We start from the raw sequence: 133,099 nt of genomic DNA, 5'->3' as shown, positions 1-133,099 counted from the left end.
GCTCTTCGCAGTCTGCTTTGGACTTAACTATCTTGAGTAATTTTGTATCATCTGCACACTTTGCCACTTCACTGTTTACCCCTTTTCCCAGATCATTTCTGAATATGTTGAACAGCACTGGCCCTAGTACAGATCCTTGGAGGACCCCACTATTTACCTCTCTCCACTGTGAAAACTGACCATTGATTCCTACCCTTTGTTCCCCATCTTTTAACCAGCCACTGATCCATGAGAGGACCTTCCCCCTTATCCCATGCCTCAGTGCTGTAGCAACCCAAACTGTGAACCCTGCAGCTGCAGGGGGACATCAGATCCAGTCTCTATTTTCAAGGCTATTTTGACTGATGCAGAGCAGACTAACTATGGTGAGGTTATGGGATACTTGGCATTTATATGGCCCTTTGCATGCTCAAAGTGATTCTACAGATGTAAAGTAAACAGAATAAGAGAGGATGCCTCATGGTTGAAGTCCTTAGACATATACACTATGTTCCCTACAGAGATGGTACATTCCCTAGCCAAGACCGATTGGCCCTCCCCCCTACTCTGTTCCTTAGAGATGGTGTATTCCCTGCTGGGTGAGCTCTCGCCTTTCTGCTTTATGGTTGCAGGTACCTGTTTACAATTAGGTGCACAGTTGGTATGATGCTCTTTGATTGGAAAGCCTAACCGACTCCGTAAGGATTGGTATTATTTACGGGAGGGACTGCCAGGCTCCAAAGCTCCAGTCGAGATCACTACAGCAGGGAGGGCCTTGCCCCAGGGGGAGCCTGAAAGTTGCCTTTCAATTCAATATATGCATTGCCTTTCAGCTGAGTTGGATGTCCTCTTGTTATTGTATTATGATGAGACGGAGTAAACAAGGTGGGTATGAGTGTGAGAGAGAGAAGGCAAGATAAGAGGTTGGGGTTGGATCCCTGACCATCTTGGCTAGTAGCCATTGATGGACTTGTCCTCCATGAACTGATCTAGTTAGCTTTTGAACCCAGAGTCTGTCTTGTGTTTTGCTGACGCCTGTGGATGCACTTGGGACTGGGTTTTCAGAAGTGGTTTGTCCACGGTGAACCCAAACACGTGTATTGCTGTAGGCATGTTTCTCACAGCTCCAATCCCTGGGGCACCTGCAGAAAGAAGCTTTTCAAAGCTTAAGTTAATAAAAACTTATTTGAGGTCTACCAAGTCTCAGAACTTTTGGGAGGATGGGCTGCAGTGTCCATAGACAGTGACATTTGCAAGACACTGGACTTCAAGGACATGATAGAAGAATTCATCAATAGAGCACTCTGGCACTCAGCATAACCAAGGTAAGAAAGGTTTCAGAGTAGCAGCCGTGTTAGTCTGTATTCGCAAAGAGAACAGGAGGACTTGTGGCACCTTAGAGACTAACCAATTTATTTGAGCATTGTGACGAAGTGGGACTATTCTTAATGTTTCCTCTGAATAGTGTGGGGGTGCCTCAGTTTCCCCTAGGCATTTCTTAAGTATCTAGGTGGTGGGATAGGGGTGTATGATCCTTGCAGAGCCCTAGAGGGCAGGTGTGTGCAGGGGTCTGGACACAAAGAATGGCCGACACCCTGTTTCCTGGCACCTGGTGGCCTTGGCCCTTCCCCCCTGCAAGGTGAGAGCTAAAGGGTTGGAGAACAAAGGAATCCGGTGACCTCCTGGCCCGGGAAAGGGACAAAGCCCAGAGGAGGAGGGGCTGGAGGGAGTGTCAGTTGGGGGCTGGCTGGGACATGGAGTGAAGGGCAGACGGGGTTGTCTGGTTCACTGCCCCCCAAAATGGACCCAGCTGAGGGGTCCTGTTCTCTGCACCTGCAAGCTCTGTGTTAGACCATGTTCCTGTCATCTAATAAACCTCTGTTTTACTGGCTGGCTGAGAGTCACGTCTGACTGCGAAGTTGGGGGGCAGGACCCTCTGGCTTCCCCAGGAGCCCTGCCTGAGCGGACTCGCTGGGGGAAGCGCAGGGAGGGGCAGAGGAGGCTGAATGCTCCGAGGTCAGACCCAGGAAGGTGGAAGCTGTGTGAGCTGTGTGTCCTGCAGACAGGCTGCTCACAGAAAGGAGACTTCCCCAGAGTCCTGCCTGGCTTCATGGGGAGCAGTTCCAGAGCATTGTCCGGGGACTCCGTGACAACTGGTGGCAGAGGTGGGATCTATTGCACTCCGTGGACGGCGCTTCCTGCAGTAAGTGACTGGGGAGCAGTAACACGAAGGGGGATTGACGGGGACCAGGCCTGCTGAAGATTCAGAGAGAGACGGTTTCAGGGGGTGGTTAACTCCTGGAAGTGTGTCACCAGAGAGAAGGACTTTTGCAGTAACAGGGGTCCCCTGGGGATTGCAGCGAGCAGTCCAAGGGGCGGAGGAGTCTGCAGCTCGACCCTGACAAAGAGGTGGTGACCTCGAGAAGGGCTGGCACACTAGGGGTTCTCCCTGGAAACCGTGGGGAGCTGAGAGCACACAGGCCTGTGAGTTCACAACAACTTGGGAAGAGTGGAGTGACGGTCTGTCACCGTCTCCTTAAGAAGGACATGGTAACCCTGTGCAGAAAGAGAGGGTTGAGCATTGGAAAGTTCACCAAAGCACAGTTCATCCTGCAGCTGGAGGAGGATGACCGCTCTCAGGGACAGATTCCTGACCCCAACTGGGGCTATAGCAGGATCTGGGAGCAGCTGGAGTGGGAGCCAGGCATCGCCAAGACTCCTGTCCCCGACCAGATGAGGGTCTTCACAATCGGGTTCCCCATCCGGGGATCGGAGACGGACGGGATTGGAGCTGAGTCCGAGAGAGCAAGAGGACTGTGAGAGACAGCGAGAGCCCGAGAAAGAGCTGCAGAAGCAGCAGCAGCATGAACTGGCGGTCGGGGAGCGGAGAGGCCTAGGGGACCTCCCCAGGGTGAGTGGGGATAGACCCTGGGGGGCCAGTTCTGCAGGGAACCTTGAGACTAAATTGCTGCCCCTGGTTAAGGAGGGGGGGGATGTGGATGCCCACCTCACTGCCTTTGAGCAGGCTGGAGATTTGAACCAGGGGGACCCTGCAGAAAAGCCCCGGTGTCTAGCTCCCTTTGTGGGTCCCAAGGCCATAGACTCCATCAGCCCGATGGGTGGGGAGGTGGACAGGCTCCCACTCCTGGTCCCAACCTATATGTCTGTGTGGAGTTTCCTTGGGCCAGGCCCCTCGGACCCTCAGTGGGAGCGTAAGGGGATGGTCAGTGGGGAGACATTCCTGGGGTGGCAAGATCCTGGGACAGAGAGAACTGGTGTCAGGCTCTGGGTGGTGCAGCCTCAGATGCTGAGGGGCTGTGTGAGCTGGGTGAGGGTCCCAGGGACGAAGCCCCTCGCCCTGCCTATGGCCCAGATCCCTGTGCAGACCCAGGAGGGGTCGGGCTGGCTGGTTTTTGGGGTTCTCCGGGATATCGGCTGCGAGACCCTGTTGGGGGGTGACTGTCTCTTTGGGACAGGATCCAGGCCCTGCTCCTGTAACGGCCAAGGGTTTGAATTTGAATCCAGGGAACCAATCGGTGGAGAGGGAAATGGTCAGTGAAAATGCAGATGACCTGGCTGGCAGGGGGAAGGAGCGGCTAGGCTCAGGCTACCTGTCTGCCTGTAACCAGATCCCTGGGGCTGGGTGGGACAGAGAGATGCTCCCTGCCCCCTTGCACACTGGAGAGGGGGCTCATGCTGGCTCTGATGCACTGAGGAAAGCAGGGAGCTCGCTGCCTACCCCCACTGGGACAGCAAGGGCAGCGCTGAGCAAGGGGGGAGCTGAGACCCCAGCTGAGTGGGGGGAGACACAGGCAGGGCAGGGGATCTGTGGGGAGTGGTAAGGTGCTGGGTAAGGAAAGTCTGGATGAGCCTAGGCAGCCTTGTGATCTGATGGCTGTGTCTAGTCAGCAGGGTGGGAAGGCGAGGAGAGTGGAAGATGAGTGTCCCTGAACCTTACCTGTTAGCTGGGTGGAGAAGTGTGACAGGGAAGGGAATGTGTCTGTGTCTGTCAGGGGTATTGACTTGCCTATGGAGGGAGCTACCCTGGTCTCCAAGCAGTTGTCTGTGACCAGCCTTGTGTGCTGGGACCAGGGGAATGAGATCCCAAGCTGTGTGTCTGGGAAGGGAGAAAGTGTGTCCGGCTCTTCTTTGTCTGTGGAGCAGACAGCAGGGGCCTTTCAGCCTGTGATGGTTGAGGGTCGTGCAGTTGTCTCAGAGCTGGTTCTGGATTCAGTTAAAGCCCAGGAAGGGAATGGCCCTAAGTTTGTGTCTGCTCGGGAGAATGGCCCTGTAACTAGGTCGCATCCAGTTAGTGTCTATGTAAAATCCCAGAGACCAGACAATTCTGGTGCTTGTATTTTGCCTGTTGCTAGTGTGTGGCTGGGAAAGGGTGGAGCAACTCTGTCTAATCAGGGTGAGATCCTAGCCAGGGCACAAGGAGAGCATGAAGGTGATGTGATTGTGTTACCTACTGAGGGGGTGGAAACCTGTAGCAAGAAGGAAAAGATTCCTGAGCTTGTGTGTGGCAAAGGGAAGGAGAATGCTTCTGACCTTTTATCTAGGAAGTCTATAAGTTTGCCTGGAAGGGGATTGTGTAGGAATCCGCCTGATGGGCCAGAGGTGATTCTGGATGTAAGGGAGTCCCAGAAAGAGTCTGTTGTTGCTCAGGAAAGTGTTCCTCTAGAGCAAGCCCTAGGTAAAGAGGGTTGTCATAAATATAAAGGGAAGGGTAAACCCCTTTGAAATCCCTCCTGGCCAGGGGAAAGCTCCTCTCACCTGTAAAGGGTTAAGAAGCTAAAGGTAACCTCGCTGGCACCTGACCAAAATGACCAATGAGGAGACAAGATAAGTAGGGGCATAGCGAGCAGATCGAGGGACGTGATCGTTCCCCTCTATTCGACATTGGTGAGGCCTCATCTGGAGTACTGTGTCCAGTTTTGGGCCCCACACTTCAAGAAGGATGTGGATAAATTGGAGAGAGTCCAGCGAAGGGCAACAAAAATGATTAGGGGACTGGAACACATGAGTTATGAGGAGAGGCTGAGGGAGCTGGGATTGTTTAGCCTGCAGAAGAGAAGAATGAGGGGGGATTTGATAGCTGCTTTCAACTACCTGAAAGGGGGTTCCAAAGAGGATGGCTCTAGACTGTTCTCAATGGTAGCAGATGACAGAACGAGGAGTAATGGTCTCAAGTTGCAGTGGGGGAGGTTTAGATTGGATATTAGGAAAAACTTTTTCACTAAGAGGGTGGTGAAACACTGGAATGCGTTACCTAGGGAGGTGGTAGAATCTCCTTCCTTAGAGGTTTTTAAGGTCAGGCTTGACAAAGCCCTGGCTGGGATGATTTAACTGGGAATTGGTCCTGCTTTGAGCAGGGGGTTGGACTAGATGACCTTCTGGGGTCCCTTCCAACCCTGATATTCTATGATTCTATGATTCTAAGATACTTTCAAAAGCTGGGAGGAGGGAGAGAAACAAAGGGTCTGTGTCTGTCTGTAGTCGTCTTGGCCGGGGACAGAACAGGAATGGAGTCTTAGAACTTTTAGTAAGTAATCTAGCTAGGTATGTGTTAGATTATGATTTCTTTAAATGGCTGAGAAAAGAATTGTGCTGAATAGAATAACTATTTCTGTCTGTGTATCTTTTTTGTAACTTAAGGTTTTGCCTAGAGGGGTTCTCTATGTTTTTGAATCTAATTACCCTGTAAGATATCTACCATCCTGATTTTACAGGGGGGATTTCTTTATTTCTATTTACTTCTATTTTTTATTAAAAGTCTTCTTGTAAAACACTGAATGCTTTTTCATTGTTCTCAGATCCAAGGGTTTGGGTCTGTGGTCACCTATGCAAATTGGTGAGGCTTTTTTATCCAACATTTCCCAGGAAAGGGGGGGTGCAAGTGTTGGAAGGATTGTTCAGTGTTCTTAAGATCCAAGGGTCTGGATCTGTAGTCACCTAAGCAAATTGGTGAGGCTTTTTACCAAACCTTGTCCAGGAAGTGGGGTGCAAGGTTTTGGGAAGTATTTTGGGGGGAAGGACGCGTCCAAACAGCTCTTCCCCAGTAACCAGTATTAGTTTGGTGGTGGTAGCGGCCAGTCCAAGGATAACGGGGGTAATATTTTGTACCTTGGGGAAGTTTTGACCTAAGCTGGTAAAGATAAGCTTAGGAGGTTTTTCATGCAGGTCCCCACATCTGTACCCTAGAGTTCAGAGTGGGGGAGGAACCGTGACATGGTGGCACAGTGGTGGGATTAACCTGAAATCATTTTGAGATCCAGTTGAGATTTTTTTGAACTAGAAATACAGATTTTAAAAAGGAATTTTTAGGAAGTCCAGAAGCAGCTTTGAAACTGAAAGCAGCTTGGTTTCTCTCTGCTTTGTGGCCAAGCAGAGACAAAAGGGGATTATCTTGTGAATTGCAGGTTTTCTTTGCCTGGAGGCAGGGTACTTAACTCCTGCAGGGAAATTCACAGTCTTCCAACCCAGAGGTTTTTTTTTTCTTTTCTTCCTAAAAGTAAATAGGGGGTGTGTGCTCTACCCATTTGCCTGGAGACAAAAGTGACAGGGGTTTTTTTTAGGATTTTGATTTTTTTTTGTTTTACAAGGAGCACAGGTTTGAAAAGAAATTTTTTTTTTCTTTGGGCTGGGTAAGCAGGTTTCCAAGTAGTTGGAGGTTTTTGCTTTAATTTGGGCCCAGAGCAGAGACAAGGGAATTGTCTTTTTCTGTAGGCTGACAATCACTATCAGAGAATAGGTATTCTATTCCAGCACAGCAAAATTTTACAGCCAAGTTTTGTTTGTTTATTTCTAAACCTCGGGTGTAAAGTTAGTTAAAAACAGAGAGGTTAGAATGGCCAAATCCTCGGCTCGACTACAGCTGGAATTAGCCAAATTTCAGGCTGAGGAAAAACAAAGGGAACATGAAAGACAGATAGAACTCATGCGGCTGGAGAAGGAGGTACAGGAGGCTGCCCACAAGAGGGAAATGGAGGCAAGGAAGCATGTGGAGGAGGAGAAGGAAAAAGAGAGGAAGCATGTGGAGGAGATGGAGAGGATAAAGGCCCAGCAGAATATACCAACAAACCCTAGCAATCCTTCTCCAGGTACCACTTCCCATCCCAGAAAGTTCCCCACCTACAAGGCAGGTGATGATACTGAGGCCTTCTTAGAAAACTTCGAAAGGGCCTGCCTTGGGTACAACATCTCTACTGACCAATACATGGTAGAGCTGAGGCCGCAGCTCAGTGGACCCTTAGCTGAGGTGGCAGCTGAAATGCCTAAAGAACATATGAACAAGTATGAACTGTTTAAATCCAAGGCGAGAGTCAGAATGGGGATAACACCCGAGCGGTCTCGTCGGAGGTTCCGAGCCCTAAGGTGGAAACCAGACATGTCATTTACCCGACATGCCTACCACATTGTGAAACATTGGGATGCCTGGATATCAGGAGCAAGTGTTGAATCTCCAGTAAATTTGCCCTTCCTAATGCAAATGGAACAATTCTTAGAGGGTGTTCCTGAGGAAATAGAAAGATACATCCTAGATGGGAAACCCAAAACTGTAATCGAGGCAGGAGAGATTGGAGCCAGATGGGTGGAGGTGGCAGAGAAGAAGAAAACTGGTCGCAGTTGGAGCGGAGACCAGAAGGGACCACCCCAGACCACACCCTATTACCGGGGGCCGCCCAAAGCCCCACCTACCTCCCAAAGAACCCTCCAGACCCCTTATCGTCCCACCACCCCGTTCTCCAGCAACCCACCTCGCCCCGGTGACCCGTCAGCTGGACAATGTTTTAAATGTAACGAGCTGGGGCATGTAAAGGCCAACTGCCCCAAGAACCCCAACAGATTACAGTTCATTGCACCGGAATCACACCCGAGGTCCACAGGCCCAGATACCTCCCAGATACCCTTGGAGCGGAGGGAAACTGTGAGTGTGGGCGGGAAGAAGGTCACCGCGTGGAGGGACACCGGAGCACAAGTGTCAGCTATCCATGCTTCCTTAGTGGACCCCAATTTAATCAACCCAGAGATCCAAGTGACGATTCAACCCTTCAAGTCCAACTCTTTCAATTTGCCTACAGCCAAGTTGCCTGTCCAGTACAAGGGCTGGTCAGGAATGTGGACTTTTGCAGTCTATGATGATTATCCCATCCCCATGCTGTTGGGGGAAGACTTGGCCAATCACGTGAAGAAGGCCAAGAGGGTGGGAACGGTCACCCACAGCCAGGCTAAACAAGCCGTGAGGCCTAGCTCTGTTCCAGAAACTTCTATCAGGGCCCGGTCAGAGGTGATGGACCCGGACCCCAGGCCAATGTCTGCAACAGCAGTAGTGGATCCAGTCCCAGAGACCCAGACGGAACCAGTCCCAGAACCGGAACCAGCCAAACAACCAACACCAGACCCCGTGCCAGCACTGAATCCAGTACTTGCAACCTCAACACCAGAGGGCCCCACCGAACCTGAACTGGCAGCAGCCGATAACCCTACACAAGAGGCTCAGCCGGAGCCTGAATCCCAACATAGTGCACCAGCGGAGAGCGGTTCACAGTCAACAGAAACAGCTCCATCCCCTATATCGCTTCCAGAGGGACCAAGCCTATGTCCCCAATCCAATGAGGAACTGATGTCTCCAGCATCAAGGGAACAGTTCCAGACCGAACAGGAAGCAGATGAAAGCCTCCAGAGAGCTTGGACGGCGGCACGGAGCAACCCACCGCCTCTCAGCTCTTCTAATCGATCCAGGTTTGTTGTAGAAAGAGGACTTTTATACAAGGAAACTCTTTCTGGGGGACACCAGGAAGACTGGCATCCTCAGAGACAGTTGGTAGTTCCAACTAAATACCGGGCCAAGCTCTTGAGCTTAGCCCATGATCACCCTAGTGGCCATGCTGGGGTGAACAGGACCAAAGACCGTTTGGGGGGGTCATTCCACTGGGAGGGAATGGGCAAGGATGTTTCTACCTATGTCCAGTCTTGTGAGGTGTGCCAAAGAGTGGGAAAACCCCAAGACCAGGTCAAAGCTCCTCTCCAGCCACTCCCCATCATTGAAGTTCCATTTCAGCGAGTAGCTGTGGATATTCTGGGTCCTTTTCCGAAAAAGACACCCAGAGGAAAGCAGTACATACTGACTTTCATGGATTTTGCCACCCGATGGCCGGAAGCAGTAGCTCTAAGCAACACCAGGGCTAAAAGTGTGTGCCAGGCACTAGCAGACATTTTTGCCAGGGTAGGTTGGCCCTCCGACATCCTCACAGATGCAGGGACTAATTTCCTGGCAGGAACTATGAAAAACCTTTGGGAAGCTCATGGGGTAAATCACTTGGTTGCCACTCCTTACCATCATCAAACAAATGGCATGGTGGAGAAGTTTAATGGAACTTTGGGGGCCATGATACGTAAATTCGTAAATGAGCACTCCAATGATTGGGACCTAGTATTGCAGCAGTTGCTCTTTGCCTACAGAGCTGTACCACATCCCAGTTTAGGGTTTTCCCCATTTGAACTTGTATATGGCCGTGAGGTTAAGGGGCCATTGCAGTTGGTGAAGCAGCAATGGGAGGGATTTACACCTTCTCCAGGAACTAACATTCTGGACTTTGTAACCAACCTACAAAACACCCTCCGAACCTCTTTAGCCCTTGCTAGAGAAAACTTACAGGATGCTCAAAAAGAGCAAAAAGCCTGGTATGATAAACATGCCAGAGAGCGTTCCTTCAAAGTAGGAGACCAGGTCATGGTCTTAAAGGCGCTCCAGGCCCATAAAATGGAAGCATCGTGGGAAGGGCCATTCGTGGTCCAGGAGCGCCTGGGAGCTGTTAATTATCTCATAGCATTCCCCACCTCCAACCGAAAGCCTAAGGTGTATCATATTAATTCTCTAAAGCCCTTTTATTCCAGAGAATTAAAGGTTTGTCAGTTTACAGCCCAGGGAGGAGACGACACTGAGTGGCCTGAAGGTGTCTACTACGAAGGGAAATGTGCTGGTGGTGTGGAAGAGGTGAACCTCTCCATGACCCTTGGGCGTATGCAGCGACAGCAGATCCAGGAGCTGTGCACTAGCTACGCGCCAACGTTCTCAGCCACCCCAGGACTGACTGAACGGGCATACCACTCCATTGACACAGGTAATGCTCACCCAATTAGGGTCCAACCTTACCGGGTGTCTCCTCAAGCTAAAACTGCTATAGAACGGGAGATCCAGGATATGTTACAGATGGGTGTAATCCGCCCCTCTGAAAGTGCATGGGCCTCTCCAGTGGTTCTAGTTCCCAAACCAGATGGGGAAATACGTTTTTGCGTGGACTACCGTAAGCTAAATGCTGTAACTCGCCCAGACAACTATCCAATGCCACGCACTGATGAACTATTAGAGAAACTGGGACGGGCCCAGTTCATCTCTACCTTGGACTTAACCAAGGGGTACTGGCAGGTACCGCTAGATGAATCTGCCAAGGAAAGGTCAGCCTTCATCACACATCTCGGGCTGTATGAATTTAATGTACTCCCTTTCGGGCTGCGAAATGCACCCGCCACTTTCCAAAGACTTGTAGATGGTCTCCTAGCGGGATTAGGAGAATATGCAGTCGCCTACCTTGACGATGTGGCCATATTTTCGGATTCCTGGGCAGACCACCTGGAACATCTACAAAAAGTCCTTGAGCGCATAAGGGAGGCAGGACTAACTGTTAAGGCTAAGAAGTGTCAAATAGGCCTAAACAGAGTGACTTACCTTGGACACCAGGTGGGTCAAGGAACTATCAGCCCCCTACAGGCCAAAGTGGATGCTATCCAAAAGTGGCCTGTCCCAAAGTCAAAGAAACAGGTTCAATCCTTCTTAGGCTTGGCCGGTTATTACAGACGATTTATACCGCACTACAGCTAAATCGCTGCCCCACTGACAGACCTAACCAAAAAGAAACAGCCAAATGCCGTTCAGTGGACCGGAAAGTGTCAGAAGGCCTTTAACAAGCTTAAAGCGACACTCATGTCTGACCCTGTACTAAGGGCCCCAGACTTTGACAAACCGTTCCTAGTAACCACAGATGCATCCGAGCGTGGTGTGGGAGCAGTTTTAATGCAGAAAGGACCTGATCAAGAATTCCACCCTGTAGTGTTTCTCAGCAAAAAACTGTCTGAGAGGGAAAGCAACTGGTCAGTCACTGAAAAAGAATGTTATGCCATTGTCTACGCTCTGGAAAAGCTACGCCCATATGTTTGGGGACGGCGTTTCCACCTGCAAACCGACCATGCTGCACTAAAGTGGCTTCACACCGTCAAAGAAACTAACAAAAAACTTCTTCGGTGGAGTTTAGCTCTCCAAGATTTTGATTTCGACATCCAACACATCTCAGGAGCTTCTAACAAAGTGGCTGATGCACTCTCCCGTGAAAGTTTCCCAGAATCAACTGGTTAAAATCGTCCTTGAGATGTGGAAAATATTGTTAGTCTTTATGTACTTGGTAGTATATTTAGAGATGCATGTGTCTTATTAACTCTGTTTTCCTAGAGCTCCAGGAAGAAATCCCAGCCAGTGTTTCACCCTAGCTGAGATTTGGGGGGCGTGTCATAAATATAAAGGGAAGGGTAAACCCCTTTGAAATCCCTCCTGGCCAGGGGAAAGCTCCTCTCACCTGTAAAGGGTTAAGAAGCTAAAGGTAACCTCGCTGGCACCTGACCAAAATGACCAATGAGGAGACAAGATACTTTCAAAAGCTGGGAGGAGGGAGAGAAACAAAGGGTCTGTGTCTGTCTGTAGTCGTCTTGGCCGGGGACAGAACAGGAATGGAGTCTTAGAACTTGTAGTAAGTAATCTAGCTAGGTATGTGTTAGATTATGATTTCTTTAAATGGCTGAGAAAAGAATTGTGCTGAATAGAATAACTATTTCTGTCTGTGTATCTTTTTTGTAACTTAAGGTTTTGCCTAGAGGGGTTCTCTATGTTTTTGAATCTAATTACCCTGTAAGATATCTACCATCCTGATTTTACAGGGGGGATTTCTTTATTTCTATTTACTTCTATTTTTTATTAAAAGTCTTCTTGTAAAACACTGAATGCTTTTTCATTGTTCTCAGATCCAAGGGTTTGGGTCTGTGGTCACCTATGCAAATTGGTGAGGCTTTTTTATCCAACATTTCCCAGGAAAGGGGGGGTGCAAGTGTTGGAAGGATTGTTCAGTGTTCTTAAGATCCAAGGGTCTGGATCTGTAGTCACCTAAGCAAATTGGTGAGGCTTTTTACCAAACCTTGTCCAGGAAGTGGGGTGCAAGGTTTTGGGAAGTATTTTGGGGGGAAGGACGCGTCCAAACAGCTCTTCCCCAGTAACCAGTATTAGTTTGGTGGTGGTAGCGGCCAGTCCAAGGATAACGGGGGTAATATTTTGTACCTTGGGGAAGTTTTGACCTAAGCTGGTAAAGATAAGCTTAGGAGGTTTTTCATGCAGGTCCCCACATCTGTACCCTAGAGTTCAGAGTGGGGGAGGAACCGTGACAAGGGTAAGAGCAGAATTTCTGGGAGGGGTGAATTGTTGCATAGAAAAGCCCTAGGGAAAGGAATCCTCATGGAATCTTTGGAAGCAGTTTACTGCCACTGAAGGGTGTGAAAGTGATTTAATCAAGAAAGTTTCAGTTACTAACGACCAGATATTTTCTGTTGTGAATGGATCCACTGACTGTCCTGTTGAAAGACCCAGTGTGGAGAGCTTTGAGAAGGTCTCAGATGAAGTGAAAGCTGTAAAGAAAGTTAAACAGTCCTATAACCAAGTGGCTGTGTTTGGCCAGCTTGTTGGGGAGAAGACCCAATCCCAGTTTGACCCCCTGGGGTTTTGGGGTGGCCAAAGGGCACAGGCCGCATAAACCTTCCCACATGCGGCCTGCGAGTGCTATCGACCACCCCCGACCTAAGGGAGGGCATGAAACTGGAAGGGCCTGGTGTAACTCCTACCAAGGAATGGGAGAGATGCTGGGGCATCCATGGGAATGTTGGTGGCTTCGAACTTCCCCAGGTCACCGGGTAAAGTGACCCCGCTCAGTTCGATCTCGAAGGGGGGAGAGATGTGACGAAGTGGGACTGTTCTTAATGTTTCCTCTGAATAGTGTGGGGGTGCCTCAGTTTCCCCTAGGCAGTTCTTAAGTATCTAGGGGGTGGGATAAGGGTGTATGATGATTGCAGAGCCTTAGAGGGCAGGTGTGTGCAGGAGTCTGGACACAGAGAATGGCTGACACCCTGTTTCCTGGCAACTGATGGCCTGGGCCCTTCCCCCCTGCAAGGTGAGAGCTAAAGGGTTGGAGAACAAAGGAATCCGGGACAAAGCCCAGAGGAGGAGGGGCTGGAGGGAGTGTCAGTTGGGGGCTGGCTGGGACATGGAGTGAAGGGCAGACGGGGTTGTCTGGCTCACTGCCCCCCAAAATGGACCCAGCTGAGGGGTCCTGTTCTCTGCACCTGCAACCTCTGTTTTAGACCATGTTCCTGTCATCTAATAAACCCCTGTTTTACTGGCTGGCTGAGAGTCACGTCTGACTGCGAAGTTGGGGGGCAGGACCCTCTGGCTTCCCCAGGAGCCCTGCCTGAGCGGACTCACTGGGGGAAGCGCACGGAGGGGCAGAGGATGCTGAATGCTCCGAGGTCAGACCCAGGAAGCTGGAAGCTGTGTGAACTGTGTGTCCTGAAGACAGGCTGCTCACAGAAAGGAGACTTCCCCAGAGTCCTGCCTGGCTTCATGGGGAGCAGTTCCAGAGCATCGCCCGGGGACTCCGTGACAAGCATAAGCTTTCTTGAGCTACAGCTCACTTCATTGGATTCAACAGCTCACGAAAGCTTATGCTCAAATAAATTGGTTAGTCTCTAAGGTGCCACAAGTACTCCTTTTCTTTTTGCGAATACAGACTAACACGGCTGCTACTCTGAAACCTCTCCTTACAATGTGTCTGGTCACACCCATTTTTTCATGTTCTCTGTGTATATAAATCTCCTCACTGTATTTTCCACTGAATGCATCTGATGAAGTGAGCTGTAGCTCACAAAAGCTTATGCTCAAATAAATTGGTTAGTCTCTAAGGTGCCACAAGTACTCCTTTTCTTTTTACTTTGCTTAAGAACCTGTGAGGTGGGACCGTGCCAAAGGTTTTGTGAAAGTCCAAGTGCACCAGGCCAGCTGGATCGCTCTTGGCCACATGCTTGCTGACACCCTCGAAGAATTCTAAAAATTATACTGTGTTAGTTCAGCTGGTCAACTTCCCGGTGCAGAAAAGCCCCAGTTCTGCAAGCAGAGACCACTTCTGAAGATGTGAAAATGCAAAAATACCAAATATCCCAGGAATACCTCATTAAAAATTGTTAAGAAAATATGTAAATTGCTGTATAGGGCAAACCAACCTACTGCGCTAGAGGAAGCAAAAAGTGCTACTTTGCATGAGTCAGAGTTAGAATCATAGAATCATAGAATATCAGGGTTGGAAGGGACCTCAGGAGGTCATCTAGTCCAACCCCCTGCTCAAAGCAGGACCAATCCCCAATTAAATCATCCCAGCCAGGGCTTTGTCAAGCCTGACCTTAAAAATATCTAAGGAAGGAGATTCCACCACCTCCCTAGGTAACGCATTCCAGTGTTTCACCACCCTCTTAGTGAAAAAGTTTTTCCTAATAGCCAACCTAAACCTCCCCCACTGCAACTTGAGACCATTACTCCTTGTCCTGTCCTCTTCTACCACTGAGAACAGTCTAGATCCATCCTCTCTGGAACCACCTTTCAGGTAGTTGAAAGCAGCTATGAAATCCCCCCTCATTCTTCTCTTCTGCAGACTAAACAATCCCAGTTCCCTCAGCCTCTCCTCATAAGTCATGTGTTCCAGACCCCTAATCATTTTTGTTGCCCTTCGCTGGACTCTCTCCAATTTATCCACATCCTTCTTGTAGTGTGGGGCCCAAAACTGAACACAGTACTCCAGATGAGGCCTCACCAATGTCAAATAGAGGGGGACGATCACGTCCCTCGATCTGCTGGCAATGCCCCTACATATACGCCCCAAAATGCCATTAGCCTTCTTGGCAACTAGGGCACACTGCTGACTCATATCCAGCTTCTCGTCCACTGTCACCCCTAGGTCCTTTTCCGCAGAACTGCTGCCTAGCCATTCGGTCCCTAGTCTGTAGCTGTGCATTGGGTTCTTCCGTCCTAAGTGCAGGACCCTGCACTTATCCTTATTGAACCTCATCAGATTTCTTTTGGCCCAATCCTCCAATTTGTCTAGGTCCCTCTATATCCTATCCCTGCCCTCCAGCGTATCTACCACTCCTCCCAGTTTAGTATCATCCGCAAATTTGCTGAGAGTGCAATCCACACCATCCTCCAGATCATTTATGAAGATATTGAACAAAACCGGCCCCAGGAGCGACCCTTGGGGCACTCCGCTTGACACCGGCTGCCAACTAGACATGGAGCCATTGATCACTACCTGTTGAGAGCGACAATCTAGCCAACTTTCTACCCACCTTATAGTGCATTCATCCAGCCCATACTTCTTTAACTTGCTGACAAGAATACTGTGGGATACCGTGTCAAAAGCTTTGCTAAAGTCAAGAAACAATACATCCACTGTTTTCCCTTTATCCACAGAACCAGTAATCTCATCATAGAAGACAATTAGATTAGTCAGGCATGACCTTCCTTTGGTGCATCCATGCTGACTGTTCCTGATCACTTTCCTCTCATGTAAGTGCTTCAGGATTGATTCTTTGAGGACCTGCTCCATGATTTTTCCAGGGACTGAGGTGAGGCTGACTGGCCTGTAGTTCCCAGGATCCTCCTTCTTCCCTTTTTTAAAGATTGGCACTACATTAGCCTTTTTCCAGTCATCCGGGACTTCCCCCGTTCGTCACGAGTTTTCAAAGATAATGGCCAATGGCTCTGCAATCACAGCCGCCAATTCCTTCAGCACTCTCGGATGCAACTCGTCCGGCCCCATGGACTTGTGCACGTCCAGCTTTTCTAAATAGTCCCTAACCACCTCTATCTCCACAGAGGGCTGGCCATCTACTCCCCATGCTGTGATGCCCAGCGCAGCAGTCTGGGAGCTGACCTTGTTCGTGAAGACAGAGGCAAAAAAAGCATTGAGTACATTAGCTTTTTCCACATCCTCTGTCACTAGGTTGCCTCCCTCATTCATTAAGGGGCCCACACTTTCCTTGGCTTTCTTCTTGTTGCCAACATATCTGAAGAAACCCTTCTTGTTACTCTTGACATCTCTCGCTAGCTGCAGCTCCAGGTGTGATTTGGCCCTCCTGATTTCATTCCTACATGCCCGAGCAATATTTTTATACTCTTCCCTGGTCATATGTCCAAACTTCCACTTCTTGTAAGCTTCTTTTTTATGTTTAAGATCCGCAAGGATTTCACCGTTAAGCCAGGCTGGTCGCCTGCCATATTTACTATTCTTTCGACACATCGGGATGGTTTGTCCCTGTAACCTCAACAGGGATTCCTTGAAATACAGCCAGCTCTCCTGGACTCCTTTCCCCTTCATGTTAGTCCCCCAGGGGATCCTGGCCATCCATTCCCTGAGGGAGTCGAAGTCTGCTTTCCTGAAGTCCAGGGTCCGTATCCTGCTGCTTACCTTTCTTCTCTGTGTCAGGATCCTGAACTCAACCAACTCATGGTCACTGCCTCCCAGATTCCCATCCACTTTTGCTTCCCCTACTAATTCTTCCCGGTTTGTGAGCAGCAGGTCAAGAAAAGCTCTCCCCCTAGTTGGCTCCTCTAGCACTTGCACCAGGAAATTGTCCCCTACATTTTCCAAAAACTTCCTGGATTGTCTATGCATTGCTGTATTGCTCTCCCAGCAGATATCAGGAAAATTAAAGTCACCCATGAGAACCAGGGCGAACGAACTAGTAGCTTCTGCGAGCTGCCGGAAGAAAGCCTCATCCACCTCATCCCCCTGGTCTGGTGGAGGTTGGAGTTGGAGGTTCATATCTGGTCATTTGCCAGCAAAGATTAGGAACCCGCTGCCCTTTACCAGTCCTTTTTTTAAGCAGAGGTAGAGTCGCAAGGGGCGTTATTCAGTGCTGGCCGTAGCTGTTGAAAGCCATCTGTGTACGCACATGGCATTTGAAGACCCACCTGCAGGAGAACTGGAACAGGACCTTGTCACCCAGCAAAACTCCTCAGTGGAGCTGGGCCTGTGAAGGGGGTTGAGTGGGAATTTGATCTTTCCTGAAAAGTTTGGATTTCTCAATCTCACCACTAAGGCTCCAAGATCAGAATGCTCCCTAGTAGGGGGGAAGAGGAGACAGCCACCATGGACTGACGTGCTGACTTCTTTGTGGACTATCTCAAGATGGTCAGAGAGAGATCTTTTTCTTACCTGGTTTTAAAATAATTGTGGCCTGTAAACAAGCTTGAATACCATTTATACATTGAAAAGCGCATGTAAATTTGTAATGGAATCAGATGCGCTGTGAGGAAATGAGTGGTTCTCAAACTGTGGGTCGGGACCCCAAAGTGGGTCGGGACCCCCTTTGAATGCGGTCGCCAAGGCTGGCTTAGACTTTCTGGGGTCTGGGGCTGAAGCCTGAGCTCCACTGGCCAGAGCCAAAGCCAAAGCCGGAGGGCTTCAGCCCTGGGTGGCGGGGCTCAGGTTGCTGGCCCCCTGCCTGGGGCTGACGCCTTTGAGCTTCAGCTTTGGCCCCCCTGCCCAGAGCGGTTGGGCTCAGGCTTTAGCTCCCACCCGCACCCCTGGGCAGTGGGGCTTGAGCAGGCTCAGACTTTGGTCCCCCCTCCTGGGGTCATGTAGTAATTTTTGTTGTCAGAAGGGGGTTGCGGTGCAATGAAGTTTGAGACACCCTGTGCTAGAGAACATGGACTGTATAAAACATTCTGGCACATTCTTCTAGGTTTTACTAAATGACGGGCTCTCTGCATCTGGCCTCGCTCCCTTACATTACATCTCATGGGAGACTTCCATCACCCTGATATCTGCTGGGAGAGCAATACAGCGCTGCACAGACAATCCAGGAAGTTTTTGGAAAATGTAGGGGACAATTTCCTGGTGCAAGTGCTGGAGGAACCAACTAGGGGCAGAGCTCTTCTTGACCTGCTGCTCACAAACTGGGAAGAATAAGTAGGGGAAGCAAAAGTGGATGGGAACCTGGGAGGCAGTGACCATGAGATGGTCGAGTTCAGGATCCTGACACAAGGAAGAAAGGAAAGCAGCAGAATACGGACCCTGGACTTCAGGAAAGCAGACTTGGACTCCCTCAGGGAACTGATGGGCAAGATCCCCTGGGAGAATAACGTGAGGGGGAAAGGAGTCCAGGAGAGCTGGCTGTATTTTAAAGAACCCTTATTGAGGTTACAGGAACAAACCATCCCCATGTGTAGAAAGAATAGTAAATATGGCAGGCGACCAGCTTGGCTTAACAGTGAAATCCTTGCTGATCTTAAACACAAAAAAGAAGCTTACAAGAAGTGGAAGATTGGACAAATGAGCAGGGAAGAGTATAAAAATATTGCTCGGGCATGCAGGAGTGAAATCAGGAAGGCCAAATCACACCTGGAGTTGCAGCTAGCAAGAGATGTTAAGAGTAACAAGAAGGGTTTCTTTGGGTATGTTAGCAACAAGAAGAAAGTCAAGGAAAATGTGGGCCCCTAACTGAATGAGGGAGGCAACCTAGTGACAGAGGATATGGAAAAAGCTAATGTACTCAATGCTTTTTTTGCCTCTATCTTCACGAACAAGGTCAGCTCCCAGACTACTGCACTGGGCAGCACAGCATGGGGGGGAGGTGACCAGCCCTCTGTGGAGAAAGAAGGGGTTCAGGACTATTTAGAAAAGTTGGACTTGCACAAGTCCATGGGGCCGGATGCGCTGCATCCAAGAGTGCTAAAGGAGTCGGCGGATGTGATTGCAGAGCCATTGGTCATTATCTTTGAAAACTCATGGTGATCGGGGAAGTCCCGGACGACTGGAAAAAGGCTAATGTAGTGCCCATCTTTAAAAAAGGGAAGAAGGAGGATCCTGGGAACTACAGGCCAGTCAGCCTCACCTCAGTCCCTGGAAAAATCATGATTCCTCAAGGAATCAATTCTGAAGCACTTAGATGAGAGGAAAGTGATCAGGAACAGTCAGCATGGATTCACCAAGGGCAAGTCATGCCTGACTAATCTAATTGCCTTCTATGATGAGATAACTGGCTCTGTGGATGAGGGGAAAGCGGTGGACGTGTTGTTCCTTGACTTTAGCAAAGCTTTTGACACGGTCTCCCACGGTATTCTTGCCAGCAAGTTAAAGAAGTATGGGCTGGATGAATGCACTATAAGGTAGATAGAAAGCTGGCTAGATTGTCAGGCTCAACGGGTAGTGATCAATGGCTCCATGTCTAGTTGGCAGCCGGTATCAAGTGGAGTGCCCCAAGGGTCGGTCTTGGGGCCGGTTTTGTTCAATATTTTCATTAATGATCTGAAGGATGGTGTGGATTGCACCCTCAGCAAGTTTGCAGATGACACTAAACTGGGAGGAGTGGTAGATACGCTGGAGGGTAGGGATAGGATACAGGGGTACCTAGACAAATTAGAGGATTGGGCCAAAAGAAATCTGATGAGGTTCAACAAGGACAAGTGCAGAGTCCTGCACTTAGGATGAAAGAATCCCATGCACCGCTACAGACTAGGGACCGAATGGCTAGGCAGCAGTTCTGCGGAAAAGGACCTAGGGGTGACAGTGGACGAGAAGCTGGATATGAGTCAGCAGTGTGCCCTTGTAGCCAAGAAGGCCAATGGCATTTTGGGGTGTATAAGTAGGGGCATTGCCAGCAGATCGAGGGATGTGATCGTTCCCCTCTATTTGACATTGGTGAGGCCTCATCTGGTGTACTGTGTCCAGTTTTGGGCCCCACACTACAAGAAGGATGTGGAATAATTGGAAAGCGTCCAGTGGAGGGCAACAAAAATGGTTAGGGAACTGGAACACATGACTTATGAGGAGAGGCTGAGGGAACTGGGGATGTTTAGTCTGCGGAAGAGAAGAATGAGGGGGGATTTGATAGCTACTTTCAACTACCTGAAAGGGGGTTCCAAAGAGGATGGCTCTAGCCTGTTCTCAATGGTAGCAGATGACAGAACGAGGAGTAATGGTCTCAAGTTGCAGTGGGGGAGGTTTAGATTGGATATTAGGAAAAACTTTTTCACTCAGAGGGAGGTGAAACACTGGAATGGGTTATCTAGGGAGGTGGTGGAATCTCCTTCCTTAGAAGTTTTTAAGGTCAGGCTTGACAAAGCCCTGGCTGGGATGATTTAGTCGGGGGTTGGTCCTGCTCTGGGCAAGGGGATGGACTAGATGACCTCCTGAGGTCCCTTCCAGCCCTGATATTCTATGACTCTATGATTCTATGCGCAGTCTGCTGCTACAGATATAAGCAGTGCTACAAGCCAGCGCTTGGAAACCTCATTAACCTCAGAGCAGCTGTGCTACGGATAAGGGAGGGAGGGAGACCAGAACTGAGTGAACTGTCAAAACTATAATTAAGGAAATGTCCATCTTATTGACATTTTCCTTTCCTCTATAAGCCCCATGAAAATATACACTCTCATTATTGGGGCCCCAGAGATTCAGCAGACAACTTGCACAAACCAGCAGACAAACCAGAATTGCCACAGCCACATCCAAGGTGGGAAGTGCTCCACATAACTTAAAACAATAGACTGGCCAGGCACAAAGCCTGTGCAAATCATTTCATAATTGCACTGGAAATGCCTTAAACTGAAGCAGAGACCTCAGAGTTCTTCTGAAGAGTGCGCCAAGCTACATTTGACTGGTGACTCCTCAGCTGATACTAAATAGCGTCATATGCTCCCCTGGATGCATCGCAGGTCTCCCATGGATGCCAATGGGAGGTATGTACAAAGATCAAGGGAAGAATAAGGCTTTTATGTACTAACTAAAAGTTGCATTAGAAACATTTTTGTTCCGTTCAGCATTCCTCAGTAGAAGAAAAATGATGCAGGGCAGCTTTAGGATGACGGGTGTCTCTGTTTTCTTGTGTCAGAGGAGCAGCCGTGTTCGTCTGTGTCCGCACAAAGAAAAGGGGGACTTGTGGCGCCTTAGAGACGAACCCATGTATCTGAGCCTGGGCTTTCCTGAGACCTGGGCTGGATGCATTCAGTGGAGAATACAGGGGGTCTGTATACACAGAGAACAGGAACCAATGGGCGTCACCCTGAGCAGAGTAAGGAGAGGGATCAGGGAGGGGAACCTTTGCTCCTGATAATCAAGCTGGGCCCTTTCCAGCCCTTGACAGGAAGGTCTGGGGGGGCAGGGGAAACAGTTTGACGCTGTGTAATGACCCCTCCGCTCCCAGGCTCTAGTCCAGCCTAGGTTAATGGTGTCCAGTTTGCAAACTGACCCCAACCCAGCGGCCGCTCCTTGGAGTCTGGTTTTGAGGTTTTTCTGTTGAAGAATTGCCACTTTGGGTCTGTAATGGAGGGCGGGGTGGGGGTCTCTGGGGGGCGGGGCGCGCGGGGCGGGGGAGGGGGGGTCTCTGTGGGGCGGGGCTCCCGGCGCGCGGGGCGGGGGAGGGGGGGGTCTCTGTGGGGGCGGGGCTCCCGGCACGCGGGGCGGGGGTATCTCTGTGGGGGCGGGGGAGGGGGGGCTCTCTGTGGGGGCGGGGCTCCCGGCACGCGGGGTGGGGGTCTCTGTGGGGCGGGGCGCGCGGGGCGGGGGAGGGGGGGCTCTCTGTGGGGGCGGGGCTCCCGGCGCGCGGGGCGGGAGTATCTCTGTGGGGGCGGGGCTCGCTGCGCGCGGGGAGGTCTCTGTGGGGGGCTCCCGGCGCGCGGGGCGGGAGTATCTCTGTGGGGGCGGGGCTCGCGGCGCGCGGGGAGGTCTCTGTGGGGGCGGGGCTCGCGGCGCACGCGGCGGGGGAGGGGGGGTCTCTGTGGGGCGGGGCTCCCGGCGCGCGGGGAGGGGGAGGGAGGTCTCTGTGGGGGCGGGGCTCGCGGCGCACGGGGAGGGGGAGGGGGGGGTCTCTGTAGGGGCGGGGCTCGCGGCGCGCGGGGAGGGGGAGGGAGGTCTCTGTGGGGGCGGGGCTCTTGGCGCGCAGGGCGGGGGTATCTCTGTGGGGGCGGGGCTCCCGGCGCGCGGGGCGGGAGTATCTCTGTGGGGGCGGGGCTCCCGGCGCGCGGGGCGGGAGTATCTCTGTGGGGGCGGGGCTCCCGGCACGCGGGGCGGGGGTATCTCTGTGGGGGCGGGGCGCGCGGGGCGGGGGAGGGGGGGCTCTCTGTGGGGGCGGGGCTCCCGGCACGCGGGGCGGGGGTATCTCTGTGGGGGCGGGGGAGGGGGGGCTCTCTGTGGGGGCGGGGCTCGAGGCGCGCGGGGCGGGAGTATCTCTGTGGGGGCGGGGCTCGCGGCGCGCGGGGCGGGAGTATCTCTGTGGGGGCGGGGCTCGCGGCGCGCGGGGTGGGGGGGTCTCGCGCGCAGCGTTGGGCGCGCTGCCGGCGGCGGTTGGCGCCTCGCGCTGAGGGAGGCGCGCGCCGGCCGCTGCCCCCCTGAGGTGAGCCGGCGAGCAGGGAACCGCGGCGGCCCCCAAATCCCAGCCCAAGCGGCGCCCCCCCGGGAGCCCCCCAGCGCTGGGGGCCCGCGCCGCCCCTCCATCTCCGCTCCCCTGGCGGCGGCGGGGTCTGCCCGGCGGTCTGCGGCTGGCTGAGCTCCGGGCTGCAGCGGCCCGTGTCGGTGGCACTTTCCTTCTCCGAATCCCCGGGTTTCACGCCCCGTCCCCGGGGTCTGGGCCCGAGGCTCCCCGGTGCGTCACCTCCTCTCTGTCTTGTGGTAGCGCCCAGGCGTCAGGGCTCGGCGCTGTACAAAGGCAGAACAGAGCGACGGCCCCCGCCCCCAGGAGCTTAGGGCCCTGGACTCCTCCCTCTGCGGTCTGAGGTCGTCAGAGGGAGAGGCCCATTCTTCCCAGTCTGGGCGTGTTTGACACCCAGACGCATGTAAGCACCAGAGCTTCGTCCTGTAGCTGTCACGGGGATGGGCGTGGAAACCCGGAGTTACGCGGGCATGGCGCGGCACGCACATACTGTGCATTGTTTAGTTGTTTAGTACCACCCACTCGCTGTACGTAGAAGCCCTGAAGCGCAAGCCGGACCAGGGAAAAGCCTTCGAACTGACCAGCAAGTGGGACGCCAGCAACCACTTCCTCGCCGGGGGCGGCTTCACCCGCTTCGCCGACTGGCGGTTCATCCACCACGCCCGGCTCAACTGCGTCCCGCTCAACGGAGCCGTCCGCCACGGGAACCGAGACAAGCGTTGCAGGAAGTGCGGCTACTCCAACGAGACCTTGACCCATGTCCTGTGCAGCTGCAAGCCCCACTCCAGAGCCTGGCAGCTGCGCCACAACGCCATCCAGAACCGCCTGGTGAAAGCCATCTCACCGAGCCTGGGGGAGGTCGCCGTGAACTGCGCCATCTCCGGTACCGACAGCCCGCTGCGACCCGACGTGGTTGTCACCAACGAAACCCAGAAAAAGATCATCCTCGTCGACATCACGGTCCCTTTCGAGAACAGGACCCCGGCCTTCTGAGAAGCTCGAGCTCGGAAACTGGAAAAATACGCCCCTTTGGCCGACACCCTGAGAGCGAAGGGCTACGAGGTGCAGCTGGACTCCCTGATCGTCGGCGCCCTGGGCGCTTGGGACCCCTGCAACGAGCATGTGCTGCGGACCTGCGGGATTGGTAGATGCTATGCACGGCTCATGCGGTGCCTCATGGTCTCGGACACCATCCAATGGTCCAGGGACATCTATATCGAGCACATCACCGGCCACCGACAGTACCAGGAGGAGTGAGCCGGTACGACATTGTGCACACACTGTGGGAAAGAGACTGAGAGACCTTCCCCATCGGACCGTATGAACTGGAACTGTAAACCCACTGAACATTAAACCCCACCAAATGAGGGTAGACCCATCCCCACCCCCGTATTCATTCACTATACCCAGCATACTGAACATAGCTGTTGTGTGGATAACTTACCCCATATCTCGATGTCTGTACTCTGACGGGTTAAACTTTTCCCCTAGTCGGGGAGATTGCAGATTATTATGTGATCCTTGCTCCACCAGCTCCTAAATCGAATTTTGCACCCCTTGATAATCTGTACCTTATCCCCTGACAACCAGAAACTTGTATGCTTGAACTCTGTACCGTTCCTTATTTCAACATTATCTTAATAAAATTATTGCAAACAAGCAATGCCTGGGTGTACTGAAAACTGCTGGAACCCTCTGGGAACACTGCCTCCTCTCAGTGCAAAGGCCACTGACCTTCTATGCAGCTTCGTCATTTAAAATGCAAAGAAACAAAAAACGTACAAGTGCTCAAAACCCTGAGAGAGCTGCAGTTATTTTAACTGGTTGGTTTCAGAGTAGCCGTGTTGGTCTGTATTCGCAAAAAGAAAAGGAGGACTTGTGGCACCTTTCTTTTAACGGGTTGGATGTTTGTGTCAAAAAGTTTTAGGGTAACGTTGTAAAGCAATCAACTGTCTCATTAGCCTATGTGTAGCTGTGACATTGCTTGCATTTATTGCAGTTGTAGACTGCCGTTATTCCTTTGATTATCAAATAGTAAAAAGTACAAGGATAAAAGGGCTGCTTGCCTGGCAGAATCTCTTTAGGGCAAAGGCTTTACCAATCCATGTGTTTTTGGAACGTTTTCAAATACCTCATTATTTTGAAGTAAATAACCATTTTATTATACTAACAGTGTTACTTTAATGTTCTTAACTGAAGCATGACAAAAGACAAGGTATCACGCTGGTTTAGTACAGAGCAGAGTCTAACAGTTGTTAGGCATTGTAAAATTTAACAGTATAAATGTAATTAAAAATGGAATTTTTGTTTTAGTAACTTGGCAATACTTTTTCTTTCTGCTAATGTTTAACGTACACCTTGATCTACTTTACTATACACATCTGCAGTGGTTTTCTGGTTCCTTGGATTCCCAATCTGGCACTTAGTGGTCACCACACTATAATGTATGGTTGGTTCTAAGAGTGATATTTGAGGCCCTTTCTATATAAAGGGATTAAAGTAATTCCTGCTATAAGTATACTACAGTTACTGCAGTTGGATATAGCAGGGATGAATTTGGCACTGTAAACTGTTTGAGAGAAAGTACACAATGTAGTGTCTTTTATGCACTCACATTACTTGTGCACACTGTGAAAGCTGTATGTTTGAAGCCTGTTGTGGGGTGAGGATTGATTTTTAGCTTAAACAAGATGGATCCAAGTATTGCAGGGCTGGAGTAGATCCTGGTGAAGCGCCTTCGGGGGGGAAAAATCCAGCAGCGGAAAGGATTGTTGTGATATAAAGTGTGTGTGTGTGTGAGTAAGAGAAAATGTAGGGGTTCAGCTGATCCTGAAATATATCGTGCAGCACAAATATAGCCTATGTTATGCAGAAGTTCAAGTCAGACTAGATTATCATAATGGTCATTTATTGCCTTAAAATCTGTGAATGTTTCCAGAATGCAGTATTGGCAACTTCAAGCATTCAACAATCATGAGTATGCATCCAATGAAGTGAGCTGTAGCCCACGAAAGCTTATGCTCAAATAAATTGGTTAGTCTATAAGGTGGCACAAGTACTCCTTTTCTTTTTGCGAATACAGACTAACACGGCTGTTACTCTGAAACCAATCATGAGCTCTAATACTTTTAAAAAAAATCAATCACGAAGATTTTAAAGACTATATCTTGAGCTCTTTTCATTTGCCTTCTGTTTTTGAACCTTAGAGGGTGCACATAGGTCAAATTTCAATGTTTCCTTTGCAACCATGAGGGCTAGAAACTTGGGTTTTTTTGTTAGTCTCATATATTTAAGTGTCTCCAGGAGTTGAGGCTTTAAGAAAAACACCATATATTGAGAAACTCACAATAAAATCATGAGAGTTGACAACACTGAGAGGGCTATTAACAAACAAATAAACAGAGGTTTGGTATTATGTTATATTTTAATAAACACTTGCTTTTTCTTGAACCTGTGACACTTTAGATTTAAGAACACATCTGTGCAGCCATTCTATTCAAATAAATAATCTAACTCTGAGGTAATCTAGCTATATGTACCTAGGGTGACCAGACAGCACCAGCAGGAGAGTGGGTTTGGGGGGGGGGAGGGGGGGGTTTGAGAAAACCTGGATTTGTGCTGGAAATGGCCCAACTTGATTATCATACACATTGTAAGGAGAGTGATCACTTTAGATAAGCTATTAGCAGCAGGAGAGTGGGGTGGGAGGAGGTACTTTTTCATGCTTTGTGTGTATATAAAAAGATCTTCTACACTTTCCACAGTATGCATCCGATGAAGTGAGCTGTAGCTCACGAAAGCTTATGCTCAAATAAATTGGTTAGTCTCTAAGGTGCCATAAGTACTCCTTTTCTTTTTGTGAATACAGACTAACATGGCTGTTACTCTGAAACCAGATAGCAAGTGTGGAAAAATCGGGACAGGAGGTGGGGGGTAATAGGAGCCTATATAAGAAAAAGACCCAAAAATCGGGACTGTCCCTATAAAATCCATACATCTGGTCACCCTATATATACACCTGTGTTTAACAGCCATTCGTTGATGTGCAAATATATAGAATTCCCATCGAATCTGCAGTGGTTCTCATTTCTTGGTAAATTTAAGCCTGTGCTCTTTCTTGTAGCTTCTCTACCTTATTAGCTTGTTCAGTTTATTCCAAAGAACTGCAAATTCAGTACTTTCATAATGCATATTGTGATGGGGTGTGTACTCCACACAGGTCATGAATGGTTTAATATACGTCTGTGGGGCCAGTTAGTATAATTATTATTCTCTGTGGCTGCACCTGGGGGGTGGGCCAGACTTAACTGAACATGAGTCCCAACTGGAGAAGAAGGTGGGTGGGTACTATAAACAAAGGAAGTTTAGATGAAAGGGTGGGAATTTGAGTGGGACTTGCTGAATTATAACTAGGGGGCTGGAAGATATAATGGAGAATACTGAAACCAGTCTAGAAAATGATAAAGAAGATAGCAGAGGGTCATATGTTAGGAAAAAGAAAAGTGTAGACATGCCAGAGCTAGAAGAAGAAACAGTAAGCAGAAAGACAGGAATGAGAAAAGAGTAAAATCAAACTATTATAATAATTCAATATTCATTACTCAAGGGTGTGAAGTTAGGGAATATAAACCCTCTGAAAGTGGCAGAGTGGATTTTTAAATGTGCTGGAGCCATTGAAAGAGCTAGAATGCTGCAAGGAGGTGATCTGTTAATTGAATGTAAAAGCAACGAACAAGTGGAGAAACAAAGATTAAAATGCCAGGAGAAGTGAAAGTAAGCTGTCAACTGCCTAAGCATCTGATGGAGACAAAAGAAATTGTATATGGGGTGCTAATCAAAATGACTGAAGATGAAGTGAAGCAAAGCATAAGGGATAAGATACTATATGTTAACCATTAATTTGCAAGAATAGGGGAAAGAAAGATATCAACAGTTGTGCTAGTTGCATTTAAAAGAGAAACCCTTCCAGATAGGGTAACAATAGGATAGTCAATTTTTTTTTTGACAAAACCATATATCCCCACCCCCGGTGAAGTGCTAATGATGCCACGTAGCAAATATATGTAAAGGGAAAATTAAGACAATGTGCAAAGTGAGTTCAGGCCAGGAAGGAATACGTCTGATCATATAGTAAGAGTAGAGACAGAAGCCAAAAAAGTATGAGAAATAAAGACCATCTGATAGGAGCTTTCTTAGATGTTGTAAAAGCTTATGATATGGAGAGAGAGCTTATTGCATAAAATAGCAATAAGCATAAAAGGAAGAACATATAGCTGGATAAAGGATTTCTTACGTAAAAGAACTATGCAGGTCAGAGTAAGGAAAGCCTACTTTAGCATATATACATTCACAAATTGCAGCCCACAGGGGAATGTCATCAGCTCTACCTTATTCAGCATAATAATAAACTATCTGTTGAAAAGGATGAGTGCAGGAATAGCCATTTTATTGTTTACAGATGACTGCCCTGTGGGCTAAAAACAGAAACCAGAAAGTAGCTAAAAAGCAAATTAACGAAGCATATAGGAAAGGTGCGGAATGGGGAAATGTCGATCTTTAAATTTTCAGTTCTTAAAGAATGATATTAAAGGAAAATATAAAAATGATTGTAAATGGTCTATGTGGACAGCAAATAGGCATAGTTAAAAGCTAGAAATTCCTGACATTTGATAGCATGGTAACATGAACGGATCACATTGCTTTCATCTTTACATTTATCTTCAGTATTTACGGTCTATTTAAAAATATTGCTGGAACCTCTTCTGGTGCAGATAAGAAAGCAATGGTAATAATTTATAGAGCATTAATAGGACCAGTCTTTGAGTATAGGTGCCAAGCATTTAGTTCAACATCAAAAACAAGTCTGGTAGTAATAGGGGACTTTAACTACCTAGACAGCAATCGGGCAAAGCACAAAATTTCCAGTAAGTCCTTGGGTTATATTGAAAACAACTCTTTGGTCCAGAAAGTGGAGGATCTTACCAGGACACAGCCGTTTTTTACTTAATTGGTAGCAAATCTCAAGGTGGAAGGCAATTTGGGTGAAAGTGATTATGCAATTATAGATTTCACTATACTAAGGAAAGAAAGTGAGAGCAGAAGAATAAAGATAATGGACTTCAAAAAAGCAGACTTTAACAAACTCAGAGAACTGGTAGATAAGGTCCAATGGGAAGAAAAACTTAAGAGAAAAAGGAGTTCAGGAGACCTGGCAGTTTCTCTAGGAGACAATATTAAAGACACAACTGCAAACTGTCCCAATGCAAAGGAAAGACTATTCTTTCTATAAGAGGCCAATATAGCTCTAACAGGAGCTCTTTAATGAGCTAAAAATAAAAAAGGAGTCCTATAAAAAGTGGACACGTACAAATTGCTGAGAGGAGTACAAAAGTATAGCATAAGCATGTAGAGATAAAATCAGAAAGTCTAAAGCACAAAGTGAGTTATCCCTAACAAGAGACATAAAAGGTAATAAGAAGAGGTTCTTTATATACATTAGGAGCAAGAGAAAGACAAAAGAAAGTTTTAGAGTAACAGCCGTGTTAGTCTGTATTCGCAAAAAGAAAAGGAGTACTTGTGGCACCTTAGAGACTAACCAGTTTATTTGAGCATAAGCTTTCGTGAGCTACAGCATCCGATGAAGTGAGCTGTAGCTCACGAAAGCTTATGCTCAAATAAATTGGTTAGTCTCTAAGGTGCCACAAGTACTCCTTTTCTTTTTACAAAAGAAAGTGTAGATCCTCTCTCTACCTAGTGGGGAAAGAGAGCTAGTAACTGATGACATCAAGAAAGCTGAAGTGTTTTAATGCCTTTGCTTCATTTTTCACTAAAAATGTTAATGGTGATCAGATACTTAACACAATTAACAACAATGGGGAAGGAATGCAAGCTAAAATAGAGAATAGGGTAAAGAACATATAGATAAATTAGATATATTCAAGTTGGCAGGAGGATGAAATTCACTGTTGGGTATTTAAGGAACTATCTGAAGCAATCAGAACCATTAGCAGTTATCTTTGAGAATTCCTGAGGATGGGTCATGACTAGGGCTATGATTTTGTTATGGAGGTCACGAAATCCGTGACTTCCAGAGACCTCTGTAACTTGAGCCCCAGACGCCTGGGAGCTGTAGGGTCCCCCGCTACCTCTGATGACTGGGAACTGCAGGGGCCCGAGCTCCCAGCCGCAGAGGGTGGCAGGGGTGCCTGGTGTTCCAAGGTGGCAGGGAGACCCTGAGCTCCTGGCCGCCATGAGCAGCGGGGCTCCCGGGAACTCCCAGTTGCTGAGACTGGCAGGGGTGCTCTGCCGCTCCTGGCCACTGCGAGTAGTGGGGCCCCTGGGAGGTCCCAGTCACTGTAGGCTGTGGGGGTGCCCCGCAGCTCCCAGCTATCACAGGTGGTAGGGATGCTCTGCAGCTCCCAGCTGCCGTAAGTAGGGGGGCCCCTAAGAGCTCCCAGTCTCTGTGGACGGTGGGGGTGCTCTGCAGCTCCTGGCCACTGCAGTCGGTGTGGGGGCCCCAGAGCACAGAGCTGTTGCGGTAGGCGGGGGTGCCCTGGAGCATGGAGCCGCTGGTGGTGCAGACATCCTGCAGCTCCAAGCCAGGCCCCACTGCACAGTGCGGGAAGTCTGCAGCTCCCCGTTTTGTCATGCATATTTTTAGTGAAAGTCACAAATAGGTCACAGGCTTCTGTGAATTTTTCTTTATTGTCCGTGGCCTGCCTGTGACTTTTACTAAAAGTATGTGTGACAAAATCTTAGCCTTAGTCATGATCCAGAACATGGGAGAAGGGAAAACATAGCACCTATCTTTAAAAAGGGGAACAAAGTGGACCCAGGGAATTACAGACCAATCAGATGAACTTCAATACCTGGAAAGATACTGGAACAAATGATTAAATTGTCAATTTCTAAGCACCTAGAGGATAATAGTGTTATAAGGAATAGCCAGCATGGATTTATCAAGGACAAATCATGCCAAACCAACCTAATTTCCTTCTTGGACAGGGTTACTGGTCTAGTGGATGGGAGGAAGCAATAAACATGATATATCTTCATTTTAGTAAGGTTTTTGACACAGTCCCCCATGACATTCTTATAAGCAAACTAGGGCAATGTGATCTAAATGAAATTACTATAGGGCTGGTGCACAACTGGTGGAAAAACTGTACTCAAAGAATCAGAGGGGTAGCCTTGTTAATCTGGATCTGTAAAAGCGGCAAAGAGTCCTGTGGCACCTTATAGACTAAAAGACGTATTGGAGCATAAGCTTTTGTGGGTGAATACCCACTTTGTGAGATGTACTCAAAGAGTCGTTTTCAAGGTTCACTATCAAGCTTGGAAGCCGTATCTAGCTGGATCACAAAGGGGTCAGTCTTGGGTCCACTACTAGTCTATATTTTCATTAATGACTTGAATAATGGAGTGGAGAGTGTGCTTATAATATTTGCAGATGAGACCAAGATGGGAGAGGTTGCAAGCACTTTGGAGGACAGGATTAGAATTCAAAAATGACCATTACAAATTAGAGAATTGGTCTGAATTCAACAAGATGAAATTCAATAATGACAAAGTACTACACTTAGGAAGGAATTTTCAAATGCTACAAAATGGGGATTAACTGGCTAGGTGGTAGTAGTGCTGAAAAGGATCTGGGGGATAAAGTGGATCACAAATTTGGTATGTGTCAACAATGTGATACAGTTGCAAAAAAGGTTAATATTCTGGGGTATATTAACCGGAGTGTCATATGTAAGACGTGGAAAGTGATTGTCCCACTCTACTTGGTACTGATGAGGCCTCACATGGAGTTCTATGCCCAACTATGGGTACCACAGGAAAGATGTGGACAAACTGGAGAGAGTCCAGAAGAGAGAAACAAAAGTGATCAAAGGTTTAGAAAACTTGACCTTTGAGGAAAGATTAAAAAACCTGGGCATGTTTAGTCTCGAGAGATGAGGACTGAGGACAGACCTGACAACAGTCTTCAAATATATTAAGGCAGTGGTTCTCAACCAGGGGTACACGTATCCCTGCGGGTACGCAGAGGTCTTCCAGGGGGTAGATGAACTCTTCTAGATATTTGCCTAGTTTTACAACAGGCTACGTAAAAAGTACTAGTGAAGTCAGGACAAACTAAAATTTCATACAATGGCTTGTTTATACTGCCCTATATACTATACACTGAAATCTAATTACAATATTTGTATTCCAGTTGATTTATTATATAATTATATAGTAAAAATGAGAAAGTTAGCAATTTTTCAGTAATAGTGTGCTGTGACACTTGTATTTTTATCTCTGATTTTGTAAGCCAGTAGTTTTTAAGTGAAGTGAAACTTGGGGTATGCAAGACAGATCAGACTCCTGAAAGGGGTACAGTAGTCTGGCAAGATTGAGAACCACTGTGTTAAGGACTGTTATGAACAGGAGGGTCGTCAATTGTTCTTAGTGTCCACTGAAGGTAGGACAAGAAGTGATGGGCTTAATCTGCAGCAAGGGAGATTTAGGTTAGATATTGAGGAAAACTTTCCAACTATAAGGATACTTAAGTATTGGAACAGATTTCCATGGGAGGTTGTGAAATCCCCATCACTGGAGGTTTTAAAGAACAGGTTGGACAAGCTCCTGCCAGGGATGGTCTAGATTTATTTTGTCCTGCAACAGTGCACAGGATTGGACTTGATGACTTCTTGAGGTCTCTTCCAGCCCTACATTTCTATGATTCTATGAAAGACCCTCAGAAATTAGCATATACAACCATGGTAAAATGCATTATAGGAGGAAAATCAGCTCCCAGATATAAATGTGGAACCACATAATGCAATTAAAAGGAGAGCTAAATGTATTAAATATAGAAAATTGATATGTGTGATAAATGGAGCAAACATTGCTAAATATTTACAGACTGGTGTAAAGATGAGAACTTGGAGAGTGGGGTACAGCATTCAGTGTCCCGTCACTTGGAATAAAGAAATCCATTAGAGGATCAAATTTTGTAGTGGTTATGATGGTTGAACCAGCAGAGATAATGTTGCATTATACTGGATACAGGATGTGCTACCTACCTCCATTGTCATCTTAGGTTCACTAACGGGACTACTGGCAATCAAAAATGATAATACAGATAGTAGAAATAATATAATTAATGAAATATTGTTACTAACAACAGAATTGGAACAGATGGGAGTAAACCTTGAAATAGCCTAGATCTCAGGGCATATCAGGATAGCAGGAAACAAGATGGCAGACAAAGTAGCAAGAAATGCTGTGAAAAAAATGATATTTTTTGACCTTTTAACAAATGATCTTTCCAAGTACATAGGAGTTTGAAAACCTAATTAAAATGAACTAAGAGCTGAGAGGCAGGAAGTATGTACAAAAGAAACCAGGGGAAAGAGATTTCATAAAGTAGGCCTTGAAATTGAAAATGCTCACTTATTGCAAAAATGCAATGGAAAGAGTGAGGTGGCTTTACTCGGAATCTTTACTGGATACTGTGTCGAACACAGTAACTTGCCTTTAATAAACAAAAAGTGGGCTGTGTGAGACATGCATGGTCTAAGAAATGGTTGGTCACCACCTCTGGGAACGTAAAGAGTATAAGATTGATAGGGGAAATTTTTATGACAAGCTCAGGAACCTAAAAGTGACAATGTTTACACTATAAAATATCTAGAAAGAGCATCACAAAAATGAGGGACCATTAAGAAAGCAATGTTAATTTAAAAATATTGGACAAAGAGAGAGTCTGTAACTATATATGTATCATGAAATCCAGCAGCTGGTGATTATACACTTGGAATGTGAGTTTGCTAAACCATAAAATACAAGAAGAAGAAAGTTGGTGGGCTGTGCATGTGGAGAAATTCTATAGTTATTCTCTGGGAAGGGAGAGTAGGGAGACCAGGAGTGTCAAGGAACAGAACCAGAGAAGAGAAGGTGGGAAGTGCCTTCTTTCGGGGAAGCAGCTGGAAAGAAGGCTGAGAGAGGAAAAAAGACCAGATACTCTTCTCCAGAGACAAGCTGGAAGCCTGATTGAGATGGGGGGACCTTGATACTGTTGGCATTATACTGGATACAGGATGTGCTACCTACCTCCATTGTCATCTTAGATTCACTAACAGGACTACTGGCAATCAAAAACGAAACCCCGAGTAAGGGGAGAAGTGAGCCAGCCCCTGGATTGAGGGATTGATTGAAGCAGGGACCCGCAACAGGGGCACATCTGGGCTGAGGTGACTGCTTGCTGAGCCCAGGTGGGCTTTAGGGTTGATTTGTGTATCTATATAATTTTGTTGGACTTTGAGAAGGACTCTGTGTCCCTGGAAGCGACTGGTCACATAAAGTCATCTGGCTTGAGGGCCATGACATTCTTATGGCTCAAGTGGACCAAAAGAAGGTGGGGAAAACTGAGGGTAAAGTGGCTGCAGTGCCAGAGCCAGGAGCAGGGGTGTTGTAGCACCTTTGTCACAGTATTCTTACAAGATTTTAGAATGGTTCTCTGTACACTTTCTAATTAAGGTATTGTGCCTTCTAGAGACACGTGAGGCAATATTCTCCTCTTTCCACTTGGAAGCAGGGTAAAAGAGAGATGTAGAGAACACCAGTTTGAGTGATTCTGCTTTAACTGACCTTGCAAATGAATCATGTATTCTCCAGGATTTTGACACACACTCTTTGCAACATTGTAGTGGGTCATGATCCAGTAAAGAGATGCAAATAATTTTGCACTCAGTACTACTCTTAGTACAATTTTTTCAGCTAATATAGTAAACGCATGAATGCTTCAGAAGAAGTGATAGTCTTTTTCAGTTTATGTATCTAAAGGCACAAAGCCAATTTTAAATTGTGTACCTGAAAACGGAGCTTTATTATTCCTATAAATTCCATGAGAAGGTCAATGTCTTGAGTAAAACTGAGCAAATAATTTGTAGCAGTAATTTATTCAATGAATCTATCCTTTTCTATTTGTGAATTGTGTGCAGCCAGCTCCTCAAAAATGTATTCATTATTGAAAATTATTCTCTGAATATTCTGTGAATAATTTATGACCTGTAGACTGTAAGCAGTTTTTTCCCCCAGATACTCCATATTTGAGGTGTTGATTAATTTTGATTGGACACAGAATCAGATGTTCATTAGAGAGCTGACTGAAATTTTCTTTTAAAACATTTTTCAGTGGAAAATGGCTTTCTGACAATGAAAATTTTAGTGAGGAAAAATGGTGGTTTTTTTTTTTTATTTGGTTTTGTCAGAAAAGCAATAAACTTGGGTTGCTGAAAAACCAAGCAATTTGGTGCTTCGGGATTTCAGTTAAAATGTACCAATAAAGAAAAAAACAAAATATTTTGCTTTTGTGAAACTTTCATGAAGGGGGGAGTCATTTCCCAATCAGTGCTAGTTTCCAGGGCAAAACTCGTGACTTTTTTTAAAACTAAAAACAATATTCTGCAAATGTTCTCTTAATAAATTCATAGATTTTTATGATCATATAGTCTGATCTCCTGTATGAACTGGCCAGAGAATTTCATTCAGCAATTCTTAATATTTTCAAAAACTGAATTGTTAGAGCTTATTAGCGAGCATTCCAGTCAGTAAAAAAATGAGGAGTACTTGTGGCACCTTCGAGACTAACAAATTTATTTGGGCATAAGCTTTCGTGGGCTAAAACCCACTGCATGCATCCAATGACATGGGTTTTAGCCCATGAAAGCTTATGCCCAAATAAATTTGTTAGTCTCGAAGGTGCCACAAGTACTCCTTGATCTTTTTGCTGATACAGACTAACACGGCTACCACTCTGAAACCTGTCACCATTCCAGTCAGTGACTCATTCACTAGAATGTTCACAAAAAAGTGAATGCAAAAGGAGAGATTACACAGCTGACACAAACTCAGTTCTTTGTTTGAACAAATATTTGGATATATTTATATTTTAAAATATATTTAGCTAGCTTTAATCGTGATCATTTGTGCAATTCAAATGCGCCTGCCAAGTTAACTATATTAACTCATGCATATACTGGGCTTCACAAATGCAGGGGATGTTAGTGGCATAGTCTTTATACATAGAATTCCTCAGTTCTCAAAAACCTGTGTTCTAATCCAAACTGAAGGTACCTCAATATTACAAAATCAGCTGTCATGGAACCTAGCTCTCTGATAGCCTGCATATAAATTAAAAATCAGCAAATTACCTTTTTTTTGGTATAATGTCTCTTTAAAATTATATAGAGACACAAATAAACAAAAAGAAATGCCATGCAGAAACATTTAAAGATCTCTACTGCCGGATATAAATACAATACATAAAGTGGGATTCTTATGCCAGTTTCTGATCTCACTGACACTAGTGTATTTCCATTTATATTAACGGAGTTAATCCAGGTTCACACAAAAGTGAGATCAGAGTAATTTACTCCTCTTCTGAGGATTGGTCTCCTAGCTTCTTAAGTAGGGAAAGTCAAAGGAGAAAAACAATGCCTGTTCTTTGCAGCTTGCACTGGTTCTCCATCCAGTGCTAGATCTGCATCGTGGGTCTGGTATTAATTTACAAAACTCTCAATAGAATAGGGCCACACTATCTTAAATACTGACTCGCTGACAGTAACCAACGCAAACATCATCATCAAGCACACTACATTTAGCAGAGTCAGATACAGATTCAAGGGTGCAGCAGCAGGCAGAGCCTTCTGATAAGACCCCTTTGCCACAGCGTTTCCCAAGTGAGCAGAAGATCCAAAATAACAGCCCATAACTAAACCAAGGGCAAGATGAAGAACTAGTTTTGTGCTCAGAATTAGTGGTTTATGGTAACACTGAGTAGTATGGAGAACTGAGTGGCCAGTTGTTTGGACCTTCTTTATTCTCTACAGTGCATTCATATTGCAGTGATAGAAATGGTGATATATTCTATGGTTTTAGAAGTGTTTATAGATATTTGAAGAAAAGAGTGATATGGTCTAAATGGCAGAAGAGGAAGATTATTTTGTCTGTGGTGTTCTGAATACAGTGGAGGGGACAGAGGGAACAGGCAGACATGCAAGAAGAGGAGATTGCATTAATCAAGCCTGGAGATGACCAAAGCATTGACAAGCATTTTAGCCAGGGGGATTGAAAGAAATATATATTTTTAAAGATGTTACAGAAAAAGAATTGACAGGATTTGGTGACACCATAGAAGTGAGATAGGAGAGCAGGGAGTTGACTGACACTAAGGCCTGGTCTACAGTACGCGGTTTATTTCTGAATTAGCCGAGTTACCTCGAAAAAACTGGTTCTTTCCACACAACCAAACCAGTTTTTTTTATTTAAAGGGCTCTTTACTCCAATTTCTGTACTCCACCTCGGCAAGTGGAGTAGCGCTAAAATCGAGATCGCAGTTCCGGATTACAGGTACTGTGGACGCAATTCAACGATATTGGCCTCCGGGAGCTATCCCAGCATGCTCCCTTGTGACTGTTCTGGTCAACACTCTGAACTCTGATGCATTAGCCAGATAGGCAGTAAAAGCCTCAGGAACTTTTGAATTTCCTGTTTGGTCACCACCATCACAGGCAACCATCAGCACAGTCCACCATCACTGGTGACCATCAGCACAGTCCACCATCACAAGAGACCACACAGTCCCGGATTCACTGACAAGCTCCAGCATGGTACGAATGGGAGGTACTGGATCTCATTGCATGTTGGGGAGATGAATCTGTTATGGCAGAACTACGTTCCAAAAAAAGGAACGCAGATACATACACTAAAGTGTCCAGGGCCATAACGGAAAGAAGCTACTGCAGGGACACAGAACAGTGTCGTACAAAAATCGAGGAGCTCAGGCAAGCGTACCAAAAAGCCAGGGAGGCGAACGGGCACTCTGGGTCACAGCCCCATACATGCCACTTCTACCATGAGCTGCATGCAATTATGGCGGGTGACGACACCACTACTCCACCACTGTCCGTGGACACCTGCAAGGGGGGAGTAGCACGGAGCGAGGAGGATAAGTTTTTGGAGGACGAAGAGGAGGAGGAGGACAGTGCACAGGCAACAAGTGGGGAATCTGTTTTCCCTGCTAGCCAGAAACTATTCTTAATGCTGGAGCCAGTAGCCTCCCCCTACTCCCAAAGCATGCTCCTGGACCATGACCCTGGAAAAGGCACTTCTGGTGAGTGAGAGCTTGATCGAAGCCACGCCATGGGGGGAGGGGGGAAACCCAGCCGCGCTGGGCTGTTCGCGTTTAGTTTAAAGGGCTCATCCCTGCTCAGAGTCTCATTGGAGCCTTGCGGGGGGTGGGGGTGTGTGGGGGGTGGGGGTGGGAGGGAGGGTGTTGTATGAAGCGATCATCCCAGAGCGCCTGCAGGCTGCCTGCAGGCTGAATTCTGTTGCTTGGCTACATGAGATAGCTTACTCACACCAAAGTGGCAGGCACTTCAGTATAAGAGGCAAAATGCGACCTTGAACAGAAAGAACATGTGCTGTGTACTATGAATTGCCTGTTTCACTGATAGGTTTCAGAGTAACAGCCGTGTTAGTCTGTATTCGCAAAAAGAAAAGGAGTACTTGTGGCACCTTAGAGACTAACCAATTTATTTGAGCATGAGCTTAAAGCTCATGCTCAAATAAATTGGTTAGTCTCTAAGGTGCCACAAGTACTCCTTTTCTTTCTGTTTCACTGAGAAACAGTGTCCCTTTGTTCTCTAAAATGTATCTTTTAAAATACTACCCTCCCTTTTTCTCCTCCTGCAGCAGGTGCAAATGTTTCAACGCGGCCCCTATCTACTCCATCCCAGAGTCTGGTCCAGATTAGAAGGTGGAAAAAACGAACTCAGGACAACATGTTTGCCGAGCTCAAGCAGTCCTCCCACACTGATAGGGCCCAGTTGAACGTGTGGAGGCAAACAATTACGGAGTCACGTAAGCGTTACATGAACACAAAGAGAGGAGGGACGCGCGCGATGAGAGTAGGCGCAGGATGCTATGGTCAAGCTCATGGGGGAGCAAACTGACATGCTCCGCTATATGGTGGATCTAATGTGGGAAAGGCAGCAAGACCACAGGCTGCTCCTGCAGCCCCTGAATAACCACCCTGCCACCTCCCCAAGTTCCATAGCCTCCTCACCCAGACGCCCAAGAACACAGGGCGGAGAGGCTACAGGGACCCACACAGTCAACCCCAGAGGATTGCACAAGCAGCAGAAAGCTGGCATATCCTAAATTTAGATTTGGTTTCTGGACTTGTCCTTCCCTCCTCCTCCTCCCCCCAACCCAATACCCCCCCCCGTCTAGCTTCTGATTTCTCTCAATGTTTTGTGCAACAAATAATAAAGAACGTTTTTTAAACAATTGGGACTTTATTTCCTTTCATATATATATATACACACACATATATAGGGGGCAGGTAACTTTAAGAGAAACAAACACAACTGTCACACCTTACGCTGGCCAGTCATGAAGCTGGCTTTCAAAGCTTCTCTGATGTGCAGCACACCCTGCTGCGCTCTTCTAATCGCCCTGTTGTCTGGCTATGCGAAACTGGCTGCCAGGTGAGTTGGCTCAACCTCCCACCCCGCTATAAACGTCTCCCCCTTGCTCTCTCAGATATTGTGGAGCACACAACAAGCAGCAATTACAATTGGAATATTGGTTGTGCTGAGATCTAACCAAGTCAGTAAACTGCGCCAGCACGCTTTCAAACATCCAAACGCACATTCTACCACCATTCTGCACTTGCTCAGCCTATAGTTGAACTGCTCCTTACTACTGTCCAGAGTGCCTGTGTACAGCTTCATGACCCATGGCATTACAGGGTAGGCTGGGTCCCCGAGGATCACTATAGGCATTTCAACATCCCCAACAGTAATTTTCTGGTCTGGGAAGTAAGTCCTTTCCTGCAGCTGTTCAAACAGACCAGAGTTCCTGAAGATGCGAGCGTCAGGTACCTTTCCCGGCCATCCCACTTTGATGTTGGTGAAACATCCCTTGTGATCCATCAGTGCTTGCAGCACCATGGAAAAGTACCCCTTGCAGTTTATGTACTGGCCGCCCCGGTGTTCCAGGGCCAAGATAGGGATATGTGTTCCGTCTATCGCCCCGCCGCAGTTAGGGAACCCCAGCGCGTTAAAGCCATCCACAATGGTCTGCACATTTCCCAAAGTCACTACCCTTGATAGCAGCTGGTCAATGATTGCGCTGGCTACTTGCAGCACAGCAGCCCCCACGGTAGATCTGCCCACTCCAAAGTGATTCCTGACTGACCGGTAGCTGTTGGGCATTGCAAGCTTCCAGTGGGCTATGGCCACTTGCTTCTCAACCGTGAGGGCTGCTCTAATTTTGGTGTCTTTGCACTTCAGGGCAGGGGACAGCAAGTCACAAAGTTCCATGAAAGTGGCCCTATGCATATGAAAGTTTTGCAGCCTCTGGGAATCATCCCATACCCGCAACACTATGCGGTCCTACCCAGTCTGTGCTTGTTTCCCGGGCCCAGAATCAGCGTTCCACGGCATGAACCTGGCCCAACAGTACCATGATATCCCACTTGCCACATGCCGTGCCGTCTGTGTCTATGTCCTCATCAGTATAGTAATCGCGCTGTCGTCGCTTCCTCGCCCGGTTTTGCAGGTACTGCGCATACTGCTGGATAGTGCGCGAGGTATTTACAATGGTCAAAACTGCAGCAGAGATCTGAGCAGGCTCCATGGCTATGGCGCCTGCACAGGTAATCCTGGAAAAAGGGTGCGAAAGGTAGGAGAGCAGAGTGGGAGCGGAAGCTGTGCTGTTTGGTTCACGGTAGCCGAACAAAGGCTGAAAATGGTTGTCTTCTGTAGCTTTCACAGAGGTGGGAGCCCAGGACAGACAACATGGAGAAGCCCGGAAGCGTGGCAAGAGGGGGAGAGCAAAGTTGGCGGCAGAAACTGTGCTGCTCGGCTCACGATGGCCGAGCAGAGTTGAGGTGGATTCATAGTAGCAAGAGAGCAGTGGTGCACCGTCTGCTGAAAGCAGTATGGCGTCTGCACGCCAAAAAGGCACGTAACGATTGTCTACTGTAGCTTGAAGACGACACACACCCAGAAACACCCGCGAGAATGTTTTTGCCCCACTGGGAGCTTAACCTAGAATTCCAGTGGGCGGCGGGGACTGCGGGAACGGTGGGATAGCTACTCACAGTGCACCACTCCGACATTCGATGTTAGCCTTGGTACTGTGGACGCAATCTGCCGAACTCATGCGCTTTAGTGGGGACACAGAAGACCGAATGTATAAAATAGCTTCCGAAAATTCGAATAGAATGATTTTGAAATAATTTTGTATTGTAGACGTACCCTTAGGTTGGAAGCCTGGATAACAGTGAGAATAGTGGTATTACCTACAGTGATGGAGATTTTGAGAAGGGAAGTTAAAAATAAATTAATGTAAGATAAAAATAAAGTATTCATATTGAGTTTGGGATGGATTGGAAAATAGGGTTGCTTCAGCTTCATTTATAGAGGTGACAAACTTGGATGCTTAGCACAATACGCTTGTTATCTGCACAGAGCTCAGTACTGTCTGTGAGTAGTGTGGTGCCTTTTGACATACGTGATTCATCTGCAGAGTGACTTGGTTTGAAAGACTCCCAAGGCTTGTTAACTTCCAAGAAAACCTGAGGGCTCCTTCATCTACACAGTGCTCCATGTCTGGCAAAACACAAATAAGCAGAGGTTTCCAAAACCCCAGCTGAAGCTGCAGCTCTAAAATCAGAATTCTGCTTTGAACGCTTGTTTAACGTATCTCACAAGTTGGTTGAGTTTGAAAGTTTTACAGAAGGTGAAGATAAACTTTAATTCAGGGAATGCTTAAGTTTACCCACAGTAGTTAGCCCCAGTCCCTACTTGCTTGAGCCCTAGAACCTCTTTGATTACAAATTAAGAACAGCTCAATACATTTATTGTATGTAAATGTAAATCCTAAACAAATAAAGTGTATAGTTGGTGCTCTTGAAGAGCCAATTTTTACAAAGCTGAAAGCAATTATGAGCCAGATCAGCTGGGGGAGAGAACTTGAACAGAAAAATGTGAACGATAATTGAGAATTGTTTAAGAATATTTTACGAGATGCCCAAAAATCCACAGTCAAGAAAGGCTATGCTGGTTTAAAAAAACAACAACAACCTGAATTAGAGGGAATGTCTTATAGCAATGCATCATTGACAGTTTGACAGAGATATAGCTGTTAAAATTTGTGTCCTCGGGATGCAGCAGTTACTTGCATGTTAGTGGAAAAAAGCTAATTGATGACCATCCTAATGTATTTTCCTTCATTTTTAATAGATAAGAATAAAAAATGAATTTTAATGTCTGGAATATCAAAGAGATGTTCAGTACTCCCACAGCCACAAGGTAAGTGGTTTTGGGTTTTGTTGTTATGTTTATAATGGTCAAATAATCATGATAGCCTACTGGCTGTATTTAGCTAAAAGATTGAGTACCTGATCCCATTAATTTGCAGTAAAAGTTATTTAAACTGCCCTTTGCAGAACTAAGTGAAATAAACTGGAAACATTGTCTGCTGACATCCTGATTTTCCTGACGTTTATTCCAGAGGTCATTAGCAGGTCTCCAGTTAAGGAGCTGATATGACTGTTATTTGGTGTGATATATCAGTACAACTTAGACTTATGCTACTGAATTTGAGGATCTTTATGAAAAAGTCTAAAATAGCTGTGCTTACAGAAGCACTGATGTAATACTGTGTTCTAATTTTACTTGAGAAAACATTAAAACACATAAGAAAATGTTTTACTGCCAGATAAAATTATTGGTGGCTTTGTGTGTCTTATCTGTGATTTCCTCTGTGTTATTTACACCTTGAAAAAAGAAAAGGAAGACTTAGAGACTAACCTTAGAGACTAACAAATTTATTAGAGCATAAGGTTTCGTGAGCTACAACTCACTAGCTCTCGAAAGCTTATGCTCAAATAAATTTGTTAGTCTCTAAGGTGCCACAAGTCCTCCTTTTCTTTTTGCGGATACAGACTAACACGGCTGCTACTCTGAAACCAGTCATTATGCATTACATCTTGAAGCGTATTAAGTACAATCTTAGACCTTAGTCCATCCCAGGCTTTTCTGTTCATTGGGCTATCCACATTTGCCATCCCTGCTTGTCAACTGCCCTTCTCTCCAAATCTTCCCATTTCATGTTGAAGTACTTGATGTCGTTCAGAACTGTTCGTTTCCATGTTATTCACAGCCTTCCTCTCTTTCTTCATGTGTTTTCTGGCTTCCATTCGAGGGCAGAATTTGGTAAGCGGTCTTTTTCCATTCTCAGCACATGCTCCAGCCACTGATGTCTTCTTTTATAGATTATTTGTGAGCGGGTGCCTTGTCCAGTAATTTTTCTGACTTCTTCATTAGTCTCTTCAGTTTTGATTTCTGTCCCTCTAGTCCCCATTAACATGACTTTACATTTCTTTGCACTGTATCTCAAACCTGTCTTCTCCATTACTACTTTTACTTGATTTGTGCATTTTTGTGGTCCGTTGGCATCTTCATTGATAAGAGTGTTGTCGTCAGAAAAGTCTAGATCTAGAAAAGTTGGTAGAAATTGGAAGCTCTGAATTGTGTCCTTTTGCTTTCCTTCTCAATTTCTTACAAGTTGAAAATCCGTGGTCAGTAAAGTTAAGGACCTTAAGAGTTTAAATATATTAGGAACAAAATTAATACTAATAATGGTATTAATCCATTACTAGATGGAATTGGTAGAATTGTCAGTGAGGCAGAAGAGTTCAATAAATACACTGGAATGCGTTATCTAGGGAGGTGGTGGAATCTCCTTCCTTAGAGGTTTTTAAGGTCAGGCTTGACAAAGCCCTGGCTGGGATGATTTAACTGGGAATTGGTCCTGCTTCGAGCAGGGGGTTGGACTAGATGACCTTCTGGGGTCCCTTCCAACCCTGATATTCTATGATTCTATGATTCTATGAAATACTTCGGCTCTATAATTGAGAAAAAGCCAGATGATATAATCATATCATATGGTGATTAACTTTCCATTCCACTATCAGAGGGGTAGCCGTGTTAGTCTGTATCCACAAAAACAACGAGGAGTCCGGTGGCACCTTAATGACTAATAGATTTATTTGGGCATAAGCTTTCGTACATAAAAAACCCACTTCTTCAGAGGCCTGGAGTGAAAATTACAGATACAGGCATAAATATACTGGCACATGAAGAGAAGGGAGTTACCTTACAAGTGGAGAACCAGTGTTGACAAGGCCAATTCAGTCAGGGTGGATGTGGTCCACTCCCAATAATTGATGAGGAGGTGTCAATACCAAGAGAGGGAAAATTGCTTTTGTAGTGAGCCAGCCACTCCCAGGCCCTATTCAAGCCCAAATTAATGGTGTTAAGTTTGCAAATGAATTGTAGCTCTGCAATTTCTCTTTGAATTCTGTTTTTGAAGTTTTTTTGTTGAAGGATGGCTACTTTTAAATCTGTTCTTGAATGTCCAGGGAGATTGAAGTATTCTCCTACTAGCTTTTGTATGTTACCATTCCTGATGTCTGATTTGTGTCCATTTATTCTTTTATGTAGAGACTGTCTGGTTTGGCCAATGTACATGGCAGAGGGGCATTGCTGGCACATGATGGCATATGTCACATTAGTAGATGTGCAGGTGAATGAGCCTCTGATGGTGTGGCTGATGTGGTTGGGTCCTAAGATGGTGTCGCTAGAGTAGATATGGGGACAGAGTAGACAACGGGGTTTGTTACAGGGATTGGTTCCTGGGTTAGTGTGTCTGTGGTGTGGTATGTAGTTGCTGGTGAGTATTTGCTTCAGGCTAGGGGGCTTTCTGTAACTGAGGGCTGGCCTGCTTCCCAAGGTCTTGTAGATTGTTGATGATGTGCTGGAGAGGTTTTAGCTGGGGGCTGTACATGATGGCCAGTGGTGTTCTGTTATTTTCCTTGTTGGGCCTGTTCTGTAGTAGGTGACTTCTGGATACCTGTCTCGTTCTGTCATTTTGTTTCCTCACTTCTCCAGGTGGGTATTGTAGTTTTAAGAATGCTTGATAAAGATCTTGTAGGTGTTTGTCTCTGTCTGAGGGATTGGAGCAAATGCAGTGGTATCTTAGGGCTTGGCTGTAAACAATGGATCGTGTGGTGTGGTCTGGGTGAGAGCTGAAGGCATGTAGGTAAGTATAGCGGTCAGTAGATTTCCGGTATAGGGTGGTGTTTATGTGACCATCACTTATTTGCACTGTAGTATCCAAGCTGCTGTCCCTGCCCCCCCCCACCAGCACCTCACGTCCACTGGAGGCCCTGCCGATCAACTCCTCCCCCTCCCTCCCAGTGCCTCCTGCTCACAGTGGATCAGCTTCTTCCGCCGCATGCAGGACGTGCTGGGAAGGAGGGGGAATAGGGTGAACTCTGGGGAGTGGGTGGAACTGAGCATGAAGGGGCAGGGCGGAGTGGGGCCTTGGGGGAAGGGGTGGAGTGGGGGGCGGGGCCTGGGGCAGAGTGGAGGCAGGAAGAGGCAGGGCGAAGTGAGGGTTTGGGGGATGGGGTGGAATAGGGGTGGGGCCTGGGGCTGAGCCGGGGTTGAGCACCCCTAAGGAAAGTTGGAAGCTGGCGCCTGTGATTGTGAGGTGGGCCTGTGATTGTAACACCCAGTTAAGGTGTAAGGTATGCCTGTGATTGTAGCACCCAGTTTCCTATATATTCTTCCAATCTCCTTTTCACATGCTCAAGCCATCTAAGCCTGGATTCCCTCAGCTTTTCTATAATTGGTGCCACCTTAACACTTCCCCTAATTCATTTGTTCCCAACATCGTCCATTCTTATAGCTCCAAGCATCAGTCTTAACATTTCCATTTCTATTGTATTCAAAATCTGCTCCTGTCTCTTCCTCGGTGCCCAGCATTCGAAGCCGTCCAAAAGTACAGGCCTAATTCTCTTGTAGATCTCACTTCTCAAGTTGGTAGGAGAATACCTGCTGCGGATCACACCACTCACTTCTCTCCATTTAGGCCATGCCTTTTCTGTTCGGCTTATATTTTAGTCATTGAGTTCACTAGTATCCTGCCCTATCAAACCGAGGTACCCGAATTTCTGTACCTTTGGTAGTGCATGGCCCCCCAGACTTAGTCTCTTTGTCTTCCTGCAAGGTATCTTTTGAATCTACAGTTTTATTTCTGATTATGTTCATGCCATTTCATTCAAGTACACACCTTCATCTCTCTAAATCTTCTTTCACTTCCTCTTTGCTATCCCCCATGAGCACTACATCATCTGCAAAAAGCATGCACCAGGGTGCCACTCTCTGGATGTTTTCTGTAAGTGTATTGAGCATGTGAACAAAAAGGGGCTTAGTGCTGACCCTTGCTGTATTCCGACTCTTACTAGAAACTGTTCAGTTTCTCTGCATGGGCTTCTAACTGTGGTAACAACACCTTCAAATATGTCCTGAACAAGTCTGACATAGTCTTCAGCGACCACTTTCCTTCCCATATAACACCAGATGACTGCTCTCAGAATGTGGTCATAAGCCTTCTCAACTTTTGATGAATACTATGTGCAGGATTTTCCTCTTTTATTTATATTTGTGTACAAGCTATGTGAATACAAAGATTACATCCATTATCGACTTGTCTGGCACAAATACAAACTGATTGTCACTGACCTTTACTTCTCTTCATAGTCTCTTATCAATAACTTTTTCTCATATCTTCATCACGTGGCTCATGAGTTTAATGCCCGCGGAAGTTACCACAGTCTTTTTCTATGCCTCCTTTTCTCTTAAAGATTGGTAATGTATTCTTTTTCCAGGTATCAGGCATCTTCTCAGTCCTCATGATGAAATTAAACAGTTGTGTCAGTATATTCATGCCTACTTGCCCCAGGCACTTCCATACTTCTGCTGGTATGCCCATCAAGGCCAAGAGTTTTCTTATTTTTCATATTGCTCAATGTTTCTGCAACTTCTAGAACAGGTGCCACCAGATCCTGGTTTGGTTTTATCCTACAGCATGGTTCTCTTGAATTCCCTTCATTCATAAATCTTTCAACATAATTTCTCCATCTTTCCTCAATCTGGATCTCACTGATTAACATATTTCCACTTTAATCTTTAGTGACTTTGGTGAGATCAATGTCATTAGTTCTCTTATCATGGGTCTTTGCCAGTGTGTCTATTTCTTTATTGTCCTTCATTTTAAGACAGGCATAAAAGCCTTCCATAGCTTTAGCCTTAGTGGCTACCACCTCGAGCTTTTTGACTTTTTTTTATAGTTCTGAAAATACTGCTGTTGCAGTGTTGCATGCTGAAGTCTAAAACACTTTGTCTTTTCCTTTACAGCCTCTTCTACTGTCTCATTCAACCACCAGATCTCACTGGGGGAAAAGCCTCTCTTTTGTTTGTTTTTTATTTTTTACCAAGCAGGTTCATTGCGCATTCTTGAATTTTGCTTGCAATATGATTCTGTAACTTCTCTTAACCCTTCTAAAGAGTTTTTCTGCAATAATTCTGTTGTAATCTCCTTGCTAACTTCATTAAGCTTTTACCACTAGGTTTTCTCTATTGCATCTGATGAATCTCACGAAAGCTTATGCTCAAATAAATTTGTTAGTCTCTAAGGTGCCACAAGTCCTCCTTTTCTTTCTACTGCTTTGGACTGTCTTCTTCCTATGTACAGTATGTATCCATAGTCAAGAACTAGCATTCTATGTTCAGTTGCCTAGCTTTCCACGGTATGACCGTTCAGTTTTTGATGTTCTTCAGCTCAGCTTGAGTTATCAGGAAGTAATCTGTCTGCATCCTTATGCTACCACTCTTCTAAATAGTCAGATGTTTTCTTCTTAATGAAAAATGTATTAACAGTTACCAAATCATATGCCTGTGTGTACTGTAAGATAGTTTTCCCTCCCTTGTTCCTATGTCCATATCCATGGCTGCCATGGTACCTTTTGAGGTATTTATCAGCTTTCCTCATGTGACCATTAAGGTTGGCTCCAATTATGATTCTTTCTTTCTCACATTTTGTACAACAGTGTCCATTTCTCCCCAGAAATCCTCTTTTTCTTGTTCAGTACATCCCACTTGGGATTCTTATGAACATATAATACGTAGGTGACCATTGTCACCAAAATTAGCCTGTCACTTATCTTATCCACAACCACTATACATTCATAGAATCATAGAATATCAGGGTTGGAAGGGACCCCAGAAGGTCATCTAGTCCAACCCCCTGCTCGAAGCAGGACCAATTCCCAGTTAAATCATCCCAGCCAGGGCTTTGTCAAGCCTGACCTTAAAAACCTCTAAGGAAGGAGATTCTACCACCTCCCTAGGTAACGCATTCCAGTGTTTCACCACCCCCCTAGTGAAAAAGTTTTTCCTAATATCCAATCTAAACCTCCCCCACTGCAACTTGAGACCGTTACTCCTCGTTCTGTCATCTGCTACCATTGAGAACAGTCTAGAGCCATCCTCTTTGGAACCCCCTTTCAGGTAGTTGAAAGCAGCTATCAAATCCCCCCTCATTCTTCTCCTCTGCAGACTAAACAATCCCAGCTCCCTCAGCCTCTCCTCATAAGTCATGTGTTCTAGACCCCTAATCATTTTTATTGCCCTTCGCTGGACTCTCTCCAATTTATCCACATCCTTCTTGTAGTGTGGGGCCCAAAACTGGACACAGTACTCCAGATGAGGCCTCACCAATGTCGAATAGAGGGGAACGATCACGTCCCTCGATCTGCTCGCTATGCCCCTACTTATACATCCCAAAATGCCATTGGCCTTCTTGGCAACAAGGGCACACTGCTGACTCATATCCCACATCACTTTTTGTAAAACTAGACCAACTCAATTTCTCTTATTCAAAGTACCATAGTATAGTATCTTATAGCCTTCTCTTTATCTCTTGCCTTTGCTCCCTTCCATTTGGATTCTTGGATGCAGGCAATCTGCATTTTCCTTTTCATCAACATCTAAGCCAGTTCTGCACTCTCTCTAGTTAATGTCCCTATATTCCTATTTTCTGGACTTTCTTCTTTGACCGCATCTGTCCACTCAGTCACACTCAGATGAGGATGCTATACTTTGTTTCTGAAGAATGCCCTAGTTTTCATATAGGGTGCATAAAGAACTCATTTTATGGGTTTCTTTGGCAAAGTTTTACAGCTGGCTTCCAACACTTCTCGTCTTTCAACCAGGCTTGGGACTAGCTATAGTGGAGTTTTGGCCCTGATTGCATCTGATCTAACTATGCAATATTTAATGCTGTCTGAAATAGTCCACTTGTCTCCCACCTACCTAGCCTTGCCTGCAGGAAAATCTACAGGAGTGAGAAAAGGAGAAGGAAATTTCAAGATTCTCCTTGTGGAGATTTTTCATAATTTTTTCCATCAGAAATGCAGAACAGGGTCTCAGAGTAGCAGCCGTGTTAGTCTGTATCTGCAAAAAGAAAAGGAGGACTTGTGGCACCTTAGAGACTAACAAATTTATTTGAGCATAAGCTTTCGTGAGCTACAGCTCACTTCATCGGTCTGTCACTCCCCATGGATTCAGCCTATAGGTATCACTTTCAAATCTTGTAATTCCCATAGTAGAACAACAAGAGGCCAGTTCCATCTATGTGGAGGCCCTGTCCCTTCATGCCAGCCTTGTGTTCTTAGCAGCTCCTTCCGACTCCCTGGCAAGGTGCTTCTGTTGAAACCGCACTGACAGTGTTTCCCTAACCAGTGGTTGCCTCAGGAATTCCCCTTAAAAGGGTGTCCCCATTCATTGCAAGATTAAGGAAAGGGAGGTGTGGAAAAGTCTATCTGTCCAGGTGCTTATGTGGCACCTTTCTGGTATCAGTGTCCATAACTTGAGGCTGAAAGAGGTTTTCTGGAGAATGTGTGGGACTATGGAATTATGCTTTTGTTATGCTGGGTGTTGGGTAAAGTCTCTGTGAAGCTGATGGGCATAAGAGCCATTCTTCATTTAGGGTAAATGTAAACAATTAATGTTTGTCAGCTTTTAGCAGGAAACGAGAGACTCTTCAACTGTGGTTTGTAGGCCCCTGACTAATGGTAGTCCATTAGGATGTGTTTAATGACCAGCAGTGCAGGACTGAGTGGTGGTAGAACAGGTGTCACCATGAGTGGCAATTTTCTGAAGTGGGCTGTGGAATGAAAGTGGAGAGCCATACAGTACAGCGTTGCTCTCACGCAGGCGAATCTCCATTTACCTACAGAATCATTACCATAGACTCTGCCTCCCATTTTTTGAGGTATTTATTCTTGCAACACTCCTTATGAGACAGAGAATTACTGTTGTTTCCATTTTACAGATGAAATACAATTGAGGCACAGAGAGGCTAAATGACTTGCCCAGGGGCACAAAGGAAGTCTGTGGAGGGCAGGAAATTGAACTTGGGTTTCCCAAGTCCCATGCAAGTTCCCTAACCACAGAACTATCCTTCCTTCTTTTCTGTAACACAAAGTTTGAAGGTTAACTGACTTACAGAATTATCTAAAATAGTTTGCTATTTCATTACTTAGTCATGATTTTTGCTTGAGGTTCATTCCCTTTCTGCTCTACATTATTTCAGGACTAATAAATCATCCAGTCGGAGCAGTGCTCCTAGTGATTACTCCAGCCTCAGTGACTCCCAGTTCCTCTTTGGTTCCCAGTTCTGTCCAGAGAACTCACAGTCAGCACCAGTGCCCCTGGAATTCAGTGCACAGTCAAGACAACAAAAAAGCTCCCAGCAGAACTCTCAGGATGTGAGTTTGACTCTTGGAATTTCTCAGCTAGCATTGTACTACCTGTGGGGAAGTATTAACAATTCAAAATTAATTCAAAAGACTGTAAGCTCTTCAGGGTAGAGCTCATATCATCCTAAATGTTTGTACAGTTTCTTCTTCAAGTGATTGCACATGTGCCTTCCACTCTTGGTGTGAACATACACAGTCGCCAGAAACTTTTCCCTCAGTGGTACCTGTCAGGGCAACTTGAACGCCCTTTGCTGCCATGCAGCAGTGGCACTGGTGTAAAGGGCTCAGCTGACCCCGAGCCCGCTCAGTTCCTCCTTACCACCATGACAGTCCCTGGGTGGTAAGGAGGAACTGAGGGGGAACCCGAACTGTTCATCTTGCTTTCAAGTGCTCTCAATAGAGTGTGTACTCATGTATTTTGTTGTAAATAGTTTAGTAAGAATATAGGAATGGCCATATGGGTCAGACCAATGTCTATTTAGCCCAGTATCCTGCCTTCCAACAGTGGCCCATCCCAGATGCTTCAAAGAGAATGAACAGAACAGGGCAATTATCAGTTGATCCATCTCCTGGTGTCCAGTCCCAGCATCTGGCAACTGGAAGATGCAGGAACTGTGTTATTACAGATATCAGTGTTACAGTATAGTTAGTTAGGTGTTACCCCATCTGAGGGTTTCAGTCGATTCCTAGTGCTGAGGGATGTCTGGGTCACAGGGCTTCAAGCTCTGAATTTTCTGCAGTAAGGCTATGCCCGTGAGCGACCCCCACTCAAGTTGTTTAAAGTGCCTTGGCAAGGTCATATAGGGAAGCATTGCCAGATTTACAGGGACTTTAAGTCTCACACAAAGAGAGATCATGAAGCCAGGCTAAAGTTTCTACTCATGGAGGCGGCCTTGTGACCTCCATCTGAGCCAGGTTGGTGAGACTCAGCACCAAGTGCTGCAGGATCAGTAAGGAGTGCGCCTCCTATTGTGCCTGAATCCCAACACTGCTCACCGTCCAGAGTGCCTAAGAAGAGGCATAAGAAACAGACTGCCAAGAGGGGAAGCTCTAAGTCTGCTAGGCATGGGGTTAAGAGAAGAGTACAATCTTAGACAAAGCGCTCCTCTGCTTTGGCACCACAGAAGCTGGCACCGTAGACAGTGGAACCAAGGCAGGTACATAAAAACATGAGAATGGCCAGACTGGGTCAGACCAAAGGTCCATCCAGCCCAGTGTCCTGTCTGCCAACAGTGGCCAATGCCAGGTGCCCCAGAGGGAATGAACAGGTAATTATCAAGTGATCCATTCCCTGTCGCTCATTCCCAGCTTCTGAGGCTAGGGCAGAGATGGGCAAACTACGGCCCGGGGGCCACATCCGGCCCACCAGATGTTTTATTCCAGCCCTCGAGCTCCACCGGAAAGCGGAGTCAGGAGCTTGCCCCGCTCCGGCACTCCAGCCAGGGAGCGGGGTTGGGGTCCTGCCCCACTCCACAAGGGTTCCAGAAGCAGCGGCACATCCCCACTCCGGTTCCTATGTGTAGGGGCAGCCAGGAGGCTCGGCACGCTGCCCCCACCCCAAGCGCCACCCCCGCAACTCCCATTGGCTGGGAACTGCAGCCAATGGGAGCTGCAGGGGCGGTGCCTGTGTGCAGGGCAGCGCACAGAGCCACCTCGACGCGCCTCTGGATAGGAGCCGGAGAGGGGACATTCCCACTGTTTCTGGGAGCTGCTTGAGGTAAACGCCGCCCGGAGCCTGCCCCTCGACCCCCTCCCATGCCCCAACCCTCTGCCCCACCCTTGATCCCCCTCCTGCCCTCCAAACCCCTCAGTCTCAGCCTGGAGCACTCTCCTGCACCCCCAACTTCTCATCCTCAGCCCCACCCCCAAGCCTACACCCTCAGCCGGAGCCCTCATGCCCTCCTGCACCCGAACTCCCAATTCCATGAGCATTCATGGCCCACCATACAATTTCCATACTCAGATGTGGCCCTTGGGCCAAAAAATTTGCCCACTCCTGGGCTAGGGACACCATCCCTGCCCATCCTGGCTAATAGCCATTGATGGACCTATCCTCCATGAATTTATCTAGTTCTTTTTTGAACTCTGTTATAGTCGTGGCCTTCACAACATCCTCTGGCAAAGAGTTCCACAGGTTGCCTGTGCGTTGCGTGAATAAATACTTCCTTTTGTCCCTGGGGAGCACTTCCTTCCAGGCTTCCTGCCCTGGTCCCAATCTCTGATGCCCGCAGCTTTCCTGTTGCCTGGCTTGGTGCGGGATCTGGCCACGTCTCTACTGGAGCTCCCAGAGCACATCCTTCTCCCTTGACTGCCAGCCCTGTCTGGCTGCCTTTTAAGCCCTGCTTCCAACCTGAGCATGCTGAGCACAAGTGGAGGGGTGAGGCCTCCTGAGTCCAGAGTTGATCCTTAACCCCCTCTTGTTCAGGGAGGGGTTTATACACTCTGTCACAAAAGCATATGACTGATCAGCTAAGAACATGTAATTTATGTTAGATTCTCTGTTAATATTTTATTTGATCTTTTTGTTTTAATTACTAAAATAATGTAAAATTATTCCAAGCATAAATGCATTTAGACCAGACATTTAAGCTAAAATATCAGTTATTCCTTCTGTGGACAATGGTGTCTTTCTGTTCAGTAGGCTTCATGGAAGAGAGATGGATTCATGAAAGATTAAATCATAGAATCATAGAAAATTAGGGTTGGAAGAGACCTCAGGTCATCTAGTCCAACCCCCGGCTCAAAGCAGGGCCAACACCAACTTCAATGTGTTGAACACCAACCCGAATGTCCAGTGTTGTTCTGATTTACTTCCACAGACTGAAAATGTATTTACCCCATTGCTGTTCATTATATTATGGCAGACATGTCACTGATTTTCAGAGAGAGCGAGCCTGTATGTTCTAGCTATTTCTCGCATGCTTTTATAATAGAAGTATCCTATGCAATCGTATTATTCATACTCAGATAGCACTTATACCATTAGTACATACCTAAGGATCAAAATAAGGACACTTGTCGTTAGAGATAAGCGAAGAGTAATTGTCCCAGTTTTGTGGTCTAAGGCAATAATTCAGTTCTAGACTTTCTGACCCCTCTGCAGTTTGTTGCAGTAGCTTTTCATGCAACATGGAAAAGGAAATTCTCTCTTCAAGATGAAAAAGGGCAATTTGGTGTGATTTGCATTCAGATTAAATAAAAATTTAAGGGAAAGTTGATTCCATTTTGCTCAGCATAGTGTTTGGAAAGTTTGTAGGATGAGAAGGAGGTTTTTGCTGCTTAAATATTAAACACTAAAAATCTTGTCCTCAAATCCGTATTGAACCATATTAAAAACTGGCTTCCAGTGTATGATGCTAGAATATTGTGGTGGTGATTACATGCTATCATAAATATAAAGGGAAGGGTAAACACCTTTAAAATCCCTCCTGGCCAGAGGAAAAACCCTTTCACCTGTAAAGGGTTAAGAAGCTAGGATAACCTCGCTGGCACCTGACCAAAATGACCAATGAGGAGACAAGAGACTTTCAAAGCTGGAGGGGGGGAGAAACAAAGGTTCTCTCTGTCTGTGTGTGGTTTTTGCCAGGAACAGAACAGGAATGGAGTCTTAGAACTTAATAAGTAATCTAGCTAGATATGCGTTAGATTCTGTTTTGTTTAAATGGCTGATAAAATAAGCTGTGCTGAATGGAAGGTATATTCCTGGTTTTGTGTCTTTTTGGAACTTAATGTTTTGCCTACAGAGATTCTCTATGTTTTTAATCTGATTACCCTGTAAGGTATTTACCATCCTGATTTTACAGAGGTGATTCTTTTTACTTTTTCTTCAATTCAAATTCTTCTTTTAAGAACCTGATTGCTTTTTTCATTGTGCTTAAGATCCAAGGTTTTGGGTCTGTGTTCACCTATGCAGATTGGTGAGGATTTTTGTCAAGCCTTCCCCAGGAAAGGAGGTGTAGGGTTTGGGAGGATTTTGGGGGGGAAAGACGTTTCCAAGCAGGCTCTTTCCCTATTATATATTTGTTAGATGCTTGGTGGTGGCAGCAATAAAGTCCAAAAGGTAAAAGGTAAAATAGTTTGTACCTTGGGGAAGTTTTAACCTAAGCTGGTAAAAATAAGCTTAGGGGGTTTTCATACAGGTCCCCACATCTGTACCCTAGAGTTCAAAGTGGGGAAGGAACCTTGACACATGCCAACAAAATGTTGTTATTTAGTAGGAAGCTCAGCATCAGCTATTTAAGTTAAATAATTTACAGCATATCTCACTGTGGGAACTTTAATTCTTTCACTGCTTTTCCTCCTCTGAACTTGCTGTGCTTTCATCATTTCAAGCCTCTACCATCCAGCAGTACAGCATATGTTTTTTCCTGGACATATCTGGTGTGTTTGGCAACAGCAACCAATACAGCGCACTACACAGAGCAAAATAAGGGAAGCTTTCTTTTTATAAAGTACAATCTAAGTAAAAAGAAACAGGAGTACTTGTGGCACCTTAGAGACTAACAAATTTATTTGAGCATAAGCTTTCGTGAGCTACAGTTCACTTCATCAGATGCAATGATGAGGTGAGCTGTAGCTCACGAAAGCTTATGCTCAAATAAATTTCTTAGTCTCTCTAAGGTGCCACACATCCTCCTTTTCTTTTTGCGAATACAGCCTAACACGGCTGTTACTCTGAAATCTAAGTAAAGTTTCACCTGCTTTAGTCTGCTAGGAATACAGCCAGCCTTCATTCTCTTCTGCAGGAAGTTGATGTAGCTACTGCATGCGAACCAAGTATCTCATTAAATTCTTAATCTGTCTGTCCAATCCAACCTGTCACTCCCAGTCACTGTGGTGCCCCACGGTCTGCCGAGAACTTGATGCATGAATTTTTTTTCTAATGAATGTTCTGAATATTTTTGTACCTTAAATATTGTCATTTTTTTCTTTCACACAACAGAGTGAGCCCAGTATTTTTACGAAGTACCAGACAAAACCTCAATTGTTTGGTGGCGATGAAAAGGAAAAGGGCTCGTTTAATTTTGGTGTTGGAAACCTCAAGAATGTCTTGGAGCAGTTTGAAGTGAATAAGAAAAAAATAAAGGACAAACATGACAGGTATGCAAGAATCCATTATGAAGGCAGCTGGCATTCTCATGGCAAAAACAACCAGTAACATGACCAAGCTGCACATTTCTGCAGGAAAGTTTATAGATGTTCTCTGATTGGAAGAAGTCACAGGCTGAGAGACTGTTATACTTACAATGTAGATTTATATAACACTTCGGTCAATAAACCATAAGGAACTGTAAAGATTTTATCTGAATTTTCCTTCATCTTTCTTTATCTTATTGGCAGATTCTATTCCATGCAGATTCTCCATGAAAACCCATATTTCTCTCAATTCAAAGGATTGTGTTGTGAGTGATCAAAAAGCTCACTACATCAGCATTTACATAGAGAATAAAGGAGATTGCTAGGGACATTTGTGTGGAACTGAATAGGAATATAATTACATAATTTAAACATTTACACCGATATCATTTTTATTTTGTATGCAAGATTATTAGAGCTGTATTTTCTGCTGAGACCACTTCATTTCCTAATAAGCTCTTTGTCATATACTAAGGATGCTCAGGTACATGCTAATCCTATCAGGTTTTGTTGAGCAAAGTAAGGGCTTCAGTCTCCAGTACAAAAGATGACCAGTTCTCCAAGGCTGTGAAATAGTTCCTGGCTCTGTGTATTTCATTTAAAAAAATGAGAAAATATGAAAAATGAGTCCTAGGTGAACTACATTTTGTGGAAAGCCTTTAATCAAATCAGATTGTGTATGTTACTGCCTTTCTTCTGAGATATTTTTAAAGGTCTCTGATTATACAAAATCTGAAATTCTAGTTCCTATGAAGTGAGAGTAAGAATTGTGTATATATGTGAATAAAGGGATGTACAAATATTGAATTTTAAATGTTTAGCCAAAGTTCTGAATTCTGTTTTGTTTGTTCTGTGAATCAGTTTTGTTTTTCCGTAAGTTCCAAAGAAAATATTTTTTAAAAGATGCCATCTGCACAGCATTATTACTCTTGGGTCACACCGCCCAGTGCAAGACACCGTTGGCTCAAAGTTTTTGATACTCTGAAACAGTGGTAGTGGTGGATAATGCATGAGCCTTCTCTTTATTGCCCAGTTGCACAGTACTAGCTGTCACTACCTCAGCCGCCAGCACCTTCTAGTCAGTTCCTTCTTGGCTATAGTCAGCCAGTGAGTTGAATTACAGGTAAGTAATTGTCTCTCTCAGAGGAGAGAATGTGTTCTGGTAAGTACAGTATCGGTCCAAGTGTTTTAAAGAAGTGTTGTAATTTGTAAAGTGAAGTGATCCCACAATAGACTTGTAGCCTTATTTAAACTCAGGAACTTGGCAAAATCACGGCCACGGTAACATTGTCAGGTCATGGTTTTCAAGTCATTCTAGGACGTCCATGGTACTAAAATGTGTCCTGAAACCCAGCCTTCCATCAATCAGTGTAACTATCCTTCTTAGGATAGTTGCATCCGTTGAAGTGAGCTGTAGCTCACGGAAGCTCATGCTCAAATAAATTGGTTAGTCTCTAAGGTGCCACAAGTACTCCTTTTCTTTATCCTTCTGGAATCATAGAATATCAGGGCTGGAAGGGGCCTCAGGAGGTTATCTAGTCCAACCCCGTGCTCAAAGCAGGACCAATCCCCTACTAAATCATCCCAGCCAGGGTTTTGTCAAGCCTGACCTTAAAAATCTCAAAGGAAGGAAATTCAGCCACCTCCCTAGGTAACGCATTCCAGTGCTTCACCACCCTCCCAGTGAAATAGGGTTTTCTAATATCCAACCTAAACCTTCCCCACTGCAACTTGAGACCATTACTCCTCGTTCTGTCATCTGCTACCACTGAGAACAGTCTAGATCCATCCTCTTTGGAACCCCCTTTCAGGTAGTTGAAAGCAGCTATCAAATCCCCCCTCATTCTTCTCTTCTGCAGACTAAACAATCCCAGTTCCCTCAGCCTCTCCTCATAAGTCATGTGTTCCAGTCCCCTAATAATTTTTGCTGCCCTCTGTTGGATGCTTTCCAACTTTTCCACATCCTCTTGTAGTGTGGGGCCCAAAACTAGACACAGTACTCCCAGATGAGGCCTCACCAATGTCAAATAGAGGGGAACGATCACATCCCTTGATCTGCTCGCTATGCCCCTACTTATACATCCCAAAATGCCATTGGCCTTCTTGGCAACAAGGGCACACTGTTGATTCATATCCAGCTTCTCATCCACTGTAACCCCTAGGTTCTTTTCCGCAGAACTGCTGCCAAGCCATTCGGTCCCTAGTCTGTAGCGGTGCATTGGATTCTTCCGTCCTAAGTGCAGGTCTCTGCACTTGTCCTTGTTGAACCTCATCAGATTTCTTTTGGCCCAATCCTCCAATTTGTCTAGGTCCCTCTATATCCTATCCCTACCCTCCAGCGTATCTACCTCTCCTCCCAGTTTAGTGCCATCTGCAAACTTGCTGAGGGTGCAATCCACACCATCCTCCAGATCATTTATGAAGATATTGAACAAAACCGGCCTCAGGACCGACCCTTGGGGCACTCCACTTGATACCAGCTGCCAACTAGACATAGAGCCATTGATCACTACCCGTTGAGCCCGACAATCTAGCCAGCTTTCTATCCACCTTATAGTCCATTCATCCAGCCCATACTCCTTTAAGTTGCTGGCAAGAAAACTGTGGGAGATAGTGTCAAAAGCTTTGCTAAAGTCAAGGAACAACACGTCCACTGCTTTCTCTTGATCCACAGAACCAGTTATCTCGTCATAGAAGGCAATTAGATTAGTCAGGCATGACTTGCCCTTGGTGAATCCATGTTGACTGTTCCTGATCACTTTCCTCTCATCTAAGTGCTTCAGAATTGATTCCTTGAGGACCTGCTCCATGATTTTTCCAGGGACTGAGGTGAGGCTGACTGGCCTGTAGTTCCCAGGATCCTCCTCCTTCCCTTTTTTAAAGATGGGCACTACATTAGCCTTTTTCCAGTCGTCCGGGACTTCCCCGATCGCCATGAGTTTTCAAAGATAATGACCAATGGCTCTGCAATCACATCCGCCAACTCCTTTAGCACTCTCGGATGCAGCGCATCTGGCCCTATGGACTTGTGTTTGTCCAGCTTTTCTAAATTATACTTGAGTGTATTGTATGCAGTCAGATCTTCAGGCTCTCATTGGAGTAGGAGAAGTTTGCTATCAAAGGAAACCAATGTTTTCATCACCTTTCTAGATCACTTTTGTTAGAGAAATAACTAGGCAAACAAAAGGAAGGCCTGTAATGATTCTACCCAATCTATTTTAGGTTTTAACATAGCACCTATCAACCTAGTACCTGAGTTGGCTCCTTGCTGAACCTCTCAGTGCAGGGAGGGGGAGGGTTTATGTCCACAGTGGGACTTCAGCAAGTGATGTAGGGTTGTGTATATATTGCAAGGGAACGCTCACTCCAAGAATTAGACAATTTTTATAGTAATTACGCATCACTATTGTAAAATTAAATATGATGATGTATCAAGTTGTATCCCCACCAGTTTGACTATTGCAAGGACCCTCCTCTTTTCCCTAGCAATAGAGTGCACCTACCTACCCAAAAGTTTTTAGACTTTGCCTCCCCTGCCCTTTTGGATGCTGCAGTTTGTCCATAGATGATCAATCCAAAGTGATCTGAATCCTTAGAAAGGGAGACAAGGTAGCTCTTTGCTTAGCAACAATCTTTGCATTTTGCCCTTGATGGGTTAATCATGAGAAGAATATGAATTCTGATTGGCTAGCACACATCAAAGAAGTCGATTAATTTACAGAAAACACATTCAGTCATTCAGGTGAAAGGCCTTTGTTACCCTCTGTTACAGTTCTTCCTGACACTGGCCTTGTCTACACTGAAGATTTTCTGAAATTTTCCTACAATTGCTTTAGCACTGTTGCTGCTCTAGTGTAGACCATCTGCAGGCATTTCACCATCATCTCGTGTAGTCCTATTCTGAGCTGACAACATATTGGTAAAAATGCTAATAGTCAGTCTACAGTTCTCACCATTGCTAGCATCTCTGGAGTTGTACCAGTGCTAGGGTGATCAGATGTCCTGTTTTTAAAGGGACAGTCCTGTTTTGGGGGATTTTTTTCTTATATAGGCACCTATTACCCCCCACCCCCTGTCCTGTTTTCTCACAGTTGCTATCTGGTAACCCTAACCAGTGCTAAAGCAAGAGTGGGAGAATTTTTAAAAAATCTTTGTTAGAGACAAGGCCACTGAGGTTTTTCTAATGAAAGTAAGGTGATTTTAAGGGGTGAAGTACAAAGTCTCTTATTTTGCATTATGTCTTGCAATGTTTCATGTCTCATGATTTCCCTAACCTTTCTCATTTCTAATTGTTTTAGTATTGTTTGCATACCTATTTTATGCTCTCTGTGTTTCCATTTTAGTGAAGTTTTAAGCACCTTTATTTCCAATGTCAAAGAAAGCATTCAGGGGGTAAGTAAATCCAAATTCCACATTGTAGCCTTTATCTAAAATTGAATTGATGGTTCTGCATTAACCTGTAGGGTCCCTAGGGCATGAGCTCAGCTTCTGTGACCCTACAGTTTTCAGATCAATAGGGTGAGTTGCCCTTTACAATTCTCTTAAATTGGGAGACTCTTAAGAGCACACAAAGAATGAATACAGTGACCACAAACACACTTACAAGCAAAACATCGTGTTTGTATTATAAGTGACATGCACACACCCATCTACACAACCTGAGAGAGCCCAAGCAATAGCCAATGCCATATTCATGCTCCCATACCCAGAGCAATTACAGAGTCTGGTGGGTCTCTCAACAGGCGGTCATGATAGAAAGGTAGTTCCTGCTGAGGCCTTCTCTCGGAGTCTTCCCACCCTTTCCCTTCCAGGGAACTGCTTGTTGTTCTGACTATGCCTGGGGGTTTCAACTGCCTTTTATCTATCTGTGCTTCCACACCCCATACATTTTGGCGTGCCCCACTTTCCAGAGGTTGTTCTCTTAGTTCCCATTTTTCCTATTTACATCTTATTAACATTTACGTACACATGTTCCCATGGTAACCTGCAGTCAGAGCAGAATTTTCTGTGATGTTACAATCAGGTGTCTTGCAGTCTGGACAGATACATTGGCACATCTTTTAAAGTAATCTTATGGTTTCATTGGCATTGGGTCAGTCTTGCGTCATCTACTCATGTCAAGTCTCCTTAAGCATGAGGCCTAGTCTGGCTAAATTGAAATCTTACAGGACTTAACCTATAGGCCTTGCATTACAGCCTTACTTTACTTACGTACCTAGTACACACACATCACTCCTAAATACTTGTCAGTCTTATACTCCTATAATCCTACAATTTATTAATCACACATTGATTACATACAAAATGACATATGACTGAACCATGACAATAGATAATACAATTAAATGAATTAATTAGCTATAAAGTCCAAAATAAAGAGGTTAGAAATATTGCTGTGCATTAATTTTATTTTTAGTTTAATACATTTGCCTTTTTGAATTACAATATTTTAAACTATAAATAAATACTCCTTTTTGATGCCGTTCCATTCAGTTTTCACAATTTATTGCAAATACTGTAGTGCAAATGAATAGATGACAGACCATTTATTTTCTTATTTGTCTTGGTTTTTGCAGTTGCAAACATGCTTCAACAAGTTTGAAGAAAGATTGGATTCAAGAAACAAATCAATTTTGGATTGCTTGGAAGCCGTTTCTAAGACCTGTAAGCACTTGCTATTTTTCTGTTAATAGCAGAGGACATTGTCAAACTGCCGAATGTTTTCTCCAAGCTGAGAGATAAGACTAGTAGGGCACTCTCACACCCTATAAGCTCATGGGTTTGTCTACACTCACGTTCTTTCCCTGTTGGAACCTTCGTTCCCTTACCAATATTTGCCATCCCTGCACGTTGTTTGTTGCTATGTCAAGCAGAGTTCTGAAATGTTTTTTTTTTTTTTTAAACAGACAACCACTATGCACATCTTTGGTTCTGTGTAGATGATGATAGTTATTTGGATACTGGGAGCACTAATGACCCTTATGTCAGGGAAAAGGACATGTCATGCAAACAGATAGGGTGAAGATTGGCACAGTCCTCTTAGTTTCTTATTGTTTAACATAGGAACTCGTCGCCCAATCTCTAGTTGATTGTTAATTCTTGACCTAACCATCCACAGGTCCATACTTTCTTTAATATATTTTCATGAACTGGGTGAAGCCTTGTTATGGGTTGAGTTAAAACATTGTTCAAACTGATGTGTGTATGAGCTCTTCATTTAAGTCAGCTGTAAGAGACAGTTAAGGGGCCACACTTTAAACAAAGGCCTAGACTCTGCCCAGAAACTAGCACCGGGTGGGCAGAGGGTTCCACTGGGTTGTGACAGGATAGGGGTGTGTGAGAAAACACAGAAACTGAGATCAGACAAGAACAATGGGAGAAGCAAAGGCAAAAAGCAAGAAAGCCAATCAGTAGCCTGTGAGTACAGTATGACCCTGGGAAAAGCGAGAGAGAAAACCTTTGGGTCTATGGGCTAAAGACACTAGGGGCTACAAGCTAATCATAGAAGATCAGGGTTGGAAGAGACCTCAGGAGGTCATCTAGTCCAACCCCCTGCTCAAAGCAGGACCAACCCCAACTAAATCATCCCAACCAGGGCTTTGTCAAGCCGGGCCTTAAATACTTCTAAGGATGGAGATTCCACCATCTCTGTAGGTAACCCATTCCAGTGCTTCACCATCCTTCTAGTGAAATAGTGTTTCCTAATATCCAGCCTAGACCTCCCCCACTGTGACTTGACACCATTGCTCCTTCTTCTCTCATCTGCCACCTCTGAGAACAGCCGAGCTCCATCCCCTTTGGAACCCCCCTTCAGGTAGTTGAAGGCTGCTGTCAAATCCACCCCTCACTCTTCTCTTCTGCAGACTAAATAACCCTGTTCCCTCAGCCTCTCCTCATAAGTCATGTGCTGCAGCCCCCTAATGGTTTTTGTTGCCTCCCCGCTGGACTCTCTCCAATTTGTCCACATTCTTTCTGTAGTGTAGGGCCCAAAACTGGACACAGTACTCCAGATGAGGCCTCACCAATGTCGAATAGAGGGGAACGATCACGTCCCTCGCTCTGTTGGCAATGCTCCTACTTATACAGACCAAAATGCCATTGGCCTTCTTGGCAACAAGGGCACACTGCTGACTCATACCCAGCTTCTCATCCTCTGTAATCCCCAGGTCCTTTTCTGCAGAACTGTCGCTTAGCCAGTCGGTCCCCAGCCTGTAGCAGTGCATGGGATTCTTCCGCCCTAAGTGCAGGACTCTGCACTTGTCCTTGTTGAACCTAATCAGATTTCTTTTGGCCCAATCCTCCAATTTGTCTAGGTCTCTCTGTACCCTATCCCTACCCTCCAGCATATCTATCTCTGCTCACAGCTTAATGTCATCCATGAACCTGCTGAGGGTGCAATACATTCCATTATCCAGATCATTAATAAAGCTGTTGAACAAAATCGGCCCTGGGACCAACCCCTGGGGCACTCTGCTTGATACCGGCTGCCAACTAGACATCAAGCCGTTGATCACTACCCGTAGAGCCTGACAATCTGGCCAGCTTTCTGTACACCTTATAGTCCATTCATCCAATCCATACTTCTTTAACTTGCTGGCAAGAATACTGTGGGAGACTGTATCAAAAGCTTTGCTAAAGTCGAGGTATATCACGTCCACTGCTTTCCCCATATCTACAGAGCCAGTTATCTCGTCATAGAAGGCGATTAGATTAGTCAGGCATGACTTGCCCTCGGTGAATCCATGTTGACTGTTCCTGATCACCTTCCTCTCCTCCAAGGGCTTCAAAATGGATTCCTTGAGGACCTGCTCCATGATTTTTCCAGGAAGTGAGGTGAGGCTGTAGTTCCCTGTGGAGTGCGTTTAGATTAGAAACCTTTAGTTCAATAGAGAAGAATGGAGTTTTGGTATAAGATTATATAGGATTTTTCATCTGCACACTTACTTTGCTTTGGCATGTATTAGGCACTAGTAATAGTGGTGACTATGTTAAGACTAATTATTGTGGTGTGGGGAAACTACTTTATTTCCTAGCTTAATGACCTAGAAGATGTCAGCTGGTCAGTCACTATGGTTGTGTAGCACAGCAAAGCATTTCATTCACAACCCCCGGGGAAGAATCAAGCAGTATTTTATTCATATTTACAAATTAAAGAGTAAATGCAGTTTTTATTGACTTCCCTGTTTAGTGCAAGAGACTGCTCAGTCCCACTATGGATCAGTGCTGAATGCTCTAACAGACAAAAGCCAAATGGAGCAGATATTACTGGAGATGGAGAGGAGACTTGCAGCTGTAAGTTCAGAAATTCATCTGTTGTGCTGAATCTGGGTCCTGAATTTCTCCCATTTCTCTAAAAAATATTAACAAAATATTAGATTGTCTTCCTGTGCTAGGTTACGAAGATGAAAGTTACCATTCTAATAGAGGAAAATATGTATATTAAAATGCTAATTCTAGGCTAACTCTGCCATCTAGTAATCGTGCATTACGCTGCCCTGCAGGGATCCAAGCTGGGGTGTTGATCGTGATCTTTTGTTCGTCAGAATAGAAGGTGCCACTCTCAGAGTGCCATCAGCGTGGTGGTGGCCCCATTTCCCAATGCTATGGGAGCTGTGCTCTAGAAGGGCCGGGTTCCTGGCAGCTTGGAGAATGCTGGAGCGGTACGTCTCCGATAAAGAGGGTTGGGCGTGCTTCTCATGGAAAGTCAGGTCAGACAGGGCCTCAGGGAGAGAACAAGGGACTTAGAGGGAGCAAAATATGACTTGTCATAAAGGTGCAAGATTGAAATGTCAGACTTTAAGCTGCATAGGTGGAACTGCATTCCCAGAAGGGCCCCGCAGTATATGTTTGTGGCAAGCAATAAGCCACAGAAAGAAGTGGTATGTTGTCTTCATGACGATAGGGAGACATCACAGTGAATTAGAAATTCACCCCATCCAAAGAAATGTTATCACCATATTGCTTTTTGAAAACATGGCTCTGTACAGAAATATCCAGACTGCTGATACTTGTGTTGATATGAAAGCTAAGTGGACCGTCTAAGATTTAATACTAAAGGCATTTTGATTTGAATGTTACTGTTGGAGTATTTAGTGGTTGTTGCCTAATATTTCTACTCTGCTGACTACTTTCCCCAGAAAGATATGGAGATTTTAGATGTGAAAAACAATTTACAGTTACTGAAGGAGAGTCTGGAACTACTAACATCTCAGCAGAATAAGCAACATCAGAAGCTATGTGAACAGTTAAATCACCTACCGTTCCCCAGCATCTTAGCTGAACTGCAGACATTCATTTCCACTTCCAGATTTCCCAGCTGCATAAAGGATAATGCATCCCAGACCTCTCCAGATATATTACAGGACCTCTATCTCATCAGTCAAGAGAAAACATGCTGTCAGTGCTATCAGACCATGAGGGTTTGCAGAACGAGTTCATTTCAGACTCAGCCATGCACCATGACAATGGCAAATAGACATGGAGATTCCCATATGAAGAATCACATAGCTAAAGATGATACACACAAGAGTGATTTAAACACAGCTGCTGGAAGGGAGGTCAGTCTCACTACTACAGGTTTACGAGGCAAAGAAAACATGACTGTCCAAGAGATGAAGTCTGCTTTAGAAAAGCAACCCTCTGCTAACAATCCACCTTCTGCCTGCTGCTCCAACACTGATGTTTTTGGGGATAGTCATGAGAAACATCAGCTGCTTACTCAAGAAATACATCAAGCCACACCTCTGAGGAAGGTAATCAGGAAGAACTCTAAGGGAATCAAAACTGTGACTCCTTCACAACAAAATCAGAGCCAACTTTGCCACCCTCCTGTACAAAACAATATGGCTGGACAAAGAGACGAAGACTTTGTCACAGACAACAGGATGCATATCACAGTTGTAGGAAACAGACTAAAAAAAGAAAAGTCCAAAAAACCCCGCCGGAGTAAATTAACAGTGAGGAAACAAATGTACGTTGCTAAGAAAAAAGGAGACCTTTCCAAGTGTCCTGACAGTGGTCTGAAAAAAAAAATGACCAGCAGATGGATGGAGTCGGAGGATTCCAGAAAAAATTACTCTCCCACAGATACAGTTATGCTTCATTCAGAGAACTCTGGCCCAGGGTCTTCAGCTCCCAGTCACCAAAAGCTAAGCAGGGCCCAACACAGAAAGAAAGAAAACTCCTTGCCGGTGCTCCACTCCCATGAAAACCTGGAATGGCTTGCAGCCAAGAGGAAGGAAATACTGGAAAATAAGAGGAGAGAGGATATTTGCAATACCAAACGGACTCTCTGTTTCTGCGATTGCTCTCCCTGGGAGAGTAACATAAAGGGTGAAAACCAGATGAGCTGGTTCAGTCTCCCAAGCACCATGGCTTCTAATAAGTCAAGTCTTTCTTTCGCCCCTGCCCAGCATAAGAATACAACATTTTGCTCCTTAGTTTTTGACAGTGATTATTCTGATTGACATTTTCTGTTTGATTTTCCCGATGTATAACAGAAGTGTGGCTAGTTCAATCCATTTTTTCTTTAGGTCTGTTGGCTTTTTAATTTCTCAAGTTCTGTCACTCTTTAGACATTGCACATAACTGACCATATGGCACCTTGGAGCCTTGTATGGAGGGACAAGTCTTTTTCATACACATGGCAGCCCCCTCTGGCAATATACAGGATGTACTCATACCTAAATTACATTGGAATGTCATTGGCAAGCTTTGTGTATTGTAAATGATAATATGTTGCTGTATTCTGTCCAGAAATGAGGTCTGAGGCAAGGATTCCCATTCACCTGGGCAAGCTGACGTGCTCTTTTTTTATTTTTATATTTTGGTGTCTTCCTGCTCTTAACAGAAATGCCATAGTTTTCTAATTGCTGTCATCTTTGCTTAGCAGAAGAGGGTCTGTGATGCTTGCCTAAATTTCCACTAGCGAGAACACTGCTAGCAGGCTATGGGGCACAGAAACACAGCTGAGTCTATTGTTACTATATCTAGAAGTGGAATCTATTTTAAACTTTTAAAGACATGTAATACAGTGTCTGTGGCCTGGGGCTTTAATTCCAGTTTTTCATTCTTTCTCTTTAGAGTGGTTCAGATGGCGAAGGGCCCGAATTCTGGTACCATGGAAATGAATGGGAATTCTTATGATTTACTTCACACAGTTAAGATTAGCCCTAAGTCTTTTGCTCTATTCTGGGTAAATGTACCTTTTGTGTGAAAAAAGAACCCTAATATCTTGTGTTCACCAAATATAGCATTTCTTCTCCTTTCAGGCTTATTTCTCTGGTCACTTTCTTCAGTTTCAGTCTCATTTTTTTCTCATCTGCATCTCTTAGCTAATCAAGATCTTCATCTTATGTGTTTCTAGTGTATTAGGGCCTCAAAGAAGAGCCTAGAAAGGTGGCACCCGTAAAACAAGATGCCAAGAAAAACCATTGGTTCTGTCTGTTTTTGTTTAAAAGACTTACGTATTTCTGATTAATGGTGATTTCGAATTCATAGATTTTAAGGTCAGAAGGGACCATTAGGGTCACCAGTTCTGAGCACCAGCATAACACAGGCCATAGAATTCCACCTGGAGAATCTTGCCTCAAGCTCATAGCTTGATGGAACTACAGCAGCTCCTGTAGAAAGACATCCAGTCTCGAGTTTAAGTTTTGATCACTTAAAGTAATTTTATTCTATTGATCACAGAATCAGGTTTGCTCTGACAAATGAAACACTTCAATATTTAGGAAAGAGATCTGCTGTCATGAATATAAATGGCCTCATTTTGTCATTCCAAAATAAAAAGACCTTGTTTATCTATTACTTGATTATCAAGTCCATTTCTTCATGAATGTCAAATTTCTGTGTAATGATTTCAGGGGATAGGCTCATATGCTTGTATTGCTGTGGGTTAACAGGCAGATGCTGTTTAGCTAGTTTGTCTCCTACAGAGGATATAATTGGGATAATTAGTTTTATTCAGCTTGTCTGATATTTAACGAAGAGGGATAACATCACTCTTTATAACTCTGTAACGTAAGATTCTGTGTTAATGCTCTTTGGTGAACGTGACAGGTGACATTTTCAATCAGTGTGGCAGGATCCTCTGAGGAACTAACATGTCTCAGAGAGTGACAGCAACAGAAAAGATTAAGCGAGTCTCCAAGGTGTGAGTGCTGCAGTGGGGTGGGCATGCATACCCCGCAGCCAGATGCACCCTACAGGCGAGGTTACTACACGGAGGGCACCATTTTATACAGAAATGAAATGGCAACCTCCGCTCAGCGTGGCTTAGCACACACCATACGTGTGAGGTCACACCGGCGGGGCAGAGTGCACACATCCACAGACACCGCTGCTACCCAACGGACAGTCGCAGTACCACAGGGCTCAGTTTGATCAGTTGCGTGAGGCCGACGTGGTGCTCAGTCAAGAGGTTAATCTTCGTTGCTGCGGTGTCACCGTGGACACCAAGTGTTAGCACAGCAGCTGCACTAATTCAGTTGTCCTTCCCAGTGTAATCCCACAGTGCTTCTGCACTCTTCAGGGATGCTTTGACTCCTGGAGCATTGACTATCATCTGTCAAGCTGAAGTCATCTCCATCTCAACGTCTTCCTCCTCCAGGTATGGCAGCATCAGAGGTAGTACTCAGCTGCTCTCAGCTCCGCAGGGTACCCGTAACACCCAGATTAAAAGGGCCCAAGAAGGACAATAAAATATAACTGTAATAACATAGATTAAGACATTTCCTTTCTGCCTCAGGGATTCTCCTGAGAAACACGCAGGGATTGCCATTGCTGTCCACCTGCTGCTGCAGCATCTCCACACATCCAAGATCTGAAAAAAAGAAGAGGGTCATTAGCTAACAGACACACTGCAAAGCTCTCCCTCATGCAGTGAGCACGGTCCATCCTGGGTACTGAATGAGGCAGAGGTCCGCTGGGATAAATAGGATGTGATCGTGTAATTCAAAACAGTATCATATGCACAGACACAAAGCGGCTGGATTAAGGTGGCACAGGCGAACTTAATTCTGGCATTTCCTAACTTTTGGATGATTAAAGGAACATTAAGGTTGCGGAGTCAATGTGATTTTTCTGGTGCGTAGTGTGGCATTATAATGCAATAAATACCCTAGACAATACTCAAATTATATATGCCCTCAGGTGACACCACTGGCCTCCCAATGGTGCTCTCACCCATTTAAAATCCCCCTGGAAAAGGGATGCCATGCTTGGAAGGCTACTGCAGTAGCTGGGGGAGGAAATGAGATTGGAGCCATTTTATAAACCATGTGAGTATCATCAAGGGTGTTTGCTGCATTCCTCAGTGTCCTGAGCATTACATAGCACTTGCTGTATTCAAATCACAGCTCCTCAGTGCTCAGCACTGATGCAGGTCAGACACTAGGTATGAACTCGGGGCCTCACACACCACTGGGGCGAAGCTCTAGCTCAATCAGAGCTAGCACCTGGGGGTGGAATTTACTCCTCAGTTCAGCAGTGTGATCATTGGATCACCAATTAAACTTCCCTGGAATAACCCTGAGGGGCAAAGCTGTACCTAATGCATAGATTGGGAAGGGGATGAGAAAGATTGGCAGGCTTCTGAGAGTCAGAGCCAAGAGAGCCCTTCTGCTCCTTTCTCTTCTCTAGCCACAAAGCGCTCGGAGAGCTCGTCAAACACCTTGTGCAATTTATTTACAGCATTCTCACCATTGCCCTTACAGATGGGTGCAGCTCTGTAATTGCACATATGCACAGGTGCCGACTCCCTGGGTGCTCTGGGGCTGGAGCACCCACCGGTGGCCCTGCCAATAAGCTCCTGCCCGCTGCGATCAGCTGTTCAGCGCCATACAGCAGTGGGTGAGGGGCGGGATGCGCTCAGGGGAGGGGTGGGGCAAAATAGGGTTGGAAGAGGCAGGGCAGGGGCAGGAAAAGGTGGGGTGGGGGTCTTGGGGGAAGGGGTGGAGTGGGGGCAGAGCGGGGGTTGAGCACCCCCGAGGAAATGACAAAGTCAGCACCTGTGCCCCTTAGCTCACTCTGCCACGGAGGGGGGAGACAGAAGGGATCTTCCCCCTGAGAGAGAGCTCTCCTAGCTCTGACTCTCAGAAGCCTGCCAGTCTGTGTCCTCCTGCCAGGGGTGCTGGTTCTGGGGGTGTGGCAGCACCCCCTGGCTTGAAGTGGTTTCCATCATAGACAGGGTTTGCAGTTTGGTTCAATGGCTCTCCCCATCCCCATTATAAAAACTTCCAATGTGTCTGTCTCCCACTGAGGGCTTCCTTCCTGGGCCTTCTGTGCTTTCTGGGCTAATAGGTTAATTAGCCTTGTAGCCGATCCCCAATCTGTCAATTGGGCACAGCTTTGCAGTTTAGGGTTACTCTGGGGCGACTTAACTGGTGATCCAGTGATCCTTAGGCTCCGTCTCCAGAAGAAACAGTGCAGCTGCACTGCTGTAGCGCGTCAGTAGAGACACTCCCTACAGTCGGGGTGGGCAAACTTTTTGGCCTGAGGGCCACATCTGGGTATGGAAATTGTATGGCGGGCAATGAATGCTCATGAAATTGGGGGTTGGGGTGCAGGAGGACATGAGGGCTCCAGCTGGGGGTTCAGGCTCTGGGGTGGGGCTGGGGATAAGGAATTGGGGGTGCAAGAGGGTGCTCCAGTCTGGGACCGAGGGGTTCGGAGGGCGGGAGGAGGATTAGGGGTGGGGCAGAGGGATGGGGCACAGGAGGAGGTTGGGGGGCAGGCCCTGGGCACCTCCCGCAGCTTACCTCCCGCAGCTCCCAGAAACAGGAGCATGTCCCTCCTCCAGCTCCTAGGCAGAGGTGTGGCCAGGTGGCTCTGTGCGCTGCCTTGTGCGCAGGCATCGCCCCTGCAGCTCCCATTGCCTGAGGTTCCCGGCCAATGGGAGCTATGGGGGTGGGGGCAGCGTGCGGAGCCCCCTGACTGCCCCTACGCGTGGGAGCCAGAAGTGGGAAGTGCTGCTGCTTCCGGGACCCTTGTGGAGTGGGGCAAGACCCGAACCCCGCTCCCTGGGGCTGGAGCGCCGGAGCGGGGCAAACCCCAGACCTCGCTTCCCAGTGGGAGCTCGAGGGCCGGATTAAAATGTCTGGAGGGCCAGAAGTGGCCCCTGGGCTGTAGTTTGCCCACCTCTGCAGGACAGCGACAGGAGGGGTTCTCCCATTGCTGTGATTAATTCACCTCCCTAAGAGGCGGTAGCTAGGCTGATGGAAGAATTCCTGTCGACCTAGTGCTGTTTGCACTGGGTGTTAGGTCAACTTAACCGTGTAGCTCAAGGGGGGGTAGATTTTTCACACTCCTAAGCGACCTAGCTGGGTCGACCTAACTTTTTAGCGCAGACCTGGCCAGACAGATGCCCTCTCCTATCCTTCCACACAGCTAAAACTATCATCATCGTGTGTCCCACTTACTGCAACATTCCTCTCTCTGGCCTTGACAAATGCAGCCTTGCCCCACACATCTCTATTGAGAATGCTGCTGCGAAGACCATTCTCTGTTCCTGTCTCTTTGACCATGTCACCCCTCTCTTTGCACTCCTCCGTAGGCTCCACCTTTCTGTCACATCAAACATGAGCTACTCGTCTTCGTTTTCAAAGCCCTGCTTGACCTATCACCTCTCATTTACTACTGAGAGGCCAACGCCTGCTTCCGATAGGCCCATGCTGCCAACCTCCATCTCCCACTGATTACATTTTCAAATAAGAATCTTTGTGCTTTCTCTCCTGCTCCCCTCACACCTGGGAGGAGCTCCCCATAAACATCAGCAATCCTCCTTGAAGTCCCTCCTAAAAACTCTCCTTTGCCATGAGGCCTACAAAAAGTTTGACAGAGGTTAGGCCACTGGTTGCTGAAACCACTACCTGTCATGCTGACCAATATGTCTCATTGTTTCCTTGTACTCTCTCTGCAGTCTGTCTGCATCCATCTGTTGTCTCTTGGCCTATACTGTAAGTTGTAAGCTCCCTGAGGCAGGGAACATCTTTTGTTCTGTGTCTGTACAGTGCCTAGTGCAGTCCTGGCCCATCCATGACGGGATCCTAGGTGCTACGGCAGTACAAACAACAACAGTCACAGTGACAGAGCAGGAATGCGAGGTGGAGGTAGGTGGGGCCAAGATCTCCTCTTGTTCCTCATATTTCTTAGCTTTTCTGAGAGAGACAGGTGGGTGAGGGAATATCTTTTACTGGACCAGCTTCTGCTGGTGAGAGAGACCAGCTTTCGAGTCAGTCAGCATTATCACTACTCAGACAAGACTCTGTTTTGCGATAGGAAGAGTGCTCTGCATCTTGGAATGTTACGTTTCATTCATCTACATGCTGGAAACGAATCTTCTCCAGGAGGCAGGCTTGGGTGGAACGAATTGCTTGACGTGCCTTCCGTTGCATCACTGCAGTTGAGTTGGACGACGGCTTTGCTGAGCTGCAGGGCTGAGGCTGCATGGACATGCTGGCTGAGAACACAGAAAGGCAGCTTTATCCCACACTACATTTTGCAGTATGAAAACTTCAGATGGATTTTTAACCAATAATTAAAATTCAGGGTGTACACAAGCTTATACTTAGTCCTGCTTCAGTTCAGGGGCTAGATGACCTACTACGGTGCTTCCAGCCCTACGTTTCTATGATTTCTACTGTGGTGGGTTTTTTACCCTCCTTTGCACAGCAGTGGTGCCTTGGAGATTCTTCACTGTTGTTTTTCACTTTTTCCTCTATGTTTTAGTTTCTTTAGAGTCTGGTTTTGTTTGTTTCGGGTTTTTGTTGTTGTTGTCGTCTTTGTAATTCAACATTCATTTTATACTTTTGACTTCTTTGCGCAAATCTTAGGGTTTTCCCCTCTTTTTTCTCAGCCCTCAGTGTCTGGATTTCTATACAGATCAGTGTCTAGGTTTCAGTTTATTACTATTTTTTCCTCTCCCTTTTAAATCCCTTTCTTTATTCATAGATCTTTAAGACTAGAAGGGACCATTATAATCCACTAGTCTGACTTCCTACTTAAGAGGCCAGAGAACCTCACCTAGTAAATCTGGCATCAAGACCATAATTTGTCAGAGTTAGAAAGATACCAAGTGTAGATTTAAAGATTTCAAGCTACAGAGAATCCACCATATTCCTTGCTACATTGTTCCAATGGTTTAATTACCTTCAGTTAAAAAAATTGGGTTTTATTACTATTCTGAATTTGTCTACCTACAACTCCCAGCCACTGGAGCTCCTCATGTCTTTTCCTGCTAGATTAAACCACTGTTTACTATTCAGTATCTTTCCTGTTGTGACAGAGCTCCGACCTTGTCCCCGTGGGTCCCGCGCTTCCAGGCGGTTTATGCTGCTTCAGAGGCTCACTGCAACCCTCCACCTAGCCCTTCTCTCTCTAGGGCCAGGGATACAGTCTACTGAGCCCTTTTCATCATCATCCAGCAATGGAGGTTGGTGAGAGAGTTCCCACAGTCTCTGTTGCTTCTACGGCCTCATGCCAAAACAGTTTAGCCTCCTGTCCTGACAGGGGCCTGTTTTCCCCTCCCAGGAGGTGTTTCTGTAGTGGTGGGTTGGGGGAAACCCGGCCCCACGCCCTACTCCGGGTTCCAGCCCAGGGACCCTAATGATAGCAGCTGTTGGCAGACAACCTTTTACTGCCAGAGTTGCTACATTTCCCTGGGCCACTTCCCCACAGCTCTCCTGCTTCTCCCTTCTTCACCCTTACCTTAGGGCTCCCTTACCAATGACTTGAGGGTGTCTTCATTAACCAGCCCTTCAGCCGCACTTCTTCTCCTTGGGTCCCCCCACCTGACTAGAGTGAGCCCTTTTATATTATCAGAGGGGCCTTAATTAGAGTCAGGTGGTCACATTAGCTTAATGGCCTCACCTGACTCTTTGCAGGTTAATTGGAGTCAGATATTCTCATTAGCCTGGAGCAGCCCCTGCTCTGGTCAGTCAGGGAACAGAAAACTGGTAATCCAGTGGCCAGTGTATCTGCCTTCTGCTACTCTGCTGTACCCAACTGGCCTGGGTCTATCACACTATATAGATTCTTGTTGACCATGATCAAGTTGCCTCCTTTTCAGATTTCTCCTGGATAAACTAACTGGATCAAGCATCTCAAGTCTCTCACTCGAATGCCTGTTTTCCCGACTTTGAATCAATCCTTTAGCTCTCTTCTGACTCCTTTTTGGAAGGGTGGACACCAGAACTAGACATAGTATTCCAGTAATGGTCTAACTAATATCATATACAGTGGTAATGCCACCTCCCTACTGCTATGTGGTATTCCCCTGTTTATGTATATCAGGCTGGAGTTAGCACCCTTATCAACAGCATGGCCCTGGGGGCTCATGTTCAGCTGGTTATCTGCCATGATCCCTAGGTTGTTTTCAGTGTCACTGCTTTCCAGGATACAGTCCCCCATTTTGTAAGTGTGACCTGCATTCTTTGTTCTTTGACGTATGACCTTGCATTTCGTTATGTTAAAATGCATTTTGTTCAAATGAGCCCACATGACCAAGTAAACCAGGTTGGTCTGTGTAACTGGCCTGTCCCCAACAATATTTACCACTCCACCAATTTTAGTGTCATCTCCAAACTTTACCAGCAATGAATTTATATTTTCTTCTAGATTATTGTTAAAGATTTCTTCTAGATTACTGATAAAGATTTTGAATACCACATAGCTGAGAACAGATCCCTCTGGGACCCCACCAGAAATACTCAGTTGGATGATGATTCTCCATTTACAATTACTTTTCTGAGATCTATCCATTCACCAGTTTTTAACCCATCGTATAGATGCTATAACTGATTTTCAGTAGTGCTAATTTTTTAATCAGACTCTCACGTGCAACGAAGTGCAGTGTTTCATAGACGTCTGTTAGGCCACCACCGTTACCTGTCTCAGCCAAATGCGCAATCTTCTTCGGAAAGAATCAGGTTTCTTTAACAAGACCGATTCGCCATAAAACCATGTTGACTGGCGTTAATTATGCTGCCAGCCTCTATTTCTTTACTGAGTACATCCCAGATCGGCCTTCCCATGATTTTGCCCAGGACTGGGGTTGAACTAACTAGCCTATAACCTTAATTCTCTGGTCTGGTTGTTCAGTTTCACTCTTTTTTCTCTTGTGCATCTCTTGGCTAGTCAAAAGGAAGATCCTTTTCCCCCCTTCCCACAGCTCTGTAGCCTTGTCCTAACTACAAACAAAGAAAGGATTGCTGTAGTTGGGAATAAAGTATATAAAACTGTTAAGCTCCAAGTTTGGGATCCCAATTTCCATGTATTTTCTAAAAGGATTAAAAATTATTTCACTCCTGTGTTGACAAGCTGTAAGTGATCTTGAACTGTGGGATGGAACAACCTATGAAATCACTGTAGTAGGAAAGGCCAGGACTAGCAAAAGATTTGGATTAAAGGCAAGTCTGTGCTATAACTGGACCAGTCCATAGAGTTCATTCATTTGCTGGTAGGAAATTCCTCTTAGATAATAACAGCAATACCCTGGACCTAGCCATTTGTCAATGCACAGGGATTAAGGGTATGTCTACACCACCAATGAAGGTGTAACTGTAGTGCAGGGAGGCATAGAATCATAGAACCATAGCTTTAGAAGGGACCACTGTCATCTAGTCTATCCCACAATGCTAGCTAGATACCCATTTAGCTAGTACAGGAAACAAAAGTCACATAGCCATTGTGGTGTGGGCTAGTTGCCTGAGTACACGCCCATACCCTGGGTCCCTGCCAGGCTGGTATTGGGGCACATAAGGGTCAGGGGCCAGCTAGTGTTCCCACCAAGCCACAGGCAGCCCCACAGCAGCACAGTCAGGACGTGCCGCCCACAAGCCCCAGAGTGACCGTGTCTTTCAGCCCTCTGGCCAAGTGCCCTATGTAACCCCAGGGGTTAGCCCAGGAAGCTGTTTGGGTAACCACATAGACTTTGCTCTGCTGTGACTTCAGACCTCACCTTGTCTCCTGATCTCAGCCTGACTGCCCCTGACTCCGGCCTGGCACTATCTCTGAGCCCTGCTCTCTGTGCCAGGCCTGGCGCTGTCTCTGAGCCCTGCTCTCTGATCCCAGCCTCGCTGTTTACCAAACCTGGCTCTTGCGATTCCTCCAACTGCTGCTCAGCGAGTACCATCCCTGATGTGCAGACCCCAGCCAGCTGTGACTTCTAGGCCAGACCACCTACGCCCCACTCCGTTACAGACTGGCTAGCCTGCAGTGAAATCCCTGCCACCATGTCCTCCATGTTATCCGTGCTCGCTAGGTGAGAGCTAGCCCAGGTGTGTCTGCCCGTACTACTCCTCTACCTTCATTTGTGGCGTAGCCCTGCCCTAAGCTGCCGTATTCTGATCACTGAGCTAAATACCAGGTGTTTGCTGCATGTGAGGAGGGGGCCCGTCGGCTTCAGAGTCTATGAAAGGGCGATAGCATGGCAGGGCAAATAACGCCCCCATGAAGCTCTCACGGTGGAGATGAGCGCTCACAAACTTTCCTTTCAAGCTGGTGTTAAACACTGGTGTGTGGAGATGTGCTGGGTACATGCATCAAATGCCCTGGATGCGAGGCCAGCTCTTTCACTACTTGGGATGACATGAATAGTAGAAGGGGCAAAGGATGAACTCATGCCTGGAAGGTACTGTAGCAATGTAGTCTGGATCTCCTGGCTTCCAAGGGACTCGACTCGGCTGGTCTGTCCTGCCGGGCTGCGCATATTTAACAGGAAGGCCAGCGTTCCAACACGTGTGATGCTGCAAGTGGCTGCTCTAGCAGGGGCTCTCTTGGAACAGGTGCCTCCTTGCCCCCAGCCCCCTGAGTGCGCGGTGGGCTGATGAGGTCAGGGTGGCTTAGCAGGTGTCACAGAAAGTTGGTGGAATTAGGATAATCAGTGGGCTGTGGTCATACCAGGGTATAATATATACAGGAATGACAGAGTCGGGTGTGCTGTTGGGGGAGTGGCATTATGTTAAAGAAAGCAGAGAGTCAAATATGATAAACAATTTATATCAAACAAACTGAACCACAGAATCTATGGATAGAAATGTGATGTGTGAATAAAGAGCATTGCAGCAGAAATACGCTACTGACCCCCGACCAGGATGGTGACAAAGCACCCCATCGCTGTACCATTTAACTAGACAGAGATGAGGATCCTGGTTAGATAGAGATTGAAAGGAGCTGTCAAAAGGGTTAAATGCCTGCAAGCAGCATGGGGGCTATTTACAAATGCCATAATATAGGATCAGATGAAATGTGTACCCTAAACCAGGAAGGACAATAAGAGGACCAAAGGAGTGCCACCGTGGCTAAACAGCAGAGTAATAGATGCCACTGGGGCAAAAGGCATCCTTTAAAATGTGAAAGTCCGATCCTAGTGAGGATTGTAAGAAGGAGCACAAACTCTGGCAGTCTGAGTGTAAGAGGATAATACAGCAGGCCAAGAAAGAACTTGAAAGCAACTTGCTAAAGAAAAGATGTAGCACAAAAGGGTAAGAATGTTTTTAAGCACGTCAGAAACAGGAAGCCTGCCAAACAGGCACTGGGGCCGCTAGACAGCCAGGATGCTAAAGGAGCACTCAAGGAAGACAAGGCCATTGCAGAGAAGCCAAACTAATTTGTTGCCTTGGTCTGCACTGCAGAGGTTGTGGGGGAGATCCTACATCAGAGCTATCCTTTTGGGGAGACAAATCTGAAGTACTGACCAATAGAAGAGGTGTTAGAACAAACTGATAAATTAAACAGTAATAAGTCACCAGGCCCAGATGGGATTCACACAAGAATCATAGAATCATAGAATATCAGGGTTGGAAGGGACCTCAGGAGGTCACCTAGTCCAACCCCCTGCTCAAAGCAGGACCAAACCCAATTAAATCATCCCAGCCAGGGCTTTGTCAAGCCAGGCCTTAAAAACCTCTAAGGAAGGAGATTCCACCACCTCCCTAGATAACCCATTCCAGTGCTTCACCACCCTCCTAGTGAAAAAGTTTTTCCCAATAGCCAACCTGAGTTCTGAAGGAACCCAGCTATGAAGTTGCAGAACTACTAACTATGGTATGTAACCTATTGCTGAAACAAGCCTCTGTACCAGATGACCGGATAGTTAATGTAACACAAATTTTTTAGAAGGGCTCCAGAGGCTATCCTGTGCATTACAGGCCAGTGAGCCTAACTTCAGTACTGGGAAAATTGGCAGAAGCTATAGTAAAAAACAGAATTGTCAGACACAGAGATGAACATAATTTGTTAGGGAAGAGTCAACATGGCTTTTGTAAAGGGAAATCCTGCCTCACCACTCTACTAGAATTCTGTGAGGGGGTCAATAAGCATGTGGACAAGAGTAAGTGAGCTGTAGCTCATGAAAGCTTATGCTCAAATAAATTGGTTAGTCTCTAAGGTGCCACAAGTACTCCTTTTCTTTTTGCCAATCAATATTGTGTACTTGGATTTTCAGAAACCCTCTGACCAGGTCCCTCACCAAAGGTTCTTCAGGAAACTATGTAGTCATGGGACAGGAGGGATGGTCCTCTCATGGATCAGTAACTGGTTAAAAGATACAGGAAACAAAGGGTAGGAATAAATGTTTGGTTTTCACAATAGAGAGAGGTAAACAGCAGGTCCCCCAAGGATCTGCATTGCGACTTGTGCTGTTCAGCATATTCATTAATGATCTGGAAAAGGGAATGACCAGTGAAGTGACAACATTTGCAGATGATACAAAATTATTTAAAATAGTTAAATCCAAAGCTGACTGCAAAGAGCTACAAAGGGATCTCACAAAACTGGGTGACTGGGCAAAAAACTGGCACATGAAATTCAAGGTGGATAATGCAAAGTGCATAGCAGTGGTTAAAAAGGCAAACGGAATATAAGGAATTATTAGGAAGGGGATTGAAAATAAGGCAGAAAATATCATAATGCCACTATATAAATCCATGGTGTATCCAGACCTTAAATACTGTATCTGGTTCTGGTCACTCCATCTCTAAAAGGATATAGTGGAACTGGAAATGGTTCAGAGAATGGCAACAAAGATGATCAAGAGCTTCCATACAAGGAAAAATAAATAAGACTGGGAGTGTTCATCTTGGAAAAGAGACGACTAAGGGGAGATATGATAGGGGTCTATAAAATCATGACTGGTGTGTTAATTGAAGAGAGAAATGCTATTTACCCTTTCCTGCAATACAACAACCAAGGATCACCTGATGAAATTAATAGGCAGCAGGTTGAATACAAACAAGAGGAAGCACTTTTCCACACAACATACAATTAACCAGTGGAACTCACTGCCAGAGGAAGTTGTGAAGGGCAGAAGTATAACTGGGTTCAAAAAAGAACTAGATAAGTTCATGGAAGACAGGTCTCTCGATGGGTATTAGCCAAGATGGTCAGGGATGCAACCCCATGCTTGAGGCCATGCTAAAACTCTGACTGCCAGAAGCCAGGAGGGGAAGCCTGGTGGATCATTCCTGCCTTGTTCTGTACACCCCTGTACACCCTCTGAAGCTCTGGCAGTGGTCTCTGTCAGAGACAGGTTACTGGCCTAGATGGACCATTGGTTTGACCCAGTATGGCCGTTCTTAGGTTCTTATGCTTTGAGGGCACATATAGCTGTACGACTTTTACATTAGTGTGGAGCCCTCAAATAAATGTAATTGGTGGAATTATTTTGTATTGCAAAACATTCTATTTCAAAGTGATTTTGGCTGTTGAATCAGTATTTGTTTTATTGTTGTTACATTTTGGTTAAAGGAAGCGCCCTCTTTAAGAACAGGCGGGGCACTGGGTTGCAGAGGGAGTCTGAAGGAGGCGGAGTACCATGTGGAACATTTTGCCCTTGCCACTCCAAAAAGGTCAGGACTTAGTTTAATTGACTCCTCTTTCCAGACAGCAGCCTGGTGCTTGAAAGTGCAACATGAGCTCTAGCTCTTCTTGGCGGACGGGCTGCTTGAAGCTTTTGCTCATGCACTACAGGTCGCCTTTCACGCGAAGCCCCCAGTCAGAACCCCGCCCAGCTCACTAGCCTTCCAAGCTGTCCCATCTCATGGAGATTTGGTGCCCCTGTATGAGATGAGTTTGGTGGGGCTCAGCTCCAGGTTTATTCACACAGCTTCACCACCAGGCTTTGTACTAATAACAATGGTGCATATTTGTCAGCCTAGTGGCGTGACGCTGCCCGCAGGCAGACGGTGGGCAGAGGGGCCTTTTTAAGGTCCACATCCTCCTGCTTTTTGGCCCCATTTGCTGCAGCTGCCTGTGCGGGGCACTGTGGCTAAGCACAGTGGGGCTGGCAGTCATTCCCCTCCTGTCAAGCTGTGGCCCGGTGAGGCTTTGTGCATGAGGCGAGTCAGGGTGCAAGTGTAACCCACACACATCCTGGGTGGGGTGCTCTGACCCCTCTGGTCTGCTACAGCCTGAGCTTTGTGCTATGTGGCTTTTCGCTCATGCAGTAGAGGCTCCTGCATTTAGCTCCAGAGGTCCCAGGTTCAGTCCCACTCACTGACGGCTGGGGTCTGTCGGTGTTACACAAGGCAGAATCTTGGGGGTCAGAGGGAGGCTGAGGGCTAGTAACTGGCTGCAGCAATGCTGCCCAGGGGGGGTCCTGCTGGGCACCTCGTTGTGAGGTCAGGGTGGGATCACGTTGAGGTTTGGCCCTCCTTCCTACCTACACGTGCAGCTGATAACTTCACTGGAGCCATGCATCTGCAGAGACCTCACTTGCCTATTGCTTAATTGCCAGCTGAAGTGACACTGGGATTATGTTTCCATGGTAATATGTATGTCAGTGCTGTTATTTTGGGGGTAAGAATGTCTGTAGAAAGGAAAACAAAGTAAGAAACCTTGTCAGGTTTGTCAGGTTTAGAAAGTTTTCTGCTATTGAAAGTAAAGAAAATGTTACCAAACATTTCCCACTTCTCCCCTTTTCCCCATTTCCCACTTTTCCTCTTCTCCCCTGCCCTTACACACTGGGGTGAAACCCCTGGGTCACGTGTTCTCGTGGCCTCCATGCTGGAAAGCCCAGCAACTGACTCCAAACTCTGCCTTGCAATCCAGAGTACAAGCTAGAGCCTTACAGTGCACCTTCACTATAGTGCCCTTTGGCTGTAATGAACCGAACCCGGTCCCTGAATCCCAGCCACCACTCTGACAACCCCACCCCCGCCGCCTGGGGCTAACGTTTTGATTGTCCTTTCACTATAAGGAACAAAAGGCTTGGACCCGACAGGTTCTTTATAACAAGGGTGTTCTGTGCTTGGTATGAGGCCATCCAGTCCCAGTCTAGAGGACTACACAAACCAGTCCCTGCAAAGCCCAGGGGGCTGCGTCCTGGGAGAAGGTGGAACACCTGGAAAAACAATGTGAGTTGCTGCAGAGAAGACAGAAGAGCTGAGCACCTGTCATTCCCACCATCCTCCGGGGGAGCTGGGCTCAGCGCCTCTGAAAAGCAGGCCAGTGATAACTCAATGCTGTGCTGTTAGCAGGGATCACTGGAGATGACCCAAATGTTTGTCAATTGATTACTAAGCATGCAGGCAGCTGTCTGCAAAGGGTGGGAGTGCGTGAACTTCATTTCTCACTGCAGAGGGCTCAATTAAACTTGTTACGTGGTTACAAACAGCCTGGCACCCAGCTGCAGATGCACTGCATCCGAGACTGCTAAAGGAGTTGGCGGGTGGGATTGCAGAGCCATTGGTCATTATCTTTGAAAACTCCTGGCAATCGGGGGAGGTCCCGGACGACTGGAAAAAGGCTAATGTAGTGCCCATCTTTAAAAAAGGGAAGAAGGAGGATCCTGGGAACTACAGGCCAGTCAGCCTCACCTCAGTCCCCGGAAAAATCACGGAGCAGGTCCTCAAGGAATCAATTCTGAAGCACTTAGAGGAGAAGAAAGTGATCAGGAACAGTCAACATGGATTCACCAAGGGCAAGTCATGCCTGACTAATCTAATTGCCTTCTATGATGAGATAACTGGCTCTGTGGATGAGGGGAAAGCAGTGGACGTGTTGTTCCTTGACTTTAGCAAAGCTTTTGACATGGTCTCCCACAGTATTCTTGCCAGCAAGTTAAAGAAGTATGGGCTGGATGAATGGACTATAAGGTGGATAGAAAGTTGGCTAGATTGTCTGGCTCAACGGGTAGTGATCAATGGCTCAAGTGGAGTGCCCCAAGGGTCGGTCCTGGGGCCGGTTTTGTTCAATATCTTCATTAATGATCTGGAGGATTGTGTGGATTGCACCCTCAGCAAGTTTGCAGATGACACTAAACTGGGAGGAGAGGTAGATACGCTGGAGGGTAGGGATAGGATACAGAGGGACCTAGACAAATTAGAGGATTGGGCCAAAAGAAATCTGATGAGGTTCAACAAGGACAAGTGCAGAGTCCTGCACTCAGGACGGAAGAATCCCATGCACCGCTACAGACTAGGGACTGAATGGCTCGGCAGCGGTTCGGCAGAAAAGGACCTAGGGGTTACAGTGGACGAGAACCTGGATATGAGTCAGCAGTGTGCCCTTGTTGCCAAGAAGGCCAATGGCATTTTGGGATGTGTAAGTAGGGGCATTGCCAGCAGATCGAGGGACGTGATCGTTCCCCTCTATTTGACATTGGTGAGGCCTCATCTGGAGTACTGTGTCCAGTTTTGGGCCCCACACTACAAGAAGGATGTGGAAAAATTGGAAAGAGTCCAGCGGAGGGCAACAAAAATGATTAGGGGACTGGAACACATGACTTATGAGGAGAGGCTGAGGGAACTGGGATTGTTTAGTCTGCGAAAGAGAAGAATGAGGGGAGATTTGATAGCTGCTTTCAACTACCTGAAAGGGGGTTCCAAAGAGGATGGATCTAGACTGTGCTCAGTGGTAGCAGATGACAGAACGAGGAGTAGTGGTCTCAAGTTGCAGTGGGGGAGATTTAGGTTGGATATTAGGAAAAACTTTTTCACTCAGAGGGTGGTGAAACACTGGAATGTGTTACCTAGGGAAGTGGTAGAATCTCCTTCCTTTGAGGTTTTTAAGGTCAGGCTTGACAAAGCCCTGGCTGGGATGATTTAGTTGGGGTTGGTCCTGCTTTGAGCAGGGGGTTGGACTAGATGAACTCCTGAGGTCCCTTCCAACCCTGATATTCTATGATTCTATGAATGATGTGTATCTATGCATTGTTCTGCACGTTCCCCAGGAAAGTAACCTAGGTGTGGGGCTCTCTTTGCTGGCTGGGTCTAGCCTTTGCCACTTCTACCTCCTTTTGCAGCCTCTCAGAACTGATTGCCATGCTGCCCGTCCATGTGCATGGACCATGGCTAGGCCCTGTGGAATGGAGAGCACTCCCGCATTTCCGATGCCAAGGAGAACCTCCTGGCATGGCTACAGAAATGAGAGATGGAAAGAGCTTTGCTCAGCTATGCTCCTCTCTCCGCTGCCGCTGCCCAGACAGGGTCAATCCCTGCAGTCAATGCTCCAGGGCAGTTTTCAGGGGCGCATTAATCAGGATTGCCAGCTCTCATAAGCACTGTGACTTTGGCCTTATTTGTGGACTGTCTCACAGGGATGTGAAAATCTGCGGTCTTCACCGGATTTGAGAGAGACAGAGAGACTGACCAGCAGCCTTGTGGAAGGTGCACTACTAAACAGCAAGCCTCTTTCGCCACAAGCTCTATCTTGTTCAGATTTCACCAAGAAGGTTAGTGTCGATTGGACATCATAGCGAATGCCAGTGAAAATGAGGTAGGATCAGAGTCTGAAATAGGAAAAGAACAAGTCAAAAATTACTTAGACAAGTTAGCTGTCTTCAAGTTACCAGGGCCTGATGAAATGTATCTGAGAATACTCAAGGAGCTGGCTGAGGAGATATCTGAGCCATTAGTGATTATCTTTGAAAAGTCATGGAAGACGGGAGACATTCCAAAAGACTGGAAAAGGGCAAATCTAGTGCCCATCTATAAAAAGGGAAATAAGGACAACCCAGGGAATTACAGACCAGTCAGCTTAACTTCTGTACCCGGAAAGATAATGGAGCAAATAATTAAGCAATCAATTTCCAAAGAACTAGACGATAATAAGGTGATAAATAACAGTCAGCATGGATTTGTCAAGAACAATTGTGTCAAACCAACCTGATAGCTTTCTTTGACAGGGTCTTGTGGATAGGGGGGAAGGCGGTAGACGTGGTATATCTTGACTTTAGTAAGGCTTTTGATACTGTCTCGCATGACCTTCTCATAAACAATCCAGGGAAATGCAACCTGGATGGAGCTACTATAAGGTGGGTGCCTAACGGGTTGGAAAATCATTCCCAGTGAGTAGTTATCAGTGGCTCAGAGTCAGGCTGGAAGGCTATAACGAGTGGGGTCATGCAGGGATCGGTTCTGGGTCCTGTTCTGTTCAATATCTTCATCAATGATTTAAAAAATGGCACAGAAAGTTCACTTATAAAGTTTGCGGACAATACCAAGCTGGGAGAGGTTGCAAAGTGCTTTGGAGAATAGGATTAAAATTCAAAATGATCTGGACAAACTGGAGAAATGGTCTGAAGAAAATAGGATGAAATTCAATACAGACAAATGCAAAGTACTCCATTTAGGAAGGAACAATCAGTTGCACACATACAAAATGGGAAATGACTGCTTAGGAAGGAGTACTGCAGAAAGGGATCTGAGGGTCATAGTGGATCACAAGCTAAATATGAGTCAACAGTGTAAATCTGTTGCAAAAAAAGCAAACATCATTCTGGGATGTATTAGCAGGAGTATTGTAAGCAAGACACGAGAAGTAATTCTTCCACTCTTGTCAAGGTTCCTTCCCCATTCTGAACTCTGGGGTACAGATGTGGGGACCTGCATGAAAACCCCCTAAGCTTATTTTTACCAGCTTAGGTTAAAACTTCCCCAAGGTACAAACTATTTTACCTTTTGCCCTTGGACTTTATTGCTGTGACCACCAAGCGTCTAACAGGGGAAGAGCCTGCTTGGAAACATCTTTCCCCCTCAAAATCCTCCCCAAACCTGGGGAAGGCTTGATAAAAATCCTTGATAAAAATCACCCGGGGGGGGGCATCTCAGTGGTTTGAGCATTGGCCTGCTAAACCCAGCGTTGTGAGTTCAATCCTTGAGGGGGCCATTTAGGGATCTGGGGCAAAAATTGGGGATTGGTCCTGCTTTGAGCAGGGGGTTGGACTAGATGACCTCCTGAGGTCCCTTCCAACCCAGATATTCTGTGATTCTCACCAATTTGCATAGGTGAACACAGACCCAAAACCTTGGATCTTAAGAACAATGAAAAAAGCAATCAGGTTCTTAAAAGAAGAATTTGAATTGAAGAAAAAGTAAAAGAATCACCTCTGTAAAATCAGGAAGGGAAATACCTTACAGGGTAATCAGATTAAAAACATAGAGAATCCCTCTAGGCAAAACCTTAAGTTACAAAAAGACACAAAACCAGGAATATACCTTCCATTCAGCACAGCTTATTTTATCAGCCATTTAAACAAAACAGAATCTAACGCATATCTAGCTAGATTACTTATTAAGTTCTAAGACTCCATTCCTATTCTGTTCCTGGCAAAAACCACACACAGACAGAGAGAACCTTTGTTTCTCCCCCCCCCCCCCCCCCCCCGCCTCCAGCTTTGAAAGTCTCTTGTCTCCTCATTGGTCATTTTGGTCAGGTGCCAGCGAGGTTATCCTAGCTTCTTAACCCTTTACAGGTGAAAGGGTTTTTCCTCTGGCCAGGAGGGATTTTAAAGGTGTTTACCCTTCCCTTTATATTTATGACATGCCCCCCAAATCACAGATAGGGTGAAACACTGGCTGGAATTTCTTCCTGGAGCTCTAGGAAAAACAGAGTTAATAAGTCACACGCACCTCTAAATATACTACCAAGTACATAAAGACTAACAATATTTTCCACATCTCAAGGACGATTTTAACCTGCACTTAGGGTCCTGCACTTAGGATGCAAGAATCCCATGCACAGCTACAGACTAGGGACCGAATGGCTCGGCAGCAGTTCTGCGGAAAAGGACCTAGGGGTGACAGTGGACGAGAACCTGGATATGAGTCAGCAGTGTGCCCTTATTGCCAAGAAGGCCAATGGCATTTTGGGATGTATAAGTAGGAGCATAGCGAGCAGATCAAGGGACGTGATCGTCCCCCTCTATTCGACATTGGTGAGGCCTCATCTGGAGTACTGTGTCCAGTTTTGGGCCCCACATTACAAGAAGGATGTGGATAAATTGGAGAGAGTCCAGCGGAGGGCAACAAAAATGATTAGGGGACTGGAACACATGAGTTATGAGGAGAGGCTGAGGGAACTGGGATTGTTTAGTCTGCAGAAGAGAAGAATGAGGGGGGATTTGATAGCTGCTTTCAACTACCTGAGAGGTGGTTTCAGAGAGGATGGTTCTAGACTATTCTCAGTGGTAGAAGAGGACAAGACAAGGAGTAATGGTCTCAAGTTGCAGTGGGGGAGGTTTAGGTTGGGTATTAGGAAAAACTTTTTCACTAGGAGGGTGGTGAAACACTGGAATGCGTTACCTAGGGAGGTGGTAGAATCTCCTTCCTTAGAAGTTTTTAAGGTCAGGCTTGACAAAGCCCTGGCTGGGATGATTTAATTGGGGATTGGTCCTGCTTTGAGCAGGGGGTTGGACTAGATGACCTCCTGAGGTCCCTTCGAACCCTGATATTATATGATTCTATGATTAACCAGTTGATTCTGGGAAACTTTCACGGGAGAGTGCATCAGCTACTTTGTTAGAATCTCCTGAGATGTGTTGGATGTCGAAATCAAAATCTTGGAGAGCTAAACTCCACCGAATAAGTTTTTTGTTATTTCCCGTGGCGGTATGAAGCACAGCATGTTCGGTTTGCAGGTGGAAACACTGTCCCCAAACATAGGGGCGTAGCTTTTCCAGAGCGTAGACAATGGCGTAACATTCTTTTTCACTGACTGACCAGTTGCTTTCCCTCTCAGACAGCTTCTTGCTGAGAAACACGACAGGGTGGAATTCTTGATCCGGTCCTTCCTGCATTAAAACTGCTCCCACACCATGCTCGGACGCATCTGTGGTTACTAGGCACGGTTTGTCAAAGTCTGGGGCCCTTAGCACAGGGTCAGACATGAGTGTCGCTTTAATCTGGTTAAAGACCTTCTGACACTCTTCGGTCCACTGAACGGCATTTGGCTGTTTCTTTTTGGCCTCTGGCCAGGAGGGATTTTAAAGGTGTTTACCCTTTCCTTTATATTTACGACAACTCTACTCCGCAGTGATTAGGCCTCAGCTGGAGTATTGTGTCCAGTTCTGGGCACCACATTTCAGGAAAGATGTGGACAAATTGGAGAAAGTCCAGAGAAGAGCAACAAAAATGATTAAAGGTCTAGAAAACGTGACCTATGAGGGAAGGATAAAAAAATTGGGTTTGTTTAGTCTGGAGAAGAGAAGACAGAGGGGATGTGAGAACAGTTTTCAAGTACATACAAGTTTTTTACAAGGAGGAGGGAGGTAAATTGTTCTCATTGACCTCTGAGGCTAGGACAAGAAGCAATGGGCTTAAATTGCAGCAAGGGAGGTTTAGGTTGGACATTAGGAAAAACTTCCTACCTGTCAGGGTGGTTCAGCACTGGAATAAATGGCCCAGGGAGGTTGTGGAATCTCCATCACTGGAGATTTTTAAGAGCAGGTGAGATAAACACCTGTCAGGGATGGTCTAGAAGATAATCCTTGGTCCTACTATGAGTGCAGGGGACTGGACTAGAGACCTCTCGAGGTCCCTTCCAGTCCTATGATCCCCTGAGGCTATTTTTGTGCCCTTCACAGCCAAGGTCGCAGACCTTGGGGGAACTTTGCAGAGTTGCTGTGGCCATGTCAGTCCCAGGATATTAGACACACAAGGTGGGGGAGGGAATGTCTTTTATTGGACCAACTTCCGTGGGCAAGAGCGACAAGCTGTTGAGCCACACAGAGCTCTGCGTCCACTGTGGGAAACTTCCTGTGAGCAAGGGCGGAAGGTTTGTATAATTTTTGGTGGTGCCCAGAACAGGTCCAAGTCCCCCATCCCATCCTGGCCCCCCCCACACACACACCTGCCTCTCGCTCTGGGAGGGGGGTTGGGTGCTGGGTGCAGGCTCAGGGGGTGGGGGTGTGAGAGGGGGTGTGGGGCTGGGCCAGGGATGAGGAGTTTGGGGTGCAGCAGGCAGACTGCCCCGGGGCTGGGGTGGGGGGTACAGAGAGGGGGACTCCCCCCAGCCCTCTCCCACCGGCAGCAGCAAGCTCTGAGGGAGGGGGACAGGGAGAGGGACCCCCATCCTGCCCCCCCCGGCACGACACTCATCCAAGCCCCCCCAGACTGCTGCTCAGGAGGTCCAGCCACAAGTCACCTGCCGGGGTGGGGGGCTGCCCTGCGCCTCCTCCCCGCCTCCCTCTGCAGAGGCAGCAGCCTCCTGAGCCTGTCCCCGGCGAGAAGCGCAGGGTGGAGGTGCAGGGGCAGCCGCCCAGGGAGGGCAGGGACGCCCGGGGGAGGAAACGCTTGGTGGAGGGGGCTGCGGAGAGACCCAGCCCTGAACATTGGTGGAGCCCCCCGGGCCCTGAATTTGCTGGAGCCCGGGCACCACGGGCCCATACAACTCACTTGTGTACACTTAAACCCCTGCCCAGGAAGATGCCCCTATGCCAATGGGACGGCTTCTCCCATCGGTGCAGCCAGCCACCTCAGCGCGAGGCGGGAGCCGTGTCCCTGGGGACGCTCCGCCGCCGATATCAAGCCGTCTGCATGGGGGGAGGGGGTTGGTCGGTGTAACTGTGCGGATTTTTCACACCCCTGAGTGACATCGTTACACCAACGGGGCCTGTAGTGTAGACCTGGCCTCAGCGTGTTACCAGTAACGCCCGGTGGAACCCTTGTTTAGCAGAAGTATTTAACACGTTTCCAGGGACTATTCGTGGTGAAGTGGCTCCCCGTCATTCATCAGTGTCACAGATAAGACAGCTCGTGCAAGGTCACCTCAGCCAGAGCTGGGCACAGAGCCCAGGGCTCCAGCTTACCGTCTCCTCCACTTTGCTATACAGTCTGTCAGACTGTGTGGCAGATCTCAAAGCAGGTGCTTCTGTAAATCACCAGTTAGAAGCTGAACCACAATCTGAGGTGGGGTCTGCTATGGCTTGGACGCTAAGAGCGCTGCAGAGACTCTCACTCTTCCAGCTGGGAGTCTCAGTCTCACAGATGGCCCAAACCAGGGGGTTGTGAACATTTCACTCTGTTGTCTGTAACCACCACAATCTGGTCCCAGCAGCGGGAACAGAATCCTGCTACCCAGGGCTTGGCTACACTTGCGAGTTAGAGCGCATTAAAGCAGCCCCGGGTGCCCTAGCTCACTCCCCGTCCACACTGGCAAGGCACGTAGAGCGCTCCTGGTACTCCATTCGGCGAGAAGATTAACACCTGCTGCGTAGTGGCTGAAACGCCCAGGTGTCAGTGTGAACATTACTGCACTGCAATCAGCCTCCGGAAACGTCCCATAATCCCCTAAGCCACTGTTCTCATTGTTTTGAACTCGCCTAGGAGTGCGGCTATGCCCTTTGAAAGCTCCATTTCTGGCAGCCGGCACCAAGACAAAGCAACCGTTCATGTGGAATGCTGTGTGTGAGAGAGAGGGGCGGGGGCGTCTGCTGCTGTCTGAACTTAGCAGACAGCATGCTGGCATGCTCTCAGCCCCCCAGAAACCCACTCTCTCTCCCCCCACCTACACACAACACACTCCGCTCCACCCCACCTCCCCCCCATTTGAAAAGCGCGTTGCAGTCAATTGCATGCTGGGATAGCTGCCCACAATGCACAACTCCCAATGCTGCTGCAAGTGCCACCAATGTGGCCACGCCCGTGCGCTTGCAGCTGTCAGTGTGGACAGACTGCAGCGCTTTCCCTGCTGCGGTCTCCGAAGGCTGCTTTAGCTCTACATCTGCAAGCGTAGCCCTGCCCTCAGTGACCCACTGCTGACTTGCAAAGACATGTGTAAGCCACTGGTGTGGGCTGTATCTGGTATGGGCTGGGCCACGTAGGATATCGCACGCTTTCTCCCACCCATTACTCATGCACTGGACGAGCTCTCTGCTGTGGCACCGAAGGCCAGGAGTTCAAACCCAGCTACTGACCCGTGGAGGTGAAGAGTGAGGCCCTGTCTACACTGGCAGGTTTCTGGGCAGTAAAGCAGTGTTCTGCGCTCTAACTCCTGAGGTGAGCACACGGCCACGCCACTGAGTGCACATAAACTGCTCATTTGCAGCGCTGATCCTTATGGCCCAGCACTGCGCCCTCTAATAGCCCTGTCTTCTGGCTGTTCAAACTCAGCCTCCAAGCCCTGAGCCTCTGCGGTCCAGCCCTGAGTGAAGCTTTCACCCTTCCCTTCACAAATATTATGGAGCGTACAGCATGCGGCTATAATTGTAGGAATATTGTCATTGGCCAGGTCCAGCCTCCCATATAAGCAGCACCAGCAGGCCTTTAAACAGCCAAAAGCACACTCCACAGTCATTCTGCACTTGCTCAGCCTGTTGTTGAACTGCCCCTTGCTGCTGTCAAGGTGCCCTTGTATGGCTTCATAAGCCATGGCATTAAGGGGTAGGCAGGGTCTCTCAGGATCACAATGGGCATTTCGACTTCCCCTACGCTGATCTTCTGGTCCAGGAAGAAAGTCCCAGCTTGCAGCTTCCTGAACAGGCCAGTGTTACGAAAGATGCATGCATCCTGCATCTTTCTGGACCAGCCTGCGTTAATGTTAATGAAACGCCCACAGTGATCCAAAAGCACCTGGAGAACCATAGAGAAATACCCCTTGCAATTAATGTACTTGGTGGCTAGGTGGTCTGGTGCCAGAATTGGAATATGCATGCCAGCTATTGCCCCTCCGCAGTTAGGGAAGCCCATTTGTGCAAAGCCAGCCACAGTGTCATGCACGTTGCCCAGAGTCACAGTCTTTCAGCGCAGGATACGATTAATGGCCCTGAACACTTCTGTCAACACGAGTCCAATTGTCGACTTTCCCACTCCGAACTGGTTAGCAACCGATTGGTAGCAGTCAGGAGTAGCCAGCTTCCACAGTGCAATCGCCACGTGCTTCTCCAATGGCCGGGCAGCTCTCATTCTCCTGGCCTAGCACCCCAGGGCTGGGGCGAGCTCCTCACGCAGTCCCATGAACGTGGCTTTCCTCACGCGAACGTTCTGCAGCCACTGATCGTCATCCCAGACGTGCATCACGACGTGATCCCACCATGCAGTGCTTGTTTCCCGAGCCCAAAAGCAGCGTTCCACTGTGGTCAGCACCTCCGTGACTGCCACAAGCAATCTCCTGTCGTAGCTAGTACGCATGGCAAGAGCAATGTCGAACTCCTCTTGCCTTTGTAGTTTAAGGAATAACTCCACTGCCACTCGTGATGTTGTAACGAGGCTGGTTCTGGCAGGACCCAACGGAGAGTGCCAATTCAGGACAAACTGCTCAAAGCAGGGCAGTTACAGCCCAGGGCTGGGGTTTCTGTGCCCACCAAGGCAACCCAAACCAGCCAAACAGAGCAGACTTTGGTCTCACCCCACTGGCTAACCCCAAGTCACACGAGCAATTCCCTTAGACACTCCAGTTTCCCAGTATCCCCACCAGGGCCACTCGTTATGGGGACAGATGGTTGTGAAAACCAATACCCCAGTAAAAGAAAAACAGTTCTCTCGATCCCAAAGGACCAAGCCCCAGACCCCGGTCAATACACAAATCAGATCTTACCCACAGATCACGCTGCTGCCGATCCTTTGGAGTCTAAAATCTAAAGGTTTGTTCATAAACGGAAAAGACAGAGAGGAGAGCTAGAACGGGTTCAATGGAATCAATGACGTCCAGTGACGGCCAAGTTCTTGGGTCAGGCTTGCAGCAGGGATGGAATAAACGGCAGGTTCAAATCCAGTCTCTGGAGAACATCCCCAGCTGGGATGGGTCTTTCAGTCCTTGGGTCAAAGCTTCAGGGTAGCCAAGTCCCTCCAGAGGCCAGAAGCAGGACTGAAGACCAGCTGGAAGAGCTGCAGCAGCTTTTGAAAGTCTCTTGCCGTGTGGTCTCTGCTTTCTGTGTCCCAAGGACAAGCTGCCCATCCATGGCCTGGAAACACCTCAGAGTTCGGTCCCTAGGCAGGTCCCTGCACGCCTGGCCGAGTCCCCAGGCGCGTCTGCCTTCTCTCACTGGGTCAGTTGTGTCGCTGATGGTCCTTAATGGGCCGTCCAGCAGGCTAGGCAGAGCTGACCCCAACGTGTCTGGGGTGTCCCCCAGAAGCAGAGCACAGGTTTGAAATACAGACAGGACAGAGCCAATATTCATAACTTTAACTACAAAATGATAGACGCACACAGACAGCATCATCCTAACCAGCAAACCATCACCTTGTCTGAGACACCTTAGTTGACCCCCTTTATACAAGATTTAGTGCCACTACGGGACCTGGGTTGCAACGATGTTCTATATGGTCCCAGTTCAAGTCAAGTCACAGATGTGTTCGTGAGAGCGGGCAGCAGTGCGGGATCCGTTCCCGCAGCCTGAGCGCGCTGTACACAGACCATTGAAAGGTGGCGCCAAATGCAGGCAGCTGCACGGGGATTGCTGGGAGGCGAAGCGATGCATCACAGGGCACTGGGACAGGACCCAGGGTGCCCGGCGACCCCCCCTGCCTTCCCACAAGGCTTAGCGGCAGAAACGGCAGGGCTGCTCTGTGGGACAGCTGCCCAGAGTGCACCGCTCCGAAGTGTGAACGGGCTATTGTGCAGGAGTGTGAACACACCACAGCGGTGTCCCATCAGCGCACGCTGAGCGGCACCATCACTCTGCCAGTGTAGACCCACCTTTCGTGCGGAGATGATTTTATAGTGCAAACATTGTGTTTAGCAGAGGATTTGGGTGTCCGCTAAGATTTGTTTTATTGTTGCACTTGTATTCGTTGTATTCGGTTACTCTCAGAACAGGGTGGAACAGACTGAGAGTGTAGGTGTGACGAAGCGGGACTGTTCTTAATGTTTCCTCTGAATACTGAATACTGGATGCCTCAGTTTCCCCTAGGCATTTCTTAAGTCTCTAGGTGGTGGGATGAGGAGGTGTAATTGTTGCAGAGCAAAGGGCCAGGGTACATAAATGGCCGACACTCTGTCTCCTGGCAGCTGATGGCCTGGGCCCTTCCTCCCTGCAAGGTGAGAGCTAAAGGGTTGGAGAACAAAGGAATCCGGTGACCTCCTGGCCCGGGAAAGGGACAAAGTCCAGAGGAGGAGGGGCTGGAGGGAGTTTCAGTTTGGGGCTGGCTGGGGACATGGAGTGAAGGGCAGACGGGGTTGTCTGGCTCACTGCCCCCCAAAATGGACCCGGCTGAGGGGTCCTGTTCTCTGCACCTACAAGCTCTGTTCTAGACCATGTTCCTGTCATCTAATAAACCTTCTGTTTTCCCGGCTGGCTGAGAGTCACGTCTGTCTGCGGAGTTGGGGGGCAGGACCCTCTGGCTGCCCCAGGACCCCACCTGGGCGGACTCGCTGGGGGAAGCGCACGGAGGGGCAGAGGATGCCGAATGCTCCGAGGTCAGACCCAGGAAGGTGGAAGCCGGGTGAGCTGTGTGTCCTGCAGACAGGCTGCTCCCAGAGAGGAGACTTCCCCAGAGTCCTGCCCGGCTTCATGGGGAGCAGTTCCAGAGCATGGCCCGGGGGCCCCGTGACAGTTAGAGCCCATGAGGAAGGGTGCAGGATGTTACGTACATCTACACAGCCATGCAATATCTGCAGCTGGCTCGGGCTTGTGGGGCTTGGGCTGCAGGGCTATACAACTGCCGGGTAGGTGTTGGGGCTCCGGCTGGAGCCTGGCTTCTCGGACTGTTCCCCCCTTGGGGGGCCCTGGAGCCTGAGCTCCAGCCTGAGCCCCAACGACTACCCTGCAGTTATATAGCCCTGCAGCCCAAGCCTGTGATCCCGGGCCAGCCGCACGTCTTTTACCTCAGCGTAGACAACGGTGACAAGAGAACAGGGGACCCCACGTGGGACAGCTCCATCAGGGTCAGGACATTGATTCCATCCGCTGCTCTTTTCAGGCAGCAGCCTCGTTCTCCGTGGTGCGACGTCAGAGCTGGGCGCCGGCCGGCGCGGGGTGGTACCTTCCCCAGGAGGGCACCAGTGTGAAGCCTGCCCAGTGCAGCAAGGGCTAAAGGCTGCTCCCAGCTGGCGGAAGTTCGGTGGCCCCTGGCTGAGAAGAGTTTGGTGCGTCATATCCAGCTCCTGCATGACAGCCTCACCCCCTCCGAGCCAGTGTTTGTACAGCGCCTGGCCCAACGGGGCCTGACCTCAGGCCAGACCCTGGTGAGATCCCCCGTGACACAGGCCACGACTGCCTCACTCCCGATACATTTGGGAAGCCAGCCCCAATGCCATTGTCACCCAGGCATTGGGGAGGAGAGGAGGTTAGCCCAAAGGATGCTATCTGTTTGTTTGAAAGCTCGTGATTTTGGGGCCAGTCTCATTTCCGGGCTCTGAGCCATGATTTGGGAAGGTTGGGGGTTGGCAGTGCTCAGCGTGGGTGCCTGCGCTCTGGGAAGGTGGCCGTGACCCCACACAGCCTGGGGAGCTGCAGGGGGGCTTGGCTGAGTGCCAGTAGGGCTGAGGGGTTCCCCTTGTTATGTCGTATGTGAGTCTTACTGTTTTGCATAAATGCTGTGAGTGCCTCAGTTTCCCTGTGTACTGCACCAATGCCTAGGCAGTGGGGATAAGGGTGTGTGACTTTTGCTGAGACCCTTGGGGGCAGGTGATACGGCTCTAGCTGCCTGCATGTAGGCGATGGCCGATGCCCTTTGTAACCTGAGATCGACGAGGGGGTGTGACCAGGTGACACTTTGTTAGGGAAGTGAGACAAAGACCAGGAGGAGGGGCAACGCGGGTGTCTGAAGTCGGGTCACTGGAAGTTGGGCAGTCTCCTGTTTGGGACTCGGAGCAGGGAGTCCAGGGCGTCTGGCCTGGGGTCCCCCCAAGATGGACTTTGCTGCAAGTCACTGACTTCTGAGCTAACAAGCTTTGTGCGACACTGTGTTCCTGTTGACCCATAAACCCTTCTGCTTTACAACACTGGCTGAGAGTCACGTCTGACTGCGGAGTTGGGGCGCAGGGCCCTCTGGCTTCCCCACCAAGGGGAAGGGTGCGGTGGGAGCAGGGATGCTGAATGCTCCAAGGTCAGACTGGGAAGGCTGTAGCCAAGGAGGGTTTTTGTCCTGGACAGAGTGCCCTGAGGGGAGCCACACTACCCAGAGTCCTGGCTGGCTTCACACCGAGCAGCTCCAGAGCATCAGACCTGTGATTCTGTCACAGGGGGCCTCCCTGGAAACTAGCCGTGAGCCCCGGGAACGCATGCTCGTACGGCAGTCTGGCCGGCAGCAGCCTCACTCAGAGCTGCACCGGCATGGGGATCAGTGCATGAATGAAGGGGTCTGTAGCCTGCCTTGTGGGGCTGCAGGACTGAGCCGGTTTAACAGTGCTCGCTGTGCGTGAAAGGCCAGAGCAAGTGCCTCTAGCCCCTGATTGGCACCCACACAAGGGCAGGCCTTTGAGAGGCAGAGAATCAGTTGAACATGAGCGCCCAGTGGCCCAAAGAGCTCATGCAGAGCCTGGGCTGCAGGACCAAGGCAATCTCGAGCTGGAGCTTTCCCCTCTGTACTTGGGGCTGGGGCGACTGCTGCTGGAATCCCGGGGCCAGCTCTGGTTCCCGCAGTTCAGAAGGCTGTTGACGCGCTGGGGAGGGTTCACAGAAGAGTCATGAGACTGATGAACGAATGAGAAAAGCTACCTGAGGGTGAGAGACTGCTGGAGCTCAGGCTATTTAGCATAACAAAGGGAAGGTTCCGGGGTAATTAGGTTACCGTCAGCAAGTGCCTACACAGGGAACAAATGTGGGAGAATGGGTTCTTCAGTCCAGCAGAGAGGTAGAACCCCATTCAGACTGGCAATCAGACGTACATTTTGAACAGTGTGAGTAACTAACCACTGGAACAATTTACAGGGGCTCATGGTGGATTCTCCATCGCTGGCAATTTTAAAATCATGACTGGAGGTTTTCCTAACTGATCTGCTCTAGGAGGCCAGCTTCGATGATCACGGGGCTCCCTTCTGGCCTGGGACTGTTAATCGATAACCCCAGTGCTAAGCCAAGCCCTTGGGAACGTGGCCCACCTGTCTCACACCAGCATGCCGTGTCTGATCCTCACTCATGCCTGCTGCCCCATCGGCGCTTTGACACCCACCCCAGCTCTTCGAGGCTGACCCACTGTCGGAGTGTGAAAGTTGAGAGCTACCGACCGTCTTAGTCTGCAGTCTGCTCAGGGCAGAGACCTGGGCCAGGTGTGTGCACACCACTAAACACTGCCCGTCCCTGATCTGGAGGGGCCTCTGAGGGCTACTGTGAAGTAATAACCATTCATAATCGCGGTCTGTGCAGCCGGCTGGCGCACTGAGCGAGACTTGCATCAGCAGCTCCATCTGCTGGACTCTGCCTCCCTAGCTCGTGTGTCTGGGACGTGGGACTCCGGGTAGCCCCGTAACGTTGCCTGGCACCTGGAGGGACAGAGCCGGGACCCGCACAGGGAGCAGAGCGTCCCCCACGCTGCCCGCAGGAAAGCAACGCCAGCTCTGCGGGCCTCTGAATGAGAGTTCTGCCATTCGGCTCCGCAGGCACCCATCCTGCTCGCTGGGCTGTGAGAGGAAAGGCTCAAGCAGCCGCTCAGGAGCCCTGTTCGCCAGCTGCTCCTCTGTGCAAGGGACGGAAAACACACGCTCTGAGCATTGCCTTCTCTCCCGTGGTTACAGAGGGGGCTGCCCTTTGCTTGTCTTGGGGATGAGGATGATCTGGGCACACAGCAGGGTCTGATAAGGCCTTTGCTTTCGGTAAGTGAGCAGTACAGTGTACATTGCTTGTTTGCAAAGGGTACCGATCCAATCCCATGCCATGCCATCCTTACTTCCAGGGCCATCCCTAGGTATTCTGGGGCCGTACACAGCCCCCTCGCGGGCAGGAGGGGCCCAGGCCTCCATGGGCGGGGGGCTGGCTTGGGGGACAGGAGGAACTACTCCCCAGCACTCACCGGTGGCACGGCTGGGGCCGGGTTGCTGCACTTCCCGCCACCGGTGACTGCAAGCCCGGCCCTGCTGCAGAGCTATGGGGAGTGGGGGTGGGGCTGGGGCAGAGCAGGGGTGGGAAGAGGCGGGGTGTAGCAGGGTGGGGGCTTTGGGGAAGGAGTGGAGAGGGGCAGGAAGAGCAAGTTAAAGAAGTCAGCACGTTAAAGAAGTATGGGCTGGATGAATGCACTATAAGTTGGGTAGAAAGCTGGCTAGATTGTCGGGCTCAACGGGTAGTGATCAACGGCTCCATGTCTAGTTGGCAGCCGGTATCAAGTGGAGTGCCCCAGGGGTCGGTCCTGGGGCCGGTTTTGTTCAATATCTTCATAAATGATCTGGAGGATGGTGTGGATTGCACTCTCAGCAAATTTGCAGATGATACTAAACTAGGAGGAGTGGTAGATACGCTGGAGGGCAGGGATAGGATACAGAAGGACCTAGACAAATTGGAGGATTGGGCCAAAAGAAATCTGATGAGGTTCAATAAGGATAAGTGCAGGGTCCTGCACTTAGGACGGAAGAACCCAATGCACAGCTGCAGACTAGGGACCGAATGGCTAGGCAGCAGTTCTGCGGAAAAGGACCTAGGGGTGACAGTGGACGAGAAGCTGGATATGAGTCAGCAGTGTGCCCTTGTTGCCAAGAAGGCCAATGGCATTTTGGGATGTATAAGTAGGGGCATAGCGAGCAGATCGAGGGACGTGATCGTCCCCCTCTATTTGACACTGGTGAGGCCTCATCTGGAGTACTGTGTCCAGTTTTGGGCCCCACGCTACAAGAAGGATGTGGATAAATTGGAGAGAGTCCAGCGAAGGGCAACAAAAATGATTAGGGGACTGGAACACATGATTTATGAGGAGAGGCTGAGGGAACTGGGATTGTTTAGTCTGCAGAAGAGAAGAATGAGGGGGGATTTGATAGCTGCTTTCAACTACCTGAAAGGGGGTTCCAAAGAGGATGGCTCTAGACTGTTCTCAGTGGTAGCGGATGACAGAACAAGGAGCAATGGTCTCAAGTTGCCGTGGGGGAGGTTTAGATTGGATATTAGGAAAAACTTTTTCACCAGGAGGATGGTGAAACACTGGAATGCGTTACCTTGGGAGGTGGTAGAATCTCCTTCCTTAGAAGTTTTTAAGGTCAGGCTTAACAAAACCCTGGCTGGGATGATTTAGTTGAGGTTGGTCCTGCTTCGAGCAGGGGGTGGGACTAGGTGATCTCCCGTGGTCCCTTCCTGCCCTGATATTCTGTGATTCTGTGATTAAGAGGCGGGGCTGGAGCGGAGCAGGGGCGGGGCCATGGGGAAGAGGCGGGGCAGGGGCTGGAGCAGCACGCAGCTGCTTAGGGCACCAGGAAATGTGGTGCCCCAAATTTCCTGGTGCCCTACGCAGCTGCCTACTTTGCGTAGGGGTAAGGACGGCCCTGCTTCCTTCTGGGCTGTGGCTGGCGGGGCTCTGCCTTCAGCGCTGGGCTCCCGGCCAGCAGCTGCCGCGCTCCAGCCGCCCAGCTCTGAAGGCAGCAGGGCCGCCAGCAGCAGCCCAGAAGGAAGGGTGGCTGTACTGCCCCCCCCCACAATAACCTTGTGCCCCTCCCACAGCTCCTTTTTGGGTCAGGACCCTACAATTACAGCACTGTGACATTTCAGATTTAAATAGCTGAAATCATGAGATTTACGATTTTTAAAATCCTATGGCCATGAAATTGGCCAAAGTGGACTGTGAATTTGGTAGGGCCCTGACTGTACGGGAGGTTTTCTAATCCTGTCACCATTCACGTGGCTCCTCTCTGAACTCTCCGCAATTCATCAACATCCAGGATTCCGGCAGCAGTCGCACCAGTGCCTAATACCGAGGTAAAATCAGCTCTCTGCTCCTGCTCACGATTCCCCTGGTTCTGGATCCCGGGAGCCCCTTAGATCTTCTGGCCACCGCAGCGCACTGGAGCTCGCGTTCCGCTGATTTTCCACCACAATCCCTAAGTCCTTTTCTGAGTCCCTGCTTCCCAGCACAGAGCCCCCCGCCTCCTGTGAGTGCAGCCGACACGCTTTGTTCCTGCACTTACACTTACACTTAGTCACATTCAAACGCACATTGTTTGCTTGAGCCCAGTTTCGCTCTGTATCAGTGGCCTGCCCTCGGCATTATATATCATTGCCCCAACCTTTGTGTCATTTGCACAATTTATCTCTGATGAGTTTATATTTTCTTCCAGGTCACTGACAAAAAGGTTAACTAGCATAGGGCCAAGAACGGACCCCTGTGGGACCTCACTGGAAACAGACCCGCCCCGTGACTATTTCCTATTTACGCTTCCATGTCGAGACCTAGCAGTTCACCGACTTCTAATCCACTGAATATGAGCCACATTCGTTTGATATTGTTCGAGGGGGGTATTAAAAATGTCGCGTGGTACCAAGTCCAAGTCTATCACGTTGACACCAGGACCTTCACCAGCCAGCCTTGGAATCTCGTCCGGGCGAGATGTCCAGGTAGCTTGACAGGGTCACTTTTCCACCACCCATGTGGGCTGGCATTAGTCTGATTGCTGTCCATCAGTGCGCGCACCCCTCCAGGCAGGACAGGAGCCATCTGTCCTGCTCTGGGGGGCCCACACACGCTTGCACTGTGGTTGGGCTCTGAGAACAGTTTGTGAAGGGCCACAGCCCAGGGCGCGGCTAGTGGCCAGTGGCCCAAGGGGAGAAGAGGGGCAGGGAGTGAGAACTGGGTCCCTGACGCGGGAATGGTGGTGTGTGTAGAGCAGGAGCAGCAGATGGATCCAAGCCCTCGCAGGTGCCCATGGTGGGGTTGTCCTGACCCTGGCACAGACTGGGGCTGTGTCACGGAGTCCCTGGGCGATGCTCTGGAACTGCTCCCCATAAAGCCAGGCAGGACTCTGGGGCAGTCTCCTCTCTGTGAGCAGCCTGTCTGCAGGACACACAGCTCACCCGGCTTCCACCTTCCTGGGTCTGACCTCAGAGCATTCAGCATCCTCTGCCCCTCCGTGCGCTTCCCACAGCGAGTCCGCTCAGGCGGGGTCCTGGGGAAGCCAGAGGGTCCTGCCCCACAACTCCGCAGTCAGACGGGACTCTCAGCCAGCCAGTAAAACAGAGGTTTATTAGACAACAGGAACATAGTCTAACACAGCGCTTGTAGGTGTAGAGAACAGGACCCCTCAGCTGGGTCCATTTTGGGGGGCAGTGAGTCAGACAACCACGTCTGCCCTTCACTCCAGGTCTCCAGCCAGCCCCAAACTGAAACTCCCTCCAGCCCCTCCTCCTCTGGGCTTTCCCCTTTCCCGAGCCTGGAGGGCACCTGATTCCTTTGTTCTCCAACCCTTTAGCTCTCACCTTGCAGCGGGGAAGGGCCAGGCCATCAGTTGCCAGGAAACAGGGTGTCGGCCATTGTCTGTGTCCAGACCCCTGCACACACCTGCCCTCTAGGGCTCTGCAATGATCATACACCCTTACCCCACCACCTAGATACTTAAGAACTGCATAGGGGAAACTGAGGTACCCCCACATTATTCAGAGGAAACATTAAGAACAGTCCCACTTTGTCACAGGCTGGCACCGAGGGCCTCAGCGTGGAGGTCACTACGCCATCCCTGCCTGTTCGCCACATGGCTCCTGCACTCTCCAGTGCTGTCTGGCAAAGTCCTGGTGGCTGCCATGGGAGGGCACACCATGGGAGCCCCAGGTGTGCCCCTCCCTGCAGGAGTCAGTGTGAACAATAATAACAGAACATGTGTAAATGGCAGAGGTGCAAAATGACTTCTTTGTTTCGTTTTCACCAAGAAGGTTGGTGGCGATTGGACATCTAATATAGCAAATGCCAGTGAGAATGAGGTAGGATCAGAGGCTAAAATAGGGAAAGAACAAGTCAAAAATTACTTAGACAAGTTAGCTGTCTTCAGATCACCAGGGCCTGATGAAATGCATCCGAGAATACTCAAGGAGCTGGCTGAGAAGATATCTGAGCCATTAGCGATGATCTTTGAGAAGCCTTTGAGAGATTCCAGAGGTCTGGAAAAGGGCAAATCTAGTGCCCATCTATAAAAAGGGGAATAAGAACAACCCGGGGAATTACAGACCAGCCAGCTTAACTTCTGTACCCGGAAAGATAATGGAGCAAATAATTAAGCTATCAATTTGCAAACACCAAGAAGTTAATAAGGTGATAAATAACAGCCAGCATGGATTTGTCGAGAACAAATCGTGTCAAACCAACCTGGTAGCTTTCTTTGACAAGGGAACAAGCCTTGTGGATAGGAGGGAAGCAGTAGACATGGTATATCTTGACTTTAGAAAGGCTTTTGATCCTGTCTCACATGACCTTCTCATAAACAAACCAGGGAAATGCAACCTAGATTGAGCTACTATAAGGTGGGTGCCTAACTGGTTGGAAATCCGTTCCCAGAGAGTAGTTATCAGTGGTTCAGAGTCATGGTGGAAGCGCATAACAAGGGGGTCCTGCAGGGATCAGTTCGGGGTCTGGTTCTGTTCAATATTTTCATCAATGATTTAGAAAATGGCATAGCAAGTTTGTGGACAATACCAAGCTGGGAGGAGTTGCAAGTGCTTTGGAGGATAGGATTAAAATTCAAAATGATCTGGACAAACTGGAGAAATGGTCTGAAGTAAATAGGATGAAATTCAATAAGGGCAAATGCAAAGAACTCCACTTAGGAAGGAACAATCAGTTGCACACATACAAATGGGAAATGACTGCCTAGGAAGGAGTACTGCGGAAAGGGATCTGGGGGTCATAGTGGATCACAAGCTAAATAGGAGTCAACAGTGTAACGCTGTTGCAAAAAAAGCAAACATCATTCTGGGCTGTATCAGCAGGAGTGTTGTAAGCAAGACACACAAAGTAATTCTTCCGCTCTACTCCATGCTGATTAGGCCTCAACTGGAGTATTGTGCCCAGTTCTGGGGGCCACATTTCAGGAAAGATGTGGACAAACTGGAGAAAGTCCAGACAAGAGCAACAAAAGTGATTAAAGGTCTAGAAAACATGACCTATGAGGGAAGATTGAAAAAGTTGGTTTGTTTAGTCTGGAGAAGAGAAGACTGAGAGGGGACATGAGAACAGTTTTCAAGTACATAAAAGTTTGTTACAAGGAGGAGGGAGGAAAATTGTTCTCGTTAACCTCTGAGGCTAGGACAAGAAGCAATGGGCTTAAACTGCAGCAAGGGAGGTTTAGGTTGGACATTAGGAAAAACTTCCTACCTGTCAGGGTGGTTAAGCACTGGAATAAATGGCCCAGGGAGGTGGTGGAATCTCCATCATTGGAGATTTTTAAGAGCAGGTGAGATAAACACCTGTCAGGGATGGTCTAGATAATACTTAGTCCTGCCATGAGTGCAGGGGACTGGACTAGAGACTTCTCGAGGTCCCTTCCAGTTCTATGATTCTATGAATGGCGTGGCCCCAGTCTAAGATGGACTCCACCCCATGGCGGGCTGGGAGCTGGGTCAGCAGGTTGGAACAGGGGGGCTGGGAGTCAGGACTCCTGGGTTCCATCCCCAGCCCTGGAAGAGGAATGGGGATCTAGTGGGTTAGAGCAGGGCGGATGGGAGCCAGGACTCATGGATTCTGTTCCCAGCTCTGGGATGGGGTTAGAGCAGCGAGTCAAGACTCTTGAGTTCTTGTCCCAGCTCTGCCAATAAGTCTCCAGTGATGTTGGCCAAGTCATTTCCTCCCTCCGTGCCTCAGTTTCCCCATTTGAAAGATGGTGCTAGAAGCCCTGCCCTTCTGAACTCCAGGACACAGCACTCTCTGAGCCCCTGGCCGGAGCGGGGGGATGCACAGGTCCAGCAGAGCTAGTGCTTTATGCTGGTTTCTGCTGGCTGTCCCCATGCAGGGGCCCAAACTGGGTCTGTGTGCTCTGCCCCACCCACCCCGTCTGCTCTGCCCTGCCCTCCCCCTCCGGGCACCACTCTCCCCTCTTGGCTCCCGGCCTCCCCTGCACTGATCCCTGGGGATTAGCTGCCAGGCCCCTCTGCAGCCGGCAGTGTTGCCCAGCACTGGGCTCACAGCCCTGGCCCATCACATGCTCTGCAAATCCCTTGGAGATTGGGGTCATGGGGCTCTGCTGGGTGGCTGCAGGGAGGCCGGGGGCGGGGCCGGGAGCAGCTGTGCTGTGGGGTGAGACACATTTTACAGAGGTCTGTGGGTCTCCTGTGGGTCCCTGAGGGGCCCAGGTGCTGCCCATGCCTCCCCCAGCCAGCTCCCAGCTGCTCTTCCGCCCGAGATGCAGGTTGGGTCCGTGTCTTCTCCGTGCTGGGGGGTGGGGGCACTCATGGCGGAGGTGCCCATTTCCCAGGGGCAAGGGCAGCAGGAGGGGGAGGTGCTGGGGTGTCTGTGGCTCTGCGCCCTGACCTGCCTAGAGAGGAGAAAGGGCTCGGTGCCCAGGGCACAGAGGTGTGAGAGCAGGGGGTGCATGCTGGGGTCAGCGTGTGCAGGAATGAGCAGGTGTGTATCTACACACATGTGGGGGGTGCACTCGGGGGCTGTGATTGTGCGGAGGGGTGTGAGTGGGTGTGTGCGTGCAGGAATGAGCACGTGTGTATCTACACACACATGGGGGGTGCTGAAGTTTCTGTGAGGCTGCACGAGTGGAGGAATTGCGTTGTCGACATGATGTTCTTTTGCCAGTGCCTGTTTGCCGGGTATGCTGCATTGCGGAGTGGGTGTTGTTTGCCCCTTCGGCACTACTGGGGCCCTGCACTGCAGCAGCGGGGGGAGACTGTGTCAGCTCCCACCAGCCCGGGGCCTCATCTGAGAAGCGAATCGTCCAGACAGCAGCTGGCTCCTGAAGGTGCAACATCCGCTGCTTGGGGGACCGGCTGCGTCAGGCCCTGCCCTGCAGGTCACCTTCCCCGTGGGGTCACGGAGCCCCGCACTGCTCCCCGCTACTGGCGGGCTCAGCTCCAGCTCTTGCATGCGACGCCCTACGAAGAGGGCAGGAGCTGCTTGTTTCCCCTGGGGCAGCCCCCGCTCAGGGCTGGCCATGCTGGCAGGGCGGCATGGGCAGGCAGGCTGTCCTGTAGACACACAGCTCCGTTCTCCAGGGCCTGGGCACTACAGTCCCCCGTTTGTAAATGGCAGGATTAGACGTCAATTGTTTGCAAATTATCTCACACAGGCTGCAGCCCCGGGGACCCGCCACAGAATCCGCTTCTTCCAGGATTCCCTAGCACTGTGGCCTGCTAACCCTATGGGGGGGTGTCACGGAGTGGGGGGAGTCCAGGCCCTGCACCCCTCTTCCTGGGATCCACTGAGACTCTCAGCCAGCCAGTAAAACAGGTTTATTGGACAACAGGAACACAGTCCAAACCAGAGCTTGTGGGTACCCCCAGGACCCCTCAGTCAAGTCCTTCTGGGGGAGCAGGGAGCTTAGACCCCAGCCCTGGGGTTCCCTGTGTTCCTCCACCCAGCCCCAAACTGAAACTAAACCCCCCCAGCAGGCTCCCTCCTGCAGCCTCTGTTCACGTTCCTGGCAGAGGTGTTACCTCCCCCTCCCCCTCCTGGCTCAGGTGACAGGCTCTCAGGTCTCCCCTCCCCAGGGCACATCCACCCCCCTCCCTGCTGCGTCACATCGTCACAGGGGGCGCGGGGGGCTCTGGCCTGCTCGCTGGCCTACGTGACCGTTGCACAGCCCCTCAGGCAGCCTGGGTTTGGGGTGCAGACACACCCGGAGCGTCACAGTTACACACAAGGTGGACAGATTGTTTGGCGGAAGTAAACACCTATCAAGGGAGCTTTCGCGGTGCCTTGGCCCATTCGTGCCTCTCCCCGCCCAGGCCAACGAGGGCATGAGTGGGGTTCCGCTTGTGTCTTTCTTAAACCCATGAGTTTTAGTGTCCAGCAAAGTGGGGAACTGACGCTTCCAGGCTCTGCTCCTGCAGGTTCTGGGCAGGCTCCTCGGAGGAGCAGGACCGAGAGGTCAGAGGGATCATTTGGGGAAGTGCTTGCCCCCAGGCCATGGGGGGCTCTTATCTTTTATCATTTTCCTGTGAGTGCCTTCGAAACCCCAGTGACTGTCTGAGCTCAGAGGTGGCGCTGGGGTGCTGCGTGCCCGGGGTGAGGTGCCCACATGCTGTGTGCTGGGGGGGTTGATCAATGCATCAGTGGAGACGTGGCTGCAGGTTTTGCACCTGTTCTGGCAGGGCCTGGTGCTGCGCCCAGTCAGTGCGTCCTGGCTTGTGGCGAGGTGGCTTCTAGGATGAGCCTGGGGGCTGTCTGCAGGCCGGAGGAGGGGGCTGGGAAAGATTTCTTTCCGGATTGGGTCCTTATTGCATATGGCTTGTAATTGTTCAACGACACCCGGCATGGGCTCCCTTGGCAGGCAGCAGGGCACAACTAAGGGGGTGCGGCCACCAAGCTTGGATTTCTTCCCTGTATTAAAGCAGGTTCTTGCTGCCCCCTTCCATGATGTGATCTGATGTGGGGATGGGGGAGGGAAATCCTTTTGGTGAGGGCAGCTTTCACTGTAAGTCACCCACTTAGACAGACAGACGGGCAGAAAGAAAGAGGGCTCGGCAGACATCCTTAAAGCCTGTCCAAACCCTGGGCTCCCCCTCCCCCGCCGGTGCCCCTCACTCCCGACCCCCCCGCTCTGCCGGTGCCCCTCACTCTCGACCCACAGCCCCTGCTAGCCCCAGCCCTGCCCCCCAGCCCCCCAGCCCTGCCTCACTGCCACCCCCCCCAGCCCTGCCGGTGCCCCTCACTCCCGACCCACAGCCCCCTGCTAGCCCAGCCTTGCCCCCCCAGCTCTGCCGGTGCCCCTCACTCCCGCCCCCCTGCCCTCCCCAGCTCTGCCGGTACCCCTCACTCCCGACCCACAGCCCCCTGCTAGCCCCAGCCCTGCCCCCCAGCCCCCCAGCCCTGCCTCACTCCCGACCCACAGCCCCCTGCTAGCCCAGCCTTGCCCCCCCCAGCCCTGCCGGTGCCCCTCACTCCCGCCCCTCTCGCCCACCGCCCCGGGGCCCTCCACATGCCTCAGCCCCCCTCGTTTCTCCCCCCGTGGCTCCGGCTCGGGGCAGGTTGAAGCCCACGTGGCCCGTGACTAATCCCGGCGCGGGGGGGCCCGGCCCGGCAGCAGCTGGTGCCGCGGCACGTGACTGGAGCTGCCCGGGCCCCCCCGCAGCGCCGGAGCCAGGAGCCAGGAGCCAGGTGAGGGGCGGGAGCCGGGAGCCCCGAGCCCCGGGGCCACGGTGATGGGCGGGGCGGGGCCTCGCTGCGGAGCCGCAGGAGCGGAGGCCCCAGGTGAGGGGAGGCGGCCCCGGGGGGGCTTTGTGCTGCCCCCCCCTGAGGGGGCCGCGCCGGGCGGACGGGGGGTTCTGGGGCGGGAAGGGGGGGTGTGGGAGTTGCATGGGGAGGGACGGGGGGGTTCTGGGGCGGGAAGGGGGGGTGTGGGAGTCGCATGGGGAGGGACGGGGGGTTCTGGGGCGGGAAGGGGGGGTGTGGGAGTCGCACTGGGGAGGGATGGGAGATGCAGGGGCTGAGGGGATGGGGGGGTTATGGGGCAGGGAGGGGGGGTTCTGGGGCGGGAAGGGGGGGTGTGGGAGTTGCATGGGGAGGGACGGGGGGATTCTGGGGCGGGAAGGGGGGGTGTGGGAGTTGCATGGGGAGGGACGGGGGGGTTCTGGGGCGGGAAGGGGGGGTGTGGGAGTCGCATGGGGAGGGACGGGGGGATTCTGGGGCGGGAAGGGGGAGTGTGGGAGTTGCATGGGGAGGGACGGGGGGTTCTGGGGCGGGAAGGGGGGGTGTGGGAGTCGCACTGGGGAGGGACGGGGGGTTCTGGGGCGGGAAGGGGGGGTGTGGGAGTTGCATGGGGAGGGACGGGGGGGTTCTGGGGCGGGAAGGGGGTGTGTGGGAGTTGCATGGGGAGGGACGGGGGGTTCTGGGGCGGGAAGGGGGGGCGTGGGAGTTGCATGGGGAGGGACGGGGGGGTTCTGGGGCGGGAAGGGGGGGTGTGGGAGTCGCACTGGGGAGGGATGGGAGATGCAGGGGCTGAGGGGATGGGGGGGTTATGGGGCAGGGAGGGGGGGTTCTGGGGCGGGAAGGGGGGGTGTGGGAGTTGCATGGGGAGGGACGGGGGGATTCTGGGGCGGGAAGGGGGGGTGTGGGAGTTGCATGGGGAGGGACGGGGGGTTCTGGGGCGGGAAGGGGGTGTGTGGGAGTTGCATGGGGAGGGACGGGGGTTCTGGGGCGGGAAGGGGGGGGTGTGGGAGTTGCATGGGGAGGGACGGGGGGGTTCTGGAGCGGGAAGGGGGGTGTGGGAGTTGCATGGGGAGGGACGGGGGGGTTCTGGGGCGGGAAGGGGGGTGTGGGAGTTGCGCTGGGGAGGGATGGGAGATGCAGGGGCTGAGGGGATGGGGGGGGTTATGGGGCAGGGAGGGGGGATGTGGGGGTCTGGCACCTTCTCCTGGTGAGGTCGTACAGCATCCTAGCCCCTGGGGACAGCACAGTGCTGACTTAGCCCAGCCACGCTGTTCGTGAACGCTGAGCTAATGCCTGGGTGTGCTCCCCGCACGCCTGGGCACACCCTGCACGCTACCCGCCCAGCAGCCCCTCACTGCCCTGCCTGGGCACATTCTGGCCAGCTGGGGCCTTGGGTGCACACCAGGCCCAGGGCGGCTGGAGAGAGGCAGAAAAGAGAGTCAGAGAAAAGTGGGGCTGGAAGGGACCTGGAAAGGTCGTCAAGTGCAGCCCCCACACTGGGGCAGCACCAAGTAACCCCGGACCATCCCTGGCGGGGGTTTGTCCAACCCGTGCTCAAAACCCTCCAGTGACAGGGATCCCACAGCCTCCCCTGGAAGCCTATTGCAGAGCTTAGCTCCCCTCAGAGGGAAAAAGGGTTTCCGAATATCTACCCGAGATCTCCCTGGCTGCAGATTGAGCCCATCACTTCGTGTCCTGCCTTCCGTGGACATGGAGAACAATTGATCCCCGGCCTCTTCAGAACAGCCCTTAACAGACGTGAAGACTGTTCTCCGGTCCCCCTCAGTCCTTATCTCTCCAGGTTGACAGGTCCTGGTTTTAAACCTTTCCTCACAGGGCGGTTTTCTAAACTTTTCATCATTTGTGTTGCTCTGCCCTGGATTCTCTCCAGTTTGTCTGCATCTGCCCTACAGTGTGGCCCCCAGACCTGGACACGAACCCCCACTGAGGCCTCGCCAGTGCCAAGCAGAGCTGGACAATCACCTCCCGTGTCTGACCCGCTCCAGCTAATGCCCCAGAATGACACCAGCCCTTCTCCCAGCTGCAGCTGGAGGCTGATGTGCAGTGCAGGACCCCCAGGCGGGGAGCCAAGAAGGGCAGCACAAGCACTCACTAGCTATACACCTCACCTCAGAGCTTCCAGGCCAGCCCCGCCATAAGCTGGGGCCTTGCTTATGGATCCCAGGCGGGAATTCCCCGGTGTCCGAGCTGGCAGCCACTGCTCTCTTCGCATCTTTGCTGGCTGCCTATCCTTTTGCTCTGAGATGTGGGGCGAACGGCCCTGCTGGGCTGGGCTCCATGGCTACGGGGTCAGTAGCACCAAAGCCAAGCTGCTGATGGCAGCATTTGCCTGACCTAAGACCTGCCATGCCCACCAGAGGCAGCCTGGGCCCAGCTGGAAACAGGCCAGGGAGAGGAGGGGCGTGGGGCATCCCTGGCCAGCCTTGCCCGGCGGCTGGGCAGCAGGAGCTGGGGCGTGGCATGTGCGTGCGTGAGGGCAGTGTCTCTCCATGTTGCAGGGCAGGGACTCTGCGCCCAGCCATGGGGCAGCCAGGACCTCCGGTGTGGGTGATGTGTGGGGCAGGGAGGGGGAACCCATCACTCCAATGGGGGCTCACGCTGCCCAGGACATGTCAGAGGGCAGGGGAGAAGAGCCTGGCTTGGCTGGAGACTCTGTCATTCAGCAACAGGTCTGGGTGTTCATCCCACGGCAGAGCTCAGCCCTGGCCCTTTGGGGGCAGCCCAGGCCCCACAGGAGGTCGAGGGCAGAGGCAGGGTCAGCAGTGCCCAGTGCTTCAGCCATGGTGCTGGTCCCCCCTGCCCGGGCACCCCCAGACGCTGCACTGCCCCAAGATACCCATGAGAGAGGCCAGACCTGGTCAGACGCAAGGTCCCTCCAGCCCAGTGTCCTGTCCCCCGACAGTGGCCAATGCCAGGTGCCTCAGAGGGAGTGAACAGATCAGGGAATCATCCAGTGTCATCCACTGTCGCCCATTCCCAGCTCCTGGCAAACAGAGGCTAGGGACGCCCTCCCTGCCCATGTCAGGCCAGGCCCTGCACTGCCCGGCACAGGCCCTGGGCAGGAGGTGCCTGGGGCTGGAGTTCAGGAGGCCCCAGGCCTGTGCTCAGCCTGCTAGCCCTGTGGCGGGGAAGGGTTAACAGCTGTTTCCAATCAGGCGTGCTGGGCTCCATTAGCTGTGCCTGAGCATCCCCATCACCGGGCTGCTGCTGGAGCTGGAGGAAGCTGCCAAGGTGAACTTGGCCCTGGGATGTCTGGGGAGAGGGGCCGGGGCCTCGGGCTGGCCCGTCCCTGCCCTCCCGGGGCCTCGGGCTGGCCCGTCCCTGCCCAGGGGCTGTGGCGTCTCGAGGCGGCCAGCTGCAACTCCCGTGCCCCTGCGTGGCGGCCCCAGGGCTAGCTGTCTCTTCCAGCCGGCTGCGGGGGGGCCTGCGCAGGGCACTGCTGCGGGGAAGTGCACAACAGGGTGGTGGCTGTGCATGGTGCCCAGCGGGACCCTCCCCCAGGAGGGCTGATCCCCTCCCCTAGTGGTCCCACGGCCCCCACCTGCGCGTGCCGGCTCTGCAGCAGTGGGTGCTGTGGGGACTGCAGTGGGAGCTGGGGCCTTGAGCCCAGCCCTGCAGTAGGGGCTGCTAACAGGGTTCCTCCGGTGGGGAGGGGAACCTTGGGGAAGGAACAACAGGCCTGAGCATCCCCTTCTTGAGGGCCGTGGGCAGACCTCCTTCTCAAGAGGCTGCCTGGTCTAGCTGGGGAGGCTGGGGCCCGGAGCTTTGGCAGGCAATCCAGCAGCTGGGGTCCTCGCAGCATCCAGAAGAGCCCATGTTGGGGGCACATGCAACCTGGGGGTGCTCCTGCATGTGTGCACGGCTCCTGGCTCTGCCTCCGTTGCAGACACCCCCACGCTGGCTGCAAGGCCCGACCCGTGCCCGAGGGCGGAGGGCTGCCTGGGCTGGCTGCTCTGTCGCGGCCGGCTCGCCCTGAGGCTGCCTTTCGCTTTCCCTTGCAGAGTGAAGAGCGAGGAGTTTGCCATGGCGGCTGCAGCGCACCTCCTCGCCTGGAGCCTGCTCCTGGTGCCGGCACTGCTCCCAGTCTCGCCCCTGCCCCAGCCGTTCAGCAGCGAGCGCCGCACCAGGCCGCAGGCTGCAGGAGCCTCCCTGGGCCCCGGCTGGGCACAGGAGCTGGCTGGGTGGCCCCTTCTGGGCAGCCCCTCCCAAGAGGCTCTCTGGACCCACCAGGCTCTGCCAGCCCTCTCCCCATTGGCGCTGGCTGCCCCTAGGGGGAGCTTGGTCTTCAGTGGGGCTGGGGAGCCGGACGATGAGCTGTCGCAAGGCTCCAGCCCTGGCCACTCTGCAGCCACCAGCCACAACTCGGGCACCCCCCCTGCCCCAGCAGAAAGCTCTGTTCTCCCACCCCCTGCGTGGCCCCTGCTCCTGGGGGCTGAGGACTCTTGGCAGATGCTGGAGGTACCCCCGGCTCTGGGACCTGCTGGCACTGAGGGGGCCGGGGGCCCTGGCCCAGCCACTGCCGCGTTCCAGGGACACACTGGGCTTGGCTCGGGGAGCTGGCCCCTCACACCCGCACCTGGCTCCGGGGCTCTGCTGTCCCCTGGTTGGGCTCTGAGAACCGGAGGCAGCCCGGGAGCCTTGGCTTTCGAGAGCAGAGAACTGCCCTCAGGCTCGGAGCCCAGGAGCCAGCATCCAGCTTCGCCCAGCCCAGCCAGTCCTCCCGGGGTAGGGAGCGGCCCAGGCCCTGCTGGGCAGGACAGTCCGGGCACACCCAGGCCAATGGTGTCCACCGTCGCCTTGGTGGCCAGGCCGGGCTCCATGGCAGGAGCCAGCAGTGCCAAGTGGCGGCAGGTGGCAGATGCGGGCCCTGGGGGAGCGGGTCAGGAGGGCTGGCCTGTGAGCTGGGCTCCAGGGAAGGGGCAGCCTGTGCCTAGGGCCAATGTCCCCCGGGAGCCCTGGGAACCGCTGGAGCATGCCTGGGGAAAGGGCCAGGCTTCCTACATGCAGGGTTACTCCCACTCTCAGCGCAGGGGCAGCACCCTCCCTCCCTGGGGCGATGCCCAGGGGCTGCCCCCGCACCCCACCGGCAGGGACGGCCAGCCTCAGCCAGAGGGGCGGTGGGTCCCTGGAGCCAGCCTGGCTGCCATGCCCGCTGCTACCTCCCAGCTGCAGCAGATGGCTGGAGCAGGGGGCTCCGTGGCCGGTAGGTGGCCTGGTCTTGCTCCCGCTGTGCTCAGCGCTGGCCAACTGGAGCTTGGGGACAGGGCCTGGGAGCTCCCGCCAGGCCTGGCTCCAGTGCACGGCCGCCTGACAGAGCCGGCTCCCCCGGCACAAGGGAGCCCCGCCTGGAGGCTCACCCCAGCCTGGGCAGAGGGGGCCATGCTGGAAACCAGAGCCCCGGCCTGGACAGAGGGGCTCTCGGCTCATCAGAGAAGCACTCGGCGGGCACTGCCCGGATCCGCGACCCAGGCACCGCACCTCCCCGGGAAAGCTGCTCCTGGTGCAGAACAGGGACTGGAGCACCCCCGCACCAGGCCCGCCCTCTACACCAGCCTGGAAACGTCGCCCGCCCCAACGTCTCCTCGCCCAGGTATGTGTGACCAGCCCTGGGCTCCCTGTGGCTGGTGGGGGCTGCTCCCAGGGGTCCCCTCTCATCCCTCCTTTGGAGCCACGGGTACCTCCCCATGTTCCCACAAGCCTTCTGTCACCCCCTGGCCGGGGGCCTTGCCCTTTGCCAAAGGCACCGGGACGCCCCTTCTGCTGTCCCGCCCCATTGCCGTGGGCGAGCGAGGCTGTGTCTGCACGGCCCCGGGGGCAGCAGCTGCAGCCACCTGAGGCCCCCGGGCCCTTGGTTCTGTTTCAGGGGCTGCAGCAGAGGAGGAGATTGGGGCCCCGCAGCGAGTCCGGGGAGCTGTGGACCCAAGGGCCCCCGTGAACAACACCTCCACGGCCACCTCTGCCCCCAGCCCGCTGCCTCCGGGGACCACGCACTCAGGTGATGGGGGATCCCGCCCCTGTGACTCAGCCAGCCCTTTTCTCCCACCCCCATGGGCAGCTGGGCCCAGGGGTGCCCCTGGCAGGGCCTGGGCACTGGGGGCTCAGAGATGGTCCCAGTGGGTCCCAGCCGGCCCAATCCTACCCAGCCCTGTGGAGACTGAGTGCCAAGTTTAGAGGCGCTCCTGTGGGGGGCTGCTGGGACCTGCCTTGCAAGGTGCCCGTGGGAATGTCTAGGTGCTCCCCACCTGGCACCTCTGGGGTGGGGCGGGGCAAGCCCTGTGTCACGGAGTGGGGGGAGTCCAGGCCCTGCACCCCTCTTCCTGGGATTCACTGAGACTCTCAGCCAGCCAGTAAAACAGAAGGTTTATTGGACAACAGGAACACAGTCCAAAACAGAGCTTGTGGGTACAACCAGGACCCCTCAGTCAAGTCCTTCTGGGGGAGCAGGGAGCTTAGACCCCAGCCCTGGGATTCCCTGTGTTCCTCCACCCAGCCCCAAACTGAAACTGAACAACCCCCCCCCAGCAGGCCCCCTCCTGCAGCCTGTCTTCACATTCCCCGGCAGAGGTGTTACCTCCCCCTCCCCCTCCTGGCTCAGGTGACAGGCTCTCAGGTCTCCCCTCCCCAGGGCACATTCCCAGGTCAACACTCCCCCCTCCCTGCTGAGTCACATCCTCACATCTCTCCCCCCTTCGAGACTGAACTGAGCGGGGTCACGCTGACCAGCGACCTGGGGAAGTTCGGGGCCCCCTCTCCGGGACAGCGCATCCGCTATCAGGTTGGCCCTTCCCTTCACGTGGACCACGTCCATGTCGTAATCCTGCAGGAGCAGGCTCCATCTCAGGAGTTTGGCGTTGGCTCCTTTCATCTGGTGCAGCCAGGTCAGGGGAGAGTGGTCGGTGTAGACGGTGAAGTGCCGCCCGAAGAGATAGGGTTCTAGTTTCTTGAGGGCCCACACCATGGCCAGGCACTCCTTCTCGATGGCCGCGTAGTGTTGCTCCCGGGGTAGCAACTTCTTGCTCAGGTACACGATGGGGTGTCTCTCCCCCTTTTCATCCTCCTGCATTAACACCGCCCCCAGTCCCGTGTTGGAGGCGTCGGTGAACACCACAAAGGGCTTGTCAAAGTCTGGGTTTGCCAGAACTGGGCCACTGACCAGAGCCTCCTTCAGCGCCCGGAAAGCCTCCTGGCACTGCTCGGTCCAGACCACCTTGTCTGGCTTCCCCTTCTTGCATAGCTCCGTGATGGGGGTGGCTATGGCGCTAAAGTGGGGCACAAATCTTCGGTAGTATCCTGCCATCCCAATAAAGGCTTGGACCTGCTTTTTGGTGTGGGGAGCGGGCCAGTCTCTGATCACCTCCACCTTGGCTGGTTCCGGCTTTAGGCGGCCGCTCCCCACCCGATGGCCCAGGTAAGATACTTCCGCCATCCCCACCTTGCACTTCTCCACTTTTACAGTCAGCCCAGCCCCCTGGAGTCTGTCCAGCACTTGTCTAACCTGGGACACGTGGTCCTCCCACGTCTGGCTAAAGACACAGATGTCATCAATATACGCCACGGCAAAACTCTCCATCCCCCTCAATAGCTGGTCCACCAGGCGCTGGAAGGTGGCCGACACTCCCTTGAGGCCGAAAGGCAGGGTCAGGAACTCATAGAGCCCCAGAGGGGTGATAAAGGCCGATTTCAGCCGGGCATCTGCATCCAGCGGCACTTGCCAGTAGCCTTTTGTAAGGTCCATGGTGGTAAGGTACCAAGCTCCTCCCAGCTTGTCTAGGAGCTCATCAGGCCTGGGCATGGGGTAGGCATCCCATACAGTGATGGCATTGAGCTTCCGATAGTCCACACAGAACCGGACTGACCCGTCCTTTTTGGGGACCAGCACCACCGGCGAGGCCCAAGGGCTGGCTGATAGCTGGATCACCCCCAAAGCCAGCATGTCCCGGACCTCTCTTTCCAGGTCCTGAGCAGTTTTCCCTGTGACTCGGAAGGGGGAGCATCTTATCGGCGGGTGTGACCCTGTCTGCACCCGGTGGACAGTCAGATTAGTGCGTCCAGGCTGGTTGGAAAACAGCTGTCGGTACGGATGCAGCACCTCCCTGACCTCAGCTTGCTGGGCAGGGGTTAGCTGATCCGAGAGGGGAATTGTTTCCAGGGGGAAACCAGCTCTGGTCCCAGGGAATAGATCTACTAAAGGGTCATCTCCCTGCTCTTCCCACTGTCCACACACGGCCAACACCACATTCCCCCTGGCATAATATGGCTTCATCATATTCACATGGTACACCCGGCGGTGGTGCGCCCGGTTTGACAGCTCCACCACATAGTTTACCTCATTGAGCTGCTTGACGACCTTGAAAGGGCCCTCCCAGGCGGCCTGTAGTTTGTTCTTTCTCATGGGGATGAGAACCATCACCGGATCCCCGGTGGCGTAGGCACGGGCCCGCGCCGTGCGGTCATACCAGACCTTCTGCTTCCTCTGGGCTCTGGCCAGATTCTCCCTGGCCAGGCCCATGAGTTCAGCCCGTCTCTCTCGGAAGATCAGGACATACTCCACCACTGACTCTCCGTCGGGAGTGGCCTTCCCCTCCCACTCGTCTCTCATCAGGTCCAGGGGGGCCCTCACCCTCCTTCCATATAGCAGTTCGAAAGGCGAAAATCCGGTCGACTCCTGGGGCACCTCCCTGTACGCGAACAGCAGGTGAGGTAAGTACTTGTCCCAGTCCTGCGGGTGCTGGTCCATAAGGGTTTTCAGCATCATCTTTAGCGTCCCATTGAACCTCTCCACCCGCCCATTGGACTGGGGGTGATAAGCTGAGGCCCAGTCGTGCCGGACCCCACATTTCTCCCACAAGCACCGGAGCAGGGCCGACATGAAGTGGGAGCCTTGGTCTGTCAAGACTTCCTTGGGGAACCCCACTCGGCTGAAAATGGTCAGGAGCGCATCGGCCACGGTGTCGGCTTCAATGGAAGCTAAGGGCACTGCCTCGGGGTAGCGGGTGGCAAAATCTACCACCACCAGAATGTATTTCTTCCCCGACCGGGTCGTCTTGCTGAGAGGCCCCACGATGTCCATGGCCACCTTCTGGAAAGGCTCCTCTATGATGGGCAAAGGTCTCAAAGCCACTTTCCCCTTGTCCCGGTCCTTCCCCACCCTCTGACAAGGGTCACAGGATCGGCAATACTGCCGGACCGTGGTAAAGACCCCGGGCCAGTAAAAGTTCTGTAGCAACCTCTGCCGGGTGCGCCGGATTCCCTGGTGCCCTGCGAGGGGGATGTCATGGGCCAGGTACAGGAGCCTGCGGCGATACTTCTGGGGGACCACCAGCTGCCTCCTGATCCCACAGGACTCTACTTCCCTTGTGGGAGCCCATTCTCGGTACAGGAACCCCTTCTCCCACAGGAACCTCTCCTGGCAGCCTCTCCTCATGGTCCGTCCCACACTGAGGTCGGCCAGGTCCCTGAGCTTCCGCAAGGAGGGATCTTTCCTCAACTCGGCCTGGAACTCAGCGGCTGGGGAAGGGATGGGGCCCGGTTCCCCCTCAGTGGCCAGGTCTGAGGCCTCCGCCTCTCTGAGCCGTGCCCCTCGGTGCTCCCTCCCCACCAGGGTAGGGTCCTGCGCCTCCGGTGTGATACCCTCCCCAAGGTCAGGGCGCAGTGCCCCTCGCCAGGTCTGGCTACGGGTCACAACCAGGGCGGTCTGGGGGTTGCTTGGCCAGTCCTCTAGGTCTCCCCCCATCAAAACCTCAGTGGGCAAATGGTGGTGCACCCCCACATCCTTGGGGCCCTCGGCCCCCCATTTCAGGTGTACCCTTGCCATGGGCACCTTGAATGGGGTCCCGCCCACCCCTGTCAGGGTCAGGTAGGTGTTGGGCACCACCCGATCTGGGGCCACCACCTCAGGCCGGGCCAGCGTCACCTCCGCGCCCGTATCCCAGTATCCATTGACCTTCCTCCCATCCACCTCCAGGGGAACAAGGCACTCTCTCCGGAGGGACAGCCCCGCGCCCACCCTGTAAACTGAGCACCCTGAGTCCAGAGCCTCCAGCCCTCTGGTGGAGCTGGCCTGGGGTACTCTTCCCTCCGGGGCAGGTGATAAACTGGTAGGCCCCCTTTCCTGGGTCGTCTGCCCCTCGTCCAGCTGGGTCCCTACCCAGTTAACCCTGGGTAGGTTGGGTCTGCTCAGTCTGTCCCTGAGCCCGGGGCACTGGGACCGTACGTGGCCTCTCTGGCCACAGTGATAGCAGCTCAGGTCACGTTGGTCCCCTCGAGCGGGTCGGAGGGGCCCAACGCCAGGCGTTCCCCTTGGGAGGGGGTTCTCCCTATTTCCCCGCTGGGAGGCCCCCTGGTGACCCTCTCTCTGCATTGGGGGGGGCCTGTTCTTTTGGGACTCCTCCCGGCTACCCCCTGACCGACTGTTCACAAACTCGTCGGCCAGCTGCCCTGCGTGCTGGGGGTTCTCGAGCTTTTTGTCCACCAGCCACAGCCTCAGGTCGGAAGGGCACTGATCATACAGTTGCTCCAGTACGATTAGGTCAAGCAGGTCCTCTTTAGCTCGGGCCCCAGCTGTCCACTTGCGGGCATACCCCTGCATCCGGTTGACCAGTTGTAGGTAGGTGACCTCAGGCGTTTTACGCTGACTCCGGAACCTTCTCCGGTACATCTCGGGGGTCAGCCCAAACTCACGGAGCAGGGCCTGTTTGAACAGTTCATAGTCCCCTGCCTCCGGCCCTGTCATTCGGCTGTACACCTCCACGGCTTTGGGGTCCAGTAAGGGGGTGAGGAACTGGAGCCTGTCTGCAGGGTCAACCCTGTGCAGCTCACAGGCATTCTCAAAGGCCGTCAGGAAGCTATCCATGTCCTCCCCCTCCTTCCGCTGGGCCAGGAAGCACTTGTCCCCCCGCACTCACCGCAGCCGCAGCCGGGGCCCCACTGCTCCTCAGCCTGGCCAGCTCCAGTTCATGCTGTCTTTGTTTCTCCTTCTCCTGACGCTCCCTCTCCTTCTCCTCCTGCTCATGTTGACGTTGTTTCTCCTTCTCCTCCTGCTCATGTTGACGTTGTTTCTCCTCATGTTGACGCTGTTTTTCATGATCCTCCGGCTCCCTCATTTTCATCTCCCTCTCCCATTCCAGCCGCCTCCGCTCCAGGGATGGGGAGCTCCGCTGGGAGGATCCCCTGCTGGGTGCCGGGGTCAGGGTGCCCTCGGTATTCGCCAGGCTTCCCCCAACCCCTCCCCCAGGCCTAGGTAGGAAGGGTCTCGGGATGTCCTCGGCAGCAGTCGGACCCCTCCCAGCCCGGTCAGGCCCCAGGGCCCACGCTGCGTCTGCCGGGCGGCTTCCCTCCGGGACAGGGATCGGGTCATCCAAGCGATCCCTCTCCTCCAACTGGGCAATCAGCTGTTCCTTGGTGGACCTCCCGATGCGCAGCCCCCTCTGCCTGCACAGCTCCACCAGGTCGCTCTTCAGGCGTTTAGCGTACATCTCCCTGCTGGCCACTCGCAGGCCGGGCAGCTTCCCACGGTTTCCAGGAAAAGCCCCTCGTGTGCCGGTCCTTCTTGAGGTCACCGACTCTTTGCCAGGGTCGAGCTGCAGACTCCTCCGCCCCTGGGACCGCTCGCTGCAATCCCCCGGGGGACCCTGTTACTGCAAAAGTCTTTCTCTCTGGTCACACATTCCCAGGGGTTAACCGCCCCCCGAAACCGTCTCTCTCTGAATCTTCAGCACGCCTGGTCCCCGTCAATTCCCCTTCCTTTTACTGCTCCCCAGTCACTTACTGCAGGAAGCGCCGTTCACGGGGTGCAGTAAATCCCACCGCTGCCACCAGTTGTCACGGAGTGTGGGGGAGTCCAGGCCCTGCACCCCTCTTCCTGGGATTCACTGAGACTCTCAGCCAGCCAGTAAAACAGAAGGTTTATTGGATAACAGGAACACAGTCCAAAAACAGAGCTTGTGGGTACAACCAGGACCCCTCAGTCAAGTCCTTCTGGGGGAGCAGGGAGCTTAGACCCCAGCCCTGGGGTTCCCTGTGTTCCTCTCCCCAGCCCCAAACTGAAAACTAAACCCACCCAGCAGGTTCCCTGCTGCAGCCTCTGTTCACATTCCTGGGCAGAGGTGTTACCCCCCCCCCCAGCCCCCTCCTGGCTCAGGTGACAGGCTCTCAGGTCTCCCCTCCCCAGGGCCCATTCCCAGGTCAACACTCCCCCCTCCCTGCTGAGTCACATCCTCACACCCTGGCAGCCTGAACACCGCAGAGCAGAGGGGCTCGTCAGAGGCCTGGCCCAGACAGGAGCTGTAGGGCCGGCTGGGCTTTGGCCCCCAGCCAGGCAGTCTGGGTGCTCCCCCCACAGGCAGTTAGGCCACAGCATGGCTGGAGCCTGGGGGTCACAGGGGGCACTGACGCCGTCAGAGGCACCAGGCTGGTCCCTAATGGGATTGGGGGGGGCAGGGAGCGGCTATATCTGGCTGGGGCTCAGTGACAACTTCCACCAGGGCTGTGACCAGTGATGGCGCCTAATCCCCTCCCCCCCACGGGGATCAGCACTGGCTCCCGCCTGCGCGCCCAGCCCCCCATCTGGTTGGGCTTCCCATGGACCCTGATCCTGCCTGGGACAAACCTTCGTTCCTGGGGCCTGCAGCCCCTACCGTTCCTGGGGGGTGGCCCTGAGTGCAGGCCTGGCCCAGCACTCTCTGCATGCCTGGCCCTGGACCCAGTTCTCCCATCTCTGTGATGGGAGCAGCCCTTTCCTGCTGCCCCCAAGATCCACGGGCGGGAGGTGCCCTGCATCAGGGCTGCCTGCAAGAGCCCTGTGGGGGCAGGACCAGGCCTTGGCCAGGTGCTGGGAACAGAAGCAGGTGGAAGCAAATGCGAGGCAGGGCTGGGGACAGGCTGGGTTGGAGCCAGCTCTGCTGAGTGGGAGCTGGAGCTGGCAGCGCCGGGACCTGGGCCAGAGCCAGGGAGCAGGGCCCTGAGGCCCCTGCAGGCCCCGCCTCGCGCAGAGCATGGGTGCAGTGCGGGGGTCTGGCACTTGGGCTGCATGCCCAGAGGCCGGGATGGGGGTGGGGGGACGGGACGTGAATGGTCCAGCCCCAGAGGATTCCCCCCAATGCGAGACAGGGCTTGGCCCAAAGCCCGCAGGGAGCTGGTGGGGGAGCGGAGCTGGGATCCCTGCTGGTGGTGGGCTCGGCCCTGCTGGGAGCAGGGACATCCTGTCGCATCCATGGGCAGCAGGCGACTGGCCCAAGGGCACCTGGGGCTGAACTCGGCAGGGAGAGAAGGACAGAGTCCCTCTCCCTCTCTGCCCCCAGCAGGCCAATCTGGGGGGGCACTTGACCCCGCATGTCCCCCCTTAGTGTCACACATCTGCTGATGCCCCTCACTCCCGACCCACAGCCCCTGCTAGCCCAGCCCTGGGGTCTCTACTCCCTGCCAGCGCCCCTCCATCTGCATTCCCGTGCTGGGGTGCAACAAGGTGATGGTGGGCCTTGAACAGATGGAGGCAGGCTGCTGGGGTTTGGGGCCTTTAAATGGGTCAGCAGCTGGTCTGTGCCAGGGCAGGGGCTGCCCCCCGCCCCAGCACTCAGGTATCTCCCACTGCAGCCCCATGCCCATTGCTGCTCCTGCTGGTGCCCAGCCCCAGTGGGAGGGCTGAAGGGCCATAGCAGGCAGCCCACAGGGGACAGGGTGAGGGGTTCAGGCTGCTGGATGGGGAACCCCGGCACCAGCTGATTGGAAGCTGCTGCAGGATGCAAGTTGCTATGGCAATGTGGATGCAAGGAATGGGGCTTGGATGCAGCGAGCCCTGGCCTGCTCCTGTATCCGCTGGCAGCGCCGTGTAGAACGGGCACGGAGACCCGGGGGTGGGGTTGGGTAAAGGGTCCAGGGGCCCCTCGGCCGGGAGAGGGCTAGTGGGGAGGAGCCCAGCTGTGGGACGTTCTGCAGGGAGGTGGCACACGCAGGCCCGCTGACGATGTGCTCCTTGCTGTTTGCAGATGGGACCCGACCTCCTGGCCATGGCAGCACCACGGCCCCTGTGCCCACCTCACCCCAGCCCCCAGCCACTCCCCGGCGGGGCCTGATCAGAGTCACCACCCAGCGAGCTCTCCAGCGCCCCCCTCCGCCCGAGCCTGGGCCCAGCCTAGCGCCTGCCTCCAGCCCGCCCTGTCCCCAGGCCAGCGGGGCCTGCAGCCTCCTGCCGCGCAACCAGACGCTGCTGCGCTGGGCCGACCTGCAGCACACGCTCGGCTTCGCCTGGGAGCTGCACCTCTATGGCACTGGCTCCCTCTTCCTGCTGCTCAGCCTGGCCTGCCTGGCCAGCCTCGTCGTCTCGCCCGTCCTGGGCCCGCCCCAGCTGCCCTACACCCTGGGGGCCAACGCCCTGCTGCTGGCCGTCGGCCTGCTCCGCGCCACCTTCCTCCTCGCCGACCCCTACGGCGCCAGGGCCCGGCTGCCCGCCCCGGCCGTGCGGCTGCTCTACCATGCACCCTTCCCGCTGCTGCTCGGCGCCTTCGCCCTGCTGCTGCCCCCCCGGCAGAGCCTGCCCCTGCTGGCCCCGCTGGCCGCGCTCCAGAGCGCCGGGCTGCTGGGCGCCGACCTGCTCTCGCCCCTGCTGAGCCCCGCCCTGGGCATGGGGCTGCACCTGTTCTCCTGCGCCCTCGGCACCGCCCTCCTGCTGGCCAGCCTGGCTGCGTCTTGGCGGCTGCGGCCCCACCGGCCGGCCGCGGCCCCGCGGGTGTCGTGTGGCTGCGAGGGCCCCCAGGAGCTGCCTGGGCAGGGTGGAGCCCTCCAGGGGCTAGGCCCCTGCCCGCGGGTGCTGCTGGGGTGCAGCGCTCTGGGGCTGCTGTGCTGCGGGTTCCAGGCCTACGGGGCCCTGTGGCTGGGGGGGGTGCTGGGCCCGCCGGGGGAGTTCTCCTGGCCCTGGTGGTTCGTGCAGTCCTGGTTCCGGACCTGCGAGCTGCTGCTGGCCTTTGCCCTGTGCCGCGCGGCCTCGCACCCCTTCTGCCAGCGCCGCGGCTCCGCGGACCACGCCTGCTGGGCCAAGCTCGGCCGCTACTTCTGCCCCCACCGCCAGGCAGGGGCGCCCGAGTGCCCCGACGACGGCTGCCACTGGGCCAGCAGCGCGCAGGGGCGGGCGGCCAACGGCGACATCCGCGAGAGCCTGATCCGCAGCCCGCCCGAGCAGGTGCCCCTGCGGGCGCTGAAGGACAGCAACGAGGCTGGGGCGGCGGGGGCCTGCTCGGCTGGGGGCTCCCCCTCCTCGCTGTGCCGGCCCGGCCTCGGCGCCGCGCACGGGGGGCACGCCTGCTCCGAGAGGGCGTCGGCCCTGTCCCTGGGGGCGCTGGAATTCCGCCCGCCCTCGCCCATCAGCCTGAGCCGCAGCATCGACGAGGCCCTCTTCAAGGAGCACCTGGTGCGCGACAGCGTCTTCCTGCGCGCCAGCCTGCAGGGCCCCGGGCGCCTGGCACGCCGGGACTCCTGCTCCTCGCTGCGCAGCGGCTCTGCCCTGACGCCCCTGGCCGAGCCCCGGCTGCCCGCCGAGGCCTGGCCGCGCCGCAGCTCGCTCAGCGACCTGCCCTCCCAGAGCGCCAGCCTGCCCCCGAGCCAGGGCCCGCCCAGCAAGCCCCCCACCGAGGGCGCCATCTCGGGCAGCTCCCTCGACAGCTTCTCCGGGGGCTCCCTGAAGATCAGCTGGAACCCCTGGCGGCATGGCCTCTCCTCGCTGGAGAGCTTGCCCCGGGAGGAGACGCCCAGCCGGGCCCCGCTGCTCCCCGAGGAGGCCCCTGGGCCCGGCACCCCAGGCGGGGCCGGAGACTCTGAGTGCGAAGCCAGGGAGAGGTTCCTGGCGCTCAGCAAGCAGGTGGATTCCCGCAGTCTGTCGAGTGACACCATTGAGCTGTGAGGGGCCGGGCCAGGGCAGCCCCTCAGCACAGCGCCTCGGACTGCGGCTGGAGCCCTGCCAGGGAGCAATGCCAGGGGGAGCCCACGACAGGCAGGCCCCCGCATGGCCCTGCCCTGCCTAGTGCCAACCCCCCAGCCCGTCAGTGATTTTTACGTAGCTCTGGTTTCCCAGCTCAGGTTTTGCACCTTGGTCCAGGCTGCACGGGGGAGCTGGGCTAGCCCAGGACGAACCAACTCAGCGGGAGCAGGACGTGCTTTGCCAGCGCACGATGCAGAGCCAGGCCCAGGGGCAGCCCTGGCTCTGGCTGAGCGACGGCCTGGGCCAAGGCCAGGGAGGAGCCTCCCGCCCAGCAGGCCCGGAGGAGCATCACACCAGGGCTGCTGCAGCATGAGGGGGACAGGTGGCCTTAGCCCTGCTGTGCCCATGGGTCCCCCTTGGCTGAGCCCCCGCTAGGCCAGACCCTAGGGAGCGGCTCCAGGGTGAGGCTGCCCCATGGACCAGCACTGCAGCAGGAGCCACCAGCCCTGACCCTAAGGAGGCAGCCCCCAGCTGGCCCTCTCGGTGCATGCCAAAGGGGGGGGGTCTGACCACTGCGGGGGGGAGGGGGCTGTTGCTGTGGGTCTGTTTGTGCCAAAGAAAGAAATAAACATCCTCACAGGCCCCCGGCAGTGCTGGAGCGATTCTTCCCAGGAGCAGGGCCAGCGGTCCGGGCTAGGGGTAGCCTGTGCCCCACCCCAGGGACAGGGGCCAAACGCCTTGGGGCAGGGGCGTCCCCATGGGCCGTAACCTGCAATGGGCCGTGGGGTTGTGGGGGGGGGGGGGAGGACAAGCCCTGCCACTGCCTGGAGAGCTGAAGGAAAGGCCCTGCACTATGGCCCAAGCCAGGGTGCCCTGAGGCCTGGCTTGTGATCCCCCCCCCCCCAAGCCCAAGCCCCCATTCCAACTGCCGCACAAGCCGTTTGCCCCAGGGCGCAGCAGGGAGCGAGCGTCTCCAGGCCTGGGGCCATGGTGGGGCATCTGGTACTGGGGCATCCCCTGCTGCCCTGAAGCTGGTGGGGGGCAGTTGCCCGGGGCCCCATGGCTCTTCTGTCACCTGGACCCAGCACACACAGGGCTTGAACCCTCAGCTGGCCAGGCTAGTGCATAATCCATCCCCAGGAGCTCCCAGACACATGGGGGCCCTGGCTGCACACAAGCCCCCCCCAGTTGCTGGCACCCAGCAGGAGGCAGGCTCCTAACCCCCCCCCCCGCCCCCAAACCAGGGCTGCCAAGGCACTGACCTGCCAGGGAAGGGGGTGGGCACTAGTGCGGGGGGGAATAGTCTTGGATGCTGCCCCACCCACGGGGCTTGCTCACCCCCCCCCCCAGTGGCCAGCCCCATCCAGTAGCCCCACACATGCTGAGCTGCCCCAGACCAGGTGCCTGTAAAACCAGGAGCCCCTATGGGCTGGGGGAGGGGGGAGGGGTCTCTGGGGGCAGGGTGAGGCTGTGCTTTTGGGGGGGGCAGTCTCTGGGGGCAGGGCAGGGCTGTGTCTCTGCGGGGGACCTTTCTGGGTTTGCTAGGCCCAGGGAGACCCATCACAGGGCCACTCAGCTGTGTGCCACCCAAAACATCTTTTGCCCTGGAGCACCAGCTCCCCCGCAGCCTGGCTCTGACTGCCCCCCCACCCACAGCACCCCAGGGCCTCCTCTTTGCTCCCCCCCCTAGGGTGCAGGGGAGCTGCACCCCACTCTGCCATGCCTGGACCCCAGGCTGCAGCCCCCCCTCCCCGAGCCCAAGGACCACAGCGCCCAGGCGGGCATGAACACATTTATTTTCCCGAGGCAGACAGACAAACAGCCATGCCAGAGCCAGACAATGCAGCAGCCCTGGGCATGGACGAGGTTGGGGCCTGCTGGCCTGTGCCACCCCCACTGACAGCACAAGGAAGGGGTGGGACAGAGTGAGGATTGGGGGGAAGCAGCTGGGCCTGGAGAGCACCCCCCTGCAGTGGAGTTGGGGCTCTCAGTTCAGAAAGAAACCAAGCTGGGGGGGAGAAGGGGGCCCAATTCTGACTTGAGGGGGGAAGCTCCTCGAAGACCCAGGGCTGCCATGACCAGCCACCCCCCACCCGCACCCCACTGCCCCTTGTTTTCCATCCCCCATCACTGCACTGCTGGCCTCCCCAAGCCCCAGCCCAGTGACCCCATAAGCTCTGTTAAACAGGCTCCTCCTATGCACCCCACCAGGCTTCAGGTCAGGGCTGAGGGCAGGGCCCAGCCCCAGCCCGAGCCCGCACTCCGCAGGCCCAAGCCTTCTCTTTGTCAAAGCACAGGTGGATCCCTGCCTGGTGCAGATGCCTCAAGCCAGTGCTTGTTGCCTTTGGCTGGCAGGGTGCCCACCCCAAACATGCAAACACTTCCTCTCCACCCCAGAGCAGCATGCCTGTGCCCCAGCAGCAGGCGTGAGGCAGGGCCTGTTCTTGGTTATACACCCCCCTGACTGGTACAAATGTCATCAGTTAGCTCTTACCATTAACCCAGAAAAACTAATCACCATTTTTTAAATTGTGATTAATCACACTATTAAACCATAGAATACCAACTGAAATTTATTAAATATATTTGGATGTTTTTCTACATTTTCAAATATATTGATTTCTATTACCATGAATTGAATACCACCGTTACCCACCCTTGAAGCACGAAGGAACATATGAATCTTTAGTGCATCTGGCACATAAATATCTTGCACCACCGGAGAATACACTGCTCACTTTAATTACAAATATTCACATGGTAAAAATGATAAACAAAAGAAAGTATTTTTCAATTCACCTCATACAAGTACTGTAGTGTAATCTGTATCATGAAAGTTGAACTTCCAATGTAGAATTATGTACAAAAAGTGCATTCAAAAATAAACATGTAAAACTTTAGAGCCTACAAGTCCACTCAGTCCTACTTCTTGTTCAGCCAATCGCTCAAACAAGTTTATCTCCTGCAAATGTAAACAATGCTGCCCGCTTCTTGTTTACATTGTCACCTGAAAGTGAGAACAGGTGTTTGCATGAGACTCTTGTAGCTAGTGTTGCAAGGTATTTAGATGCCAGATATTTATATGCCCCTTCAGGGTTCAGCCACCATTCCAGAAGACATGCTTCCATGCTGATGACACTCATTTAAAAAAAAAAAGAAGTTCATTAAATTTGAGACTGAACTCCTTGGGGGAGAACGGCACATCTCCTGCTGTTTTACCCGCGTTCTGCCGTATAGTTCATGTTCTAGCAATCTCGGATGATGACTCAGCACATGTTCGTTTTAAGAACACTTTCACAGCAGATTTGACAAAACGTAAAGAAGGTACCAATGTGAGATTTCTAAAAATAACTACAGCACTCGACCTACGGGTTAAGACTCTGAAGTGCCTTCCAAAATCTGAGAGGGACAAGGTGTGGAGCATACTTTCAGAAGTCTTAAAAGAGCAACACTCCAAAATGTGAAAACTACAGAACCCAAACCACCTAAAAAGAACATCAACCTTCTGCTGGTGGCATCTGACTCAGATGATGAAAATGAACATGCATCGGTCCACACTGCTTTGGATCGTTATCAAGCAGAACCCGTCATCAGCATGGACACGTCCTCTGGAATGGTGGCTGAAGCATGAAGGGACATAGGAATCTTTAGTGTATTTGGCAAATATCTTGCGATGACAGCTACAACAGTGCCATGCAAACACCTGTTCTCACCTTCAGGTGACCTCCTGCAAATGTAAACAAACTTGTTTGCTTGAGCGATTGGCTGAACAAGAAGTAGGACTGAGTGGACTTGTAGGCTCTAAAGTTTTACATTGTTTTATTTTTGAATGCATTTTTTGTACATAATTCTACATTTCTAAGTTCAACTTTCATGATAAAGAGATTGCACAATGGTTCTTGTGTTAGGTGAACTGAAAATAACACGGCTGATACTCTGAAACCTATTTCTTTTGTCTTTTTACAGTGCAAATATTTGTAATCAAATATAAAGTGAGCACTGCACACTTTGTATTCTGTATTAAAATTGAAATATATTTGAAAATGTAGAAAACATCCAAAAATATTTTAATAAATGATATTCTATTAACAGAGTGATTAATTTTTTTTAATTGCTTGACAGCTCTAGTGCTAATGGATCTAGGCTGCAGGGAGTGTATTCATACTAACCCCCTTCACCCCTCCGGTGCCTGGCCCTTCAGTGCTGGAGGGTGGAGAGGGCACAGGCATGCCCAGGGCCCTGAGCAGCACCAGAGTGAAGTGCTGGGCCAGGCCTTGCAGATCGGGGCACCCATCTCAAACTGTTGCTCCTGGGGCAATCACTGTGGGCTAGGCCGCAGCCAGCTGGCCCCACTCCCCAAACCCCACCCAGCTCCCACAGGACCTGGGGGCAGTCTGGTGAGCAGGCCCCATGGCTGGTATTAAACCTGCTTTTCTAGGGTCGGGGTCCCACCTGGCACTCAGCCAAGACCAGCCCTCACTTTCTCCAGTACTGGCTGGGGGTCATGAGGCCACATGTGCAGGGCCAGGGCAGAGCACTCTTTAAAAGCCCCCCTCCCCTGGGGCAGGTGCCCGCCCTTCCCAGACTCCAGGAGTGGCCACTACATCCGGTCCTGCCCCGTGGGCCCCAGGCACTGCCAGATGGTGAGCTCCTGGCACTGCTCTGCTGCCCCCAGAGAGAGCAGAGCCCCAGGGGTCAGGGGCCTTGTGCTGAACAGGCCCAGTGCTGCTGTTTTCAGCTAGCCCGGAGCCAGCTCCTAGCCTTGCTGGATGCTCAGCTCCACCGCGACTTGGCCCTGCCCACAGGCTCCCGTCCTTGAGCAGGGACCCCGCTCCTGTATCCCACCCCCAACGGGGCAGGGCAGGCTCCAGCCAGGGATACAGAAAACCAAGGTCAGTTCCTCTGCCTGGGCCTCTGTCTCCTCAGTGCCCACGGGGGCACCTCCCTGCATTGCTGGGCCTGTAATTATGTTTTACACGGCAAGGTGCTCCACCACCACGGTGACAGGTCCCCAGACCGAGGCTCATGCCAAAGGGACCACCTGGACAGATACTGAGGCAGGAGCCTCTGTTCAGCTGATTCAGCCACATGGTGAGCAGGATCTCGGTCCCCTGCTGTGTCCAACCCAGGGACACCCCCACACCGAACAAGGACAAGTTAGGAGGTCGCTGGGGAGGAGTATCACAGCCCGGCTCTTCCTCCACATAAGGACCCTTCATCCTCACCCCCTATGCAGCAGACATCAAGATCCTTGAGCAGAAGAGATGCTGCAGACTGAGATCACAGCTGTGCAAGGGAAGGCTCAGCAGCAGCTTGACATTCACCCCCCTTTGCCCAGGGCGCTGGCCATGCACAGCAGTAGGGCCTCCGGGAGAGAGCAACCCACAGCAGAGTCCAGCATGCTCCTCTCCACAGGTACACGCAGGCACACTTAACGCTCACCCTGCCAGGCCACATCCTCCTCCTCCTACCAGCGGGAAGTGCAGGCGCAATGTGACGGACAGCAGCGCTTCACCTGGGCAGGATCACGGTCCCACAATGCCCAGCTGATTTCAGTCAGTGGAGTCTGGCCTGATCCCCAGCAGCCCCAGGCTTTAAGCCTCCGTCTCATGCAGTGGTTCACACTCCAGTCAGTCCCCACAGCGACGACTCCTTCATGCCTTGAAGGGTCTGGGCAACCTCAAGATCCCCAGGACTAGGGACTCCAGCACCCAGGGCCAAAAAGATCTGCCCCTCAGCACCCCACTGTCCGCACAGATGGCAGCCTGTTTTCCAGAGCACCTACATTCACCCTCCTTCCTCAGCCAGGAGCAGGTCGGACATACAGAGCAAGGGCCTCCCGCCCGGCATTCGGCATCAGCTCGCCTACATCTCCCGGGCTTGCTCTGGAACCAGCCAACTGTCTGCTAGTTTGTTTCCAACAGGCTCTCCAGACACCGCCAGTCTCTGCCCCAAACACTCCCGCTCCCCACCTCTTCAAGGACTTTCTCAGACAGACAAGCAGCAGTCTCCAGACACCCCTGCCCCCCAGTAAAGTACCTGGAGACTTTGTGGGGCTGCGTTATATTCTGGAACCAAGCCAGCTAAGCTCAGCGCTGCCTCCACCGTCCTCACTGGAGATGCTCAAGGTTGGTTTGTGGCTCTGGCTATTCCCCCTGGGACCCAGTGCACCCATGGGGACCAGTTCTCAGCACAGCTCTGCCGGCACAAGCCAAAGCCTCTCCCGCCCTGAGGCAACAGGGCTGCTCACAACCACCAGCGTCAACTGGCTCAGCCGAGAGAAATCAGGAGCCCTCCAGAGACTCAGGGTCCAAGGCCAGAAGGGGCCATTCTATCACTTCCTGACTCCTGTCCAGCACAGGCCAGTCACCCCTGTGCTGGGCCCAGCAGCTTCCAGAGCTGGCCAACCCCTCCCATTCCTGGGGTCAGTCACGCGCCCGACTTCTGATTTGAATGTGTCTGGCCTCCATTCCCATCTGCTCCTCTCCAGGGCTGCAGGCAGATACCACTGCAGACTGCATAGCGCTGAGCAGGGGCCCCCCCAGGGAGACACCCACCCCACCACCTCCTGCAGGGCAAATCCCAAACCACACCAAGGACCTGCCTCAAACGACTGGGCCACAAGCCATCCTGGGCATATGCTGCACCTTCTGCCAGACTTCCCTGGGACCCCTTCCTGGCCGCTCAGATCCGTGTCCCAGCCCCCAAAGATCACATGGACCCTGACCTCGCAGCTCTGCCCTGGTGCAGCCACCTCCATTCCCCACGTCCAGCCCTGAGCAGAGCCTTCCACGGCCACACGGCAAGCTCCCCAAGCCCTCCGGGCACAAAGGCAGCCGTGCTGGCGCTCCAAGCCATCCACCACCACTTCATCACCGACGGTCCAGCTCCTCGCAGACAGCACCGCCGCAGTGCAGTCAACAGATGGGAGACGCCTGCCCGCCTCTTGGCCAGCAGCAGTGCTGAACCCCTAGGATAACCCAGCCACTCTCCATTGACCATTCATCAGCCTGGAAGACTCTCCGCAGCCAGCATGTGGTCAGCCTGAGAGGTCCCCGGAGGACTTGGTGTCAACCCCCCTCTACAGCTGGGGCTCTCCTGGGACTGCCCTGCTCGCCACTGACTGACACAAAACACCCCTATTGCACTCCAGGGCAGGCCCCCGCCGGGGATCCTGCCAGGCCCTTCTCTCATTCCTTCCCCCATCCCGGAGACACGAGATCAGGCAGGCTGCAGTCACAGGAACTCATAGAATATCAGGGTTGGAAGGGATCTCAGGAGGTCATCTAGTCCAATCCCCTGCCCAGAGCAGGACCAATCCCCAACTAAATCATCCCAGCCAGGGCTTTGTCAAGCCTGACCTTAAAAATATCTAAGGAAGGAGATTCCACCACCTCCCTAGGTAACGCATTCCAGTGTTTCACCACCCTCCTAGTGAAAAAGCTTTTCCTAATATCCAACCTAAATCTCCCTCACTGCAACTTGAGACCATTACTCCTTATCTCGTCATCTGCTATCACTGAGAATAGTCTAGATCCATCCTCTTTGGATCCACCTTTCAGGTAGTTAAAAGCAGCTATCAAATCCCCCCTCATTCTTCTCTTCCGCAGACTAAACAATCCCAGTTCCCTCAGCCTCTCCTCATAAGTCATGTGTTCCAGACCCCTAATCATCTTTGTTGCCCTCCGCTGGACATTTTCCAATTTTTCCACATCCTTCTTGTAGTGTGGGGCCCAAAACTGGACACAGTATTCCAGATGAGGCCTCACCAATGTCGAATAGAGGGGAACGATCACGTCCCTCAATCTGCTGGCAATGCCCCTACTCATACATCCCAAAATGTGTATAACTCACAGCCTGACTGTGCAACTCTTCATCCATCCACCAGGTCCCCTTCCCGCTCTCCCAAGACCCACAGCCGTGTTCTGCACCCAGAGCCCCAGGCTGCACCCGAGGGCTGGCTGAGCTCTGCCAGGAGCCTGCATGGGGAGCTCTGCACTGCCCCTGGCCGAGGCAGCTTGGACTGTCTCAACATGCCACCCCCACACACTCAGTGGGGATCCCACGGCAGGTCTCTGGGGCTGATGGGTCCCCGTTCCGGCCCCTGCTGCAGTGCTCTCTTCACATCTCCCTCAGCTGGCACGGGCCTGCCCTGCACCACGGGTGGAGATGTGGGCATGCTCCACGTCAATCGGCCAGCCACCCTCCCTGGTGTCTTTCCTAAAGCTCCAACCCCAGACAGCGTGAGAGGCAACGGGACCAAACCCGTCATGGCCACCCTGCCAAAGGCTGCCGGAGTGGCACCAGGCGGTATCAGCAGCCCGTGCACCCGGACAGCAGCCCCTGTTCCCCCAGTCGGCAGGCTGTTCTCTGCATGGGGAGCCCTGGCACACTGCCCATTGCTGTGCCAGACACCAGGCCCCCGACTGGGCAGATGACATCTTCAGACTGCCGCACTTGGTCTCCTGTGGCCTGCCTGCTGATTGGGCACCGCCAGCGGGAACCACCACCTGCCCTGCAGTCCCATGCGCTGGAGGGGGGGCACACAGGGCACAGCCCCAGCTACACGGCATGAAGCGTTTGCACCGCGAGTGGGACACACATGGACAGAACATCTCCAACGGGAAAGCGACTTTCTGAGAACCCTGGCACAGGCCTGGCCAGGGGGCGCCAGATCCTGCCCTGCATCACCCCACCCCCTGGGGCCACCCAGAGCCAGGAGCCTCCACCGGCTTCCCACCCCACCCTCAATCCTGGGGCCCCCTGTCCCTCAGGCCACTCAGAGCCAAAGACCCCCACCGGCTTCCCACCCTACCCCCGCAGTCCTGGGGCCCCCTGGAGCCAGGTGCCCCCTGCTCCCCATCACAGGGACAGTCCCCAAGCCAGTGCTAAGGGCCTCGCCCTCCCAGGCCCTGTGGTGGGGGGCAGGGAGGAGCCCCCCGCCCGGAACTATCTGCCCTTCAGGAACCCGTCGAGCACGCGGTCGCTGCGCTCCGAGAGCCAGTAGCCAGCCATGGCTGCCACCGCCCCGATGAAGATGGCGGTGAAGACCATGTCGCCCTTGGCGGCCAGCGTGGCCAGTGCGCAGATCACCACGCCGAAGAACATCTGCTGCAGCACCACCACCTCGTCCTCCGTCACCTCGTCAAAAAAGCCCTTTGCCGGGGTGTCTGCGGGGAGCAAAGGGGGGCAGTCAGGGGGTAAAGCCCCAGGCTGGGAATGGCCAGACTGAGTCAGACCCAAGGTCCATCCAGCCCAGTGTCCTGTCTGCCGACAGTGGCCAATGCCAGGTGCCCCAGAGGGAATGAACAGGGAATCATCAAGTGATCCGTCCCGTCGCCCATTCCCAGCTTCTGGCAAACAGAGGGTATTGCTGGGATCACCTCCGGAGCCCTTTTTGAAAACTGGCGTCACTTAGCTCTCCTCCAGTCATTTGGGACAGAAGCGGATTTAAATGGTAGGTTACAGACTACAGTTAGTAGCTCTGCAATTTCACATTTGAGTTCCCTCAGAACTCTTGGGTGATCCATCTGGTCCTGGTGACTTATTACTGTTTAGTTCATCAATTTGTTCCAAAACCTCCTCTAATGACACCTCAATCTGGGACAGTTCCTCAGATTTACCATCTAAAAAGAATGGCTCAGGTTTGGGAATCTCCCTCTCATCCTCAGCTGTGAAGACCGATGCGAAGAATTCATTTAGTTTCTCCGCAATGGCCTTATCGTCCTTGAGTGCTCCTTTAGCATCTCGACCATCCAGTGGCCCCACTGGTTCTTTCACAGGCTTCCTGCTTCTGATGCACTTAAAAAAAAAATTTCCTATTACTTTTTGAGTCTTTGGCTAGCTGTTCTTCACATTCTTTTTTGGCCTTCCTAATTATATTTTTACACTTCACTTGCCAGAGTTTATGCTCCTTTCTATTTTCCTCACTAGGATTTAACTTCCACTTTTTAAAGCATGGCTTTTTGCCTCTCACTGTTTCTTTTACTTCGTTGTTTAGCTACGGTGGCTCCTTTTTGATTCTCCTGCTATGTTTTTTAATTTGGGGTGTACATTTAAGTTGAGCCTCTCTTATGGGTCCCGGACAACGGGAGCTGCGAAGCCAGCGCTCTGGGTGGAGGCAGCGCAGAGAGCTGCCTGGCCATGCCCTCGCCTAGCAGCTGAGTGAGGGGGATGTCACTGCTTCCGGGGAGCCCCCAGGTAAGCACCACCCAGAGCCCCCTCATCCTATCCCATGCCCCAACCTCCTGCCCCCTCCCACACTCTGCTGGGGGGTGGGGCGGGGAGCATGGGGACTGCCTGAGCTGCCCCAGCCACTGCACAAGTCACAGAAAGTCACAGAATCTGCGACCTCCGTGACAAACTCTCAGCCTTATGCATCAGATCCTACCTGTGTATTATCATCTTCCATCCTCTTCTCCTTACTAGGACAGAGAATCTCCAGAGAACCGCCCCCACCCCCAGGAGCAGCTTCCCACCCCCCAGCTGCAAACTCCCCTCCTCCTGCTCCCAGGGAGCAGCACTGCACCCCAGGCTGGAACCCCAGCCCAGCCCCCAGGGCCAGAAACTCCCACCCCTCTGGGCAGCAGCAACGCCCTCAGCCCAGAACCCCCCACCATGCTCTCCCCCAGAACCCCACCAGGTAGACAGTACCACCCCCATGTGAGACCCCTCCCACCCAGAATCCCCCCAGAGCAGTGACTCCCCAGGGCCCAGAGGGGGAGGAGCCAGGGGGGTCCCTGCAGAGTCTCACCTGGGGGTCTGTCCTCCACGCACTCGCCATCCCTGCGCACATGGCCCTCTGCACACACGCACCGGTAGCTGCCATCCGTGTTCTCACAGACCTCGTGGGCCCCGGCACAGACAGGTTCCTGCACACTGGCACACTCGTCCACGTCTGGCGGGATGGCGGAGATTAGAACCAGTGGGGGGGGGGGAGGTTAGAGTCAGTGTGGAGGGGCAGGGGCTGGGGAGGTGAGGTGAGGTTAGAACCGGTGGGGCAAGGGGTGGGGTGGGGGAAGATTAGAACTGGTGGGGTGGGGTGAGATGAGATTAGAACCCGTGGGGCCAGGGGGAGGAGGTTAGAGCCGGCGGGGCGGGGGGGGGGAGGGGGAGGTTAGAGCCGGCGGGGCGGGGGTCGGGGGGGGAGGGAGAGGGAGGTTAGAGCCGGCGGGTCGGGGGGAGGTTAGAGCCGGCGGGTCGGGGGGAGGTTAGAGCCGGCGGGTCGGGGGGGGGGGGGGGAGGTTAGAGCCGGCGGGTCGGGGGGGGGGGGAGGTTAGAGCCAGCGGCGGGGGGGGGGGGGGCACGGCACTCACCCAGGCACTTTGCTCCGTCCCGCTGGTAGCCTTTGTTGCACCTCTTGCAACGGGCAGGCCCGGCGCCCATGCA

The 133,099-nt window shown here is 51.2% G+C and overlaps 3 protein-coding genes across 8 annotated transcripts in view; 2 read left to right on the top strand and 1 right to left on the bottom strand.

Annotated features, from left to right (window-relative positions):
• Positions 1-22,424: 22,424 nt before the first annotated feature.
• Positions 22,425-86,429, top strand: IHO1 (interactor of HORMAD1 1). 5 transcript variants are annotated; one of them, XM_073350829.1, is made up of 9 exons: positions 22,425-22,518; positions 41,853-41,921; positions 50,116-50,290; positions 55,224-55,381; positions 59,761-59,809; positions 60,994-61,081; positions 63,606-63,709; positions 82,953-83,087; positions 86,375-86,429. In XM_073350829.1, the coding sequence occupies exons 2-9, from the start codon at positions 41,866-41,868 to the stop codon at positions 86,387-86,389; spliced, it is 780 nt and encodes a 259-aa protein (XP_073206930.1). In that variant the 5' UTR covers positions 22,425-22,518; positions 41,853-41,865; the 3' UTR covers positions 86,390-86,429. The 5 variants fall into 5 exon arrangements, with proteins under 5 accessions (XP_073206930.1, XP_073206928.1, XP_073206932.1 ...); XM_073350827.1 differs by lacking the exons at positions 82,953-83,087; positions 86,375-86,429 and adding an exon at positions 64,555-68,508; XM_073350831.1 differs by lacking the exons at positions 82,953-83,087; positions 86,375-86,429 and adding an exon at positions 64,725-64,829.
• Positions 86,430-105,670: 19,241 nt separating this feature from the next.
• PRRT3 (proline rich transmembrane protein 3) lies at positions 105,671-122,293 on the top strand. Of its 2 annotated transcripts, none has more exons than XM_073350825.1 (4): positions 105,671-105,732; positions 109,806-111,394; positions 111,668-111,799; positions 119,787-122,293. In XM_073350825.1, the coding sequence occupies exons 2-4, from the start codon at positions 109,828-109,830 to the stop codon at positions 121,691-121,693; spliced, it is 3,606 nt and encodes a 1,201-aa protein (XP_073206926.1). In that variant the 5' UTR covers positions 105,671-105,732; positions 109,806-109,827; the 3' UTR covers positions 121,694-122,293. The 2 variants fall into 2 exon arrangements, with proteins under 2 accessions (XP_073206926.1, XP_073206927.1); XM_073350826.1 differs by lacking the exon at positions 105,671-105,732 and adding an exon at positions 105,748-105,825.
• An 8,225-nt stretch (positions 122,294-130,518) lies between these two features.
• Positions 130,519-133,099, bottom strand: part of CRELD1 (cysteine rich with EGF like domains 1) — an 8,888-nt gene continuing 6,307 nt past the window's right edge. The window contains exons 6-8 of the mRNA XM_073350824.1: positions 133,027-133,099; positions 132,465-132,608; positions 130,519-130,881 (exon numbers count right to left, since the gene is read on the bottom strand). The exon at positions 133,027-133,099 is cut by the window's right edge and continues 23 nt beyond it. Of these exons, the coding sequence (XP_073206925.1) occupies positions 130,661-130,881; positions 132,465-132,608; positions 133,027-133,099 (438 nt within the window). The 3' untranslated portion in view covers positions 130,519-130,660. The remainder of the gene's footprint in view (positions 130,882-132,464; positions 132,609-133,026) is intronic.

Source organism: Lepidochelys kempii, chromosome 7 (assembly GCF_965140265.1).
Source record: "Lepidochelys kempii isolate rLepKem1 chromosome 7, rLepKem1.hap2, whole genome shotgun sequence".
Taxonomy (NCBI): Eukaryota; Metazoa; Chordata; order Testudines; family Cheloniidae; genus Lepidochelys; species Lepidochelys kempii.
This window is presented reverse-complemented; position numbering and strand designations above follow the sequence as displayed.

Coding starts and splice junctions, on each gene's coding strand:
- IHO1 (XM_073350827.1), top strand. CDS start 41,866: ATGAATTTTAATGTCTGGAATATCAAAGAGATGTTCAGTACTCCCACA. Junction 41,922..50,115: donor AGTACTCCCACAGCCACAAG/GTAAGTGGTTTT, acceptor ACATTATTTCAG/GACTAATAAATCATCCAGTC. Junction 63,710..64,554: donor TGGAGAGGAGACTTGCAGCT/GTAAGTTCAGAA, acceptor TACTTTCCCCAG/AAAGATATGGAGATTTTAGA.
- PRRT3 (XM_073350825.1), top strand. CDS start 109,828: ATGGCGGCTGCAGCGCACCTCCTCGCCTGGAGCCTGCTCCTGGTGCCG. Junction 111,395..111,667: donor CCCAACGTCTCCTCGCCCAG/GTATGTGTGACC, acceptor GTTCTGTTTCAG/GGGCTGCAGCAGAGGAGGAG. Junction 111,800..119,786: donor TCCGGGGACCACGCACTCAG/GTGATGGGGGAT, acceptor TGCTGTTTGCAG/ATGGGACCCGACCTCCTGGC.